The sequence below is a fragment of the Rhinolophus hipposideros genome (assembly GCF_964194185.1).
Source record: "Rhinolophus hipposideros genome assembly, chromosome: 10".
Lineage (NCBI taxonomy): Eukaryota > Metazoa > Chordata > Mammalia > Chiroptera > Rhinolophidae > Rhinolophus > Rhinolophus hipposideros.
The window spans coordinates 10010802-10128769 of record NC_138056.1 but is presented as its reverse complement, the minus strand read 5'-3'; the positions used below and the strand labels follow the sequence as shown (position 1 = coordinate 10128769).

Genomic DNA, 117968 nt, shown 5'->3' with positions numbered 1-117968 from the left:
CAACAACAATAAAAAAAACAAACCATGAAGCCCAGAGAGATAGAGAGACTTGCTTGGGGTTCCATGTACTCCTATTGGCAGAGCAAGCCTAGAACAAAGGAAGTGGCATTTGTGAGGACAGCTTAATCTTTATATTTCTAAATACTTATGTTCTCATCTTGATATGTCTTTTGTTGGCCTCTTTAGTTTTCTTTTCCAGAAAATGAGGGCAGTGATACCGACTATGGTCTAAGTGAGGTAACCCATGAGAAGTGCCTAGTATATAGTAGGTGTCCAGTGAATGTTGATGCCCCTCCATCCATGCCAAGGACAGCATGTTGCCCTGTGTGATACAGCTTTATTTCAGCCAGACAATAGCATTCACTTCCTCTGGTGCTCCCAGAATAATGTGCCATGCCTCGGTTTGCTGAAGACACTCCTGGCTCATGCATGCCATCCCATCATAATTATTAATAACATCCCATTTCACTCTCAAAAGCGTCTCGATTTAAATGAGACATAGGATGACTCTCCCTAGAACTTTCTCAGTGCCTTCCTTAGGGCATCTTTCAGTTCCTTGTTCCTCATACTATAGATTAAGGGGTTTAAAATGGGAGTGATAAAAGTATAGACCACAGACACCACCCGGCCCATCTCAGGGGAGTAGCTGGAACTGGGGGACAGGTATATAAAGCTGGTGCAGCCATACTGCAGAAGGACCACTAAGATGTGAGAGGAGCAGGTTGAGAAGGCTCGGTGCCGCCCTTGTGCCGACCGGATCCGTACAATGGCTCCCACGATGAAGACATAGGAGATGGAGATCAGTGAGAGGGGGACGCTTAGGACAATGAAGCTGATGACATGCAGGGCAGTCCTGTGAACATGTGTGTCTGCACGAGCCAGGCGCATGACTGCAGGCATGTCACAGTAGAAGTGGTAGATTTCATTGTTGTTGCAGAATGGGAGATAGAAGATTAAAATAGTCAGTGGCAGCGACAGCAGGAAGCCCAGCGCCAGAGACCCTGCCATCAGCTGCACGCACAAGGGCCAGCTCATGATGACAGTGTACCTCAGAGGGTAACAGATGGCTATAAACCGGTCATAAGCCATCACTGCAAGCAGGACACAATCAGCCCCACCCAAGAAGACAAAGAAAAACATTTGGGTGCCACATCCTGTGGCAGAAACAGCAGTTTTGCCCATTGAAAGAAGGTTTGCCAAGGCCAGTGGGGCAATGGCGGATGTATAGAAGATTTCCAGAACTGCCAAGTTAGCCAGGAAAAAGTACATGGGCGTGTGGAGGGAGTTGTTGATCTGGACAGTGACCGCAATTGTGGCATTTCCACTGAGGCTGGTCAAGTACATCACCAGGAAGGCCACAAAAATCACCACCTGTACCTTAGGGTCAGCCGAGAATGGACGAAAGAAGAACTGTATCTTTGCAGTTTTATTTATTTCTTCCATGAGTAATGTATTGGACCTACAAAGAGGAAAGATGATATGAGTCTCTAGGCATCTCATTTAATATAATGCTTTCACAACTCCTCCACTTTCTGAGGTGCCATGCTTTCGTTTTAGAGCACATCAGGTCATATCATAATTTATACATTTGCCACCCCCCTGGCCTTTCCTCCTCTACCCTCAAGTACCAAAGTCTGCGATCCACTCAGTGGTAGGGATTTTTGATGTTCTTTGTTTTAATTCTAGCACCTAACACAGTACCCGATATAGAAAGGTTTCCAGGAAGTATTTGCTGAATGAATTAATGAATACAGTCAATTGCAAGTTAAAGTTCAAAGTTACACGATGGATAAAGTAGGGCATCAATTCATTATGTGAACCTTGAAATACAAATTTTTAGGAGAGTGTAAGTAGGTACATGTCATAATTTAAACAAAATTGTGCGTTTGGTACATTGTGACAGTGCAGCACAGACTTTGCAATTTAGCTCAAAGCCTAGAGACTTTGTTGATTCATTCTGCTTCCTTACCCAGTTTGTCCCTAAATACTGAGTTCGGCCTTCAAGAAGTTTCTCTTATCTATTGTTTCGGTCCTTTCCCACTGCCCCAGTCAATTCTATCCATTGTTATCTTGCATGTGGATTCTTGGCTTCCTATCTGATCGCCCATTTCCGTCTCTTCCCTCTATTAAGGCATCCTGCTCTCCACTGTCATATTATTCATCTGCTTAGACGTTTTCCAGTGCCTTCCTATTGCTTCAGTGACAACCTCCTCTGCTGAGTCTTCCAGTCTTTCTTGGATCTGACTTTTTTAGACGAGTCACTCTATAGTCCTTGCTTATCCCTGTTATGTACCCTGTGGTCTACTCATTGGCCCCTTATCCATTATTCTCCTTCCTACTTCAGATACTTCTATTCTCCTTTCAGCTAGAAATTTTGTCTTCTCTCTTCTGCCTAATCCAAATCCTGCCCAATTTTCAAATTTGAGATTACGTTCTTCTTTTACAAAGTCCTCGTAGGCCACTCCAGTTTATATCTCTCTGTCCTTCCTCTGAAAATCTCTGTTGCTCCTGGTGTTAGAATTTTAATAGGAATACACTGTCTTTTACTGTGGCTGTACGTCCTGTCCCAAATTATATTCTAGGCTTCCTGAAGACAGGGGCTCTGTCTAAGACAAATAATTACTTATTCCATGTTACATGCTAGGTATAGTTAGAAGTTCTTCATATATGTTAGCTCACTTAATCCATAAACTGCCTTAGGAGGCATGTACCGTTATCATCCTCATTTTACAGAGGAAGACATAGGCTTAAAAGGATTAAGAAATGTTTTGAAGTCACACAGGTAGGGAGGAGGAGGGGCAGGATTTGAACACGGTCTGTTTAACTACAAAGCTCTTGTGCTTCATTTTGGTTTATACTGTAGTGCCTGCCTCTATACTTTGTATCTCCTAAGTGGCTTTTGTTATATGATTGATTATATTTCAGCCATATATAGACTCTAGATGGCCTCGTGGAAAAAGAGCACCTAAGATCTGAGACCAGAAGTGTTGGATTAGAGTATTTCTGTACTTGAGAGGCATAATTACAATTTCGACTATTATCGAGTAAAAGCTGCCGCTGCTAATGCAACAAAAAGAATCTCCTTTCTCTCACAAGGAGTAGGGGAAAGTGTTTGGTTAACAACTGTGATGTTTTGCGTGACAGTGGAGGGAGCATGGTTTAATTTATCCTTCATGAGAGAAAGGATGGAAACAAAGAGGAGGCAGAATCCTCCGTGACCCAGGACCGGAAGTCCTGAGTGATGCTACAAGTTTTCAAAGAAGCCTATAGTTTTAATGTCCTGCCTCCTGCTGGCTCAGTGCAGTTTCAAGACCAAGACAGTAGCTCTGGGTTGAACCAAGGGTATAAAGGGGATACAAATGAATTACTCAACACATAAGGACACTGAAAATAAAAAATCCCAATGTTGCCTTCGGTTCATGTCCGTTTAAGTTACCACCTCCTTGAGCTCAAGAAGTCCACCCTACGTCTTGGGCATAAATCCACCTAATCTCTTCAAAGCACGTGTGTCTCAATGCAATGCATCGCTTGCATTGGCTTCATTTCATTACATGTTCTAGAAAAGGGAATAGGAAATCAACCATGGAGAAAACCTGTGAAACCCAGGTGTGGGGACAGAGCCCCAGAAAGCAGTTTCCAGGCTCTCGGCCTCATGTGGAGAGGTGCTGGCTCAGATGGCCGTCAGCTGTGGCTGGTTGGCCATCAGCTGTAGCCATTAAGCCATTGGTCACTGATATAACTGCCGCGGCTATGGAGGGGAGCCGAGGAGAGTAAAGGAGGAGACTGGAGGAGAGTAAGGAGAGTTGAGGAGAGTTGGTCGGTTGGCAGCAAAGCGGACAGCAGGTTGCACGTCGTGTAAACCCAGCCTCCAGTGAGACCATAGTGGTATGACTTCCCTACCTATGGCTCCGTGGGTGTTCCTTTTTGGCCTCACCATGTCCTGCGTTCTTATGTGGGGAACGGGAGCAGAGACCCCGCAGGCCGCCCTGCCGGACACCCCGCACGACACCAGGGTACTGCATAAGAAGCCCAAGTACCACATTATCCATTATACTATCCAACTATTCTCTTAATTTTTTTATGCTGACATTTCCCATTCATTCTGACCTCTTTATTGTGACAAGATAAAAAATGTAAATTAGGTTCTATCTTGAAGCTATATCAGCTTTATAGGTTATATGAAGTGCTTTTGCTATTGCAAAGAAGAAACCAACTAGAAAACATTTTAAAAGACGGTCTGAATTGAATCACATGTATTCAGATTCCAACTTTGCTACGTATTAGTTTTGTGATCTTGCTTAGTCACTTGCCTTTTCTAAGACCCCCTTTGCTCAGAATAATAGCTCACTACCTTACAAGATTGTTGTGAGGTACAAATGAAAGGCCCACAAAAGAGCCTACTAGAATGCTGGCATGTAATAACTGTGCGAAAAGTATATTGATTCATTGAGTCCTTCATGATCTATTTGGAGACTGAAAGAGATTTAAATTGCTGAGTGGATGGAATGCCTGGCAGGTCTATCTAATACTATATTCTGGGAGAGATTTTATGTCATATCAGCTTTCACTACTAGTTGCTTATGTCATCTTCTATTGCACAATCTGTCTTTAAGTAGAGTGAAGAATGATCAGTGTTTCATCTACTTATAAATTAGTTGTTACAGTTAAAAGATAATTTAGGTTTCTGACCTATAGGGATATCTATTAGCACAAATTTGGATTCACCTGAAAAGGAAAATCAGAACTGAACTTGGGAGTTTGGGTTGTGGGATGAACAGACAAGGAAGCGCATGTTATAACCATCATCCAGCATGGGAAAGAGCCCTGTTTGGAGATCAGCATTTGTGGGTTCTGGAGATACTCATATGAGCTGGAAGAGCATATTCATATGTATTCAAAGAAAAGTTTCCAACACCGGATGTTCCCAAATAAAAGATATATTTTTCCTTGCAAGACATTCTTGAATACCATTTTCTATATGTCTGAATATTTGTGAATTTCACATGTGAATATATGAATTCATAAATATTTGTAAAAATGAATATTTTTTGAATATGTGAAACTCAAGTTTTATATACGTCTATATATCTGAAGAGATTTTATGCCTGAAGAGACTATATACTTTCTGAAAGAGATTCCTATCAGTATTTTCTAGCAGAAGCATCTGGAAAGGAGAGTCAAGGTGTGTCCCTTTGCTGCTAATATGTTGAATGATATGGAATTTATTTCTGAAAGTCAGTAATTGCAGCATGTAGACAATTTCACACGGTTCACCATAACGCTTTTACAGGCATACTTTGAATATATTAGATGAAAGTTTCAGACATTCAACAAAAAGTCATTCTTCTCCTACAGCATAATAATGGGTAACATTTATTGGGTACTTGTACACTGTGTTAATCATTTTACAGGCGTCATTTCACTTAAGTGGCCCTTTAGTCCTGTGTAACAGGTACTTTTGTTGTCCATATTTTTTCAGATGAAGAAATTCTTCAGAGTTTAAGTTGCCCAGCTAGTAAATAGCAAAGCAGCACTTAATTCTGAGGTCAGTCCGGAAACAAATCTAAGCTTCTATCATGACAATAAATTGCTCCTCACTGAGCAATGGACTATGTTTCAGGCTGAATGATAGAAAGGTGTCCTAGAGAGACACAGTCCCTTAATTTAAATTGCCCTTTAGAAGTAAACTCTTTCACCGTAAAGTGAAGTACCACAAGCCTTTCTAAGGCCATTACAAAGTCAGTGGCTCATTACCCTAATTTGTAATCTCTCTCTTATTCCGTTTTGCTCCTCCTTTTCTTCCTCTATCACCAATTACTCATTTAATCAACAGTAATTTATTTTAATAAATCCTGAGTAGGAACTATACTTTGTTTCTGTGAAAAGCTCCATACTTAGCTTCTGTTCCCTGCCAATGTCCACCACAAGGTTTGGCCTAGTTACAAGTGAGGAGTTTTCCTAATCTTCTAAAATCTACAGTCTGGGAGGAGAGTCTTACCTTTTCCTGGGCTCATGTGGTCTGCAAGCCTTCGCAGATTTACTCGGCTCCTTTGCTAAGCACGGAGGAGGACCTCAGGGGCCTCCTCAAGCTCCTTCTGTCCTCAGAGGGTCCTTGGGCTGGCATGCTGACCACCTCTCGGTTCACATAGCTCTCTGATTCTGAGCACTATGTTGAAACACTTCTCAAACTCCACCTGGTTCCTATCTGACCATCTCTTGAACTGAGATGGTCTTCTTTCTTCTTTGTACAAGGTGACATCTGGGTTTTACTTGTCACATCTCTGTAGCCTGGAACTTATCGGTGAACACCCCCTGACATTGAGATTTGAAATCATTATCAAATAATGACATCCATAAATAATCTAGGTAAAGTGACATTCTTGGTCCCCTGGGATGACTGAGGTCTGCTTGGGAAGCATAAAACAATGAAATTAAACACAGTGTTCCTAACAGTTAACATTGCATCAGGATTATTCCATTGGTACCTCTTCCTTAGGGATTATCTTTTAGTAACTTGCTGATGAGTTCAATGATGAGGTCAGTTGGGAGAAAGAAATATTATTATTTTCACTTGATTTACCTTGGAATCGTATTTGTAAAAAGGAAATTTCCACATGAAGCATTATTCTTTGTGTGTGTGTGTGTGTGTGTGTGTGTGTGCGCGTGCGCGCCATATTCTGCAATATTCCCTGCTCTCTTTGCTTCTAGGAAATTAGTTTCTCCTAATTTTACTCCCATATCTCTGGTATTTCTTCTTAGTCCATTTTGCTGGTGTTTCGTCTTTCCCTAACTTCTACTCAAGCTGGGTCTTGGTCCTAGGTCCTCTTTTTTATTTGCATTTTTTGGTAGGTGATCTTATTTAGTGGTTTGGCCTTAAATACAAACATGAGGCTAACTCACAGATGTGTTATTTCCAGCCTAACCTCATCCCTGAAGTTGTATATCCACTGTCTAGCTCACATCTCTACTTGGTTCACTAATAAGTAGCTCACATTAAGATCTCTAAACCAGAAATTTTCACCCACCATCTACTTGGGTGTTGTGTATTAAACCATTCAAATCCTGACAGTAGTCTTTCAATAATATTGTTGAAATTAACATATACTAATGTTGCATTAATTTCGTGTAAAACATCAGAAGAGGTGTTTTTTCTTAGTATCCCTTGGAAAAATGAGGGACCATTTAGACCTTCTTTTTTTTGTTTTTTAAAGGTCATTCATTCAATCATAGAACTGGGAAGGATTTTAGAGGTCTTCTAGTGGTTGTCATCTCAGATCTCTATATCTCAAGATTATTAGTGGAGTTTTCGAGGTAATTTTAATATTTCAAAAGCCCTATGTTATACATTTTCCTGGGATAATTTTACACATTCATTATTATTATTATTTGTTTATTTTTCGTTTGTTTAAAAGATAGAGTTAGGCAGGTAGTAATTTTCAAAACATGAGAGTTGGAGGTAATATACATAAGAATAGTTAAAAGAGTAGGTCTGAATTCAGACAGATTTGGAGTCAAACTTTGGCTCAGCCACTGACTGGATGTGTGCCCTTGGGTAAGTTAATAAAACTTTATAAGCCTTGGTTACCTTATCTGTAAAGAGGGAATGATAGTACTGTTTGTCTCTCATAGAGTAGTTGTGGAGATTGAATGAGATAGTGTATGCACAGTGTTTATCATGCTGTCTAACCCTTTATTAGCTTTATAGTGATTACTGTGGGATTCCTGGAGAAAACACTGTAAAATTCATATGGTGCAGAGAATGTTGAGAGCTACTGATTTTATTCACTTACTTTCAATAGGAATATTTATTCCCAGTGCTTTATTTTCCAGATTTATTGAGCTATAATTGACAAATAAGAATTGTATATATTTAAAGTGTGCAACATGTTTGATGTGTGTATACACTGTGAAATGATCACCACAATCAAGCTAAAAACTATATCCATCACCTCATATAGTTACTTTTTTGTGTGTGTGGTGAGGATACTTAAGATCTACTCAGAAAATTTCAAATATACTGTAATGACTAGCGGGGAAAAGAAGGAGGAGGGACACATGCTAGAATGGGGCTAATGAATTTATTTAGCAATATCCAATCAATTTATTTAGCAATATGTAATAGCAAAAGACAAAGGCAATTAAAAGAATATGCCAGTGTCAGAAAGTAAAGGTGGTTAAGACTAAACTATATACATTGATAACAATGTCATGTCAAAGGAGTATACATACATGTAAGTTTAAGAGATCACAACATATGTTTACTATTGATCAAAAAGCACTTGGCTAAATACACAAAGAACATCAGTAAGGAGTATCCAAAAGCAGTAATAAGCTCTATAGGATAGAACTATTACAGTAGATGCCAAAAGCTCACCAAACTTGGGGAGAACAGCACTGGAAAAGTCATAAATCCAAACCTTGTCAGGTCTGCAGCTCAGAAAAACTCAGGCGTCTCCGACACCACTGCTTGTTAGTTCCCAAGAATGCTGTTGTTGTTAGAAGTCAAGGTGTCTTCTGATGCTCTAAGCTACAAGCTGTAAATAAGTTTTCAAGGTGTTAACAATCTGAAGAATGTTGCTGTTATTGTCATTGTTGTTAGAAGTTAAGACGTCTTCTGATGCTGTAAGCTGCAAGCTGCATACAAGTTTTCTAGATGCTAACAAGTTCTCAAGAAGACTAACAACACTGGAGAGGCCGGAGACCAGCTGGTCCTCAACAGGTTAGCGGCTGAAAATCAGGACATCCCCTGGTGTTGTAAGCTGGAAGTCTTCAAAACGTTAGAATGATGAGAAATCACCAATGACGAATGACCAAATGACAAAATAATAATAATTACACTGTCAACTGAGGTCTGTCTTATCTATATATCTTTTCCAAAAATGTACCTTAGAGTCAGTCTCTTTCTTCCTGCCTCCCCCTCCGGGAATGGCCAGTTCTGGGAGGGTCCGGCAGTTACTGATATAAATGCTGCCCATCAGGCCGAAGGGCCAATTCATATGGATAAGCAATATCTACTGTTCTTGCTCAGGACCATCAGCCCACGGTCTTCCAAAGCCTGGCAACGTGCCTGTCACATCGTCCTGATATAACTTAGTTTCTTCTTTACTTCTTTCGTTGATGTGGGCGAAACAGACAGAACAAAGAGGGAATGCTCTCAACCCCTGATCAAGAATTTCTTTAACCCTAAGCTAACCATCACTTTGCAGCACAAACAGAACAACAAACATCATCTCGTATCTCCCCTACTCAAGAGAATGAGACGAAACAGAAAACCTCATCTCATGTCTCCCCTGCTCAGGAGAATGTGACCCAGAAAGCAGCATCATTTCATATCTCCCCTGCTCAGGAGAATGAGACCAATGGGGGAATTTATTCAACCCCTGATCACAGTACAGAAATCACCTCACATGCAGGAACAGATAAAAACTAATAGACAAAAGCTCACATCAACCAATGGAGGCCAATTTTCTTCAACATCTTCCCTGCATATATAATACATTATTATTAACTGTACTCATCTGTTGTAACTTAGACCTCTGGAGCTTATTTGTCTTATAACTGAAAGCTTGTACATTTTGGCCAACAATTCCCCATTTCCCTCCCTCCCTGACCTTTGGTAACCACCCTTCTTCTCTGTCAAGTGTAACTTTTTTAGATTCCACACATAACTGATATCCTACAGTATTTGTTTTTCTTTTTTTTAATTAAAGTTTATTGGGGGTGACAATTATTAGTAAAGTTACATAGATTTCAGGTATATAATTCTGTATTACATCATCTATAAATCACATTATGTGTTCACCACCCAGAGTCAGTTCTCCTTCCATCCTTCCATCACCATATATTTGATCCCCTTTACCCTCATCTCCCACCCCCCTCTCCTCTTACACTCTGATCAGTGTTTGTTTTTCTGTGTCTAGCTTATTTCATTTAGCATAATCCCTCTAGGTCCATCCTTGAACAAATGTCAGCCATATGTGTGTGTGTGTGTGTGTGTGTGTGTACATATATATAAATATACACACTCACATACATATATACATATATACATATATATATACATATATGTATGTATATAATATTTTTTAAATCCATTCATCTGTTAATAGACACTTAGTTTGATCCCATATCTAGGCTATTGTGCATAATGCTGCAATGACATGCAGTGCAGATAGCTCTTTGAGATACTGATTTCATTTCCTTTGGACATATACCCAGAAATGGGATTGCTGAATCATATGGTATTTCTATTTTTAATGTTTTGAGGACCCTACCTGTTGTTTTCCATAATGGCTATACCGATTTAAATTCCCACCAACTGTGTATAAATGTTCTCTTTTCTCCACATCCTTGCCAATATTTGTTACCTTTTGACGATTTGATAACAGCCATCCTAACAGGTGTAAAGTGATAGCTCACTGGGTTTTGAGTTGCATTTTCTTGATGATTACTGACATCTTTTCATATACTTTTTGGCCATTTGTATGTCTTCTTTGGAGAAATGTCTACTCAGGTTTCTTTGCCCATTTTTATATTATTCCCTTATCAGATACATGGTTTGCAAATATTTTCTCCCATTCTGTAGGTTGTCTTTTCATTTTCTTGATTGTTTCCTTTGCTATGCAAAAACTTTTTAGTGATGTAGTCCCACTTGTTTATTTTTGCTTTGTTGCCTGCTACTTTTGGGGTCATCTCTGAAAACTATTGCCAAGATAAGTATCATACATGTATGGGTTTATTTCTAGGCTTTCTATTCTGTTCCATTGGTCTACATGTCTGTTTCTATGGTAATACCACACTGTTTTAATTACTACAGCTTTGCAATTTAATTTGAAATCAGGAAGATTGCTTTCGCTCTTTAGGATCTTTTGTGGCCATATGAATTCTAGGATTTTTTTCTAGTTCTATGAAAATTGCCATTGGAATCTTGATAAGAATTACAAGAATCTGTAGATAATTTTGAGTAGAATTGACATTTTGACAATATTAATTCTTCCAATCCATGAACATGGGGTATCTTTCTATTTACTTGTGTCTTCTTCGATTTCTTTCATCAATGATTTATAATTCTCAATGTACTGATGTTCACCTTCTTATTTTACTTTACTCCTAAGTATTTTATTCTTTTTGCTGCTGTTATAAATGGTATTATATCTTAATTTTCTTTTCAAATAGTTGTTGTTAGTGTAAGTTAGCAATGCTGCTGATTTTGTATGTTGCTTTTATATTCTGCAACTTAGCTAAATTCATCTAAATTTGTTTATAGGTTCTAATAGTGTTTTTGTCTTTAGGATTTTCTATGTATAAGATCATGTCATCTGGAAATAATTTTACTTTTAACTTTCTGATTTGGATGCTTTTAATTTTCTTTTTGTGACTAGTTGCTCTGGCTAGGACTTTCAGTATTATGTTAAATAAAAGTAGCAAACAATACATTTATGTTAAGAGATATTGAAAAGCTATTTGATATATTTCAACAGAGATTCTTTATAAAAGCTGTGAATAAAATAGGAAGAGAAATAAACTGTTTATATATATAATAGGTAACTTTTAGTCATTCTGTAAGTATTTATTGAGTATTTACTGTGCCAGGAACTAGCAGTACAATGGTGAATAAGTCAGAAAAGTTTTCTGCTCTCATGATAACATTCTTGAATATTCTGAAGCAGGCGCCCTTCCGAGTATTTCACACGTGTCACTTAACATTCACAATTACATTATGAAGGAGGAACTCATTTTTCAGATTAGGAGACTGAGGACCAAGATGTTGAGTAACTTATCCAAGGTCATACAACTAGCAAGTAATGGCACCAAAATCCAAACCTATGCTGTCCCAATCTAAAGCAGGAATCAGCAAACTACAGCAAACAGGCCAAATCTGCAGGCTGCTTGTTTTTGTAAATAATTTTTATTGGACCGCAGCCACATTTGTTTATTTCCCTACTGTTTATGACTGTTTTTACTTTACAACAGCAGAGCTGAGCAGCCGTGACAGAGACTGCATGACCCACAAAAGCCTAAAATATAAATTCTCTGGGACTTTACAGAAAAAAATGTGCTGACCCCTGCGATAGAGTGTGGCCCTCTATCATGCACAGACTCTTCATATAAAAAGACTGCATTGAAATCTCACCGGAGGCACCATTTTACATGTGAAATAACCAAACTATGTGCATAAAATATCAGGTGCTAGACAGGGCTTCCACCACTAAAGTGCTGATTAGTTAGCACTTTTTGGAGATGCTAAAGAATGCAGTGAGAAAAGAAAATCACACAAGTGGTCTCAGATGATATGATTTTATACTTCAAAAATGTAAGGAATTTTAATTTAAAACTAATGTATTTATTACGAAAATTGGGAAGGGCTGGGGTGGGGCCTGAGGTTCTGCATTTGTACCCCAGCGGATGCTGCTTCTGCTGGTCCCCATAGCATATTTTGACTAGCAGGTATATTCATTGTAAATGCAGTGTTCTTGGGGTCGTTTGATAATCCTAGTAATGAAGAGGCATGAGAATGATGGAGTGTTTGCTTAAAAAAAAAAAAAAAGGGAATGAAGATCAAGGAAAGAATGGAAATAGGAAACCTACTGAGAATTTCTTGCATGCTTAGCATTGGGATTGGCACTTTCAGACAGGGGAATCTCATCTAATTTTTACCACAACTCTGAATGGGTGTTACACTCTTCCCACATTTAAAATGAGAATGCCTAAGCCCAATACTTCTCCAAGGTCACACGGCTAGTAAATTAGGTAGAGAGGAAGGCCAGATAACATCAACTGAACTCCAAGGGAAGCAATGAGGATAAGTACGTGTTTTTAGCACAGCTGGATCTGTTCCAAGCTCAAGGGCCCAGGAGAGTCACTTTGCTCATCACTTCTCTCCTTGTACCAGGTCTAATGGAAGAGGAAGACCACATGAGAGTGATAAACTTCCATCCTTTCTCAATAGACCCAGCAGTCGCTTCCCTCATATTTATGGTCTTCTTGCTGTTGTACCTAAAAAGCCCCATTGGAAACGTCACAACTGGGCTCAGTCTGGCAAGATCACTCTCTTCATACACATACCAATGTACTTTGTCCTTTTTGCAGTGGCCGTGCTGGAGGTTGGCTACTCCACCAACATGGCTCTCCTGACTGGCTGGTATCCTATCCACGAGGATGCTGCTTGTCTCTCTCCCTGCCTGTGGGAGGATCTCCCTTCTTTGGAGGGTCTGGCTATGTCATTCTCACTGTCATGGCCTGTCTCATGCATGGCAGCCCCTCTGCTGTGTTGCATGCTGAAGCTTTGGGCAGTATAACAAAATCACTGACCACAACCCAACTGACAGCCTGTCCACAGCCCATTTGTACGTAGCATGTGGGCCGGAAGCTTGCAACTTCTACACTAGAGCAATAGAACGGTTTTGTTTGGTCTTCTCTGAGTGGACATTTGACCACTTATCCCTTCTGAAGTCTGTTCCAGCTCAGTGTACACTAGTCCTCCCATATCTGCAGTTTTGCTATTGCAGTTTCAGTTACCTGTGTGTGACGACGGTCCAAAGATGTTAAATGGAAGATTCCAGAACTAGACAATTCATACGTTTTAAATTGTGCAATGTTTTGAGTAGCCTGATGAAATCTCATGCCGTCCTGCTCTGTCCTGCTTAGGACATGAATCATCCTTATGTCTAGTGTTTCCGCGCTGTAGACTCCCCACCCGATAGGCGCTTAGTAGCCCTCGCAGTTATCAGATCAAGTCTCCAGGTATCGCAGGGCTTGCGTTCACGTCACCCTAATTTTACTTCATGATGACCCCAAAGCACAAGAGTCGTGCTGCTGGCAATTCAGATATGCCAAAGAGAGGCTGTAATGAGCTTCCTTTAGGTGAAGAAGTGACGACAGTACAATAATATATTTTGAGAGAAAGACCATATTCACATAACATTTATTACAGCATATTGATAATTGTTCTATTTTATTATTACTTATTGTTACTCTCTTACTGAGCCTAACTTATAAACTTTTTCATAGGTATGTATGTACGGGAAAAACATAGTGTTTGGTACTATCCACGGTTTTGGGCATCCCCTGGGGGTCTTGGAATATATACCCCCGCAGATAAGCAGGGAATACTGTACATATAATTAGACTTTCAAATGGCTGGTGATTGTTTCTTCAGGAATTGCTTTGCATTTTTCTTTTAAGATTGCTTTGACAAACTCCTGCCAAGTTTCTTTCTCTCTCTCTGTTTCTCTGTCTCTCTTCACAGACACACAACCAAACACACACACACACACACACACACACACACACACACACTCCTATAGACCTTTATTCCAACAATGTTTTCAGAGCTACTGGCTCTCCAATGAGCATTTAAACATTTTTCATATTTACTTAAAATTAAGAGATAAATATACAACTGGCACAATCATGTTGTTATATAACAAAAAGTGAGTGAGTTGAATTTAAGTCTAGAAACACATAAAGTAAATAATACCATGTTTCCCCAAAAATAAGACCAGGTCTTATATTAAGTTTTTCTCCAAAAGACGTATTAGGGCTTATGTTCAGGGGATGTCATCCTGAAAAATCATGCTAGGGCTTATTTTCCAGTTAGGTCTTATTTTGGGGGAAACACAGTACCAGTAACTCAGATAAAACATAAATGATGAAGGTTGTTCATTAATGACTGATGTTTGGGATTTTTTGTTGTTGTTACATTTTTATGATAGCCTTGACCAGGATCACTCTCAAGCGCTGTTATAAAACACTTCATTCATAAGGAGTGTGGTAGGGTCTTCAGCGGCATTTGGTGAAAAATGAAAGGAAGGCCCTCTGCTGTAGCATTCTGCAGTCAGTGACTACCGGGCGTTTGTTAGGTGCAGAGCACCAAACTAGACAATGCAGTGCGATACTTAGATGAGTCAGTTGCCGCCACAGTGGTCCTATCCTAGTAGGGGTAGAATAGCAAGTAGTGTAATAAATACAGAGTGATAAGTGCTATAATTAAGATGGGCACAAAACCAGCACAGAGCATGGAGCATGGAATGATTTTTCCTTTTGGGGGAGATTTGGGGAAGGTGTGTATATCAGAATATGGCTTCATTTAGCTGGTGACATGAGGCTGAGTTTTGAAGGATTCTTAGAATTTGTCTAGGTGCACAAAATTACCCTCTACTTGGATAAGCTAAAACTGTGTATCTTGCTCAGCTCCCTCAAACTTGGAGAATAAAAATTTAAGCAATAATTAAATGTATAGCTAAATTGACTAGCAATTAAACCAGTTTAGAATATCACATCCCCAAACGATTCCTGTTTGTGTTCAAACATTGACCTACGGGGATGGTCCAGTTAAGGCTAAGTTGCCTCTTGGGGTTCTATAGAAATGAGATGAGAAGGAGTGAGAGTTGAGAGGGAACCCAGAATTTTGTCTGTGCAAATCCCAAAGTCCCATGTTCTTCCCTTGAGAAGAGGCAGCAGGGTAGGATTAATGGTATCTAGATGTGTGCTTCCCTCAGTGCTGGGGGTTTCTCAGATGTTCAATCTCTATGGTTCCCAAGATACTAAGAAGAGGATTCCAGCTTGGACTTCACTCAGCCTCAGCGAGGTGGTTGCCAGCCACTTTAGGCAGAAGGTAAGGAGGGTAGGGTAAAGGGAAGATCAGGCTGAGTTGTGTGGTCCGGACCCTGCGGAATGACCCCTACTGACCTTGGGAATTTCCTGATCCTATGAAGGGTTTCCTGGTGTGGAGTTACAGATGAATTGAAACAATACTTAAACTTCCTGAAGCTAATGAAGTGACACTCTTTATGCTGAACATACTAACAGCAAACAAGTCTTCAAAACAGGCACTCCATTGCTGAGGAAGAGAGAAGGATGTTTGTCTCTCCCTAAGAATGTGCCTAATTTCCTGGGTTGCCTGGGAGTGGTGAGAAAGAGTTGTCTACTTTCCCTGTAGGAGGAGTACATACTTTGTTGGGACACCCAGAAAATGTAGAGTACTCTGCCCAGTTCCAGGTCATACACCCAATGTCTAGTTGATAGTTGGTGCTCAACAAACACTGGTTAAATGAGTGAATGAGTGAAAGACCTAGAAATTACACCCTGTGAGGGGAGAAAGAAGAGTGCGCCAAGGTCATTTTGGACAAGGAAGGGTCTCCACGGGAATGTTCACCTTACCTCTGAAAGCAGTGCTAGTGCCACAAAAGAGACTCAACAATGGGAAGGCAGCATTACTGAGGGTTTATATTTCCTGGGTAAGAAGAGACCTGGAGTTTTCCCACCCAGTCTCCAAGTAGCAAGGAATTGCGCAGCAGCAAAGGCAGAATTACGTGGAAATGGAACAGAGCATTTAATTTTAATTACAACCAAGCTCACAGTATTGTCATTTTTATCTCACTGGGAAGACCCCGGAGGAGGAGCAAACGTGGGAGTGCAGAGTGGAGAGATTTCCAATTCCCTCATGAATTACTTGGATAAAGACACAAAAGGCAAGAGTAATTTTTTGTTTGTAGAATATATTTATTATGCTTTGAATGCTCCTAAATAAAGTGCCTTACAATAAAACCCTAGCTACAATGAGATCAAAATCAGCTTGCACAAAATAGAAGGCAAAAGATAAATAGCAATGGAGATATTGGGGCTGAGGAATGCTAAGCAATGGAATATAAAACATAGTTTTGGGATTCCTAGCAGCTAAGGCAAAAAGGGAAACATGAATTACTTAGCTCTCTTGGTCAAGTAGGAAGACATATGTGTGTATTCCTTAAGAAAGAAATGTGTGTGTCTGGGTGAGGGTGTGGGGAACGCCTTAAGAGCTCAGATGAATCTTTATCTAAGGAATGTTAAACATCTCTTATATAAACAATGTGATTTTTTTTATTGCAATGGAATTCATTGTAGTTTGTAAGTGTTCCAGAGACATTCTGCACAGAGAGCCTTTTATTTTTAGTCTTACTTGAAAACGAATGGATATTTTAAAGAAACATTTGAATGATGTTGAGTGTAGTGTGCTTGGAAGGTGTGGCTTCCAGGAGCTCTGGTCTAATGCACAATTATAGCTTTGGGAAACGTTCATTAAATTTGTAGATGACAGTAGGGAGAAATTTGTTGGAGTAAAGAACTGGAATTCTCTATAACATTTCACTGGGCTGGCATGATGAGCTAAATCAAAAAGGTGGACTTTAAGAGATGAAGGTAAAGGAAAAAGAGAGAAGGAAAGAAAAGGAGGAAGGAAGGAAGGAAGGAAGGAAGGAAGGAAGGAAGGAAGGAAGGAAGGAAGGAAGGAAGGAAGGAAAGAAAGGTAAATAAACAGCAAAAATCTCAGCCCAAGTCAAGAGTGTGATATGTCTGGAAGTAAACAAACACAGCTGCATCATTGGTAAGCCCACAGATTTTGTGGCCATCTCTAGGTGTTCATTCTGGTGCCAACCACCACTGGTTCCATAACTAGGGCCTGCTACGTAACTTCAGTTTCCTAGCCTCTCAAACGGGAACTTTAAGAATCAAAAACATACTCTTTACAGAAAATTGGAAAAGTGAAGAAAAGTATGAAGAAACCAATGATCTCCTGCTTCTCTCCGAAAACACCCGTACGAATTTATTGTTTCCTTTTAGACTGTTAACAGAATTGGTGTCACACTAGGCACGCAACGGTGCCTCTTCATTGTGTGCATTTCACATGATGTTGTAAGCACTTCCTCTCTCTATCAAACCTTTTAACTAAATGTAACAGGTTTAGTGGCCGTACAAGACTGCATCATGCGGTTATACCTTAAGGGACCGGAATGTTACCTTTTGTTAAGCATTTGTTTTGTTTCCTTATAAAAATGATTATGAAAGCACGCCACACATATCTTGATGCATTTGGCTCCATATTCCAGACCATTTCCTTCGGACAGATCTTTCTGTGTGAGAGTACTGATTCGGTGCCTATAACATTGAAAAGCTCTTCTTGAAAACTGCTTATTATCTCTCTGGAAAGGACATGCCCCTGTCATATCAGAGTACTTAAATGAAGAGTATTATTTCTACTTAAAGGCACTGGCTATGGGTCTCTGGTGCTGATAGAGCGTCAGTAACTCTCCAGTGTTCATGTTAATACAAAGCTACGTGATGCTGGCACTGTGCTGGCCATTAGAATGGAGTGGAACCAGCCCCTGCCCTCATGGAGCTTAGAGACCGTGGAGGGGACAGAAATAAACAAGTGAACATAGGAGCAAACACATTAAAGGAGCAGTGAGGTTCCTGGTTATAGATAATAGTCCTCTTTCTTGTGGCTGACTTGTGCCTTAGTATTTCATTCACGGAGCTCAAATATTCAGAGTAGAGGGTACACTGGGTAGCTTCTCATGCCTCACTGCATGAAGAGAGAGGCAGCTAGGGGTGTGCTCCTCCTGCTGTTGCTCCCAGAAAGGAATTAAAATTCTCAAGGAATAACACTTCTAGAAACTTCCAGATGAGAATCTTCCTACCATGATGCGAACCATCTTCCAACTCTCCTACCCTACATAAGGCTGTGACAAACAAATGACAAGGCAGAGGCAGAAGCATTTAGGAAACGAAAGAAAAATTTTTCTTGAAGAGCTTGCAGGGAGCCAGACTTTCAAAGGACTGGCTTGCCAGAAACAAGAACAAAACAAATATTCAAAGGGAAAAGCTGCAATTAGCAAGAATACGAAGGTTGCATTTTTCTGTTTATGGTGAAAAACAACAACATCCTTACATGATTATCGTATTCACAAAGATCATGACATATCTTCAGACATCACAGAAAAATAAGCAAAAATACATTCTTTTGGGGGTCCAAAATCAGCCAGGGTGATCCTGTTAGTTTTGGTTTAACTCAGGGTACAAATTGTTTTGTCCTCTCTTACTGTGGTATGTGAAGTGCTTAATGATTGGAAGCAAGGCCAAGTGTCAGTTTTTGTTTCTGTAGTAGATGCGGTCTGGTGGGTGTCTCTGTGTGTTGTTGCCATATGTTGTTTTGGTTACTATACAAACCTGCCCGAAATTCTTTCCTACCAATCACAGGCAACGGAAAGAAAACTGGGCAGAGAGATTCTAAAATAAATTTAAATGTAAGATTCTTTTCCTTTATGCATTCAACAATCGTCTATTAAAATCCCATCTATGCTAGTCATTGTGGACAGGACTTTTGCTGTTTAATGTCAGGACCATTTATGGAGGTGAGAGCATTAAGGGTTCCTAGGAGGAATGCTGAGGAATCAAGGGCTAACAATGCTGGGAAGCTGTTTCCACTGTTGGGCCTGAAATGACAAAGTGACAGGACAGTGCAATTGGATCCCAGCAAAATCTGGAGCCGTGGAAGATGGCCACCCAACCAAAGCTGTGGTCATATAATATGGTGGTAGAGGGAGAAGGGGGCGGCAGTAGTAGTAGTAGTAGTTCTAGTAGTACTAGTACTACTACTAGTAGTGTGTATGTAAAATATCCTCTCTCTCTCTATGCTGCTGTTCATTCTCCTCCAAGTACCTTTCATTGGCCAAACCCAAGCAGAAGCCATGGGGTGAGGTAGTCCTTAGTGACCAGCCAACCCTGGGGCAGAGCAGGGTGGAGAGTGAATCTTGGGGGCAGATCTCGAAGGACCAACAAAGCCTCCCTTTTCCAAATCACTAAGAGGAGAAGCAGGTTCTGAAAGTGATAGAAATGGAGTGTCCAGAGAGATAGGAGGAGGGTCTGGGTAGAACAGTATCACAGAGGCCCTGGGTGTGGACTTCCAAGGAAAGGGGAGTATCCAACCGCCTCCAATGCTACAGACATTCAAGTCAAAAGTCTCTACTGGATTCAGCAAATGGAAGTCATTGGTGACCTTCATTAGAGTGGTCTCAGGGAGTAAGATGCAAACCAGATTGCCTGTGCTAAAAAGGAACAGGAAATGGTTGAGATGGGAAGGAGAGAGGGCAGCACTGGAAGAGAATACAAGATTGAGAGAAGTTGCATTTTCACCATGGCAGATAAAGCTGACGTAGAGTGGGGAGCAGAGGCCGATATTGGATGAGAGAGAGAATAACTTGTGGAGAAAGATCCCAGAGGAAGCAGGAGGGACGGAGAACATCAGCTTTGCAGAGGAGAAGGGACACTCTACATAGTCATATTGAGAACGTATTATGGATATGTTCAACAAAAAACACGTTCATGACCCAAATCTTTTCTGAAAAAAAGGGTTGATTGAGCCAAATGCCAACCATAAAAGGAACGGGTCCTAGGGCCTGCAATCTAAACCGCAGCAGCAGGACGAGTTGGAGAAGACAAACATGTCTGCCATCCTGGGATTGACGGGGCTCTTTTATGTGAACAGTCTGGGAAAGAAAGACGTAAGTTCTTTTGAAAGAATTTACATTTGCTATAGATAAAGGAGGTGGAAAAAGATGAAGTGGGATTCGTTCTGGGATAGGTGCAGAGTCCATAGGAAGAAGTGCTTTCTCCTTTGGATTGGTGGTGGGCAATAGTCCAGAAAGTTCATGCATAAGCAACATGTGGTGGCACCTGGTGGTCGGCTACTCATCTGTTCTCTCTAGATAATCACAGAAAAAGCCACCTGGAAGGTAACGCAAAGTTCCAACATGCATTCAGGAATGTGAGCAGCCTTTTGTTGGTTTTGCCCTGCAGTTGTTAACTGATTTACCTGTCTTGTCTCTTCCGCCCTCCAGCCTACAAGATTTAGGACATCCCAGGCTTTTTTTCTTGTCAGGTATATGGATAGGCAGAGAATGTTATAGGTCCAGAGCTAGTGAGAATGAGGTGAGTTGCCTCCAGGTAGCTTCTGTTATTCTTTTCTGTGTAGTTGGAAGCTGGGTCAACTACTGTCAATGAGAGAGGGGGCAGCAGAAGCAAGGACCTGAAGAGACCAGAGAAATTTGCACTAGTCTTGGTGGAGACAAGAAGAAGGAATGACTCAGAGGACCAGGGACAGTGCTGGGGTTGGTAATGTCACTCTATCTCTACTGTGGCACCAGTCAGTAGAATTGTGTGATCTTTAGTTATGTTCAGCCTGGAATAGAGATGTTGGATATTATAGAAGGTAACAGGGTTGACAAAAGGTCAATGAGCTAAGAATGGTGATGATATTGGCAAAGACGAGCGGAAGAGATGGACCATAGATAGGTCTCGGTTGGATGGGGCAGGGAGTAAAGCCCAAAGGAGGCTTATTTGGGAGAATTGGAGGCATCATCTCGAAAAGTTGGACGAAGAATCGTATTAATGACTATTGCTAACATTTGTGGAGAGTTTGAGGAGGGGGCAGAAACATTTGCTTCTCACAACCATCTTAAAAGTTGTGTCCTGCTGTCTTTATAGATGAAGAAATTGAAGTAGAAAGCTTCCGTAACTTGCTCAAGATCACACCATTGGTCAATGGCAGATCAGGGATTAGAACCTAATTGGGCTCACCCCGGCGTCTGTGCTCTTGACAGCCAGGCAGGGGATTAAGAGAATAGGGGGAGTTGTGGTCTGGGAATGGCATACTGTGGTTTAACTTTTCAGTGCTGACTCAAACAGACATTTGTACACCAATGTCCACAGCAGCATTATTCACAGTAGCTAAAAGGTCGGAAGAATCCAGGTGTCCATGCAGAGATGAATGGGAAAACAAAATGTGGTGCAGACAAATACAACGGAATATTATTCATCCATGAAAAGGAACGCAAACATTTTGATATATACTACCATGTGGACGGACCTTGAAAACATTGTGCTCAGTGAAATAATCCAGACATAGAAGGACAAATATTGTATTATTTCACTTATATGAATACCTAGAATAGGCAAGTTTATAGAGATAGGAATTAGGAGAGAGGTTACTTAGGGGCAGGGGGAGGAGATATTGGGAAGTTCTTGTTTAGAGTTTTTGTTGGGGATTATAACAAAATTTGGGGTATAGATAGAGGGGACAGTTACACAGCATTGTGAATGTATTTAATGTCACAAATTGTACACTTACACATGGTTAAAATGAGAAATATTACATAATGTCTATTTTACCACAATTAAAAAAATAATTTCAGTGGTGGAGTACTTCTGGGTGATCACAAGAAAAAACAAGTGTCGTAGAAGTGAGCTGCTGAATTTAGACTGGAGGTAGTGACGGTTGGAATTGAGGAGACCCAGGAAGGGCGAGGCTAGGGGCTGAATGGGTCACTGCAGAGGCTCTGTGTCCCTTCAGGGGGCAGCGCCTGTGCCACTGTCAGGTCCCACGTGTTGCCTACATGCAGGAGGCCAACCAAACCGGGATGATTCATGTCCACCTCCGCCCCTTCTCCAAACTCCGCGGTGCAGATGCTGATTTCTTTGACCTTCCAGGTTAGGTGTCTGGTCAGCCTCAGTGGCAGTGCCTTCATGTCCTTCATCACTTGGGTCGTCTCTCCACACCCCCATGTACTTCTTCCTGGCCACCTAAGCTGCTCTGGAGGTCTGCACCTCTGCCACCATTGTCCCTCTGCCTCGGGCCAGCATCCCAACCACGGAGAAAAGCCCCATCGCTCTGCCTGGCTGTGGTGCCCAGGCCTTCTTCTTCATCGTCCTGGGTAGCACTGTCTGCATTCTGTTGGCCGGTTGGTGGCCATCTGTCACCCTCTGTGTTACACCCTCATCATGAGCTGGGGTCTGGGCCAGGAAGCTGAGTGTGCTCAACTTCTGACTCCCCTCTGCAGCAGCAGAGCACTCAGCCTGTTCTGTGGTGATGTCCTCCTTGCCATGGGAGTGGCCTGTGCAGATACCTGGGTACAGGAAGCTGCTCTGTTTGTGGTGAGTGTCACTGTCCTCACCAGCCTCTTCCTGCTTTTCTCTCGTGCACATGTTGTCACTGTGGTTGCCATCCCGAGGATCTGCTGGAGGCACAGGCCGCCTCCCCCTGCCCTCCCACAGACTGGGGTCCTGCTGCAGCACAGCTGTGGAAGCCTCACCCACCTATGTCCCAGCTCCAGCTGCTGTCCGGAGAGGGGCCAGGTAGTGTCTGTGGTTTACAAATTCATCATCCCTGTGCCAAGCCCCTAGGTCTACAGCTTGAGGAACAGAGGGCTTAAGGGTGCTTTGAAGGAAGCAATGAGGGGCTTCCCATTGTCCTAAACAAGACGAATGCCCTGGGCGGTCCACTACAACATTTGTGGGCAAACGCCAAAGGGTATGCTTCCTGAAAGATGAGGACCTTGGGGGCTAGGAGGTCATTGGTCTTGTCCTGTTATTTCTTCCTGGTTATATTGGTTTTGAAAAGTCATTTTCCTTTTCTCGGCCTCAGATTCCTCATCTCTAAAATGGGAATTCAAGTGCCCACAAGACCCAAATTCTGGGGTAGTGATGAGGACCAAGGTACATCAAGTGCAAATACTTTATCACAAAGGGAGATACAGTAGTGAATGTCATTATTACTATCTCACCATCACATGTAAAGTTTGTGTCCTACTTTGGACTTCTCTCCAGATGTAGTTCTCAGCTTCTTAGCACATCTGAGCAGGGGCAGAGCCAAGAATAAGATAGAAATCAAATTGGGACCATCGCAACCATCCTTTCATGATTCTCATGGTGTAAATGCTGAGTTTATGCCTATTTGAATTATTTATCTTTCATCCTAAATTCTCTTCCAGGAAAAGGTGATAGGGAAAGCTCTGGAGTTTAAAAGTTTTGATAGTTTCTTGTTTCTTACCTCGATACGTGGAGCTAATCTGTCTCCAACTGTATCTGTCTCTGTATTAGTCTGCCTCTAAATCACTCTCCCCATGCTTCATTCTCTTTACCGTTCTCTGTCCTTTTCTTCGGTCATTCTCTCTCTCTCTCTCTCTCACACACACACACACACACACACACACACACACACACCTTTACACCCTCATATTTTTTATCACTAGCTGTTATGGTCTGACTGTATGTGCTCCTTCACCCCAGTTCATCTGTTGAAATGCTAATGCCCAAGGGGGTGGCATTAGGAGGTGGGGCCTTTGGGAGGTGATTAGATCATGAGGGCAGACCCCCTCATCATGGGATTAGTGCCCTTAGAAAAGAGGCCCCACGAAGCTCCCTAGTTTCTTCTGTCACAGGAGGACACAGCGAGGAGCCTACAACCCAGAAGGGCCTCACTCAACCACCCTGATCTCAGACTGCCAGCTCCAGAACTGTGAGAAATAAATTACTTTTGTTGAGAAGCCACCAACCTGTGGTATGGTGCTATAGCAGCCCGAGTGGACTGAGACGCTAGCTAAGTATGTATAATATGGAAAAATTGCTTTGGTAACTGAGCCTCTCTGTAGGAGGGAGGTGGTGCTCAGATCTTGATTTGGGTAGAGCAAAGCTACTTCTGCGAAAACAGACACTGACAGGATACAGTGAGGAGGGCAAAAGACTCTACATGGCTCTGAGTAGGAGGGTAATCATTTTCATGACCATTTGTTTCACGGCAAGGGCATCAGAACAGAGGTGGATTACTATCTATTGGTAGGGTAGAGGAAGCTCATTCATCCTTCTACCCATTGCTTATCGAGTGGTTTATTCCTTCCACAAGACACTAAGCAATCATTGAACTTGAACTCTACTATGTACGTACATACCTGTGGGAGGTGGAGCAGGCTATGGAAAGGTAAGTGTGGGGCAGCTCCTGCCTTGAAGGAAGTTAAAAGCCTAGTGGGATTTAAGAACATAAACTCTCATGACACTAAGGGCTATGTGATACAATACTATGAGCTTCCAAAGGAGGGACAGTCAAGGGAATCAGGCGAGTGTGATGAGGAAGGTGGCATTTGAGCTGCACCATGACAGGTCTCCAGGTCTCTGGGTGAACAAAGCAGAACAAGAGGGGCATTTCTGAAGGAAGGAACTGGAAGGGCACGAGAACAGGGAATCAGCTCATAGTGCCTGTTTCCTTAGCTGGAAAAAGCATAAAAAGTGTGCTACAAAAATTTTCTTCTATATTTTTCTGAAAATGTATCACAGGCCAAAGAGGCAGAAATCAGGACCAGAATTCAAATGATATGTAACCAAACTGTTACTTTCTTCCTTTGAAAGACAAGACCCTTTTGGGCTCGATCTTTTTTGGTTCAATTACAGACACTTGTGTCCTACCCAATATTTTCCGAGGTCAGTGTTATCTGTGGGACATTGGTCCTGTCCAATGTAGGTCTTTGGGGGCAAATAAACATTATGCAGGCCAACAAGTGTGAGGGGTACTGTGCTGCTCAAACTAAAACTGGTGGTTTACTCAGTGCTGTGACATGCCAACGTGCAGTCAGGACTCCCCCAAGATGAGGGATGCATTTCGCCATGTGTTCTAAACTCTGTGGCCACCAAATGCTTTTATCCCATGGAGTATCTCTTGAAATGTTTTATCCTGTTGACCCTGCATTGAAAATGCTACATTAGCTGATGCTGAGTATCAAGAGGGTTATTTCACTTTTGAAATATTCCGGGCATTTTTCAATTCTCTGTGCTCTTTGAGAAAACACGTGTGGTTGTCATGAGTGAGTAGGGTCCTTTTCAAGTGATTGAATAAGGGAATTAATGATTGCAATATATTAACCCATTTATCTTACCCCAAACCCATGAGGTGAGACGGGTATTATTATTAGCTCTGTTTACAAATAAGGAAGCTGAGACACAGGGAGCTTAAATCAAGGTCACTCAGCCAGGAAAGGCAGAACTGAGATTTGCCCTGGGCATTTTGGTTTCAAAGCTTGGGCACGAAACCACTACCTCTCCCAGAATGCTATCAGTATCCTATGAGCACTTGGGAAAATCACTTCATGTTCTGTACTTAATTTATAATAAAGTGAGGACAATGATATTTGCTCTAACTGCTTCCCTGAGTTACTGTGAGATCTGAGAGAGAGAGAGAGAGAGAGAGAGAGAGAGAGAGAGAGAGAGAGAGAGAGAGAGAGAGAGAAAACTGAAAAAGTACAATAAAAGATTCAGCACGGTTGTTCAAGAATCCAAATAGATAAATACAATAGATGGCTTGTTTTTTAAATTACAAAAGTTTAAAGCCATAATTATTCATTTGCCTTTCACCTGTGATCAACTATGTTGAGCCTGTTACTTTTGACAGGTGTTTCAAAGGTTCTGTAAGAAGCAAACATGTCTTCTGTAGCTCAGAATACCAGCAGACTCCCGTGTATGAGGCTCCCGCCACTGAGTCACTCTTTACATAAATAGGACCATGTGATTTCTGGCTCCCCAGATTGAGAAGTTTGTATAAAAATTTTAAAAAATGTACATGGTGCAAATGATTTATATTGTTAAATCATTGACATAGGTATGTGGTGTGTGGAGATTCATGTTAGAAAAGCATCTGAACAACATGCTATAAAACATCTCTATAAACAAAACTTATGTTGAACACTCAGTTCAATGACAGAGTTCACCCTTTAAGACACGTGGAGTTACAATTGTATTTAAAGAGCCAGGATCCAGGAAGGATCTTCTTTCTTCCTTAGGGAGAGGAGAGAAGGGTCCTTAGGTAGTGTGTGTATGTGTGAGAGGTTGTGTGTGTGTGTTAGTAGCCAGCTATTTGATTTAGTCTCCAAATATTTGCAGTGCACCGTCTTCACGGTACCTCTGGAAGGTGAATAATATACTGGTCGTTGCTGTCAAGCACTCCATGGCCTGCCAGGGAGACAGATGTGTAAGCAGCTAGGTACAGGACAACACAGGGTGTGCTTTAAAAAGAAATCAGATAGCGTCAATGGAACTGTAACAGCTATATATGATGCCAGAGGGGCAATAGATTGGGGGTGGGGGGTTATCACTTTGTGAGGGGTGTAAATGTCTAACTAGTGCATTGTTTTGTACAACTGAAACTAATAATAATAATTAAAAAGAGATCAGAACAAGTACTGTTGGGGGCCGGTGGGCAGACAGGCCCAGAAGACCACCCAAGTGAACTGGAGATGGCTGCAGTCTTGGGGGAGGAGTCAGGATTTGCCAGCCCTGAAATGGGAAAAGCACGTTGTTGTCGCAGGCAGAGGTAGGTGACAAGCCCTGGACACGTTAGGTTCAGAGAAGAGGTGGGTATTTGGTGAGGCTGATAGTGGGGCTGTGTGTGTCAGGGAGTGACAGACAGTATGTGGAACCAAGGCCAGATTGGGCAAGGGTTTGAATGCCATTCTAAGAAAAATGTGGACTCCCTATTCTTTGTAATGAGAAGCCACTGATGTGTTTTAATGAGAAGAAAGGCCTTAACGGAGTCGTATTACAAGAACATTCAGTTAATAATTCCCTAAACATATACTGAATGCCTAGTACATTTTTGGCCCTATGCTTGGGTCTGGGTCCACATCAGTGAGGAGGCAAAGCTGCTGCCCTTACAGAACTTATAGAAGGGGCAGGAGATAGACCTGTGGCCAGGTAATTGGTGTGGTGGCAACTATGATGGAGAAGTCCAAGGTGTCACAGAGGTACGCTCGAGGGAACTTGTCAGTCCTGAGGGTGAGGCCTGGAGGATGGGTCAGAGTTGTCCTGGTCGGATATAGGGGAGGAGAGCTCTGCGAGGTAAAACAGCGTAACTGGCATTAACTGGAATTTGAATTATGTACCAGGCAGCCGCCTAGATGGCTCCTGGTCTTCCTGCCCTTGCCTTGAGTGCAGGTTGAACCTAGTGACTCACTTCTAATGAATAGACTATGGCAAAAGTGATAGGCTATTACATCTGAGATTAGGTAACAAAAACACTGTGGCTTCCATCCATCTTACTCTTTCTCATTCTCTCTCTCTCTCTCTCTCTCTCTCTCTCTCTCTCTCTCATCTGCTTGCTCTAATGGAAGCCAGCTGCCGTGCTATGGGCTGCCCCAAGGGAAGGCCACATGGCAAGGAACTGAGGACAGCCTCCAGCCAACAGCCAGGGAGGAACAGAGAGCCTCAGTCCACAAACCATTCGAGGGACCTTCGAAGCAGATCTTTCCCCAGGAAAGCCAGGAAATGAGACTATAGCCCCAGCCAACACCTTAACTGCAGTCTCGTGAAAGATCTTGACACAGAGGCAACCAGCTAAGCTGCACCTGGATTCTTGGATCACAGAAACTATAGGATAATAGTTTGTTGTTTTAAGCTGTTAGGTTTTAGGGCAATTTGTTATGCAGCCATAGATAACTAATACAAACTGTAAGGGGGCGAAAACTACAAGTCAGGAATTTTATTCTCTATCCTGGTTATTCTCCATCCTTCCTGCAGCGGGGAAGAGTTAGTATGGTGGAATAGAAATAATCTTCCTGTTAATTCTCTAGTTCCTCTTATCTCTTTCTATTGAACACCACACCGGAGACACCACCTCAAGGTACACCAGCCAGAGAGTGGTCTCATCTGTTACACGACAGGCTCTGGAGGTCAAGATGGGTTAAGGCTCAGTCCTTGTCTCCAGTGGGAATGTAGTAAACTTAGAGGGAGGAGAGAGATGGAAGTGGAACCCCAAGTCCCAGGATTCTATCTTTGGTTTGTTTGTAAAGGTAAAAATCAAGTGTTGGCTGACTTATTTATAACCCAAATGCAAACACTTGAATTAATCCTGACCCTGTTTAATGGGGAAACAACTATACTAAGATCTGGTGGGTGGGACATTGAGTACCACTGTGGGGTAGAAAAGTGAAGATACATTAGAAATTGGGACCCCCACTGAATCTGGAACCATAAGTCACTGTCCACCCACATGGAGACCCTATAGTCCACTTGGGCTCAATATCAAGTTTTCCTCACCTGCTCAGGAACTCCCCTTGCTCAGGTCCCATGTCTAGCAGTTACTTGACTTTTTTCTATTTCTTGTACCCAACTAGCAGGTGGAATCCAGACTTCTGCCTGGAAAGAGCAAATACTACTAATGTTAACATAAAATTAACAAAATAGGGTTCATACCTACTAGTAGTTTTAAAGAAGGCTCGAAGTCTATAACAACTACCATCAAATAGAATGACACAACAAAAGAACTCTGCTGATGCTTCCCTTCCTGGATTTCTGGACTCCAATTTCAGTTAAGTGGGCCCTTTCTGTTTAAACACTGTTTTCAATGTTTGAAAAAATAAAGGAAATCATGTAGTCATTTCTGTATGGCCACATAGGTTAACGAAAAGGTCATTTTTTTCTTCATGACAACATCGTCTCCTAGAAACCAAATCCTACGCCCCTCAGTTTTATTGAGATATAAATGATGTATAACACTGTATTAGGTTAAGGTTCACAACATAATGATTTATGTATATATTGTGAAATGATTACATAAATTTAGTTAACATCCATCACCTTACATGGTTACAGTGTTTTCTTATGAGAACTTTTACGATCTATTCTCAACATCTTTCAAATTGTTACCTATAGTCACCATGCTGTACATTACAGCCCCAGAAGTTACTCATCTTATAACTGGAAGTTTGTAGCTTTCGACCTCCTTCACCCATATAAGCCACCAGTCTGTTCTCCATATCTATGAGCTTGAGGAAACCAACTTTCTTGTTACCTAGTAAATATATTTTGTGAGCGATATGAAATTTTTCAAAATAAGAGATGTACAAGTGAAAATAAAGAATACGAGTATATGATATCCTTGATCTTGAAAAGTTTGGGTAGCATTAGTTTTGATCAGCCCCCTTATTTGAAAAGTGAGAAAATAGACTGTGACAGCTGACAGCTGTTTCGTGGCAGCAACTCTGTCTAGAGCTTACGCCTCCGGGCCACGTGTCTGCAACTGTTCTACTGCCCCATAACAACTTTTCCTGTGTGGAAAGCCCATCTTGTGAAGGACAGATTAAATTTCCTAAGTGTTTGGACAAAGGAAATGAGCAAGAAACAGTGGTGGAATTTTCAGGGAGGAAAATTTTAATTCTGTGTAACAAATATTTAAACAACAGTTGGAACTGTTCATTCAGGGAAGATGCTTCCTTGGGAGTGTCTGGAAAAACTCAAAAAATTTAAATGGAAAAAAAAACTTACCGGCACGCTCGGCCTTGTCTAATGCACCTTTCTGGGTTATCTGATTTTATAATAGTCTTTGTCTTTTATGGTCTTGTAGCTATTTTACAATTTTGTAAATTGTAAAACACTGATGGTAACGCAAAAGATTTCTGTCCATAGAGATGAAATGAAATTTTTTCTGGTGGAGGTGCAATTGGTTTTCTATGGTCCTTTTCAGACTAATAATGTAAAGAGTTGTTCACATATTTGTCTTCTTCAGGAGTCCCTCTTTTCCTGAACCGCGAGGACCGAGCACATTTGTTAAGAGAAGGAGCTGGGATATCTATTTCTGAATTACTCGCCTTTTCCATGTGTGACCACCAGGTGCGCAGAAGCGTTCCCTGTGCTAAAGGAAAACTCCACCGAGCGAACTCCTGCGGTAGACGGAAGTGTTTAGGACAAGAGAGGGGGGATGAGCGCTGAGAATCGCAGAGTTGAAACAGCCGGCCGCGTACACACCGTATCTTTATGACAGGCGATGAAGTCAGCTTGAAGCACGCCCTAGGATCGCAGAAGAGGGCAAAGGTCTGCTCGAATGACGAAAAATATTTACAGCCCTTTAACCTGAAAGCATAGAGCAGATTTTTTTCCTGACTTGAGAATTGAATTTTCGGATTGTCAGTCCCATCGTGTATGGAGCGCCACTCTCTGCTGGATAGGACGTTTGTTGCCAAGAAGGAGGACCACTAGGAATGAGAGTAGAGAGGCTGGGGGTGGAGGGAGGAGAGGGGATCGAAGAAGAAGGGGCAGTGCAAAGAAGCCACCCACGTTTCAGAAGCTACAACCCACCTGGGCATCTCTACACCACGTCGAGATTCGGCTTAAGATTTCCCATACAAACATCTGTATCTTAGAACCTTGCTCTAGCTATACCTTGGGAATCAGCCATACCATTCCTCCTCTGTCACACAGGCCTCACAGCAAACTGTGAAGTGGGTATTATCGCTGATTTATAGGTATGAAAACAGTCCCCTAGGGAAACAATGCCTTTCCCAAAGTTACACACATGGTTAGTGGCAGGTGTCCTGACTTCAACGTTGAACTGCTTATATTTCTCTGACCGGTCGCAACGGCCAACAGCGTGAAATCCGAACTCTTCACCTCAGCCGGCCCTCTCCAGCCTCATCTGGTTATTTCCTCTAGGAACACCCTGTGTCCGCTGCAGCACGCAGTCCCCTAGACTGTGCAAACGCCGTTGTGGGGGCGCCCTTTCCCCCAGGTGCAATTAGTTGCTCCCTCTCCCACCCAGCACAAATCACGTCGTCTCAGACGTCAGTGTGGAACGTTGTCCCGCCTCGCCGTGAGTGAGTCTGCTGAGGGCTGGAAGGTAGCACAGAGCCTGGCACAGGTAGTGAATGGCTGTAGAATGGAAAGGATGGAATTGAGGTCGAACACACCCACTCGCGCACTTCGTGGGCCTTGCGGAGGGATCTACCAGTACTCGGCCCAGTCCTGGGACTCCTCGGCTCCCGGGAGGGACCGGAGCTCGGGCAGCAGGAGTGAGACACGTGGTGGGTGGCCCCGCGGCAGCTGGGCAAGGCCCCTTTAAGGAGGAGCGCGGGGCGCGGCCCAGGTGAGGGGCGGGTCCGCGGGAGGATCAGCGCCGCGCGCCGGCGCCCGCCCGGGAGCCGGATTTGGAGCGCGCAGCGCCGGCGGGGCCTCGCTGGGCCACGGACGCTGCTCCTAGCCGCCGCCGCCGCCGCCCGCCTCCACCCGGGCCTGTAGCTCGTTCGCTCCGGCGGGGCCCGGCCGCCACTTCCGGCCGCTCACCTGGGACGCGGTCACCTGCCTCGGGGCGCCTGGGCAGCAGAATGAAGGACCGGCTGGAGCAGCTGAAGGCTGTGAGTCCTGCTGCCCCCAGGAACCCGGCGGGCGGGGGGCTGCGGGGGGGCGGAGCTGCGCGGTGCGGGGGCTTCCCTTCCCTCCGCACCTCCAGGCTGGAGGGGCCGGGCGCGGGGCCTGCCCTCCCCAAGCCCCAGCCGCATCCCGCGCCGGTTCCGCACCCTCCCCTCCCCACCCGGGTCATGTGCCTGTGATTCATCGCTGGGCTGCCTTTCCCTGGATGCCTTTAGCCTCCCCTCCCTCTCCCACCCGCAAGCTGGACGGCGTCAGTCCAGATCTGGGGTCGGCGGGGTGTGCTTGGGCCCAGAGGAGCTCTCTGTGAGGTCGGGGTCACCTCACCACCTGCCCGCTGCTGCCTCTTACCCTCCTCCTCCTCGTTTCCCTCCTGCAGGAAGCCGAGCCGCTGCCCCCTATCCCGGGGAGCAGCTCCGGGCTCCTCGGTGACCTCGCGAGCTGTGCGCTAGTTATGTGCCAGGATGGGTCCAACTCCTTTTCATCCAGCAGGCTATAATTATTAATTTCCCCTGCCTCCTCAGGACAGCTGTGGTCCGGGCAAAGAATCTGCAGGTAGCCTGCCTCCAGCCCTGCTGCACAGAGGCTGTAAAACCTACATGCTCTTTTGGGCCTGTTTCCTTATCTGTCAAATGGGGGTGATTATACCTTAGAGATTGTTAAGAGATCAGATGACACAATGAGACTTAAATAGATACGTGTTAAAGCCTCCATAGGTTTTTGAGTCAGATCTTCATTGACTCATTGAACAAATAATTATTGAGTGCAGTCTAGGGGAAGGCCCAGTGCTAAGCCCCGGGGACTGGGTGACACAGGCTCTGCCTTAATGGAATTTAAAACCTAGCCCTTGACACAAAGTAGTCCATTGACTTGGGAGCTTGTTAGACGCGCAGCAGCCTAGCCCTAGTCTGGACCTACAGAATCAGAACCTTACTATTCACACATCTTCCCCAGTGATTCATGAACATGTTCACGTTTGGGAAGCAGGGCCTGGACAGCACTGGGGCTGAGTCCAGATAATACCTGTCCAGGAACCTCGTACCTGGCCCCACTGCTTACTAGCTATCCCTTAAATCTCTGAGGCGAAGTTTTGTCATCTGTAAAACCAGTGGTTGTGAGGATTAACCCCAAGACAGCATGCAGAGCCCTTTGTGTGGTGCATGGCATATTGAGGACTAATAAATGGTAAATATAATGCTATGAACTGTTAAAACGTTTTGGAAAAATAGACTTCATACAAGTGTGAGGGATTGCTAGGACGATGTCACAATTGTTTTTCTTTCTCCTCCTTTGTCTTGGGTGAGACCTGCGTGACCCTTTCACCGGCTCTGGGTGGAAGGATCGCAGAGGAGGCAGGGCAATGGGGAAGTGAGAGAAGCCAAGGAACAGTTGTAGGAGAGAGCCTCCCTGCCTCCTACTTGCTCTTTGTTTTCTGAGGCTTGCAACATCCCAATGACCAACAGGGCAGAATATATTGCCCCTGTTTTTGTAGATGAGGAAACTAGAGCTCAGCCTGGGTAGGGGGAATGCCACAGGCCACAGAGCTGGTCAGGGCCCCACCAGGAGAGGCGCCCAGGCTCCAGACCTCTTTCCCCGTGCGCTTTCTCTCATGCACGCTGGTTGGAGAGGCAGAAAGGGAAGAGAGATGGTTTTAAAGGTCTTCCCCTGCCAGCACAGCCAGCAGTCATAAACAATGCAAAACTGAACAGCAGGCAGAGGCGGCTGTTTCCTTAGTTAGGGATCCATTTCCAGAGGAAGATACCCCACGATCCCTTTCCATAAACAGCAAAGAGCCTTACCTGAGCTTTGAATTCCACGTATAAAATCAGTTAGCCTGGGAGCCCAAGCAAGTCCCTTTGCTTCTCCAAGCTTCCTTGTTACCCTCTGTGACATGGAGCTACTGCTGGCTTTCCTCCCTTTACTTTTTGGGGTTGTGGTGAAAGTGAGACAGTTATTGTGGGAATGCTGTCATTATGAGAGTGCTATTCTGAAAGCTGGGTGCCCCAGTGTTTTGGAGCAGGGAGACAGGTGGTGACGGTGCAAAGAGGGCTGGGCTGCAGGTTCAGAGGGTTCTAACTAACTAATTGTGGCCCTGCCACTTAATTAATAGCTGTGTTCCTTTGTGTCACTTTCCCTCTCTGCTGCTCTGTTCCTCCTTTGTAAAACAAGGTTGATCTCAGAAGCCCCTTCTGGCAATGTTAATGTTTTGGGTGAAGATTATTGCTAAGGTTTATATACATTTTGGTTTCTAGTCTAGTTCCTTCCCTGCCACGGGAGACAGATAGATAGCTCTCACTGCAACAAGATAACTATCTTTTCTCTCTGATTCCTTTTATCAAGGAAAGACATTTGTTAATCTGCATGAGACCCATTTCACACTGAGCAGCCTGTGCAATCTCTCTCTGCGGCATCTTTCTAAACCCTGGGGGAAGCCAGGTGATAACTGCCTCCAGATAGCTGGAGGGCTGTCATGTGCAGATTAGTTTTGCTCTGCGTTGATACCAGGAGAAGATGTGAAGTTGATGGGGAGGAAGCATTTTTAGTGGTCAGAGCTGCCCAAGGAAGGGCTGGGGTGGTTGTGAACCCTCAAGTGTGGAGGGAAACAAGAAGCTTGTTGAGATGTTGGATGTTGTAGGGATCTGAGAATCTGGTTGAGAGTTAGGGGCATGGGGGAAGGCAGATGAGGAGGTTTAAGGCCTCCATCAACCCTGAGTATGTGTGGTTGTATAGACTGTTTCATTGTGAGGCTGGACTGAGCACCCATTCGGCTCTGGAGTCCATAGGCTTGAGGTCTCAGAGTTGCACCTGTGAAGTGGATCGTCATACCTTTCCCCTAAGGTCATTGAGAGGGTGAATTGAGATAATCCGGGATAATCACCCACCACCATAAATGTGAGTTCCCCAAACTTGATCTGGGAGTAGCGTCCACGCCCAAGGGCGTACCTTCCTGAGGCCATGGTCACAAGACCTGACCCATCTCTTGCGTGCTTCTCCTGGGGGCTTTCTCAGAAGCCCACTTCTTCAGTGGCTAGGACAGGCTGGCCAGGAATGAGCAGCGCCTACACCCAGTCTGTCTCACTAGGCGGTTCTTGCTTGTTTCTCACTCGCTGAACTTTGGATCCACTGAGTCCAGATAACACCTGTCCAGGAAGCTCGTACCTGGCCCTCTTTTCATCCAGCATTTACTGAGCACCCGCTATGTCCCAGGCCCTGGGATGGGGCTAGGGTGTAATGGTGAGTAACACATTTTCCTGGGTCTTAGGAAGTTCCCAGTCAGATCAGGAGACACACAAGAAACAGACACAATGCTACCGTCCTTGTGAGAGAAGCAGCTGGAGGAAGACCCTGTGGGCCGGCCTCTGGGCGGTGGGGACAGGGCATTAGGGAGTGGGGGCACTTCCCAGAAGTGATGGTTGACCTCACGTCCCTCATCAAGTCCTGGTTAAAATCAGGGGCATGTAAAGTCCCCTGAGAAGAAAGGCAAGGATCCTGGATTTTGTGCGTCACGTACACACCTCAGTGTTGTTTGACCTCTGTGTGGCAGACATGCTCTTCCTCATTCTTTTTGACTTCAGCCTTCTGGGCATGGTGTTAGGCAGGATTATTATGCAAAGCCCTGTTCTTAAAGAGTAAATGGTCACATGGGGAAAACAAAGGCTGTATTTCATGACAGCCCCCCCCCCCCACAATCAAAGGTAGATAATGATAATAGAGAAGCCACTGATGTATGAATAGAGGTGAAGGACTCTCGACCCTGTGGGTGATTGATCTATGGAGGTCTAGAAACAATTTGAGATATACTGGCCCCTCCAAGGCCAGCACCTCATGAAATTGACCTCCCGGGGCTCTAGGGGCCAGTTCTGTCTTGTGTCCTAAATAAAGGTCTTGTCTTTGGCCTCCTTCCCCATTTGAAGTTCTAGTGTGTCTGCGGGATCAGAGTTCCTGCGGACCATGGAGCTTTAAAGCTTAATTCATTCTATAAATACACCTAGAGCCCCTGCTGTGTGCCACGTGCTTTGGATCACAACCAAATCTTAACACCCTGACTGGAGAATCTCTTCACTGAGATTCCCTACTTCAGTGGTAAGATTTCTACCAGCCAGTGAGTTCTACCTCACCTCCTCTCTCTCCCTGGCAGAGCTGCTGCTGTGAGCAGAGGGGAAGCAGAACTGCGATGAGAGCCCTAGAGATTTAGTAGGGATTACAGACCCATCAGCCAGAGGCCAGAAGAGAAATTGCTTGGATGAGAGAAGGGGATTAGTTTTATTTTTATTCTTGTGGGTGTAGGGGAGGCTGGGGGACTGGCATGAGCTATTCACGTGTCCTCTCTCCCTTTCAGTGTTCCTTTCCCCTTTTGTCAAAATTCCTACCCATCTTCCAAAACTCATTTTTTTATAGGTAATGCTCCTGAACTGCAGCCTAGAATGTTCTTCCTCCATTCCCCCCCGCCCGCATGGGTTGTATATTGCTTTGTAGAGGAATACCATTCTTCTAATAAGTCAGTGGGGTTTTTTGTTAATATGGAGTGGGCTTGAAACCACCTCTCATTTGTTTTTCTATGAGATGGACTCTTGGTCTCCCAGGTCCTATTGTCTTTAAGATCAATGGTTTTATTACTTCTTGTTATCACCATTTCAGCTACAGTAACAATGATCATTTATTGAGCAGCTACTTACTATTGGATAGGACATGTGTTAGGTGCCTTACATACCTTGTCTTGAATCCTCTCAACCCCACAAGGCTGTTACATATGATTCCCATGTTACAGATAAGGGGATTGAGGCTCAGAGTTGGTTGAGATCTCCAGCTGGGAAGTGATGGGATCAAGAATTGAGCATATCTTTCTTGCTTTTTTATACCACCCGACACTGTATTTGATCATCTCCCCAACCACACTGTGTGCTCCTTGATGCAGTGGCAGACAGGATATTGGGGCTCTTGGGCCTAGCTAGCGCTCTGCATGGCAGTCAGTTACCTGTTAAACATTTGTCTATTAACTAATCAACAACAGCTTGACTCTTAACATCCCGGTATTCATTATTATGACTGACTTTTCCCACTCCCATTCCCTGTGGGTTGGTGAATCTTTACCTGTCTGAAGTGCAACATTAACTCAGGGAACCCATACGTGTGCTAAGAGAAGCCAGAGGTCACTGGTTTCACCCTCAAGGACAGGGATGGATGAGTTCCAAGGCTCCCCAAACCCCCAGCCCAATACATCATGGAAGGTTGCCCTTGTTCAGAAAGAAAATGAAGGAGAAGATGTGGATATCACAGTGAAAATCTAGCAACCCCAGTTCCTCCTGGTAATATCTCATACGTCGATTAAGGCTCAGTTCCAAGGTCGTCATTGCAAGGAAACTTCCAGATCCTGAAATGACAGCATTCACTCTGCCTTCCATGGGACTTCCACAAGCTCTATTTTCATTGATATGTAAAAGCAGACATATAAGGTTATAATTTCACAAGCTACCTGTCCTGTTATATCCTGCTCTCTGAGAGAGCACAGAACCTGCATCTCTCTCCTCCTGCATTTTCACTTCCCAGCCCACAGCTGGGAAAGCCGTAAACCATATACCATCAGTGGGTGAATGGGGGTATTCTGCAAATGAATTTACCCGGAGACTGTAGGCCCTGAGTGGGCTTGTCTCCAGCCACTTTTCTATTAGGCCCCTCTGCCAGCGACATCCTCCCCTCCCCACCCCCTCACCACCATCTCCACTGTCAGGTCAGCCTGTTTTCTGGCACTGAGCCGTTTCCACAGCAATGTTTCCCGTCCCCAGTCTGAAGACAAGAGTGAAGTTCAATCTCCATATAAAGAGATTAGTGGACCGTATACTGTCTGGGTATGTTTAGCTGTCTGGGTTAGGGCAATTTGGTAAGGCATCAGATTTAACTTTTCTTTTAAACAAACTTTTTATTCTAGACTAATTTTAGATTTACAGAAAAGTTACAAAGATAGTACAGAGAGTTCCTGTCTACCCCTCACCCGGTTTTCTCTATTTGTGAAAACTGAGAATCTGATACTGGTAGGTTACTATTCACGAATTTGTTGGGATTTCACTAGTTTTTCCACTCATGTTCCTTTTTCTGTTCTAGGATCCAGTCTAGGACACCACATTGCAGTTAGTTGTCATCCTTCCTTAGTCTCCTCTGGTCGGGACAGCTCCTTCTTGCTTGTTTTTCTTGGCCTTGTGCTCCTGGCATCTGCTTTTACCTTAGCGCTTTGGAAGAGCCTTTCCGGAGGCTGTGGCCGACGTGCTTGCTCCAGCTGGGGTGGGCGAGGCTGTCAGGAGGCTTCACTCCGCGAGGGTTGAGAACAAAGCCTGTGACACTGGCTCTCTGGGCTTAGTCTACTAGTCATCTTTCTGTTTAGTTTTCTCAGCTGTCAGATGGGAAGTGTCCCTGGAAGATTGTTGTTAGATTAAATGATTTGATAAATACAGAGCACAGAAGAATGTCTTAGAAGAGTCCTCAGCACGTGTGGGATGCTTGCAAAACAGTTATCTATTGAACTGTTAATGAAGTGTTCTTCTAGGATTATGATGGGGAGGGGCCTTGTGGGACAGGCTGAAAGGAAGGGTTGAGGAGAAGGCTGAGTGAGGATGGACTAGAGAAGACATTAGTTCCTGCCTCCTTTCTGTATCCTGAAGAATCCAATTTTTGGGGGGTGTTGGGGGATGGGGGAGAGAGGTGTAGAGAAGGAAGTCAGAAAAGGGTGAAGAAGGCTAAGGTAGGGGAGAAGGAATGAAAGGGGACTTGAGCTTTCCTGTTTCACACCAACTCGCTGGCCTTGGGCTAATTTGGTAGTGAGTTTATTCCTCAGTGTCTTCATTTTCCAAATAGGGCCAATTCTTGCCTCAAATTGTTCAGCTAGAATAACATCTGAAAGTAAAAGTGTGAGGCTCACCGAGGTTATCGTTATCTGTGTATTTCCTCTTGATTCATCTGACAAGAGTGTTGGGGAAGATGCAGTTCAGCAGAAAGGGGAAGTGTTCCCTCTGGGAGGGTTTCACTGGAAGGGTAACATAGAAGGAGGGACAGCTGGCATTGGAGACGGCACTGGGAGGAGAGAGAAAGATATGGTCTTCTCACCCCAATGGCCTTCCTACTGTAGGTATTCTTTGGTAAATCTGCTCAACCTTCAATATTTCTCCAAGGAGTCACTGCACACATTCTTTTTTTTTTTTTTTTTAAATTTATTAGTTTCAGGTGTACAAGACAAGGTAATACTTAGACGTTCATCATTTATATCCCTCACACTGTGAACCCTCCTCCCCCCATCCACTATCCCTCCGACCTCACACCCAGGCATCACATTATATATATAAAATTATAGTTGGCATTCATTATTGTTTAGCTTCTGGTGTACAATGCCATGATCAGGCATCCACAGTATCCCTGAGGTGGTCTCCCAAATAGGACACATGTCCATCGGATACCCAACAAAATCTTTACAACATTATTGAATATGTTCCCCAAATTAATTTTCAAAAAACCCTGAGGCCATCTTGTGGTTACCAGCTGCTTCCTAATCCCTTCACCTTTCCCCTTATCCCCCCCCCCCCCCCCCCGCCCATCTAACAACTCTCGGTTTTTTTCTTTGTGTCCCCAAAACTGTTTCTGATTAGTTCATTCACATATTCTTTTCTTTAGATTCCGCATATAAGTGAGATCATATGGTACTTGTCTTTCTCTTTCTGACTTATTTCACTTAACATAATGTTCTCTAGATCCATCCATGTTGTTGCAAATGGTAAGATTTCTTTCTTCTTTATGGCTGCGTAATACTCCATTGTATAAATGTACCACAGCTTCTTAATCCAGTCGTCTATTGATGGGCATTTCGGTTTTTTCCATATCTTGGGTATTGTGTAAAGTGCTGCAATAAACATAGGAGTGCATACAGATTTTTGAATTGGAGTTTTGGACTTCTCCGGGTAGATGCCTAGGAGTGGAATTACTGGATCATAGGGTAGTTCCATTTTCAGATTCCTGAGATACCTCCATACTGTTTTCCATAGTGGCTGCACTAATCTGCAATCCCACCAAGCATTTGATAAAATACAGCAACCTTTTATGATAAAAACCCTTAAGAAAGTGGGAATAGAGGGATCATATCTTAACATAATAAAGGCCATATATGACAAACCCACAGCTAACATCATACTCAATGGGGAAAAGCTAAAACCATTCCCCCTAAGATCAGCAATAAGACAAGGTTGCCCACTTTCTCCACTTCTATTCAACATAGTGCTGGAAGTTCTAGCCACAGCAATCAGACAAGAGAAAGAAATAAAAGGCATCCAAATTGGTAAGGAGGAAGTAAAATTATCATTATATGCAGATGATATGATACTATATAGAGAACCCTAAAGACTCCACCAAGGAACTATTAGAGCTGATAGATGAATTTAGTAAAGTAGCAGGATATAAAATTAATATTCGGAAATCAGTTGCATTTGTATATACCAATGACAAAATAGCAGAAGGAGAAATTAAAAAAACAATTCCATTTACAATTGCTCCAAAGACTATAAAATATCTGGGAATAAATCTAACCAAAGATGTAAAAGATCTGTACTCAGAAAATTATATGACACTGAAGAAAGAAATGAAAGAAGACATAAATAGATGGAAACACATTCCATGTTCAGGGATAGGAAGAATTAATATAGTTAAAATGCACACATTCTTTAATAGGCTTCCGTCTTCCCCAGGCTCTGCCTTGAATTCAGGTGATGCTGGGCACCCCATCTGCTCCTGGGTATACAGTACCTGTACCAAGTGTCATCATCACTCACATGGGAAGCTGTAGTAACCTGTGTGCCTGTCTGCCGCCCATCTGAGACAGTGTGGTCGTGGGAGAGCAGGGGCTGCTGAGTTGGGTCTGTGTATCTCTAGGGTCTGTACTACTGCTTGGCAAAGGATAGGTGTGTAATAAATGCTGCCTGGTGAATGAATGAACAAATGAATCTGTTACTCTGGATGGGACGTTGTAGTGAGAAGGAGAAGGGTGTGGTGGTTGATTATAAGACCCCAAGATCCTTTTCTAAGTTAATACACTGTGAACAGTGCATTGGACCAAGCAGTCAGTCCTGGCTTTGCTTCTTACTAGGGTTTCCAGGTGGGAATTCCCATGCGTTCTCAGGAATTTTTTTTCGCTTTCCCATTCCCAAATCCCGAAATACAAACTGTTTTCTGTTCTCCATGATGAATCGTTTCCACAAAGTGACGGCCGATACTACCAACCACCTGGGTTCAAGGAGCCAATTCTCGATTTCCCCACCAACTTTTCTCAGGATTTGGGAACGGGAAAGTGAAAAAAATTCCTGAGAACGGGCGGGAATTCCTACTTGGAAACCCTACTCCTTACTAGTTGTGTGATTCTGGATGAATTAACCTACCTAACCACAGATTACTCTTCAGTGTAGATAATGCCAACCCAGTGGGCATTTTTGTTTTTTTGTTCCTTCCTTTATTTAGGTGAACTTCCATCCCTTTTCACTCACTGCTCGTTCTCTAGACCTAGCTCAGATCCGAAGCAAAAACAGATAGGAATTAACTTGGGTAGGAATTAACTTGGCACGTGGGGGTGAAACTTTGATGATTTTTATATCCAGCAAATGAATGCAAGATCTTTTCAGATACACATAGAAGATTTAAAAATATTGACTATGTATTAGGACACAAGAAAATGTCAAATTCCACAGAATGTGAAGTCATATTGAAGCCGGAATATTTTTTCTGTGAGCCCCCAAATGATGTAAATGATGTGGGATCTGTTGACAGTTTCTGGGTGTGGGACGGGATCCTGTCTCATGAAGCCGAAGAATAGACACATGACCAGGGAGAGGCAAAAAATTGTAAAGGAAGATAGTTTATTAGAGGCAGGAGAAGAGGTTGCAGCTTCCGAGCGGGAGGGGTACCCGAAACTGGGAAGCCCAGTGACTGAGGCAAAAGCTCTTATTTTTATACCTTCCCTTGCCTGCTTGGGGAAGGGGGCTGGAGCCTTCTAGTAGAATTCATTTATCAGGTTTGTCCTGTTTGCTCATCCTGAAGGGATTAACGAACCAACCTATTCCTATCAGATCTGCTCCTTTGTCCGGACAGATTATTAACCTCAAGGCATATTCTCATTTCTCTGTCCTGGAGTGAAGGAGAGATTCCAGGACCTCCAGTTTCAGGATATGGCTGTTTTTTTTTGTTTGTTTGTTTATTTCATCAGTCCACCGCCCCCCCCATCCCCCCCGCAATAGCAATCATACTAACTAACCTGTCTCAATAAATATAGGCCATATTCCCTGACAAAGACATAATACAAATTAGAAATTAACACAATATAATAATAGTCCTCCCCAGGTATTCCTGCTTTGGAAATTTAAAAACACCTTTCTAAATAATAATTGTGTTAAAAAGAGAACAAAATGGAAATGACAAACTATTTAGAAACGAATGATAATGAGAGTTGTAAATAACAAAATTTGTGAGAAATGTAGCAGAATTCACAGGGAGCTTTATTTCTTTAAATGCATATAGTAGAGAAATGACTTCATTCAAATAAATGAACTAAATTTCAGTTTATTCTGAGGGACCTACTGTCACCTTCTGAGAATTGACTTTAGAGTTGCATTTTTAGCAAAAACTCTCTTTAGAGAAAACAAGGCCTGATCTCTGCTTTAGATGGCCTGGTCTTGGACATTTAATATGTACCCAGCATTGATCTAAACATTTCACATACATTAACTAATTTTCACAACAGTTCTGTGAGTAGATTATTCATGTTACAAATTAGGAAACTTGTCTAAGATCATATAGCTACTACTGTATTTCCCCGAAAATAAGACCAGTCTTACATTAATTTTTGCTCCAAAAGACACATTAGGGTGTATTTTCAGGGGATGTCTTATTCTTTTCATGTACAACAATCTACATTTATTCAAATCATGTCATCTCCTGGAACATAATGTACTAAATGAGTCCGTCTGGCTGACGATCTTAACTGGGGCTTATTTTCGGGTAGGTCTTATTTTGGGGGAAACACGGTAAGTAGCAGAGATGTGTTTTTAACTCAGTCAGACGTATCTCTGTATCTCTATACACGTGCACATTCATAGGATTATATATGCCAGTATTCATTATATACACCAGTTTCCATTCATGCATACAGATTAGTCCAACTTAATTTTATTGATATTGCAGTGTCCCCTGAAATAAGCAAGAGTGTGTTACCAAGCAGAGTGGAAGGGCATCTTCAGGTGGAATGCAGAGGGTAAGAACAGGGGCCTGGGCTCCCACAGACCTGCTTTTGAGTCCTAAGGCTACCATTATTAGCTGAATCATTTCGGACGAGTTATTTAACCCAATTAAGTAGTTGCCTCATCTGTAAATGGAGAAAGTAATATTTGTCCCTCCTAGGGTTGAGGTGAGAATCAGATAATATATTTGAAACCACATGAGTGCTTGCAACGAAATACACACATATTATCTATTAGTAATATTTTTGTTATGGCAAAAAGCATGGAGTGGGGTCATCATGAACTTTGGCTCTTGTCCAGTCGTCCACCTGAAACCGGAGGCCAGACGACTCCGGGACTCATGCTGCCTGCACTGCTCAGCCAATAAACCGACACAGGAGTTGGGTCATAGAACAAATGTTTATTATCAGAGCACTGGTGATCTGGGAAGGCAGAGGGTTAACACCTCCAAAAACTGCCGTAACATTCTCAGTCCGGCTTGGGTATTTAAGGGAAAATCTGGGTATTTCTCTAAAGGCTGTGTGGTGGTTGTGAGGGGGTCTGCAAGGAGCCTTCCCTCTGGCCACTGATTCTCTGGTGGCTTAGGGAACCCAGGAACAATGATGGGAGGAGCCTGGAAAGAATGCTAGACCATAGAGATTGTGATCAATAAGCCTAAGGATATTAATCATAAGTTTCAGGGTAATATCCTAAAAAAGGGAACCGGGTGGGATAAGGGATATTCCAAGCTCAAGAAGCAGGGGGATGATGTATTGTTAAACTGTAGGTAGGTCAAGGAAAGGTGAGGCCAGGGACTGGAGAGGCCTCCACTATGGGCCTGCCTACTGGGCCCTGTTTCACACCAATTCGCTGGCCTTGGGCTAATTTGGTAGTGAGTTTATTCCTCAGTGTCTTTATCTTCCAAATAGGGCCAATTCTTGCCTCAAATTGTTCAGCTAGAATAACATCTTGAAAGTAAAAGTGTGAGGCTCACCGAGGTTATCTTCATCCATGTATTTCCTCTTGATTCATCTGACAAGAGTGTTGGGGAAGATGCAGTTCAGCAGAAAGGGGAAGTGTTCCCTCTGGGAGGGTTTTGCTGGAAAGGTAACACACAGTAGGAGGGACAGCTGGCATTGGAGATGGGTCATCGGACTCTAAATGGGGAACAGAGAGCACTGCGTGCCTATTGAGAGCTGCCATGCTTACTCAGAATTTCTGGCTTCTTTTACTCAAAGAAGAGGGACTGGAAAAACCAGATGTTGGGCAGCTCTGTGTGTCGCTGGTATGTTTATGTGAGTGTTTGGAAGTTCTGGAAATGGAGGTGTTCGTCTTTGGAATCCACAGACCTCATCCTAGAGGGAGGCAGGTGGGGGAAGTGAGCAGGCAGGACAAGAAAAATCATGTCATTGTCTCTTTGAATCAAATGTATTGGGAGCCAATCTGGGTTTATAAAGAAGAGTATGTATCTCCGGAGCAAAGAGCTGTTTAAATGTGGAGAGGCCAGATGAGGTGCAAGAATGTGTGGTCACCTGCTTGTGCCAGGAGGCCCCGCCACCATCAGCCACAGTCCTTTAATACCCCTGCCTTGGGAAGTTAGGGACCAGATGTCCCTTTCCAGTCCAGACTGCTTGTTCCTTCCCTTCTATTTTTATTTCCCTCACCTTGAAACTTTGCAGAGAGCTCCTGGCCCTTCTGTCTTGTCCTGGGACCCTCTGGTCTTCCCCGGGGTGTGGTATCTGTGGCAGGGAGAGAATCAGGGAGCCTGCGAATGGCATCTCTTCCTTTGGGATAGTTTCCTTTTCTTTCTTTGTCCTTTCCTCCTGTGTTGCTATTCTGATTTGTAATGACCCTTATTATGGAATTGCTGATGATTATAACCTGTTTGCAGCCATGTTTTGGAAAGGAGTGAGGGCACTCCCTATTCTCTTTCTTTTCTATAGAAGCCATCCATCCATTTACTTTAGTGGTTTTCCAGCTAGCTAGCCAAACTTGCCTGCTTCCTTCCTTCTTTTTTTCCCCCCTTTCTTTCCTCTCTTTACAACAGGACTCTTTCTTAAAATGAAATGTTATTTAAGTGTATAAAGCAGATGAAAGTGAAGCTGGGCAGACTGACCCACCTGCTTGACTCCCACTTCCGTGACTTCCCTGAGTGGGGTTCCAGAAAACCTCATTGGAAAGCTAAGCTCATTTGGTGGGAAAACCAAAGCCTAAAGGAGACAAGTGCTGTGCCCAGGGCCTCCAGACCCTCTCTCCCAGCATGTGTGCTTCCTGCAGGCCTGGCTGCTGCTCTGCTTGCTCCAGGCTGCTCTCAGTGGTGGGCTGTTTGACAGCGTGCAGTGCAGTAAGCAAGGGCTTAGGACGGACAGCTGATGCTTGAGGCCCGCATCTGAAAATCAATAGGGGAAACCTTGAATAACTCAGAACTTCTCCGACCTGCAGGTTCTCAAAATCTAGGTGGGTTTCATTGATACAGTGTGTGCGAAGCCACTAGAGTGTTGTGGCCACCTAGCACCAGGTAGGGCAAATGTTTTCATTAAAGGAGCTTCTGAAGAGGGACCCGCAATGAAATAGACGAGGGATGACAGAGAAGGCAATTGAAAGAAAGGCAGTGAGCATTGAGGGAGACGAATTTCAGGTCAAGTCACTTTATACTGAGTTCTGGGCCCCGGAAATCTTTCCGCTCTTTGTCCAAAGAGATGGTTGTAGCCCTAGCTGCCCTCACTGAATCTGGGGGCACATTTGAGAGGTGGGAGTTGCTGATACGCCCGTCCTGGGTTCTAGCTCAGTGCTGCCTGAGTCATTGGCAAAATCTCTCATCTCCTGGTGGGAGGGGCAGCAGGAGGCTGGGGTGGGGGCGTGCGGAGAGGAAGCGGGTGGCTGAGCTTGTGGTTCTCACGCACGTTTTTTTACTGTGGCTGCTGTTGCAGCTACTATAACGTTCCTATTACCACACACCTTGATTCTTTGATAAAGATGCTGAAGTTCTCTTTTTGGCTGTGCTCAGACATATGGGCTGAAGATCAAGGGCCCTGTGTGCCTCCTTTGGCTCTGGGGTCCCTGAGGCTCAAGAGACCTCAGGGTGTAAGAGCACCCTGGCCCTGGGATCTGTTAGACCCCTTTTGGAGAAGCCTGGCAGTTCCAGTGTCACGGCACTCCAGATACCCGCATTGAGATAACCTGCGATTATGGCCTCTTCCTTGAATTTTCTGATCTACAGTTTATTGCTGTTATTATTGACGTTGTTATTTTGTATTTTTGGAAGCAGCACACTACTGTAGGAGAAACTGCATGGGAAGATGGGAATCAGGAAACCTGTGTTCTATTCCTGGCTGTATAAGTAACTCATTATTCAGTCGTGGGCCTTGGTTTGCCCATCTCTACATGAGGGGATTTAGTGATAAAATCTGTAAGGTGCATGCAGCTCTAGAAGTCCTATATCTCGCCCTCCCCCTTCCTATTTAAAAGTACTTAGACTCAGGTTAAAGAGACATTGACTGGCAAGATCCTATAGATAGCTGTTTTATCAAGTTGTTACTGTGTGCTATTCATTGCATAAGGAACTTTAAAAGATTATCTTGTATAACCCTCACAAGGGCCCCAGTAGGCACTATTGTTCCTGCTTTGTAGATAAGGAAATTGAGGCTCAGAAATGTTAAACCAGATCCTCAGTGTCTAGTACGGGATGGAGCATGTTATAGAACCGTGGTTGTCAATGACTCATGGAATTGATCTTAGCCTTTAGTGTGGGAACTTGTGGAGGAGATCTCACCTTTAGGTTTCACATCTTTATGGCCAGATGATGAGGAAACTGACATTTATGAGGCCCCGGTGTGTGCTCAGGATTGTGCTAGAAGCTTTCCATATGTGATCTCTCCCAGTCCTCCTGAGAGTGATAAGGTGTGTGGTGTTTGACCATTTACAGGTTAAACACTCAGAGCAGTAAGGGACTCGACGGAGGTCTCAGCCAGTAATTGTAACAAGTTTTGGACCTAGGCTGTGAGACTTCCCCACCCCCGTTCATGCATTGTCTCACTACGTGAGATGGACCAGGCTGCCCTGCCAGAGTCTGCTGGAAGCCAAGAGCTGGCTCTGTCAACGGGACTCCCTGGACATATTCCAGGGGGTCTCACACATTTATGACATGCTGAAGAGCTAGGTGCCTGCCTCCCACGCCCCAGGACACTTGTCCCCAGCTTCCAGAAACTATGCTTAGTCCATCTCATGGAGGTGGTAGCCTCATCCCACTTCCTTAGCACGTGTGCCTGTGTGAAGAAAGCTGAGCACACATACTCATGGGGTATCTCCCCTCAGTGTGGGTCTCTAGGAGATCTTTGAAGTCAGGAAACTTGCAACAAATGCTTCCTAAAGGAAGATGGGTTCCTGTTTCTAGTGAGGATCATGGAAAGCCTTGTTGGCAGATGAGCCTCTGGAGGCCACTGAGAGGCCCAAGCGGGGATGATAGTTGATAAAGGGAGCCTTTTGTCTCACACTTTAGAAACTGCTGGGTGAATGTAGGCTGCCAGGCTCTCTGGAAGCTAGTTATTTATTCATCTAAAATTGACTGAATTTCTGTAATATATCTCGTACATGGTAAGTGCCCAGTATACGTGTTGAATAAATGAATTAATGACAAGCACAAGTAATTTTAATTCCAAGAGACGAAAGCTGATTCTGGCTAAATGAATGGCAATGTATTAGGATACTGTTCCGCTCTTTGAGAGAATACTGGGGAAGGTCTGCAGAACCTGCTCTGAGCCAGGGCTGGCCTAGGAAGGACAGAAACGAGCACAGCTCTGGGGATTTAGCAGATTTCTGGTGGGTGCTGCCCTGGCAGACTCAGCTCTGTTCACATCACATTTCAGATTCCTTGGGGGACTTGGATCATGATGGAGACCCTTCCCGGGCTCACATGGGAAAGGCGAGGAGGTGTCTCCACAAAGGAAGGTGTTCAGGCAGGCACACACTCGAAGGAACTACTCTAGTAGATATATAAAGCAACTCTGCTCTCCAGGAGCGTATAGTCGGTGAGGGAAGGATAGACGGGGTCATTAATAGCAGGCTGTGATGGCTGCTATGGAAGTTTGCACACAAGGCATTGGGAGCATAGGGAGGTTTTAAATTATGCAGGCGGGGAAGTGTCAAGTAAGGTTGACAGCCAAGGTTGTTCGAGATTGAATTTTAAAGGCTAAGTAAAATTTTGCCAGCTGGACGAATGCATTTCAGGAGAAAGTTCTCATGTGACAGTTCAGTGATGTGAAATAATGGTGTGTCCAGGAAATGCCAGGAGTTCCAAGTGTCTGGTCATAGGGAAATGTGTATGTGAGGGGTCTGACCTTAAAGGGCCCCACAGGCTCTTAGGCATTGGGGCTTTCAGTTCCAGGAGGTGAGCTGTCATTGAATGACTTTAAGTGGCAGAAGGACCTGATCAGTTCTAAATTTTAGGAAGATGATTATGGGGGCTGTAGCGGAGCCCTCAAGTTCAACTCCTTGGAATGTGTCTTTTAGGCTTGGGTGGCTGACAGTTCCAGACAAGCCAGAGAATGAGATGATGGGGGCGCCAGTCAAAAGAAACTCCCCAGATGGCTGGAGAGCCCCAAATTTCAGTAGGAATTCCCAGTAACTCTATCTTCTGTTGCAGATCAGGGGGATGGCAGCAGGTGAAGAAAAGAGGTCCCTGGTGGCTTTCATGGGAAACACTCAGTCTCTGAGTGTTTGAGACTGGTGTGTCTTGGCTTAGAAGGCCATAGGCCACTGAAGGTTGTGAAGAAGCAGGCGTAGGGGGTTTACCTCTCCCCACCTTCACTCCCACAGCCAGTTCACCCTCTGTGCTTCAAAATGGGGAGTGTGCAGTGCAGCAGTGGTCTGTGAAGAGTGTTGGGAAGAATGTACAAGGTCTTTGTTGGGAAAAATGTACAAGAATGTACTGAGGTCTTTGTGTTCGGTGGGAGGGAAGCCCTTCCTTTGGACAGTCATTTGGTGATTTTGCAGAGGAAGTTGAATGAGGTTAAGAAAGCTGGGGTCCCCAGAGGTGGTGGGGGGAGAGCTTCCTTTTCCTTATGAACATGAACTGCGACAGGGAACATCACACTGTGCTGTTTCCTTTGCAATAGGTGGTCTCTGAAAATAGGAAAATCTTTGAGGATTGGAAGCTAGTGTTTTGGAATCTGTTCTAATATGGATGGATCCCTGGTAGAGTGGATCCTGCATTTGAACAGTGTGGAGAAGGGGCTGGAACGTGGGCTCCAAATCCAGAAGACTACCTAGAATCTGCCCATCTCCACATTTTAGCTGTGTGACTCTGGCCAAGTTACTTAACCTCTCTGTTTTTGATTCTCTGACTGGAATGAGTTACAGTAACGTCACCAATCCCAACCACCACCACCCAAACCTAGCACTTTATTGAGCACTTACAGTGTGCCAGACACTGCAGAAGTGTTTAATATTCATTTTCTCATCGATGTTTTAAGCAACCCAATGAAGCAGGTAGTGTTATTATTAGCGTTTCACAGATATGGAAGCCTAGGCACAGAGAGGATAGTAACTTGCCCACCCCTCCCCTACTCCACAAAAAATCAGTAAGTGGTAGAACTAGGATTTAAATTCCGACAGTGTACCAGCAGACTTTGACACATCACTGAGCTGTTCTGAGTGTTAAAGGAGATTATATGGGTGAAATGCTTAAGCCAGATACGGCGCCTGGTCCCCAGAGAGCATTTGATGCTGTCAGCAGCTGTTTCTTGTGCTCTTGGTCTCACCTGCTCCTTTTGTCTCACAGAAGCAGCTGACACAGGATGAAGACGCCGATGAGGTTGAGATTGCCATTGACAACACGGCTTTCATGGACGAGTTCTTCTCTGAGGTAGGGCCTTCTGGTGCCTTTTTCTGAATGTACATAAGGAAACAGTTTCCTTATAAAGATAAAACCTCAGATCTTGGGACGGTCGCAGAGGAAAGTCAGTCTTTTGCTGGGGTGGGCTGGCCAGACCAAGAAGTTACAAGGCTGGCCAGACCAAGAAGTTACAAGAAGAGTCTCTCCGACACTTAACTTGAGAGGATGTAGGCTTTTAATCTTATGGAGAAAGTCAGCAGAAAGTAAATTATATAGAATTAAAGTCTTATGCGACATGACAACATTTTAATGATATCCCGTCCTGCCTAAATAACATAACTTGAATACAGAATCAACCCATGGGGTCCAGCCATGTGTAAAAAACACACTGCATCTTTAGGCCTGTGATTCACATAGATCAGATTTATTTCCAAAAATTCAGTCCCTTTGACTTAATTCCAATGATAATGGAGACACTAAGAAACCACCAATTTATATTTTTGAAGTTGAACAGGTGGCAAAGGTGGGCTGCCTCTGTCTACACGTTCACATGCCCTTTGGTTTGGAAATGGGTAAGGTGCTAAGGTAGGCAGTGAGTGGTAGGAAGCTTGCGGGGGGTGGTGTGTCATGGACAGAAACCCAGGCTTAGGAGCCAGGCAAACTTGGGTTCAAATCTCAGCCCTGCTTCTAACCAGCTGTTGCTCTTATGAACATTACTTAGCCCACTTGGTTTCCTTATCTATAAATTGGGATTGTAATATAATTTCCTAGAGGGTTATTGTGAAGGTTAAATGGGATAATGTTTCTAAAACATTCAGTGTCGCATCTGAGATGTACGTGCTCAATGAACGACACTTCAGAAAACAATGAAACAAAACCACAGAAAGTTCAGTCGCTGACATTTTTGCCACCATCCTATGATTTCTTTATTTAGGCTTTTTATTATTTTTGGAAAGAAGACAAGCGGCATCGTATTCTTTTTGCAGGGAGAATGTCCTCTCGGTCATGGGTGTGGAGAAGTCACCCTCTAGTTGTGGTCTAAACGGAGTGGAGCGAGGCTTGACGGCCAGGCCCGTTCATCTGTTAGAGTGATAAGCGGCTTTCAGAGTGAACTTGAGTGTGTGCTGCCTGATTGGCCATGAATGTTCCACAAATCCCCTCCTTCCCTGGGGGTGGATCTGTCCTTTTGGTCAGGAGTCAGGTTGTGGTCAGACATTTGAGTTTTGTGAGTCTAGTGCCGCTCCAAGTGTGGGTCACGGAAGGAAAATGTCTGTCTGTTCAGCAGAGGGGTGGACTTAAGGAGAGACTCAAGCTATCATTGTAGCTTGTCACTCTGAGCTTGCCTTGGAGAGCTAGACACATTAAAGAACTTAATCCAAGGAGTTAAGGAATCTTCTCCCACAACAGTGTTCTTTCTGCCTCTTTTCTTAAACCACTAGGAGAGGCCCTGAGAAACAGTGCTCCTTGTGGCGGGGGGGGGGGGAGATGGTGGCCTTCAGCCTCCAAGACATGGTCTGAGTCCGTCCGCAAGCACTGAATAGCAGCTGACGTTGATGAAGGCACTTATTTAACCCATCTGGGCTTTAACGCCTGCTCTGAAAACCAGGACTGTTAGTACTTAACCTTTGGAGGTTGTGGTGAGGCTCACACATCTGGAAAGCGTTATCTAAGCAGAGAAGCACTGGATGGATGCTAGTTATTTTTGGAGACTTAAGAACTCAAGAGCTGCTGCTTTTCTTATTAGTTCCTCTTTGTTATATGCTTATCTGTCATTTAAGGAAAACAGAAAAGTCCTATCATATTTGGGGTGGAGAAGGGGACAGCATGGTGGGGTGGAAAGAGCATGGTCTTTGTTAATTCCTTACCTGCCACTAACTGTGATCTTGGGGACATTCCGTAACTTCTCTGAGTCTCAGTGGGTTTCTATGAAACAGGGAGAGAAATATTCACCTCCCAGATTGCCTGGGGATTAAAGGAGCTAATGTTGAGAAAGTGTTTAGTGTAGGCTTAGGAAAAGGTTACTTTCCTTGTTTCTCACCTGATAGAGCACAGAGAGGGTAAGTATTGGAGTGCGGCAAGGCAAGAGGGAGGGGACCATGGAAAGAGATCATGCAGGCCCCCCCACCCCCGCCCCGCCCCGTTCCTGGTCTAAACCTCAGGTCTGCCACTGCTCGCCGTATAACTTTGGAAAAGTCGTCTAACTGTCTTAGTTTCCTCTAAAACAGGACTGGTGATATTACCTGCTGGCTGTTGTACATGTGAAATGAGAGAGTGTGTGATGTACATAGCCCAGCACCTGGCAGATACTAAGTATGTCTGCTCTAAGCTAGTCCTTGTCAGTGTGGTGTTCCCCAGTGTGTTTGCGAGGAAGTAGACCTCATAGTTGGTTTTACAGAAATATCCTTGACCGTGGGATAAAGTACATCCCAGGTAAGGGGGGGTGGGGAAATGAGGGGTTTGGTTTCCCGCTGTTTGCGACTACGGAAACACATCCAGTACATCCTGCAGGATATAGCTAAGTTGGTTTCTTGGGAAGGCACTGTTGTGCTAAAACCTGCTGTTTGGACTTGTTCCAGCCAGTAGGTTGCCCTTGGTTATTTGCTGAGGACCAGTGGGACGAATCACAGCATGGTCAGAAAAGCATTTGCAAGGTGTAGGTGAAGTCACAGGCCAGCATGGTTTCAAAATGTGCTTTGCTCTGTAAAACTCTTAATTTCTCCAGCTTCCCGATTGTTAGCGAAAAGAATTGGCCCTTAGGTTTTCAGGCCTCCTCGACCGGTTAAGCCAGGGTCTAGTAAATGATAAACCTCAGACTTTTGTCTAATTTGCTGTTGTCTGTATTTTCCCTGGTTTGTTTGCTCAGTTGGCAGAGAGAGCAAAGTTACAGAGGAAACAGAACCTACCTGAGAAGGCAGAAACATGAGGAGTTCGTTGTCCTATATTTATTCATCCGTTCACTGAATTCCATGAGGGCTCAGTGTTTTCCAGACATGTGTCAGGTGCTGGGGGACACAGGGTCTGTGTGACAGGGGCCTTGCCCTCTGCTGTCTCCTTATCTGGTGAGGGTGATAGGACATTTTAAAAGTCACATGATAGTAGAAATGTCAACAAGGCAGTCCTGTGGGAACACAGAAGAGGAAGCTTTATGTTCCGTCTGGAGGGAGGGAGAACGAGGTTGGTGAGAGAGGGCTTCAGTGGTTTGTAACTAGACTTGCCCATCGGCATCACCTGGCAGCGTTGGCACAGACACACGCCTGATTCTGAGGGCCTGGAATGGCTCAGACTTCTGGATTTTTAGAAAGTTCTCCCAGATGATTCTGTTGCCTCCTGCCCTTATGCAAAGTGATGGGGAGCCTTTGAAGGTTTTAAGCAAGGAAATGGTGGGATCAGAGTATGGTACAGAAAAATCATTCTGTATGGCGTGTGTGGACGGTGGGAGAGGCCAGAAATGGCAAGATCAGTACGTTGGCTGATGCAGCGACCCGTGTGAGAAGGATCAGAACTCTGAGCTTCCTCTGGGTCTCTGAGTGGCAGCATGGCACATCACGTAGGGATGCTTTCGAGTAACTGTGGCTTAAGCAATAAAGATATGTGATTATTTCACATACAAAGAAGTCCAGCATGAGGGGTGGTGCTGAGGGTTAGAGGTGTTGGGGTTCTAGGTCAGCATGTCTCTGATCCCCTGGGCTTCTCCCTTAGGATTGAGAGAGTCAATTCTGATTGTCGCTATATAACAATTCACCCTAACAGTTAGTGGTGTGAGCAACCCTTGGGCGATACTGACAGATTCTGTGGAGTAGGATTTCAGACGGCACAGTGCAGGTGGGAAGATGTGAACAGCCAGAGGCTGGAATCTTAGAGGCTTCTGTGCTCTAACATTGGTGCCTGGACCACAGTGAGTCAGGAAAGCTCCGTGGAAACTCTCAGTTGCTCCGCTTATACTTGACCCTCTTTCTGTGGCTTGGGCATCTCAGCGTGACCAACACAGGGGTGTCGGTTTGGTACATGGAGACTCAGGGCTCCAAGGCAAGTGTTCCTGCTGTGGCAGTCACACAGCCATCAGTTCTGCCGTATTGTGTGGTCGCAGCAGTCGCAGGCCTGCCCGATTCAAGAGGGCAATATACACAGACACCATCTTTCAATGGGAGAAGCATTAAAGGATTTGTGCCGTGTTTTAAAACCACCACAGAGTCACAGCTAGGGTTTCCAGGCGGGAATTCCTGTCCGTTCTCAGGAATTTCTTTTGCTTTCCCATTCCTGAATCCCGAGAACAGTTGGTCAGGAAATTGGGAAAATCGGCTCCTTGAACCCAGTAATACACACAATGGGAAGTAAACGTACTACTCACAATGTATCTCTTAGACATTTTTTTCTATTTATCACTAGGATTTCTGGGTGGGAATTCCCGCCCATTTCAGGATTTCTTTTCACTTTTCTGTTCCCAAATCCCTAGAAAAGTTGGCTGGGAAATTGGGGAAATTGGCTCCTTGAACTCAGGTGGTTGGTAGTATCAGATGTCACTTTGTGGAAACGATTCATCGTGGAGAACAGAAAACGGTTTATATCTCGGGATTCGGGAAAGGGAAAGCAAAAAAAATTCCTGAGAATGGGTGGGAATTTCTGCCTGGAAACCCTAGTCACAGCTCCATATGTCATCACCCTACGCCAGCATCACAAGCAGTAAGAAAGGGGGCAGCTAGAAAGATTCATCAATCCTTTTGTCAGGGCAGGAAACTAATCAAATCCTCCAAGCTGACTTCCCCTGTGTCCCCTTGGCCAGCAGTGGATGACATGGTCATGACAGCTCTTAGCTGGAAGGGAGACCAGGAGAGTGAGCACTTCGCAAAGGGCCAGGATTGTCAGGGTTGCCATAGAACCGATCATGCTCCATCCTCTGGGCTGGCAGCGTCACTGCCCGCGCACAGAGTTCTGTTCACAAGGAGCGGCAGGGCAGGCGGGGATGGCGGCACGAATGCTGGTTGGTCATGGGTGGCAGTATAGATGCAAAAGGACGTCTGGATCAAATATGTTTGAGAAATGCTTTATACTCTTTCCTCCTACGGAGATGTATAATGCATATTATTAAAAGCTTCAAGAAGTTCTGTAATACAGAAACCCGCTGAAGTTGCCGATTTATTTTTTCATAGAACCCTTTCTGACAGGTAACTTCTCTTAACAAGGATGAATGATTACATTTTGGAAAACGCTAGTATAAAGTTTTCTTTTTTTGGATGTGCTTTAAAAAAAGCCTGAGACAATTCTGCAGTGGTGCATGACGCATGCTTGTCTCCTGAGGTTACTTGTATCCATTTATTTATTCATTGAATAAACTTCTATGAAGGGACACCACGTGCTTAGCACAATGATGGATACCACGTTGTCTATAAGGGACAAGACAGGCCCAGCCCTTGCGGAGATCTGGGTCAGGCCTGGGGGAAGAGAGTGGATGGAGTGTGGGCCACAGTGCTGTGGAGCTTTGGAGGGTGGAGCAGCGCCTGGTTACAGGAACTGGGACGGGGGCAGTCGTGAAAGCAGAGGGATTTGCCAGGTGGGCTTGACTTTTGCTGTAACGAAGAACTTCGAAGTGAATGCAACTTGGAAAGCTAGGCATCAAGTCAAATCTAGCAGGTGAAATACCCTTTTGAGTCTTTCTTTCCATAGACTGTTTGGATGACCAGGAGAGCTGGCAGGTTCTGCATTTCCGGGCTCTTCAGTAGGCGGACAGGAAGCCCTTGCCAGTCATTTGCCTGTTTGCTCTCAGGTCCATTCCCATCCTTCCTGTGCTCTGCGCTGCATCGCAGGGAACTCATTTCCCAGGTTCCCCTTGCCAACTGGGCTTTTGGTGTGTTGGACCTTGGGGAGGCTCTGGCAGAAGACTAAGAGAGGAGGGAAGTGGCCCTGGTTCTCTCCCCAGACAAGTCTCCTCCACGTCTCCACTTTCACTGCACGGCCCCGTTCTGCTGGTCAACTCCCCCATGGGCTGGCTCCCCTCAGAGGGGCTCCGCTGACCCTGCCCTCCTTTTTTGTCCCTCCAACCTGCTGTTGCTGAGATCCAGAGTGTCTCATCATCCTCTGGTTGGCTTCTTGGCTCTTCCATCTCTGTAGAGAATTCCCTGTATTCTACTTCAATTAAAATAACTAGATAGGTTTTCGTTTTGCTGACTAAATTTTGAGCGATACGAAGCCCAAATACACTGAATTGCGTTGAGATTATTGTCTAAGCATACTAGTTCTCACTGGTCAGGATAACTCTGAGATCATTCGTTTCTTTTCATTCCTAAGAGGAGAGTTGAAACACTAGTCCCAGTTTTGATAAAACCCCTGAGGTTAACTTCTGTCACTTGGCTGACTGAGACCTGTCTCCGTCCCTTCTCATCAATGGTTATTTTCCAAAGCAAAGAAGCAAACAAAGAGGTCTGGACTGAGAACTTCTAATATAAGGACTGTTTTGGATTATGCTCTTTTGGGGGAAAAGGAAGGGTGTATGAATTGTGAAAAGGAGGAGTCATTTATTTGACTCTTATAACCCCATTACTTTTGTCACCTTAAAGCGGTGGCACATAATATATTTTCAATAAATAAATATGCAGGAGCTAATACCTAACTAGAGGCACAAGGTACATAGAAACTTAGGGAAGGCAGAGACGTTTTAGGTATTAGGTTGGTGCAAACGTAATTGCGGTTTTTGCAATTGTTTTTAGCCCTTTAAACTGCAGTTACTTTCGCACCAACCTAATAGAATGGACCAAGCCTTGTACCCTACGTGATATCCACTGGTTCTCCAAAGTAGTACTTTCTCTGCTTTCATTGTCTCAGTTCCGCTGGCTACTTAGATCCAGCGGGAAGAGGACATCCTTGCCTTGAAACTAACTCCCTCCTTTTAGTAAGATGTTGGTGATTAGTGTACTGTGGTCATTGTAATTGGTTCCATGATACAGGCACCCAATGTGAAGAGCAGTTGACCTGCTGTCCTTACTTGATCTCCTCGAATGGCTTCTGATGACATCACAGAGCACGTGTTAACATTAGGATTGCTGTGACAGTTGAATGAGATGTGCGTGTAAAGGTACAGCATGGTCCCTGGTGTATCATAAATGTGCAGTAATTGCTGGCTAAGTCTGTACCGTGTTTCCCCAAAAATAAGAGCTACCCGAAAATAAGCCCCCGTTAAGATCATCAGCCGGACGGATGCATTTAGTACGTTATGACGATGTTCCGAAAAAAGATGACATGACTATTTGAATAAATGTAGATTGTTGTACGTGAAAAAATAAGATATCTCCTGAAAATATGCCCAAATGCGTCTTTTGGAGCAAAAATTAATATAAGACCTGGTCTTATTTTCAGGGAAAGACAGTATTTATCATTATCATCATTGAACGTTTATTGAGCATGTACTTTGTTTAAGCGTCTGGCATGTATTATCTCATTTAATCCCCACAAAATCTCTAGGAAGTGGGAACTGTGATAAACCTTATTTCACAGATGAGAGAACTGGGGCCTGTGGTGGTGGTGGGGGGGCGTGGTAAGTGGCTTGTTCAAGGTCAGAAAACGGCTAAGAGCTGGAGCCGAAACTTGAACCTGGTCTGTTCGATTCTCACTGATTTTCTTAAACTGTACTGTCTGGCTTGCCACATTGCTGACAAATCATTGAAAAATACACTTTAAAAAGTCACACACAATAAGCAGGTACCGAGGATACATTCGCTGCCAATTTAGCGTGGTGATTAAAAAAGGCTTTTGGGTTGGTTCCTTCAGTCAGCAGTTTCTTGAGCACTCCTTGTATAGAAAGCTCTCTATAGGGAGCCTTGGTTAGAGAACAAAGAAATACACACATGATCTCAGTGAAAGGCCACTAAGCTAGCATCACAGAACAGTGAGCTGAACATTCACGGAACAGGCTGAATTGGCAGGGACCTGGGAGAGAAGGTAGGGGAAAGCAGGGGAGCCTCTCATTGCACCCTTCACCTGGTTTGGGAGACAGCATTGGTGTCTGAAAGTTTCTGGGGTTCAAAGCTGGATCCCACCTTTCTGCAGTGTGGCCTTGACTGAGTTTCTACTCTGAGCAGCAGTGTTCTCATGCATGAAAGGGTGACGTGATGGTGTCTTCCCAGACAGACCGTGAAAGGCCTTGTTTCTGATACAGGTATATATATATGTTAAATCAATTTTAGTTCTTAAATGTTATTGTGCAGGTCATATCAGTATGCTCAAAACAACCGCAAACAACCAGGCGGACAAATAGCCTTGAGCTCTTTGATTCAGTGCTTGCAGATTTCCTCCTAGGTTCTTGGTTTCTCTGCAGCCTCCCCCGACCCTCCCTTATTTCCTTGGTTATCTGGAAAACGCACAAAAGGAAATTAGTTGTATGTAGCCGCCACCATGAAATACTCAGAAAGTCACCTCTGAGGAAAACCAACACTTCCAAGAAGAAACCAGACACACAGTTCAAAAAAAGAAAGCTTTGTGATCGGCTAGTTGCCCATCTGGAAGTCCTAAAGGGTAATGATTTGGTGAACTGACTACATGACCAAGTCAGTTTCTGCAGTGCCTCCAAAAGCTGAGGCTGATGAGGAAGTGGAAGGAGAATGGCTACACCTCCTGGAGGATGACTGGAGTTGGGAGTGGGGGCACATGCTCCCTGCGCCGGGAAGTCCTGCAGGCAGGTTGACGATGGGGCACCCCGGGCCCAGTTCTCCAGGCCGCAGGTCCGGTTGAGCCACCTGCCATACAGTTTCCACCTGTCTGGAGCAGCTCTGAGCTTGAGGCCCAGCTGTCTATTCCTAGCAGCTTCCTATCTCTTTTTTTTTTTCTACCGTTAATCAAACTTTGGGTCACAATGCTCTTCAGTTTATGAAATAATATTCCAGAATCTGTTTTCTAAAACATCCAATCCATCGAACATGCAAAATCTAAGGTCCATGGCTTGTTAAAATACGCGAATCTGTAGACCAAGGGATGCTGGAAGCTGCATATCGTGTGGTATTTCTGTTGCATCTAGAGGTCCAGATTCTCCTGTATGGCACTTTACGAGATTTCTGTTTGTGAATCATTGCGGTGTTCACGTGCCCCTCATTTTGGAAGGGAGGCAGATGGACGCGGTGTGTTTGCAGGTCTCCTGGCATATGCTGCTTCCGCTGCAGCAGGGGCCGGGGTGCCGCTGGAGACGGAGCTGACGCTGCACTTTATGTTCACGCGGCTGTGTCTTGTGATGGTGTTCTATCTGGGAATAAGTGCTGATGGGATTTTTTAAATGATACATAACTTGTACAACCAGGAACCTTAGAAATGGGCAGGAACAGTCATGGTTCGACCTTCTGGGCCTTGATCATCTGAGGAACCAGTTCGTAAGAGGCCTTTTGCCAGAACACATATCGGAGAGAAGCTCGAGCTAGCTCCTGAGATGGTCGCTGCTTATTCTCTCTTCTTTTTTGTTTTGTTCTTCTTTTCTGTCTTGCTATTCTTTTCATTCTTCTCTCTTTGTTTTTCACTCTCTAGGTTTGTTCTCTCCCTTTCACTTCTTTCCTTCTTTCTTTTTCCTTCTCTCCCATCCTCACTCTCTTCTGTTCTCACTTTTGGGGTCAGGGGCTAAATGACCTCCCTGATCAGCTGTGTGACCCTTCCCTCTGATTCTTCTCCATGGCTTTACTTGGCTCTCCTTGACTCTGGCCCGAGCACTCCCACCCAAGGTGGAAAATACATTCCTTGCGGGGAGCAATGGCTACTGAATTTCAATGACTGCTCTGTGGACATTAATTATCTGACTATGGAAAGGGGACTCACTGGGCAGAGGAGACATTTAGTCATCATCATCTTCACAAACCCAGAAGGTTGGCAACTTTCACCAGGGAGCTCTGCTAAGCTTTTACATCGGGCATGGATATATCCTTCCTGTGATGACAAAAGCTGTTGTCTCTGGTTATAGATCGAGGAAACTCGGCTCAACATTGACAAGATCTCGGAGCATGTGGAGGAGGCTAAGAAACTCTACAGTATCATTCTGTCAGCGCCGATTCCGGAGCCAAGTGAGTGTTTACTCAGAACTGAGTCATCCAGCCATGACCCTTGGCATCGGGGCTGAGTCAATCTGGCACTACATGACACCAGTGTACATGTCAGATCATCTTCCTTTCTCCTTTGCCCCATCTGAGCTCACCCCGCCCAGCCACTGTCAGCTGTTCTCGCATAAATACTGCTCTGGGTGATGGGCGCCTGAGAAAGCCCCCGCCCTCCTCTGTTGATGTTTTATCTCACAAAGCAATTAGTCTTTTGTAACTGATTCTACCTGCCTTTGTTTACTCAGAAACCAAAGATGACCTAGAGCAACTGACAACTGAGATCAAGAAAAGGGCCAACAACGTCCGGAACAAACTGAAGAGTAAGAAAGGAACAAAGGGAACAAGCCAGCCCCCACTACCATCTGTCTCACGTTCGCAGGGTCTAACTCTCCTGGAACCAAACTCATCCTCATGGAAGTGACACCACTTGTCCCATCTTTGCTTGTGGTTTGGTCCCTGAAATGACCTATGATAGCCCCAGAAATATTACCTGTTCTTGATCATGACTGTAGTTGAACGAGTGTAGAATTGAAGTAGGAGGTGGGAATTGACGTGTGCTCTCAGCTGCTGCGTAGTTGTGTGACTTGGTCCTTTAACTTAGTTCCTTAACTTTTCTCTTGTTGGTCCTGTCTCCTCAGCACCTACGCACATGTGAATAGTAATGGTAGAGATATATAGATGCAAAATATACTATTCAGTCTATAGACATTTCTTGGGGGTCCAGGTATGTCACTCTCCCATCACCCCCAGCTCCACCCCCTCAGTTTAAGCATTGTTCAGTGAAGCCATTGTCATGGATTCAGTTCCGTTCCTCAGGGGACCCAGAAGGTCTCTCAGTTCCATGGCTGTGGTCTGCATTCTTGCGCAGTGTGTTCAGTGAATGCTTATTACTGGTCAGAAAGTGAAAGCAGCATTGCTCAGCCCCATTTATCATTCCTTCCCCAAAACAAATTGTAACACCTGTTTTCGTGAGTCGCAGCTTCCAACAGTAGCAATGACAGCGTGCCTGCCCCTGTGCCAAGTACTGGGTGTGTGTTCTCACTCACTCTCCACACCAGGATTGTGAGGGAGGTACTGTTATTGATTCCATCCTACAGATGAAGGAGCGGGACCACTAAGACAGGTGGAGTGTCTTTCCTAAAGTCACACAACTAGTAAGTGGCAGGATAAGGACTTGAGGCTAATTTTCTTGGTGACAAAGACTCTCGCTGTTAGCCGCTATGCTAAGATGTTTTCAGAGAAGACGCAAAAGTAGGGAAGGGTGTGGAATGCACGTTCTATGGCTCACACGTGAGATGACCTTTTGAGATTGTATCTGAGCTGGGTGTGTAAGAATGGGCGCGGTGTGCATTTCTTGGAAGAGAGCAGCAATGCGTTGCTAGAATAACCAACCTGACTCTCCTCTCCAGGCATGGAGAGGCATATCGAAGAAGACATATCATCAGCAGGCATATCGTCAGCAGACCTCCGCATTCGGAAATCCCAGGTAGTGCTTTCTCTGGTCTTAACAGCCGTCTACTTCAATCTTTTCGTTCTCTCCCTGCTTGGCTGAGGATTCTTTTTTTCTTTTTAAATACAATTCTTATTTGGAACTCAATTGAAGAGGTGGTGAGGGGGAGCTGCCCAGGTAAAAGCAAAGGACAGGGCCAGGGTCCAGCACTCTGGGCCCCTCTCTCACACGCTCCTTTTCCAAAGATGCCCTTGAAGAACTTCCTAGGGCTCCCCAGAACACAGCTTAGGATTTTGTACGCCTCCTTGTTTTATAGGTGAGGAATTGAAGTCTTCTCTCCAAAGATTGTTTGCCATTAGATGTCCAGTTTAGAGTTAGGCTCTGTGGTGGTCATCAAAGATACGGTCCTGTGCTTAGAGAACTGGCATGATATTCAAGTGTAAGGAAACTATTACGTGAAACCCAGCAGCAGGGTTTTAACGTGAAACTCTCAGCGTTAAAAGATCTCAGGAAGAATAGGGGATGGCCAGAGGAGGCTGGGCCTTGGCTGGGCAAAGGTACCCACATGGACAGGCTCAGGGGTAGAGAGAGGTTCTCCTAAGAGGTGAGGAGGCGGGAGTGCGTGTGTGTGTGTGTGTGTGTGTGTGTGTGTGTGTGTGTGTTGTGTGTTGGTGGCAGTGGTGGTGATGGGGTGGGGGTGGGAAGGAAGGGCAGGCGTGAAAAGAACAGCCCTTTTGGAGAAAAAAAGTTTGTTGTGGGATAGTGGATGTTGAGTCTTGGTAGAGAATGTGGTGCCATCTTCCAGAGGTCTCTGCCTACTTGTCCAGGGCATTTGATTATGATGGAGTGGCCTGCATGCATTTACTTCAGGCCACAGTCTGTCAGGAAGAGAATCTGGTAGCCACTGGGAAGCTGGATCAGAGTGGGGAAAAGGCAAGGGGCAGGTGGGTCTCTGGTTCGATTTTTGCAGTGATTTTGTTTCTGAATTTGCATGGTGGTAGCGGGTTTGGAAAAAATATCAATACCAGGAATTTTTCAAAACCAGTAGTGCTTGACGGCTGTGGAGTGAATGCATGTAGTTAGAAGCAAGAGCAGTCAGGGAGATCAGCTTGGGTAAGAACTCAGGATCTATGGCAGGTAGTGGACATAGGAAGGGAGTCTGGCAGCTCTAGAAAGCCAGCCGAGGGTTGTGCCAGAAAAACACTCCTCATCTGTGTGAATGCAGAGCTGTGAGATTCACAGAGGTGATCTCGTCTGGCTTCAGGATTACCATCTGAGGTCAGCAGTGCAGGTAAGCAGGTGCCAAAAACATGCTGTGGAAAGGTCTGTGGACTCTCCTGGTGGTGTAAAGCTAGGAAACCAAAAAGTTGAGTATTACACCTGGTCTTTTGGTTCCAAGGCCAGGGCTGCTGTAGACGAGGCTATGTGGGGGCGGGCTGGGGGAGGGTCTACAACAGTCATGGGCCTCCCACCTCCCTCACCTCCTGGGGGCTTACTGCACTGTACATTGTTCCCGCAGCACTCCGTCCTCTCCCGGAAGTTTGTGGAGGTGATGACCAAATACAATGAGGCTCAGGTGGACTTCCGTGAACGCAGCAAAGGGCGAATCCAGCGGCAGCTCGAAATCAGTATGTGTCTGAAGCTCAGTGGTGCCCCTTCACCTTTTCCTGACACGTGGTTGTCCGTCCCCATTGTGAGACCTGGGGAGAAGGAGCAGCAGCGTGGCTCGTGGCTTCGGTCTCATATTCTGTGTCCAAGCCCAGGGCAGGCGTTACAGCACCAGCATTTCCTGCATCTTGGGCTGAAAGGTGGCACAGTGTTTATTAGGCCCCAGTGATTTTGTTCTTATGGGAGCCAGCATTTCCTCTACATAGAGGGGAGACACATCTGCCTTCCTGGGGACTCATGACATCTTTGTGACAGCAAAGAGCATTTATGAAATCAAAGGCGTGTTGCTAACTGCTGTGAGGAGGAAGGAAATGAATAAAGACATGCCCTTTAGGAATTTAGTAACGTGGAAGGCAGGGCGCCGCAGGATGGGAAGCTCTGTAAGTGGAGGAATGTAGGAACAAGGACATATCAGAAGAAAGCAAGTGTATTCAGTGGCAGGTTGTGCAGGGCCTGGGAAAGGGTGCATCTGGAAGTAACAGTGTGAGGTTAAGGGGGTGGAGAAGGGGCTCTCTCAGGAAATGGCTCCTTGCCCTGAGGGCCTTGGACTCCATGGTGGGGTGATAGGGCCAGTAAACATTCTGACTAGGAAGACGTGATCAGGTATGTGCTGCAGGAAGGTAATTGCTGATCATGTTAAGCATGGCTGGATTAGGGGAGAAATCAGAAGACTGACGAGGCGGGAGGCTGTTGGGGGAGTCTTGTGAGGGCTGCGGTGTTATGGTGAACTGATCGCATTCCTAATTTCCAGGGAACTTGTGAAATGGTGTGCTTTGCTCTTGTAGTTGATGCTTTCCTTCTTTTGTTATAAAGCCGGCAAAAAGACAACAGATGAAGAGCTGGAAGAGATGTTGGAGAGTGGGAACCCTGCCATCTTCACTTCTGGGGTGAGTGACCCGGGAGCTGGGACGCATGCCCCTTCACAGTGGAGGGAAGCCACTGGAGAGCTCCACTCGGGCAGCAGGTAGCGAGTGGAGGGTGGGCTGCAAGTGTGGGGCAGCAGCAAGGAGCTGGGCAGGAGGGTGTATGAGGGCTGCAGCAGGGTGGTGGCTGATGGCGGGTCTTGTGTGGCCTCTCGTAGATCATTGACTCCCAGATTTCCAAGCAAGCCCTCAGTGAGATCGAGGGACGGCACAAGGACATCGTGAGGCTGGAGAGCAGCATCAAGGAGCTCCATGACATGTTTATGGACATCGCCATGCTGGTGGAGAATCAGGTAACCGGCAGTGGTTCCAGCACTCGGGGGAGGAGAGGAGAGCTCATTCCCCCGAGAGCCGTGAGGAAGGGAATGCTGGAGGCCAGGTGCGGCGGGACAGTCATCGGGAATGTGCATAATGGAGAAACAGAATCCCAGCCTCCCAGGGAAGGGTGCACCTTGAATGCTGACGCTTGGGGCAGCCTCAGCCTTGTCATTCCTGCCTGGTATTTTGGCTGCAGTCATTTCTCATTAATATGAGGTTTGATGTGCTCTGTCAAGTACCTAGTTCCCTCTGGCTTGAGGATCTCTTTTTATTTGTCTTTTAAAATGAGAGATACCGTTTCTTAATGATGATGATGCCTTAAAACAGTCTCCTGATATGAACTATTTCCCTGGTGACATTGAAAACATAGCTCACAGCGAAAAGTTAGGCTTAACAGAGGTTTTGATTTTTTTTTGCTTTTTGTATTTTTCCAAAACATTCACATTTTTTGCTCAGGAGCAAGAGCAGACAACAAAATGAGTGAAGGAATAGCAAAATAATATTTACAGAAAAACTGGAAACACGCGTGGTGCTTAATTTGAAGCTCGTTTCGTCCCTGGGGACACTTCTCAGGGATGTGAGTCTCAGTCACCTGCACATGGGGTTAGTTTCACATAGTCAGATGGCTCCTAGTTCCTCAGATACACCAGTGCCACGGCTTGTGTGACTAGTACTGTGACCCGCCAGCTGCTCTGCCACTTGGGGAAGGACTGCAAAACCTAACTGAAGCCCGAGCACTCGTCACTGGTTGTGACATCAGTTCCCTGCTCAGGGCTCGGGGGCCTTTCCTCTACTCCCTTCCTGGCCTGTGAGTCATTTCTCTAGTCCTTCCATGCCCATTCTTCTTTTTTCCCCCCACACTGCCTTGCCGAGGAACTGGTTTGAGATTCAAGCGGTGGTAAGTGCTTTTCTCTGTTTACAGACTGCCATAAAGTGGTGGGTCGGCTTGAGGAAGGCCTGGGTAGGTGAGGGGCATGCCCGTCCTAAGAAGCCCAGATGTTAACTGGAATGACAGAACTCGCTGTCAGGAAGTAATAGCTGGGAAATGGTTGGGAGTCTTGGTAGGAGACCACTGTCTCTTTGCTGAATAGCTTCGGTAAACCCAGTCTGGCCTTTACGGGGCCTGGGAATATCTCTTAGAGGAAGCCCGAGATGTGTGCCAGGCACCATTCTATTAGTAGTGAACACACTCAGCTCAGGTCTGAATGAGCAGGAAGAGGCCACAGTCCTGGTAAGGCCCTAAGTACATGACATATTCTGATTTTGGTTCCTCTCCTCACATGCTTATTTTAAAAAAAACATGGTGCTGGTGGGATCCGTCAGAACATGTCATTACCAGGTATATAGATAGTGCCCATCACAGAGAAGTTAACTCAGTGACTGTTTCTTGAATGAGCCACCACCAAGGACTGGGGAACTGTGGGTAAATCCCGTGGAAAGGTGAAAATGTGCCTTCTGGAAGGTTGCACATCAGGGTTTCTGGACGCCCCTGTTGGCATTGAAGATTATAATGTGGGGCTAGCTAGGACTGTCCTGAGGGGGTGGGTGGTTATTGAGTGTGACTAGTGTCTGTTCTTCGCAGGGTGAGATGTTAGACAACATAGAGTTGAATGTCTTGCACACAGTGGACCATGTGGAGAAGGCACGAGATGAAACTAAAAGAGCCGTGAAATACCAGGGTCAGGCCCGGAAGGTGAGACTGTCCTGCTCCCTTCAGAGAAGGGTCCATTTAGTGTGCTGTCTCTGCCCGTCCTCTCTTTCCTCTCCCTGTCTCTTTTCCTGCCACCACCTCTTGCATCTGGGGAAAGGGAGCCATGATTGACCGTATCGAGAACAACATGGACCAGTCAGTGGGTTTCGTGGAACGGGCCGTGGCCGATACCAAAAAGGCTGTCAAGTATCAGAGTGAAGCTCAGAGGGTGAGCGCCTTCGTCCCAGCCGGCCTTCCTTGCTTCTCCTCTCTGGTCATCCCCACCTGTGTCCTTGAGCCCGTGCCTTCCTTCTCAGTCCTGGCCTCATCTAGTACCTGTCAGCCCTTCCTTCCCAGGTGTGCCTTGCATGGATCTGGCTCAGTGCTCTCTACCCAAGAACCCACACTGGGAGGCAGTTGTGTAGGATGGATGTATTGCCTGGGTGTTGCTGCTACCCTTCTCCTGGACAGAGCTCACGACCCTCTCAGATGTTACACTTGACTCCTCTGTCTTCAGAAACCTTCTCTTTATCGTCTTCCACTCCAGGAGCCCACGCCCTGCCCCCTGGCCTCCCTTTTCTCTGCCACGAACCCAGTGCTGTGCTGATTGCTATGTAAACATTATCTCATATCTTATGGAGCACCTAGTATTTCTCCTTCAAAATGAAGCAGTTGAGGCTCAGCGGTGAAGTAATTGGCTTCAGGCCACCTAGTAAGTAATAGGAACTGTGATTCAAACTCAGACTGCAATCATGCTCTTCCCACCACGCTAGCCCGCCCCCCACCCCCCAGCCCTCTTCCTTCTAGTGCCCTGTTTGCTTGAAGCCTTCGAGCGTCTTTGCCCACCGACTGGTAGCCAGCTCTGTGGATTGTGCTTTTAGACTGTTCTCTTCTGACTGTTTCTCGTGGGCTCGGAGATTTTTGTTCTTCATTTCCTTGTTTTTCTTCCCACTTTACCTATTGCTTGCACAGGGAATTAGGTAGCTGGGGAGTTATTTTACATGATGAATCCAGGCGAGTTCACAACAGGACCTTAATCATGCTTTCTGATCCCCAGTCACCAACTGGGGCTGACAGTCACCAACTGGGTGTGCTGTGGGAAGAGGTGGACAGGAGTTTGAAGTTAGGACTACGTCAAAAATGTCTTTACACTTCTTGAGACGGAAGAAATCAGGCACTGCATCGTGGTCTATTGCTGCTTGGAGAGCCCGTGATAGTTGCTCTTATGTCTGTCCACGTATGCAAGACTGCAATGTGAGCTAAGAGCCGACTGAAACTCCGTATTTCCATCTGGAATACATTGCCAGTCAAGAAGTAATTCAACAAATATCCTAATAGAATGTCTTCATGTGGAGATGTAGGTTTTTTATAGGAATTGATAAGATACTTTCTATGTAGAGGTGAGAGGGGTTGGGTTTTGCATGAGTTATTATTGCTTTTTGGTTGTTTGTAATAATGACTTGTTTTTGTTTCTCTTATCCCTCTCTCCAGAAATTGATAATTATCATTGTGATAGTAGTTGGGTTGCTGGCCATTTTAGCATTGGTTATTGGACTTTCCGTTGGGCTGTGATAAGGGTGGCCTGAGAGGCTGCTGCACTGAAATGTAAGTAAACGGAAGGCTCTCGGGACTCTTCTCGCTCCCTCTTGAGAAATTAGCCTGGGATTTCAAATTCCACGTTTTCGCCTTTGTGATTGTCTTTGGACACGCTGAGCTTTCAGTAGCCTGTGAATTCTTTCATCTCTTTAAAATTCTATTCTTGGGTTCTGGCTGCAATCCATGGGTTGGGTCTCCTGTTTGTTCCTATCCTGTGGATTCTGTCCCTCCTCTTTGTCTGGTAATGTTTCACCATCTTTCCTGGCCATTCTGAGCACCTCATTTTCACTTCCCTTACCCAGCAAGTATGTTCCTAAGCTGGGTACAATCTATGTTTTGGATCTGCAATTTGTTATCCAAATTCTTACTGAATGTTGGGCTTTGCTTTTGTCTCCTTTTCAATGTAAATAAAGTTTTGCATTGGGATTTGGGTCTGTAGGGTTTTGTCTGTGGTTGGATCACGGATGATATAGTAGCTAACATGTTTGAATGTTGAGTTGTGCCAGACAATGTACTAAGCACCTTATACACATACAATTGAATCCTCACAACACCCGTATAAGACAGGTGTTTTATTCTGAAGCACTAGATGAAGACATTCTAGCTTTATTAAAGAGAAGTGAAATAACAGGGCCAAGTTCAAACACACAACTAACGATAGACCTAGGAGAGTTCTTCACTACATCTCAGTTTCTCTTCGTAAAACAAGGTAGCCATTTATCATTGTCTACAAAGTCTAGAGAACCTTAAAGGATAGTGACTTTAAAATTTAGGCTGTCAGTTTCTTTGCAATCTGGTAAGAAGAGTTGACCCGATTCAGGGTTTCATGTGTATAGCAGTAGCATGACAAGAATGATCTTGTTAAAATGTAAAACTGTTAAGTCTGTGACTTCTTAAATATTATTTTTCTGAATAAAATATAGTATGTGTTGTTACAAAAACCTATAAAATACAGAAAAGATAAACAGAATGGACTTTTAGTGTTATTGCTGATTACTTTGTGGCATGTTCACACACTCAGATGTCGTTTCACATAGTTCAGACTGTGTTATTTATAGTTTTGTACCCAGTCACCAAATCACCATAAGTATCATTCCACATCACTAAAATCTCTTTGTAGATCTAATTTGCAACACAGGATGGTGAATATACTCTCAATTATTTAACATTTCCCCAGTGTTGGAGGTTTGTTACTGTTTGGCTATTACTAACAGTATGACTGACTTACATAATAGTTTTCTCATTTCTATTTTCTCTTTCATTTTCTCTTTTATTATACAGTATACTGGGTTACTGAGGTAATAGAAATATCTGTAAGACTTGGTACATACGGCCATGTTGATATCCAGAGTGATCCTTTATTTTGCTTCAGGGTGTCTCTTCTTCCTTCCTCCTCTTTCCATGTGACTAGAGGGTCTGAAAGTCAGATCACAGCACTAAACATTCACCTTCCTCTTTAGAAAGAAGCAGCAATGAGGTGATTCGTTTGTCATAAGTAATTAATCGATTGGCTCTTTTTTTCTTTTCTGGTATTTGGGGTTTAGTCCTTGATATTTTTTTTGCTTGCAAAGTTCAAGTTTTGTTCTGATTCTTAACTCTCATTGGAAAGGATCTTAAAATTGAGCAAAGGTATCATAGTTGAAACCTTTCCATATCCTTGGGTGAAAGATGTTTTGCAAATTCATAACGTCCCTTACCATTCCTAATTCTCGGTATTTCAAATGTAAATGAATCATGTTTTTTTAATGAGGAGACTAATTAATATATTGCTTTTACTTGACTTATCCGATCTCTAAGATGCTAAGATGCTGAGCAGTTGAGTTGCTTACTGTAGTGTATTCCATATTCCATATAACGTAGGGAATGATTGTTACTCAGATCTGGACTCCCCTCTCCCTCCATGTGACCCAAGGGAGAGAGGTCTCTGAACAGGAGGGGAGGAGAACAACCTACATTTATCCTTTCCACTTGTGTGGCAGCTACTGTTCTAAGAGCATAACGTTATCCCTATTTTGCAGATAGGAAAGCTCTTTGAAGCTCAATGAAATTAAGAAACTTGCCCAAGGCTGCACAGCTCATAAGGTGGAGTGGCCATAAGATGACCCCTGAACTTTTCCATATTCTTTTCACTGTGCTTTTCTGCCTTTTAAGAGAAATGGGGCCAAGGGGCGGGGCGGGGGGAATGGAGATCTGAGTACCAGAATGCTTCTGAAGTGTGTGTTTGAAAGGTGACGATGCCAGAGAGTACAGGTGTTTTCTAGGGATTGTGTCTCACTCACAAGTCCTTCCATGGGTGTGTGACAGCCTGTGTGAAGGTTATAAAAGGCCCAGAGATGTAAAATCTCTGCCCTCTCCTAATAGGGTTTTGTTTATTGTACCGTGGGATATTCCAGGTACGTATATTGGATTTCTCAGGCTTAGTGTTGACTTCCCCATTAGTCTCCTTTTCCAGGTATCTCTGACCTTTCCTCTCCACCTTCTAGGATTGTGGCTGATCCTGAATGTTGTTCTCCACCGTCATCCTGTGCACTGATCAGCTCCTCCTTCCCCTGCCTCCCTTAGAACCCGATTTTCCTGCAGCCTGGTGTGGCCACCTTGTCTTCAGATGGGAACGGAATTTGAATGGCCTTCCTGAGACAGAGTGGGACCCATTTCTTTGTTTCCTTGTAATCATCCTTGGACCTGACCCAGCAAACCATCTGGCCCTAGAGGAATATCATCTACCTGATACAACTTTGAGTTTTCCTCAAAACCTTCCCTGCCCACCAGCTCTGAAGTACCTTCTCTCCTGGAATGTCTGAACCAACCCAGCTTCTCTTTCTTCCCTCTGATGTGTCAAATTTTGCCTCACACCTTGGAAAGCCTAGCTGAGACCTCCCCAAGGTGCTGTATTTTCTACCTCATGGAGTATTCTTCTCCCAGAAATTGCAATGTATTTTTTTAAGGGGGGGCGGTTCTTTAACAAAGCAAAAGGATTCTTCCAGGTCTGGCAGGATCTTGGTCCTCACAGTTTGTTGTCCCCAAGTCCTGAAAATATGAGGGATTGGCAGATGTCATTTTGGTCTGGGAAGCTGACTTGTTTGATGTTCAGCCTTAAATTAAGCTCTTGGTTTGTTCAGCTTCGTGGCCAGCTTCGATATTTGTCTGTGCTGTATTCTCTCATGTTTACTTAAGGAGGTGCCAGCATGATGCAGTCACCTGAGGTTACCATTTGTGAAGGTGGGGCGTATGGAATATTTGTCTTCATGGCTGAGTCTTGGAAACTTGTTGCTCTCTGTTAGAGTGACGCATTAGGGAGCAATTGCCTTGAGGCCAGAAATAACCAAGTACTTAAGGTTGGGCCAGAGACAAGGTGCTTGAGTCTCAGGCACTGGAAATGTTTCAGACTGGTGCGAGCATTCACCCATTTCATGTGTTCCAGATGAATTTTTATAATTGTGTGTGAGATATATGTACATATATATGTGTGTCTCTCATGAAGTAGGAAGCTAGAAGTGGAGGATATTACAACCTCAGAAAAATAACCTTGAGCTAGGCTAAAACTTAAGTGAGAGACATTTGCTTACCTGCAAATGAATCATAGAAATATGGTCTTCCCATGTCATCGAGAAACCTGCCGTTTCGGGATGACTACTGGGAGAATCGTAGATCTTTTGGGTGAGGATAAGTTGATCTCCATTAAGTATTTCTGCTTAGCAGACAGGCGTGACAAGTTTTGACCTCCCTTCCCCATCCCCCCTGCTGCCTGGGCTAGGCTTGTCCTGAGACCATCCCATGGCAATTTGATATCATTTGTGTGACCTTTGGAATGCCGTCTCCAGGGCTGAGTCAGCTGGGGGTCACCAGGGACTACTGAGTAGCTCTCTCTTCTACTAGGTTAATGAGCTCGACAGGTTCTTTGTCTCCCCCAATTGTCATGAGGAAGTAATGGCTGATCAACTTTCAAGTGCAGGACTGTGCTGACCGGGTGGTGAGCCTCTCCCATTCCCTGCCCTTCTCTGCCAGTCTGCCTGATTTTTATTTCAGCCTTTGGTTTTCATGCTTTTTAGGCTAGGGTTAGCACCCTAGTCCAGGCACTGCCCATTGGCTTCCTGCGCAAAGGCTACTTACTCCAGTCATCGCCACACTCAGACGGAGCCTAGGGGAGGCCCTCTTGCCCACGGCTGTGAAGTTGACAGTGAGTGGACTGACTCCAGCCGTAAGGCCAGACAAGCTCTAATCATAGGCTTTTGCTCTCCTGAGATTGAGGCCTGGGGCTTATAGTTTGGAATACAAGTGAAGGGTTTTGTTGTTGTTTGTATTTTTTTAATGTAAACTTGATTATTTTATTGTTATTTAAAAAATAAATGACGTTATATTGATTGTGAAACAGTTCTGGCTCTATTTCTCTGCAAAACACAGTGACTGGGTGCCACCATGTGGTGGTTTTTGTTTAGGTTTTGGAAAGGCATTAAAATCTGTTTTCCAACGTGTGCTGGATAACATGGATCAGGAGCTCTAATTTTTAGAAATGGTTTAACTCTCAAGGAATACAATGTAACTGTATTTGCGTTTCAGATTTGAGGTGCTGCCCACAAAAGAATTTGGTTCACTCATTGAGAGTACTGGCTGTAGGAAGAAATGGGGTAAATGGGTTGTGATGGAGTCTAGAAGGCAGAAGAGTATAATAAACAGCCTCCGAGATAGCTGTTGATCCAAGTTTGAGTCTCTCACCCAGAAGTAACATTTCTGTTACCACTCTGGGTATCTAGAAGCCAGATCCATCTCCCTTTTCCTGCGTATCCTCTTCCCCATCCACATCTACTCGGCTCCCTTTCTTTGGGACTCTCTGCAGTGATGTTTCTCATGTGTTTTTCTTTCCTTGTCTGGATGAGCAGAAGAAGATCATGATCGTGATCTGCTGTGTTATCCTTGCGATCATCTTAGCTTCCACCATTGGGGGCATATTTGCCTGAAAAAGGTGAGCCGTCTGTGGGGAGGGTCAGACCCACTTTCACTTACCTGAAACTCTGGTGTCCCAAAGGCATTCATTGTCACCTGGTGCCCTAATCTGGGTGGCATTAGGTATTGGAATAGTTAAACGTTGGAGGAAACTAAGGAAAGAGATGTTTCATAGTGAGAAAAGTGAGTGCAGAATGAATCTGTAGGAGTAGGTAGGGAGACAGAGATGCTTCTCTGTTCCATCCCAGGTCAGGTAGCAAATGTGTGGTTCAGAATGCTTTGTGTAAAGATGTTGATCTCCTGCAGCAACATTTGGGCCCTGGCACCTGGGAATGGCATAAGGAGAATTAGTTCTTGCATTAGAAGCACCCTGACCTCTTTTGAACAGAGCCACACAGTAAACCTGATGTAAATATTCTCCTTTACAAGGTCAGGACAAATTAACGTAGCCTGTGAATAGTCCCTTACCCCTGCAGAAGAGGGATTAGTAACCGTGACCTTGAAACGTCCTGCTGTATAATCTTTGATTTTCCCCCTCCATTTGTCTATTATCTCCCTTAGCCCTTACAGGTGGATCCTCGACTGGCATTTTTAATCCTTCTCCCACCTCAGTGGTGCCATCACTTCTCCACTACCGATTCCTCAACAGATACTCTGTCCATTATGAAACCTCTTATGACACAGGGCACCAATCAGTTACCTACCGCAGCTGTGCAAAGGGAGACTTATGACAATACAGAACAGGGTGGCAGGCAGAGGTGAAGGACCAGCGGTACAGAAACATCGCTGGTCAGGAAGATGCTTTAAAGGAATGGACTGCAGGGTCGAGAAGAAGGCATAACAGGTGCCTGTTCAGGAAATCAAGGCAGATATTGTAGCACACCCTGTTCATCAGATCTTATTGTAACTGCTGTAAGTTACCAGTCGGGCACTTGTTACTTCTGCTCTTCAGGTTCTCCTAGGGCTCACCTTTGACCAACCTTATGTCTACGTCCTTCCCGTGAGCTCCACTAGTCTTCAAGAGGTGTGTCTCACGGTAGGCACCATGCATGTCTTGCTCACTGCTGTGCCACTCACAGGTGCGCAAGTATCTGTTGTTACCTATAAGCTCTGGTATCTGCTCATGGACCAGTCCTTGCATTTGACTCTTTAAGGCATTAGTGGAAAATGGCTAGTTAGTATCAGAAGCTATGTAAAATGCCTGAAGAGAGTTAATCCACTTATGCAAAAATACAACAGCCCTCCCTCCCCCATTACAACTTACACCTTAAAGTCCTTTCTCTATGGGTGATGACGGTGGAGTTCTATGAACAGCCTCTCCCTCTAAGATGGCTGGCCCCAGGATGGTGGGTCAGTAACTAAACATGGATCCAAAAGTAACAGGTTTATACTGTGATTGCACTCCTAACCATCATCAATACCATGCTCTATGAACCGTAACAAAGGTGAGGATGTTAGGTCAGAAAGGTGACACGAGGTTATCACTTCCCTTCTTACCCGATTCATGTTGCTAGTTGAAACTTGACCAGCAATATCTGTACAAAAAAGTATGCCAAATACTGTCCCCAATTCAAGGTTCAGATTTGTTCCAATGCAATTTAGTGATTAGTTGTACTACAGGACATTCACTAAAAATACATTAAAAATAGTACGTAGCTTTTGAGAACCACCCAACTGTCCAGATAAATTTGTATTTTTGAAAGTAAATTGTTTTCTTTGCTGGAGATCTTACTTTTTAAGAAAGTGGGATAAGAAAATGGGACATTTTAGTCAGTGTGCTTTCTATCCACTTCCCACTTTCAAAAGCGAATGGTTTAGGGCCGGCCTGGTGGCTCAGGCGGTTGGAGCTCCATGCTCCTAACTCCGAAGGCTGCCGGTTCGATTCCCACATGGGCCAGAAGGCTCTGAACCACAAGGTTGCTGGTTCAACTCCTCGAGTCCTGCAAGGGATGGTGGGCAACGCCCCCTGCAACTAAAGATTGAACATGGCACCTTGAGCTGAGCTGCAGCTGAGCTCCCGGATGGCTCAGTTGGTTGGAGCGCGTCCTCTCAACCACAGGTTGCTGTTCGACTCCCGCAAGGGATGGTGGGCTGTGCCCCCTGCAGCTAGCAACGGCAACTGGACCTGGAGCTGAGCTGTGCCCTCCACAACTAAGACTGAAAGGACAACAACTTGACTTGGAAAAGTCCTGGAAGTACACACTGTTCCCCAATAAAATCTTAAAAAAAAAAAAAAGCGCGAATGGTTTAATACTTCTCTATTTCATTTCCTTTAGTTTGAACAAGGGATAGGAAACTACTGTGAGCTAGCTCTGAAGAATAGATTAACCTTGTTAGGAGCAAATGGGGAGCTGGAACCACAGGGCCCGCATTTGTCCCCCAATAACTATTTGAATGCTGTGTTCTACAGGTTTTACATTGCACTAGAACCTGCTGGGACACAAAGATAGAGCCAGACACTCTTCTTCCTCAGAATTTCAAACCTGGGAAAGGCCACACAATTTCAACTTTTGTTTTAATCAGTTCCTTTTGCTACAAGGCAAGAGTATGTTCCTTGCCATATTGTCCAACATCCCCCCTTCCAAGATTCAGAGATGGGTAGCTGGACATAAATAAATATCTGTTGTATTAATTTATCTATGTAGTCATTTTTTCCTTTGCTTTTCCAAAAATGTTTGTTTGCATTTGTTAACTAGTGAAATGTCATAGAAACTAACTCCTGAAGTGTGTACATATGAAAGGTATTAAGTCTGACTTGCATCAGAGGTGGGAGATGCAAACATTTGCTTCATCTTATAGCCAGGCAGAACCAGAGCCTCCAAGAGTCAATCAAGCCATTTTCTTAATCATTTAAGGGATTAAGAGTGACCAATGAGAAGTTACATCCTGAAGTGGTACTCAAACTTTATTTAATATAAATATAATGCACTTAAAAAAATCAACAGATATGGTAGTTCTTCAGAAATGATCTGCAGCACTCATGCTACTCCTTGGTTGACATCAGAGGGTGGGTTGGGGAACAAAAATGTAGATTCCTTCCCTCTCAATCGCGTTGCACACTTCTTTCTCACATTCTCACTACACACGTTCAGGCATGTAGAACTTGCCCCAGTATCGCCCCTTCTGGGTCAGGTCATATGGGCTCAGTACTTTGCGTATCCCCAGCATGTTGGCAGTGGCTATGCGTTCGAAGGTCCAGGGGTTTTGGTTGTTACGTTCTCGTTCCTCTTCATCTTTCCGCATCTTCTCTAATGTCTCACGGCTCACAGCCTTTGCTGGGAAGGGCAACTTGTGGGCAACCTGGTCAAGGAAACCTTGCACCTCTTTGAATTCACAACGTCCACCCATCTCCACTATGAGGCGGCCAGCCTTCACGGGAGTCACGTAGTGATCAATGGCCCCTTTGCCTCCCCCCATGCGCTGTCCCATACCCTTGCGGGTGATAGGCTTGAAAGGGGCTGGTACTCGCCATAAGGCGAACATGTTCTTGGGGTCCATAGAGCGGTTGATCGTCAGGCGCATCATTTCAAAATGGCCCCAGCGGAGGTAACCGCCACCCAGTGCCTAAGTGAATGGAAGAATTAGAAATATGGGGATCTAGCTTAACAATACACATGAAAATAAGAGTTCTAATAAGTACCACGGAAGAGAAGCCTAGGGTAGAGTAATAAATAAGAACAAGGGTGGACCCACTTCAATGGACAGCCAGTGGAAAGGCCTTTCTGAGGAGGTGACATTTAAAGCTGAGGCCAGTACAGTAAGAACGAGGCAAAGGAAAAGAGACAAGCGTTCCAGGTAGAGGAATGGCGTAGGTGAAGGCTTAGTGAGTTTGAGCAGAAGTCAGTGTGGCTGGAGTAGTGAGGAACGGGGAGGACATGAGGCTCTGAGAGGCAGACCAGCTGATCCTGCAGGCTGTGGGAAGGACTTTAAAACATCACAAAGGCTGCTGATGGGAAATAAACCCCAGGCCACGCCCATTTGTGTAGCTACTGACATCAAGTCTTCATGGAAGCTACTCAATGAGTAAGGAAACAGCTGGATGGCTTTATTTTTTCAGAGGCTTGAGATCTCGGGCTCTGATTATGGGGTAAATTAGGTAGCCTCTCCCTTCCCCTGCTTTTACATTATTTTCACTCTACATATAAATGGAAAAGATACATAACTCAAATGTTTACTTGGATAATGCACATCAGTTTAAAGAGCAACTGGTGGCAGTTTTAATGAAACTGTGAAGGAAGAAACTAGAATTCAATGAATTATGGATTCATTGGATTCAATGGATTATGTTAATCCATGGCTTCTATTATGTAGCTGCTTGAAACTGAACTTACTCACCAAAATTGCAAAATTGCCTTCTGTGAACTCAGTAGCTTCAGTGGAGGGTCCCCGTATGTCTTTCAAGTTTTTATGTTCTCTTCTTACTTTTGGCACAAGTGGTACCCTCTCGACAAATCTAAGCTTGGGCCTTTCAGGAATGGAAACATCTAAAAGGAGCGTAGACAACCAAGAATAAGTGAAACTACACATCTTAAAGGATTCATTTTCTTCCTTAAAAGATTTGTAGCAATCAGGTGAAAGTCTTACGTAAAAGTTACCACTGAACAACAGTTCTAAAAATATGTTAGGTTTTTCTTGTCAATGCTTTTATTGATGTTGGAATCCTCTGGTTATGACAAGGTTAATGCAAATGTTTTTGAACCTTTGAAGATAGCAGTTTTAACCTTCAAACCAAAATGCATTTATTAAATGCTTACTCTGCGCATAACACTATAAAAGGGACAGTTTGGGATGGTAGAGATATAAGACTGTCATAGAATAACACTAGCTAACATTTCCCCCCCCCTTTGGAATTTTTACTAAGTGCTGGAATTGAGCTGACTGCTTTACATGAATTATCTCATTTAATCTCAAAAACAACTATATAGCCTTGGTATTTTTTTAGGGCTTCCTTTAAAAAAATTTGAACTTTTAGAAGTGTTACACATATCAAAGGGCCAAATAAAAAAAATGTACCACTCAGTGAATTATCACAAAGTGAATGCATAAACACACCCACATAACTATCACCCAGATCAAGAAACAGAACATGAGGTAGGTAAGCAGTTTTAATCTCAGTTTTATAGAACAGGAATTTGAGGCCTAGAGACATTTTATAATTCGGTCTGGGCCATCCAGTTAAAACATAGCCAGACAGTATGACGCTTAAAAACTACACTGCCTCTCTGGATGTTAATGGTGGTAGTAGAAAGAAAACTCTATTTTACATGAAAATATCTAAGTTCTGCTCTGCCTCATTCTTGTTGGGAAAAATTCCAACCTAGGACTCTTTTGATCAGTGCTTTCCTTTACAAATACAGGGCCTTTTCATGTTGAGACCTGCACGTGTCCTACAATCTGAACAGCTTGCTGGGTGGGAGTGGCTGGGCTGAAACGCAGGTCAGACACGCTACATGTTTATCATGTCTGATATGTTGACAATTTGGAAAAAAATTAACCTGTAAGTTATCTAAGACGTTTCTAAAGTAAAACAAGCATGGCTCCACAAGGCAGTCAAATATAAAACAGGAGACTTCAAGGAAACATCAAATTATTAATGGGCTATTCGGTTACAGAAACTGCCCCTTGCCCCCATTTTTATAAGCAGCTACAGAGAAACTTAGTAATGGCTTCTCTGGCATACATGTCCATATATATTTCTGGAGCATGTAGTAGTTTCACAATTATCTGTAGAAGACAAGTCTCTGAGGTCCAGGTCCCCTTTCACTTTTTTGAGGTTTCCAATATATTAAGAAAAAAAAGAAATGGTAAATTAGATTTAGAAACTTGTGGCTTACCTTAAATGTTTACATTTAACAAATTAATGCTTTTCACATAATAGGGTTAAATGACTACATATACAGAGGGTGCCAAAAAAATGTATACACATTTTTAAGAAAGAAAAAAAAAAACTATTAAAATTGTAATACTCAATACATACCGATACCAAAAGATGAATGCAAGTCACGCTTGACTCCTGCAGTTATAGGAGGTTCTCTAAGTGGTTACCATCAGTGTAATTTTAATAGTTTTTTCCTTTCTTAAAATGTGTATACATTTTTTTGGCACCCTCTCTAGAGACCCTCATTTGAAGAGAACATCAAAAGTCTCAATGTGACGCCAATTAGCCATAGCTGCAGGTGCCATAGCTGTAGCCATAGGCCACACACCAGTGGTAGGCCAGAGAGTGGCTATCCGATTACACACTTGTTCCAAAAAAGCAGGGACCTTTCTGGGTCTCGTTCTTTGATTTATCCCTAGTGTTCAGAGAACTGCTTGGCACATAGTATGTTCCCGATACACATTTACTGAACGAGCGCATGGGGACAGGAAGCAAGCACAAGAACACTCTTACGTCTTCACCGGTATACCCTCTGCTGGGTTCCATCAAAGACTTACAAACATGATAACGACAACTAAGCTCTCACCCTCAAAAGTTGGCACCGGCAGCAGCGTCTTCAGGCCAGCACTGGCGGGCGCGGCTGCCCAGGAATCTACAAAGACAAACCCTGTGAAACGAGGAAGGCGACAGACCAGGGGCTGGTACACTCTGGGCCACACACACTCCTAACGGAGGTGTCTTGCTTGAGGGGTGGGACGCGGGTTCCGTTAAATGGGCTCACAAGCTTAAGCCCTCCTCCCTCCCCCCGAAAGAGACCGGCCGGGGTCTCTGGGCGCCCGCCCTCATAGGCCGTTGTGGCCCTTTTGCACAAATCTTATCTTACGGCGGGAGGGACCGTGGCAAAGCGCAGCCCCTATGAGAACTTCAGCAGCCACATGCGGAGCCTCCGTTGAGTTTGCGAGATGTAAGATTGGGGGAGGGGAGCATCAACGTGAAGGCCTTGAGGGACCAAGGGGACTTCTGACCTGATAAAGGCACTCGCAGGAGGGGCGCACTGGCGCGAGCCAGCAGACGCCACATGGTCACGTGTGTCCAGCGGGGCACCCCACAGCGCCACGGAGGTTACCTTGATCCAGGTAGGAGTGTGGCGCTCTAGAGCCCCGCCGGACTAGGCCGTCGGAACAGGAAGTTGCGTTTACGCCGGCGCACTTCCGAGTCCGGGCGGAAGCGGAGGAAACCCGAGCCTCTGGGCTGGGGTTCCGCCCGGCGCCTCATCGGCCCTCTGGCGACCGCATCCAACCTGGAGTTTTTCCCTAGGTGAGGGCGGCAGGGCGGGGAAGTTTTCTCCGCGGAGCAGATGCTGAGGCAGGCAGGATTCACATAGCTAGTTAGTTCTGTTAACCTAAAAATAAAAATGTCAAGGTAAGGGGCAACAAACCTTTGTTTGAGATCCAAAAAGCATTGTAATTCTAGGAAGCAGGGATTCACGAAGAAACCCAAGTAGTGTAACGATTAGGTGGTGAAGACAAGGGGTATTTATGAGAAAGGGAAGGGGAATAATTAATTACAAGAATAGAAGGAAGGACTTTCTATAGGTACAAATAAACCAACACAGTGATGCTAATTCCTCTTGTGAGCTATTTCCCAGGTGATTCCAATGCCTCTTCAAGTTTGGCAATCAGCTCTCTGAGCACTTTGAAATTTTAGTGAGTTGAGTATAGGTACAAGGTATTGTTTCTGGAAATTCAGGCCTACATCCACTGGGATTTATGTTTTTTCCATCTATATAAAAATTACCCAGCACCTCACTTTTAAATCTTTCTTAGTTTAAAATCCAGAGTTAACAGAAACCTGTAGTCGAGTTCCAGGTCTGGCTGTTGACATAATGGCACGTGCGCGCGCACACACCAGTGAGGGCCATCTCCTTTTAATAAATAGATTGGGTTTTGTTTATCAGATCCCATCCTATTTCCCCGAAAATAAGACTTAGCCAGACAATCCAAAAGCTCTAATGCATCTTTTGGAGCAAAATTAATATAGGACCCGGTATTATGTTATGTTATATTATGTTATATTATAGTAAAATAAGACCGGGTTTTATGTTAATTTTTGCTCCAAAAGACGCATTACGGTTGATTGTCTGGCTAGGTCTTATTTTTCAGGGAAACACAGTAATTATAATATCATATTGTAATAAATCACCATGGAACTTCCTTGCCCCAGGAAGCTCACAAAACCGTCTTCAGGGGCTAGATAATATTACTTTCTTCATCAGTTTAGCCTCCATATATGGTGTAGAGCATTTATAAAAGGACAATGGTATCATAGGTTTTTCCACAAGAAAAAAACACCTCTAATACATATTAATAATTAACATATTAAAGTGATTTGCTTTTACAAAGGGCCTTCATAAACACATAGATTATCTTATTTGAGTCCTATTTTGTAGATAATATTGGTGAACATGAGGAACAAAAAAGTCTTCATTCATTCGACAAATATCTATTGAGCGTCAACTTTACTACCATGAGAAAAATTAATGTGTCTATACATATTCCAGAGCTTTAAAGCTAACTTAGATTTAGCCCTAACATGGGGACTTAGTAAAGTTTACAGGAGAGCTATTTCCAGCATTTCTCATTGAGTAAGTAAATGGGCACAAAGAATGGATCAACTTCTTAATTGTTTGGCCAAGAAGAAGAAACAGTGTCAACTATTGTGCTTGTTTTTGTCTTGGCATTCACCGACTATATATATATATCCATGGTAGTCTTATGAATGGTTCCACCACAATAAATTATTTCCTGTTGCTCAGTCAAGTTATTTACAAATCTGTTATTATAGACCGTGCTGTAATGAACCTCTTTATACATACCCCTTTGGTACTGTTTTGGTATTTCTTTTGGGAAAATTCCAAAAAGAAAAATTGCTGGATCAAAGGGAATGTTCATTTAAAATCATTTTGCTTCACACAATTGTGCAAAATTGGCTTTCACCAACTGTATCAGTGTGCTTATTTATCCACACCCTTACTGAGGAAGGGTACTATCGTTTTTTTTTTTAGACCTTTGCTAATATGAAAGGTAAAAATTCACATCCAATGTTACATTTATAACAGGACTTTAAAACAGGATTGTTTATGACTCAATTATGCCTGAGACCTTATATTATGTGGTAATCCCCATATTCCCACGTTAGATGCCGATCCTCCTAGGCTGGATTTACAAAGGAGCTGGTAGGAACTGGCTTTGCTATTCTTGGCTCTCTACTCTCCTCCAGCTGGTATAAAGCACTGGAAAAACCAAGAAAAGATGTAGAGACTGGAGATTATACTAAAGATTTCTTTGGACAGAGTTATTGGTGTACTGTGAGTTTCACTTCCTGTCCTTAATGGCTAGAGATGGGTGTGCTCTGTCAAGCTTAGTGAGAGACACTTCAAGACCACTCGGAGAGCTTGATGTAGGTCCTCTGCAGTTTGAAGGGGATTGCTGTTTGACACAGGATGAGAAAAGTCTATGTTTGGAGGTTGATCAAAGCAGCCTGTGGCATCAGAGTAGAGAGTGGCAGTTGGGAAGCAGCCACATTTCCATTGATGGCAGGTCAAATCTGTGCATATTCTGTTGACCAGATGTGATCCTAGTGCAGTGTGCCTGTTTAGGATTTTCTTATTTCTTGTCCAACAGACCTCACTGAGAGGCAAGGAGAAAGAACCTAGAAGTGTAACGGTAGATGTCCAGGTCCTGAGGGAAGAATTATACGTAACCAGCCGATCATTCAGCAGAGATGAATTTGCCTGCATCACGGGAACTGAGATAGCCTCAGCAGTTAGGGGGTGTGTGTGTGTGTGTGCGTGTGCGTGTGTGTGTGTGTGTGTGTGTGTTCTCTGAAGAATCCATAAAGCATCCATGAGAGAAAGAATATACTTTAAATTATACCCAGACCCAAGTCAACGACTGCTGGGTGTTGTATTACTTTTCTAGGGCTGCTGTAACAAAGTACCCCGGACTGTGTGGTTCAAACAACAGAAGTTTATTGTCTCACAGTTCTGGAGGCTAGAAGTCTGAAATCAAGGTGATAGCAGGGTTGGTTCCTTCTGAGCACTGTGAGGAAGGATCTGTTTCAGGCTTCATTCCTTGGCTTGTAAATGTGTTTTTCACATGGTTTTCCTGTGTGTTTGTCACTTTATTACATATTTTTGTATATGTTTGGTCAAGTTCACTTTACAAAAAAAAATCATTGTTATATTTTGTGTTTGGTCTTCAAGGTTTAGAATCATTTCGTTAAGTTTCATTCTTTCTCTTTTTCCATTTTTATTTTCTTGGCCAGGATTCTTGTTCTTTTAATTCTCATAGCCATTTGCACTTCTGAGCTAAATTTTTTGCTATTTCGAAGAATTATAGGGTCTCAGTTGAAAGGGGCTATAGGAATCATGTATTCAGTTCCACTTCCTTATCAGCGTGTTATCTTCAATCATGTACTTACTATAGGTCATTCATCTGTCTGGTTAAATGCAAGTACAATTGCACACAATTTTTAAATGGAGGAAAAGTAGTTGGTATCAGTCTTCCCTACATCTTCATAAATTTGCATAATTGACACGCCCCTAAAAATTTAGGCTTTACCAGCCATGGCCAGTAGAGGTCACAAAAGTGCTTATTATAGTCACTGAACCCTTAATCCAATGCAGTCTTAGTGTTCTGTCTTATGCAATAAAGAGACAGACTACAGTCAAAGCGGAATTGCAACTTGTCATAGCAGATCTAATGTCAGCCTCACGTCCCTGTCCCCCAACCCTGCCAATACAAATGAATACACAGTTAATTACTAGGCAAGTAGCTAAAATGAGGTTTTCATACATGAAACCACCCTGTGGTTCCCTCTCTTTACTGTCTTCCACGGAGCTCTCATTCCTCTCATTTCTATCATTAGAACAAAACTTGGGGGTGGGATTCTTTTACACACACACACACACACACACACACACACACACACACACACACCTTTCATTGCACAATTTATGTTAAATAAGAAAAAATTATTTTTGTTTAAAATAGCTTTTTTCCCATTACCAAGTTGCTCAATGATTATGTATCTAATGGAGAAAACTTGGAAAACAGAAGTGAACAAACAAAATCAGTCACCAATAATTCTATCATGCAGAGGTAGATTGTTAGATCCCTACTTCTGGCCTTTATAAACATATTATTAGAGTCACTATAACACTGGTGTGGGTGACATTACAATGTTTTGTCGTTTGCTTCCTTCACATGAATGTCTCTTCGTGGCAGCAAGTGTTTATCTTCAACATGAATTTTGCTGACTTTTAAATACCCCATCATATGTGTCCACCAGGGTTTACCTATCCATTGCTCTCCTGTTGGACATATAGATTGTTTCCATTTTTCTGTGTTATAAACATTGTGAGAGAGCACTCACCACGCCCTAAGGGTTCCTTCTACTACTGTAATAGTCCTGGTCTTTTTCTGGGGTACAATAGGTATGTTTGAGGTGCACAGGTGGGCCTGTGTGGTTCACACCTCTTTCTTCTGGGAGCCAGACTGTTATCAGAGAGCTGGTTCTTGCTCTGAGATGCCAGGAGGGGCAACCTATGACAGGGCATTTAAGTTGGTCGGCTTCTGGGGTTCATTAGGAAGTGTATTGAGGTTGCATATCTAAGGTTCATTCTCTAATTGTCCCAGCAGACATATTTTTTCTTTTTTAAAAAAAATTATTGGGGTGACACTGGTTAATAAAATTATACAGGTTTCAAGTGTACAATTCTATAATATGTCATCTGTATGTTGCACCAGAGGACGTTTGGATTCTTGTATATCTTTGATTCTTGTATATCCTCTTTGGATTTTTCCCTTTGTATAACCTTCAGAATTGGGACTTTTAGGGAGTCAAAGTTGAGTATATTTTAGGTATTTTGATACAAATTTCCGTATCCTTCCCCAGAAGGTTTGTACCAGTGTTGACTTCTACCAACAGAGATTTGAGTTGCCATTTGTACATTATTAGCTTAAAATTGTCATTTATGCATTATTAGTGGGTCTGTAGATCTATATCTATATTTGATACATAACAAATTTAGTATATAAAATATATTAATATTTACATTATATATTAAATAAAAATTATATTTATATATGAAATATGTGTTTATATATGTTATATAAGGTATACATTTTAAACTTGATTTTACTCAGAACAAATATTGGAAATGGAAGGGAAGAGTTATGACATAACATCATTTACCAAGTCCTGAACGATCTGTGGGTCTCATATGAAGTAATACTGGCCGTTTCATGTATATATGTAAGTATATATGTTTACACTAAGTAATTTGAAAAGAAGTACTTGGTATACGAAACAAAAATGGGAGTTTTTAAAATATTTCATTTGTAGAAATAAAGGAGTATATGTTGGTTAATTAATCAAAATGATCAGAATGCTCTCCAAAAATTCTGGCTCTCCCATCTCCCGTCACCCTCAGTTTAATTGATGACTGGCAGTCATTCCCTTGAGGAGCCAGACTTTTTTTTATGGGTGGGTCACAGATGTTGAGACTCTGGAGAAGTTTGCATCATTTATTCAACACAGGGGTTTCCATGTTTTTACCAGGATTTTGGTTCCACTATTTTGCATAGATTTGAAATGACGAAAAATTCCAGCCCTCCTTTGGAGATGTTCACTAGAACCCTCGTCCCTAGTACTGTGTGAAATTGGCTGTGATGTGCTCCTGGTTGAAAGGTATATAGTCAGCAACTCCTGGAAACAAGCAGAGAAACACCAGGTGACCATGGTACATATAAGCACCCCCACTTCCCACAGGATCAGCCCATCGTTACAGGTGTTACGTGATCATGGAGTGTGCAGCTTGGTGAGTGTGGAAGGAGCACGTGATTGAGATTTAGGGAGTCCTCGTTTCCACACCCAAGGTGGCCACATGGAGCGTGTCTTGGGTGAGCCCCTTAAATTGTGTGAGCCTCCTTTTCCTCATATATATGAGTACAATTGCTCTAATAATATTTATCCTGAAGAATTATTTTCAGGATTAGAAATAATGACTCCCAGGTGCTTAACACAGTACCTGAGACATATAAATGTGCAATAAATGACGGTTATTGTTAAAATGGCTTGTTTAAGCCAATGTTAGAGCATTCAAGGCAGAAGCTCATGTTCACTTTTGAAGATTTTGTAGGAAATAAGGAAGGGCAGTGGGTTGAAAATGCTTGTCTTTTCAGGGCAGGAAAGATAGACTGTGGTAGTATTGGTGACCAGCTTTCAAGTCGCCAGGCGTTAGGAAGAACGACAATGCCAATTCCAGATCTTTTTGGATTTCAGAGGCCTTTCAGTTTACCATTCCTTCCTTCATAAAATAAAAGTAATTGGCAGACATGAGAATAAGCCTGATTTACTCGTAAGTTTCCAAGGCAATTTTTGAGATGAAGGCGGTAGAAGAACTAATAATAATGAACAGCATTTTTGAACAAATGCATCAGACATTGTACTTATTCATTTTAAACACATTATTTCTAATCCTCACAATAACCCATGAAATGTAAACTGAGTCAGGGAAGATTCATTACTTGTCTAATGCAACTAGTAAATAAGACAAGGAGCTTTTAACCAAGGCCCAGATGACTCTAAGATCCTTGTATGATGCAATTCCACAAATTCTGACTGGCCAGAATTTGTTAAATATATGATAGATTCTAAGAAGAACATCTCTCCCATTGTAATCTGGTTATTGAAGCATCTTTACAAAGCCACAGTCTTGGCTCTGCTGTGACTTCCTTTGGCTTCATATCTTTCTGCTCGGTGACAATTGACATTAGATTAATTAGGTAACACCATCCTTAGCCAAAACCATATACCATTGCCCTTTATCTCGGAGGATATTTTAGTTTTTGTGCAAAAATTTTAAAGAATGTTAGTTTTCCTGAACTCTGAGATTTATTCTTCCCGTTTTCCCCACACAAAATGCACGTACAAACATTCCTTTCTTTGAAGAATGTACAACACAAGAAGGTGAAGAATGAACAGAGCGAGGCTGTGATAGAAAACTCACTCATCCTGGGCTTGACTATCTGCTCTGTCACACGCTAGATGTGTGTCTTGTACAAGTCCCTTTTATGTCTCTAAGACTTAGTTTCTTTCTCTGTATAAAGAGAGTCACTAAGATCTACAGAATCGATATACGGAATAAAACATAACAGCACTACACAAATAGCTATTCTTAACCTTCACATTTGTTTTCCCACTGGCTATGAATTCACTGTGCTTTTGTTTTACACATTTAATTTTTTAACCCCAAACTGGCCATCTTCTTAGCTCACATACTAATTTTTCTGTCTGTTTTTTTTTTGTGTCTCTTACATTATCTGCTTTTTGCTTCTTTAACCATTATTGTTTTAAGTAAATCAATCCACTTTTGCTGTTCACTGGATATTTTCGTACTAGCTCAGAGTGGAGTCAGGATTCTTGATTTAAAAAAACGCTATTTTAGATAGCTACCCATACATTCTATGTATCTATGTATGTATGTATGTATGTGTCTATCTATCTATCTATCTATCTATCTATCTATCTATCTATCATCTATCTTATCTATCATCTGTCTATCTTTACCTGTCATTTATCAATCATTTATCATCTATCTAATCATTGTGTATATTTATAATATATTTGTATATGTAACCATTGTATATATACACATACAATCTCACGATTATTTATTTATTAAATGAATGAACAAAGTAAATAAGGAAACAAAAGAATGTAGCTTTCAGACTATGGAGGAAATGCCCACATTCTTTTTCTTCTCTTACCTTCATTCAAAGGTGTCTTGCCAGTAAGGAACTGCCAGTACGTCTTGTGATTCACATTTTCAGCTATATTGTTGATAGAAGAGATGACAAGGCCCCAAGATGTCATTGTGGTTTCAAATCTGTAAGAATAAAATCATATATGATTAATACGTCACTTTAGGTCAGGCAATAAAGAGTTAAGATAAAGGAACAGAGACATTTAAATGCTTTAAAGATCCAATAAAATCATGCTTAAAAGAGAAAAAGCAAATGACTAATAAATCTGAAATCACGTGGAATTAAATAAAATTAAAATGAATTAATTTAGAAGAAAACTGTCAATAAACAAATTTAAAAAATGTAAATGTCTAACAATGGGCAAATAATTAGGTGAGTGATGGAATGAATATCCAACACTGGATATTTTGCAGTTATGAAAATCCTATTTTTCAACAATTTTCAGTGACATGGGAAAAGGCTTATGCAATAATGTTAAGTAAAAATAAATGTGGGATACAAATTTTATGAAACTTCTCTATCCCATGTATATAATAGATCATAACTAGTTGTAATACAGAGAGAACACCTACAAAACGATAAAAAACAGCAATAGTGATTATATTGTGGATGGATTATAGAGGCTCTGTTTTCTTCTTTATGCTTTTCCCCTCAACATTTCTACTATGTATATCGTTACATTTCCAGTCAGAAAAAGAAAAATCAGGCAAAATTAAAGCTAAGCTCAAGAAGAAGGAAAGTATACTGAGAGGGTAATTTGCAAATTAAGTATTCTTGAAATGCGACTTTTATCCTGACCTGTCTATAGAATTAGGGAAGTTATGAAGCGGGGCTGTGGGTAGCAGACATGTGACTTAACCTAACCCTGTGGAATAGATTCCACGTGTCACTCAATTGTCAATTCCTTGGCCTGTGTCAATCCTGACATCTCTCTACAGAATCTGGGTCCTGTCATCTTTCCTTTGAAAGTACCTTCTCTTTTTCTTTCCATGAGCTAGCATTTTCCCTGTACTCCTATAGTTTAGTTTTCTCCATACTTCTCTACTACTTCCTCTTTTTGCAAACTATAAACATTCCCCAAAGTTTAACTTTCTCTGTTATTTATTTCTGTATTCTGCCCTTTCCCAACAGGGCAGTGGAAAGAATATGAGCTTCAGAGTCATTCAAACCTATTAATTATCTCAACTCTATTAGTTACACATTATGTGACCTTAGGAATATTACCTAACCTCTTTGGACCTAAGTGGTTCTGTCTATAAAGTGGGAATAACTAGATGTGTCTCCTGCTTTTGTTGGGAGCACTGTATCTGCCACCTTCTGCACAGTTCCTTTACTTTGATCCTCACCCCTATCAGATGATGGTCCAGTCTCTTTTGCCTGTCCTGACATCTTTTCTAGGACTCCCGTTTTACCTCTAAAAACTCCTAACATTTCTCTTCCAAATACCCACAATCAAACATGTCTAGAGGAATTATGTTGTCTTCTCTAGAAGACATTCTCTGTTCCTGACATGCTTATCTGTAGTGCTGCAGCTTCTTTGTCTTGACCCCCATCCAGTGCTCACACCTGGGCACATCTTCCCTGGCATGAGCCCTTTTATACTGAATGAAGTCCTCATGACTTCACAGTTTCGTCACTGTGGTCATTTCTCCTGTCTAGCTCTTTTCCTGTCTCCCGTTCTTAAACCCAAATAACATTTTACAGCATAACGTTTCTTATTCAAAAACTTGCAGAGCTTTCCTGCAACATGAAGTCCAGCCTCCTTAGCCTGGTACTTCAAGCTTTCTACAATATCACCCAACCTGTCCTTCCAGAAATTACTCACTTCCTTAAATCCTGTGTTCTCTTCTCTAGTCTCTTCTCTGGCTGACTCCCTCATCTGGAATTCCTTGCTCATTCCTCTCTTGCATGCTTTTTTCTAGCTTTTCCCTCTTCCTAGATACCACCCTCTCATACTTTCCTGCATAGTACCTATGCTTTGAAGGTGGTCCAAAGACACAAGCCTTCTTTGACTATTCAAATCCACAGTGGACTCTCTCCTTTGAGTTCCTATTTTTAAAACTATATCACATATTGCGGGGACAGAGCCCCAGAAAGCAGTTTCCAGGCTCTCGGCCTCATGTGGAGAGGTGCTGGCTCAGATAGTGGATGGCCGTCAGCTGTGGCTAGTTGGCCATCAGCTGTAGCCATTAAGCCATTGGTCACTGATATAACTGCCACGGTTATGGAGAGGAGCCGAGGAGAGTGAAGGAGGAGACTGAAGGAGAGTAAGGAGAGTCGAGGAGAGTTGGTCAGTTGGCAGCAAAGTGGACAGCAGGTCGCATGTCGTGTAAACCCAGCCTCCAGTGAGACCATAGTGGTATGACTTCCCTACCTATGGCTCCGTGGGTGTTCCTTTTTGGCCTCACCATGTCCTGCGTTCTTATGTGGGGAATGGGAGCAGAGACCCCGCAGGCTGCCCCGCCGGACGCCCCGCACGACACATATTGACTTGTATGATTTCATTTTTCATAAGAGATTGCAGGCTCTCAAGGGGCTATTACATATGAGACATCAGTTAAGTCATAAGAAGGAAAAAAGGTAAGTAAATGAAGGAAGGAGAGAAAGAAAATGGGAATTGAGGTTAGGCTTGGGGAGAATGCTAATGTCACTTGCAGCACTCACTTGAACATGGGATTTTTGCGTTGTGCTTCTTCTAGGACAACGAGTAGCACTGATCCGCTTTTCACACTGACATCGATGGTCACGTTGAAGAGCAGCTCCACCCCCCTCAGCTGGTTATTTATGGTGTAAGTGACAGTGATGTTGGCTGCAGAGGGGGGGACAGGACTAGGAAAGCTGGGTAGAGTTGGTTGCGCCTCATGATCTGTAAAGAGCAAAGACACCCAATTTGTTAAAGGTTATCAATAGTGTTGAAGCTTCTTTGTAGTCTCTGTCATTGGCAACCCATCCCAGAAACATTTCAAGAAGTAGCAATGAGTTTTTGTACTTTGTGGATCACTCTGAGGAACTGGAGCTCTCATTTCCAGTCTAGACAGCTGATCGTAACTGAAGAACTGACAGCTAGTTTTACAACAAACATTTATTTTGCTACCCCTAAGAATCTAGAAGCAAAGGTAGTAAGTTACCGACCATGTAACAAAACATCTAAGCCACTATTGTAGCATCCTAGGAATGACTCCGTGGCCACCTGCGTAAAGTGGGGAAATCACTAGGAAGCTGCCTAAGGAGTTAGGCGACGTGGCCGTGTCTGGTATGATTGGGATCAGGTTGATAGTGGTCTTTGTAGATTCTGCTCTGAGGCCGGCAAGGAGGTTCTTCATCTCTGCTTATCTTAGGAAGTCCGCGCAACATAAGGCGAATAATACTTTATAGCAGTATTTGATTAGAAAGAAGAGTGGGAGGAATCTGTACCAAAGACAAGTTATCTCTGAAGTGATAAAGATTTTATGCAGGATTCCCACTTTTGAAATGCCTATTTCTGCAATGTTTGAATTTTAAGAGTCTCTGAGTTGTATTTTCAATTGGGTAAAATAAAGATATTTCGAATCAAAAGGTTGTGTGCCAGGATTCTACCCCATCTCTGTGGTGTTCTGCGAGCACGAAGGCTTCATATTTAGACCTTCAAGGCTTGACTGAAAAGTCAGCTCTTTTCCTAAGCCTCCCAGGCAATCTTAGTGATTGCTCACATTTTCTTTGCTTTTGCACTGTATATGGCTTTTATTTCTATTTAAAACTTCTTTCATTCTTCCAAATATTGTGGGTTTTGCCTACATCTGTGTCTCCTGACTTTGTAAAGAGCAGATATCATAAAATAATGTACTATGTTTGGTACATTTGTCAAATGAATGAATGACGTTACATGTTGTTTGATTGTTAGGACCATGGCTCTTCCCTCTCTATCAGCATCCTATAAAATGCTTTACCTGTAGCAGGTGCTCAGTGAATGTGTGCTGAATGAATTAGACATGAGGCCTGCATTCTGAGGGCAGGATGTATGGCTGTGTGTTAGCCCACAATTCTTGGGGATTGGAAGTCAAATGTGGCTCTGCCTACAGTGGATGTAACAGACATAAGAAAACCTATACGCCACTTAAAATTGACCCACACATCATTCCTGGCATAAGTTGCCACTGTATGACATAAGGAGAGACAGATGTTAAGAGTTCTTACCAGGGCTGCAAGACACGTGGGGCACATCTAGGTATGTCTTGCCTTCCAGGGAAGGGAGGATTTGGGCAATGGACATGGGGTTGCGGAATTTCCCCTGCTTAATCTCCTTAAGTATTGTATCCATAGTCTTCTTGCAGTTCCACTCCTTGTTAGGTTGCTCAGGAGTCACGGAGAGAGCCTGGGGAGAGAGAAGGAATGAGGCATAGTGAGAGTTGGCCTTCACATGCCTTCTGAGGCGTAGACTTGATCACCCAGAGTCTAACCTGGAGCTGCGTCGGTACAACGCTGTCTGTTCCGGCTGCACCCCCATCACTTAGCTCCGTGCAGTGACACAACAAATACCTGTGCAGCACTCAGATTCAGGGAACACTGGTAGGGTTGCTGTATTAATAAGAGTTCTTGGATAGAGAATGAGGACGAGAGCTGGGCAAAGCGAGCTCCGGGGAGCTTTGGCTTAGCACAACCTGGCCATCTAAACACATTGGGCCTCTTTCGTTTGCATTGTCCTGCACACACTTTGGTGGGCTCCTCCCATACTCTGTGTTCGTGTCAAGACTGTCAGCCAGAGGTTCCACATCTCTGGCCACGGGTGGACAGACTGGATAATCACGGAGTGCCATCCTCTTGGTGACAGTGACTGGTGGGCAAACGTACTAATACAGTCGTTCCCTGATATACGGACGTGGGGCGAGAGAAGCATCTCCCCTTCCTGCGGGGGTTACTCAGCTGGGACCATCTGAGTCAGGATTGAGCTCCTAGTGATAATCTTCCTCAGCCACTTTGAAGAAGCCATGGAGCAGGAGGGAATGAGGAAAACCAGGCCCGAGAGATGAAATCAAGAGTGGTCCTAATATCATGCTTCGAGCCCTTTTCCCTGATTAATCCTGAAATTACTTAATCTAGTCCTGGACATCCCAGTTCATGTAAAATGGTAAGTCTCCATTTTTCTTAAGCAAAAATTATTTGGGTTTCTGTTATTTGCAAAATGAGACTTGCTTAATACACAGGGAATCCACTCTGCTGAGTTTTATGTCTCATAGGTAAAATAGAAATAATAATTTCTGTCTACTTTTGGGGGGTGTCATTTGAGGTTCACATGGGATGGTGTGCAAAATCGTTTTGTAATGTGTGATATGTGAGATGTGGTCCCCACCTCCCTCCCTGGAGGGTTGTGCTGGCCACGGCCCCCGGTGCTTCTTAATGGGCTGAGATTGCTGATGACCAGTTTCTGTGGAGCTGGAGATGGGAAGTGGGAGAAGGGAGAGGGGGAATCAGAAATGACGCTGTGCAGCAGAGGCAGTGCTGGGAGCAGCTGGACCCTGTGGATGGCAGCCATGAACCATGGCTCTTGTCAGAGGCCACTTTACAGGGCACTTTGGTTTAGGGGCATCAGCTACCATATCTTGTCCACTTGCCATTCCCACCTCCCAAGTCCCACTAAGTGAGATGTACCCCCTTGGGATAACACTACCAACACCAACACCCTAGAGAGGAGAGACACAGAAAGCTGTGAGAAGTCATTAATAACTGCATACAGAAGTTTATCAGACCCCTTTCCAAGTTAAGTTCCTGTTAGAGAACCTTGAAAACATCGTACTATTCATGGAAAAACAGGAGAAATCCTGGAACAGAGGAAATGCCGCATGCATGCCTTTGGGAAGCAATGTGGGTGGTGTAGGCCACGTGAAGATGTAGGCATCCTGGAAGAGGACGAGTGAAGACTGACATTCAAGGTTAATGTCAGCACTCTACTGGGAGAGACCGTGAACAATGATTGAACACCACATTGTGCCTGTGACTTGATGTATACCTTTGCAACCTTGTTCCGACGGGGGAAATGAAATTCAAATAAATTCAATGTTTGCCTAAGATGGTGCAGATCTGGGATTCAAACTCAAATTGTTAAAGCTTCAGAGCCATTCGCTTTTCTACACCAGAACATTTTAGATTAGGAAAAGGTTATATATTAGACATTAGGTAGTTTCAGACTTTAGGCTGCCTGGGTAAACTCTGAATATGGGCCATAAGAGGTTAGGGAGAGGCTTTGTGTTGTAACACAAGAAATCCACATAGCCTATGATATCTGGATATGGATGAGGTCCTGCCTTTTCATAGGCAAAGCTTTAATTTTCATGAACAGCTTATCAGAGTGTACCTTGCAGGTGATAAAAACCTGCATAGAACTCACAAACCAAATCAGCCAAAACAAACAATTCTCTGTCTTGTGCTGAGGTGAAGCAAGGTTATTTTAATTGAGTCATAACTACAACCTGTCTGATATTCCTTTCAGACTGCCTTTGTTCCTCTACAAAGCTTTCTAGACCTGAGCCCTGGGACTTGAATCGTGTATGATTCAACCATCATAACAAGAAAGTTTTGCTCCATGGCAAAATTTCATTGACCATCACACGACTTAGAAACTGACTTTGTTCTCATTAGTTGCTCCTACACATGGCACATTGGAGTGGGGATTTTGTATTTTCTTATGTTTAGCATGAACTAATTTTTAATCCATTCATATTTTTTGCTAATTTTTAATGTGTGGAATATAAACACGGGTCTCCATCCACCCTCCTCCCCCAGACCCTCCCAAAAAGGATTTTTTTTTTCCTATTAATAACATTAGTCCAGAGCTATGTTAGGTTTAAGGCTGGCATTGTAACTTCATGAGTCTGTTTTCTGGGCTTTCTGAGTTGAGACGGTCATGATGTAGTTTTTCTATTAATCTCATGGGACATTTTGAGACTTTGGAGCACAAATAATTTCTTAGTTTGGAAGGGCCACAAATGACCCTTTAGTCTCTGATTCTAGTTGGTTATCTCTTCCCACTATCATTGGTGTCCCTGGAGACAGCTGCCCTAATCAACCCCAATCAGTGCAGGGGTGGGGCAGGGTGAGGATGTATTTGGAGCTGTATTAAGCAGCATCTTATGGAATCCAAGCCTGGGAACCTATACTAAGGAAAAACAGGGTGAGTATGAACTTGGCTACCAGGCACACCTCGCTCTGCCATTTATTAGGGTTCTTAGTGAGGTTGAAATGAGGTCAAGATTGAAATAGAGATTGACAAAGATTAGATGTCCAGTCAGCTTTAGATGATTTTCATAAAGCATTTTGAATACAAGCCCCTTCTTTATTGGATCAAGAGAAAGGGCTGAAAAAAGAATACCTGACCACTAAGATAGAATCAGAAAATTCAATATTTTTTTGAGGACCTACTTTACTATCCTTAATTTTTATATACCAAACTTTCATCCGTCTTTATTTTTTATGAACAAACTGGTCATTATTAATAGTAAACCAATACATTTTTGGATTTCTTTCTTTTTTTTTTTTTTCCAAGGAAGGGAAAACAGTTCATGTAGATTTCTTTTCACACTTTACCTATGAGGTAGGAAGAAATTAACACTTGCCTATATTTTACCAGTAGGGAAATCAAGGCACAGGCGACACAAGGAATCTACCTCAAGCATACTAGCTGGTCTTTCACAGAGATTTCAGCAGCCTGGTCTCTTGATCCCACAACCCAATCTTACTGGCATGGAGCCAACGAGGAGCCTCAGTGACGTGTTTACCTGCATGGCAAGGCCAGTACTGTAGATGTCCCCGATGATGCCGCTGTCTTTAATCCTCCTGCTGATATTATCCACAGTATCCTTTAGTACCTGACCAAACAGCGTTCTGTAACCTGCCTCTGATCCTACAGGGATCTTGTTGTACATACAGGTCAGAGCCAACGTCGCCATTGCTCCCGTGTCTGTGAATCACAGGGAGATGAGACAACCACCACCAATGATATGAACAACTAACATTTACTGTGTTCCAGGTACATTATCTCTTTTACTCTTTAGGACAACCTGTGAAATAGGACCTATAATTATCTCCATATAAGGGATGAGAAAATGGAGGCTCAGAGAGGTTAAGTAACTTCCCGAGGCCACACAGCTAGTAAGTAGCATCGCCAGGACCTGAATAGACCCAGATCTGTAGGACTGCATGGTTCACGCTTTTAATTAACGTAGACAGGCAGTATATTTAATCCCATTTCTCTTGTCCCAGTGTTTATCTTTCAAAATGTCACTGGTTCCAGAAGGCTCAGCCGTCACCACCTGTCAGGGAAGCTTTCTCTGGCCACCCCAGCACGACAGGTGCCGTCTCTTTTCTGAACTCCTGTAGCATTTGCTGTTGTACCTGTTGTGCAACCTTGGCGCTCTCTGCTGTTTGTGTTACTGTGCTCTGTGAACTCCTGGACGGTGCAAACTTTGCCTCCCCCATAGTACCCAGCATAGGGGCCTTCCCACTATTTGCACGGGAGAACCTGTGTGGGCTGAATGAGCAAACTCTGGCATGACAAGACCAGAACAAATGAAAGGCTTGCCAGGTGGCATCTTTTCTTTCATTGATCTTCCCTTCCCCACCCCAATCTCTATCTGAAAGTGGCTTCATTAAATGTGACAGAATTGTTGGAACCAGTGTTGTAAAAAATGTGCCAATTTCCCTGAAGTGGCAGAGATGCCCCCGATGGGAGATAGAGGCCAGTCTGTTGTTGACCCACAGGGAGGGTCCTCAAGTAAATATGTACCTACTTGTTGTGAACATGCCTAAGTGAGAGAGGTTGCTGAAGAGGCACGTATAGGGGGTGAACACCTGAGCAGATGTTACTGCTTAGAAAGTGACAGAGGAGAAACGAATGAGGGGATTATACAGAGAAAGGGTCAGTAGATGCAGGAAGGACGTGGTGTTGTAGAGGAAAAAGCTTCCATATCCTTGCAGAATGAAGGAACAGGATGGCTCCAGGGGCTCCTTGAAGGGGAGACTGATGGGCTTAGTGTTCAGAGAGTAGCTGCTTAATACAGAATATTTGGATGTTCTAAGGAGAAGCATTGAGAAGAATAGTGTGGAAGCATCAGGAGTGATAAAAGAGAGGGTTCAGGTAGGGCTGAGTCTAGACATGGATTTAATAATTTAATAATTTGCCTGGGAACAACCGACTTGTCCCTAGTAGAGATTCTGTAGCTGCCAGACATGTATTGTCCTGGTTCCTATGTTTTACTATCTCCCTTTCATTTATTCCTTAATTCATGGGTTCAACAAACATTTGTTAAATATCTCCCCTCTACAGACATTTTCATGCTCTCCACCTCCTCCCCACTCCCACTTCCCCCGCCAGCTCCATCATTCAGTGCCCTTGATGTTTCCAGCTCAGGGCCGTTTGAAAGTAGTGACCTACTCACCGATATTGAAGGGAGAGGAATTGGCCAGTAGGGTCTTGGCAAAACGGGCTGCTATTGGTAAGGTGGTCTCAGGGTTCTTCTGGCACAGTGCCAAGACTGCCAGGCTGGGCCCATAGAAACTTGAAGCTTCGGCATTGGGGCCTTAGAAAGGGACAGAAGGCCTTCATAAGACTAACATTTCCCATAGTGAGGACATTTGCAGAAAAAGAAACGCCAAACCTTTTGAATAGACATTGCTAGAAAACCTGTCCAGGCTAAAGATACTATCAATATTTCTCAGAATAAAAACATCTGGCACGAGAATGGAATAAAAGGGATGACGCTGTCTTCAGGCAGGTGATGGCATGGTAAGTTTCTGGCCCTAGGCTAATGGTCTTTTCTAGTTTCTTTTTTTTCCTTTTCTTTTCTTTTTTAAATGGGGGAACAGTGTGTTTTTCCAGGACCCACCAGTTCCAAATCAAGTCGTTGTTTACAGTGTAGTTGTGGAGGGTGCGTCTCAGTGGCCCCTGTGGGACTTGATCCAGTGACCGTGGTGTTATGAGCACCAAGCTCTAACCAACTGAGCCACCCGGCCACCTCTCTAGTGTATTTTAAATTGGAAGTGAATATCTCCCATGGGGGCTTAGTTTAGGGAACTTGAGTGGAAGAGACATTGTGTCTCTTCCCTAACTTTCCACTCTCCCATCCTCTTCCTTCAGGTTTAAAATTCTCAGGAAGGACCATTTGCTTCACTCTCCCTTCCCTTCCAATGAGCTCTTACTTGAAGGTGCCCAGTTCTCCATTTGTCTCTGTAGAATTGATACTTTATTCCCAGTGTCTCGGCAGGAGGAGGTGAGAGCCATAATGGTGAGGGCTAGCTGACCAATGGTCAGTTCTGTAGAGCAGAGAACAAAATAGTTAAGGCTATTTTCAGGGAAGAGAGCACTAGGGACCAGGGCTGAACTCTCTGCTTCTTTCCAGATTATTTTGGTTTTTAATAATGTGATTAGATCATTTTTTGATCTGTCTTCTTAAGGAAAGAAGTATGGAGAAATACTGCTAGTATTCAATACTAGATTCAATAGGAGTATTGAAATGTTCAGGAGGCCATTGAATCTAATGGCCTCTGTGTGACTTGAAGACTCCCCCAAGAATCCCTGGTGTTTGTTTAGAAAAGCAGCAAGAACACCCATACAAATTCATATATGAAAATTCATAGTTGCAAGATGATTTCGACTTTATTATCTAACTTGAGCTTCAAGTCACCTCCTGTGAGGTAGGCAGGACAGGGATTTGACGATTATTATTATCCTTGGTATTATTACTATTAGTGCTATTGTTGTCAGAATCATCTGTATTTTGCAAATGAGGGAAATGAGATTGAGTGGGACCAAGAGACCTGTTCAAGGTCACGGGGTTAAGTGGCAGAGTGAGAACCGGAACCCACTCTTTTCACATCGAGTCTAGAGCTCTTTGTGTGTTACCACCCTCCTCTATGAATGCCCTGACTTCACATATATTTCTTTCCAGGTGTTTTCCAGAAATGTCGGCTGAGGTATTTGGGTGATTCAGGTGTGAGCAGAGGCAGCACTGAGGTGGGGGTGCAGGGAGTTGGGACCTGGGGGTGGACAACACTCAGGAAGCGCGTGCAGGGAGGGGTCTGAGTCCTTACCAGCTGTGTCGCTGGCCAGGAGCTTGTAAGTCAGGAGCTTCTGGGCCTCCAAGTTGTAGGCTCCGGCCAGGTTCATGGCGATCAGGACGCTGGGGTTGGGGTAGGCTGAGTGCATCACCGAGCTCTCCATAAGCGCTTGTAAACCATTAACTAAGGCCTTCTCTGTTGGAGGAACAGCTGCGAAGAGACAGCCATTTACAAGACCCCTCACTCCCTCTTCTCAGAAACACATTTGCTGGGTCTTCTAGGAGAAGACAAGGTTAGCATTGCTATTCCCCCGGGGATGTCCCCTCTAGGGACGATGACTAAAGGGAAATGGAGAAAACGCTGAGATTTGCTTTTGAGGCCAGTTAGTCCCTACATCTTCTCAAATAACCCTTATCTTTAAGAAAGTGATTTCTTGTTTAACAATTTCAAGCACTATGGCTCACAGTTCATGTTATTTCTAGCATATTCCTAAAATCACTGATTTCCTTGCATCCATTTTTTCTCTCTCTCTTACATGATGAATATTTAAGATTTGGGACATGTCCTGTCCTCAGTGAGTACCCCAAACTCCCACTAGTAACGGTACCTGGTCAGAACAACCACTGAGTGTCTGTCTTTGTATCATCCATCATCATTCCTGTACCAGTATTTCAATCACTCAATATAAAATGCATAGATACAGGGAGCATGCCATGTGTCGACAGAGGCAGAGATTGGAGTGATGCTTCCACAAGCCATGGAACACTAAGGATGGTCAGCAATCACCAGAAGCTAAGAGCATGGAGACCTCTTCTCCCTCAGAGTCCCCAAGAAGGAACCAAGCTTGCTAACTGACAACTTGATGTCAGACTTCTGGCCTCCAAAACTGTGAGAGAAGAAATTCCCTTTGTAAAAAACAAAAACAAAAACAAAAACAAACACACACACACACACAAAATACAACATACAAACAAACAAACAAAAAACATAGACTTGCCTCGCAAAAAATTTATGCTATTAAGTCAGGAAAGATGAACATAGACACTCGCACCCTGACTCACCCATTTTGGAACTCCTCCAGTGACTGCTAGTTTTAACTACTCACTCATCAGCAGACCCCAGTGTGGGGGCTTTCTGCTTCCCTGAGCTGCTTGGGAAACACCATACTCACAGCATGAGCTTCGGGCGTGGATGCTGGTCCCAGCCATAGCCCAGAGAAGGTTCAGGAGGTAAAGGGTAAACCAGGCCATTCCTCTCTCTCGTCCTGTGCACGTGTCCCATCCACAAATCCGTGTTTGCAAGTGGAATAACCTATTCTTTCCCTTATATATGCTTCTCTTTGTGGAACAGTCTGCCCTCCTCCCTGCTCCCAGCCAGTCCCAACCGCCGTGCTGACCTCTCTGTCCCTGACATTACTAATTTTCATTTGCTTATCTCAGTGTACCTACTAAAGACCCTCCAAGGTGACTGAAGGTGACGTCTAGGCAGCACAATCATATGAGAAACTTGGGCTGGGTATCAGTGCAGGCAATGATGATAAAGTGCCCTTTATCAAAATCCTGGGTCATTACATCGGACCATTTGGTGAATGCGTGAGTATAAACGAGACTTCCTCTGAGGCCATTTTACACCTAGACAACTTCCATTTATCAGCAATCGTTTTGTTGCTGTTTGGGTCATTCCTAAAGCACCACCTCATTTTATGGTGTGAGGGCTGAGCTTTACCATATGCCCCTTTGGGCTCTCAGGTGAGGGATCTGCCAGGTGATATGCAGTTAATTAAGTTGACGTGACTTGGGTTCCAGCCTAGGCTCTTTGAAGTTGTTTAACTTTAGGCAGGCAATGGACCAGTTTCCCAGAAATTGTTTTGTTTGATTTTTCTTTCCTTATCTAGGGGTGAAAACAGTTTCAAACACCCCGGGCTTTTAAAAGATATTATCTTTTAAAGTAAGTAATTAGACTCAGAGATACAGAGGAAAAACTGAGGGTTGCTAAATGGGAGGGGGAGAAGGTGAAGGGATTAGAAAGTACAAATTGTTAGTCACCAAATAGTCACAGAGATGTGAAATGCAGTATGGGGAATGTAATCAATAATGTAAAGACTATGTAGGGGATCAGATGGGCACTGGATTCATCAGGGAGATCACTTCATAGACTGTGTAGATGCCTGACCACTGTGCTGTACATCTGAAGCTAAAGTAGAGTAATATTGAATGTGTATATATATATATAATGTCATATATATATATATATATATATATATATATATATATATATATATGATCATGAGATACGGAGCACAGCATAGGGAATATAGTCAATGGAATTGTAACAGCTGTATACAATGTCAGAGGGGTAGTAGGTAAGGGGGAGGTTATCACTTTGTGAGGGGTGTAAATATCTAATTATTACATTGTTTTGAAACTAATAAAAAATACGAAAAAAATTAAGTAATTAGAAAATGCAGGATCAATGAACTGTATTAAGTGTTAAGTATATACATATATTTTAGAAATGTAGTTAAATATTATTATATAAAGCAAAGTATACCCCCTATAACAGAGAACTGGAAATAATGTCTTGAGATTATGAAGAGGGGGCTAATTTTTTTCTAATTACTGGATTTTAAGCAGCTGTTTTTACTTTTTATTAAATTTTTATTTTTTAATTATAATTGACATTCAATATTCTATTAGTTTCAGGCGTACAGCAGAGTGATTAGACATTTATATAACTTACGAAGTGATCCCCTCAATTAGTCCAGTATCCGCCAACACCGTACACAGTTATTACAATATTACTGACTGTATTCCCTATGCTGTGCTTCACATCCCCGTGACTGTTTTGTAACTGCCGAGTTGTACTTCTGAATCCCTGAATTCACCCCTCCACCTGCCCCCCCTCCCACCACCACCACCTGTGATCATCACTTTGTTTTCTGTAAAAGCAGCTCCTTTTAAGGGGACATTCTTCAGTGGCTCCCACCTGAAAATAAAATTCAAAATTCTTTTGATGACCTCCAAGACCCTGTAAGACCTGGCTTCTGGTTTCCTTTCGGATCTCACCTCCATCCACTTTCTCCCACGCTCACTCTGCTCCAGCCATATTGAACTTCTTGTTGCTCAGCCACAATTGCCCTTGCTGTCCTCTCTGCCCAGGACACTCTTCCTCCAGATATTCTCACGGTGGCTCCCTCACTTCGTTCCTGTCTCTGCTCAGAGGTCAGCTTTTAGAGAGGCCTTCCCAGATCATGGTGTATAAGACAGGCTTCCCCCCACCGATCCCCACTGTGCCCATTACCTGCTGTAGATCGTCACCCGCTGGCTGTCACACTACGTGTGTCGTTCATTTCTTGTCTGTGTCCTTCCGCACTAGAATGTCTGCTCCAAGGGAGAAGGGGCTTTGTCTGTTTTGTTCACTGCTCTGCTCCCAGCACTTGAGATCCTACCTAGCTCACAGTTGGTGTCACTTGAATGCTTTTTGAATAAGTGAATTAATGAACAAACATAAGACCTGGGTTATAAAGCGTTCTTTTCTTTCTTGGGGAATGTTGGTGGTTTCGTGAGGTGAGAACACGGGGTACGTGTTGGGATGTGCTAGACAGCTTCTAACATGGCCCCGTGTTCCCATCTCCTGGTATTCTTACCCTCGCATAGTCTCCTTCTCTAGGCTGTGGGCTGGCCTCACTGCTCATGAATATATACAGTAAAAGTGAGGAGATGACATTACAAAGGACCAACTTCTCTCTTGCTTGTAGTCCTTCTTTAGCTCTTGGCCCTTTTTGCTCTGATAAACCAGCTGCCATATTGGGAGCTGCCTAATGCAGAAACCCATGTAGCAAAGGACTGAGAGCAGCCTCCAGCCAACCATTGGTGGCAGGGGGTAGGAATCCTGCCTATGACCATGCAAATGAACTTGAAAGCAGATCCTTCCCCAGTTGAGCTTTGAGATGAAAGCAGCACCCACTGACATAACATTTTGACTGAAGCCTCGTAAGAAACCCTGAGCCAGACCACCCAGTTAAGCCATCCCTGGGTTCCTGACCCACAGAAACTGTGAGATAGTAAATGTTGTTGTTTTAAGCCATTAAAGTTTTAGGGTAACTTATTATGCAGCAATATATAACTGACACATGGCATCTGATGGGAGATGAGACCAGAAAGATGACAGTTTGGGACTGCATGGTGGAGGGGAATATGCCATGTGAAGGAGTGGTAGGCAGAATAACGTCCCCCCAAGATGCCTATGTCCTAATCCCTGGAACTGGTGAGTATGTTAGTTTACGTGGTAAAGGGACTGAAGGTTTCACATGGAATTAAGGTTGCTAATATACTGACTTTAAGATAGGAAGATTATCTTGGATTAGCTGAGTGGAACCAATGTAATCACAGGGGTCTTTATATGCGGAAGAGGGAGGCAGGGCAGTTAGAGTCGGAGAAGATGAGGTGGTGATGGAAGCAGAGGTCAGAATGATATGATTGCTGGCTTTGAAGATAGAGGAGACCATGAGCCTAGGAGTGCAGCCATCTTCCAGAAGCTGGAAAAGGCAAGGACATAGGTTCTCCCCTAGAATCTCTATAACCCTTTTAACACCTTGATTTCAGCCCAGTGAGATCCGTTTCAGACTTTTGACCTCCAGGACTGTATTGTAATACATTTGTTTTAAGCCAGTAAATTTGTGGCAGTTCGTCCCAGCAGCAGTAAGAATCTAATACAGGAATAGGAACCTAGCATAGTGTTGACCTTGGGTTCCAGAGCCTATTCATGACCATCTGGAGAGGATCAATGCACCTTTGTTTTCCCGGCTGTTTAGACATAACACTTCCTTGTAACTTACCACTTACGGTCATGGTTGCTGCAAGACTGATTATGACACAATTGTTTTAGTTAGCAAATTGCTTGCAGAACAGGAACCATGCAGGCCATGCATTTCCTAACTGCATAATAGATTTTGACAGTCGTTGGCTAACTATTGACTGGGCTTATTGACTGATTGATTGTTTTTTTTTTTGTTTGTTTGTTTGTTTTTGCTTGCTTGCTTGCTTGTTTTTTTCCTGTGCCTACTTTTCTGGTATCAAAGCCCCCAGACTCTCTCTCTGGACATCTGAAAGGTTTGTGTTGATTATTTGCTGTAGCAGCAGGTAGAAGTTTCATGCCTCAGACTCCATGTGGGTTTTGTAATAATTCCAAGCCTTAGGAGCTTCTCAGACTGCAAGTGTGGCCGGAGCTAGGTTTTACGGGCCCATGTTAGTGGAACACTAAGGGAATATGATTCCATTCACCTTCATGTCTACCTCTAAGATTAAAGGCATTTCTATCAGATGGCAGTGTTACTACATTCTACTTAGAGACCGCTGGCTGGGAGAAACTCAGCTCTCTCCATTAAAAATGGAAGCTAGTTGTGCTATAGGGAAGTTTTAGGAAACAGTGGCATCAAGTGGGATTTGATGCTTGATCCAATCAGAAGAATTTAAATAAAAATTGCAAAAAAAATGACTTTTTTTAAAAAAAGGTTTATTGGGGAACAGTGTATTTTTCCAGGGCCCATCAGCTCCAAGTCGTCCTTCAATCTAGTTGTGGAGGGCGCAGCTTAGCTCCAAGTCCAGTTGCCATTTCAATTTTTAGTTGCAGGGGGCGCAGCCCACCATTCCATTGGTGGGAATTGAAGAGGCAACCTTGTTGTTGAGAGCTCCCGCTCTAACCAACTGAGCCATCTGGCTGCCCCTCCAGAAGCTTAGTGGCAGCTCATTGTCTTCCATCTAGTTGTGGAGGGCACAGCTCACTGGCCCATGTGGGAATTGAACCGGCTACCCTGTTGTTCAGAGCTTGCATTCTAACCAACTGAGCCATCGGGCCGCCCTGAAAATGACTTTTTAATGCTATGATGGCAGCTTATCTGATTCCATGTCAGTGTACCAATTAGAATAATCTCTTATTATTCTAAAACCACATTTGGGAATATAGGTCTAAGACAAATTGGGTGCTTTACTGGTATTAACTAAATATTATTGAAAGTGAGCTAGAAGCAGAGAGAGAGAGAGAGAGAGAGAGAGAGAGAGAGAGAGAGAGAGAGAGAGAGAGAGTTAGGAATCTCAAAGGAACCTACAGTATTCCAACCTTGTTATATTGAGATTTAATTTCATTGGTCAATTGCAGGGTCAATATGGTCTGTTACTTTGACATATGTGAGTTAAGTTTTTTGCTTGAGCTCTCTTATTTTTTCTTATGGACAAAATTGACCATGTGTATTGGTTTTTCCAGGATAGTCCTAGTTCTTAATCTGTTTTTTCAAATGTAATTATTAACAGTGTTCACTTTCATTCTTCACAGTGTTGTGGTTGGATGAGAAACTGTATGGCCACACATTTGATTATGGACAGTAATACCAACTCTAGCATTTTGCATATTTTGTCACCTTAAATTATTATCCTTCAATTTCCCAGAGATTGTATAGTCTACAAACAGATCTGACAGCTGCTGCCCATGCTAACAGCACCATGGAGTCCTGGAAGAGATAACCCAGCCCCTCCCCTCCCCTGCCGTCTGCAGCACAGAACCAAGAGGGTAGAATGCGTTGCTGTCTAGTTGTGAGGGCATCTATCACACCCAATGAATGGAAGTCCAGGCAGAGTTGCACCTGAGAGTCAAGGATGAGTACCAGAAAGCAGTGTGTGGAAAGAGGGGTCAAACCCCATGACGCAGGGTTGCTGGTGAAGGGGAGAAAGCTAAGATTACCATGAAGAAAGCGTAGGAGGAACAAGGGAGAGGCTGCTAAAATAATTTAACTAATTCTGCCTGATGGCATTTTCATTTTGGGGGTTGATTTAAATGGGTGACTTCATGCTTTATCTGAAGCACCTTTTGCCCTTTGACATCTTAAAGGCATGTCTGGTTCCTGACTGGATGTGCGTGTGGCTCAGATCCTCAGTATAAGGTACAACCCAGCTCATGCTGCTGAGACATGATTTAAATTTTTTTTAAAAAAAATGTGAATTCTGAAATAAACATCAGAGGTGATTTTTTTTATGGGATATGGGTATTTTAATGAAATGAATATCAGGTTGATTTTTATGGGGGAAGTAAAAGGAAAAAGAAACATGGGAGAAGAACAAGTGGGACCCAAGGGAGGCAGCTGGAGGAGGGGATGATATTTTTCCTTGAATTTTATTGATTGACTTTTCATGTCTAAACCTCACATTTCCCCCTTTGAGCAGAGCAATATTTTCCTCTCCACCCACTGCCCATATGAGCCATATGTCTGCTCCATGTGTCTCCTGTGTTTGGGTCTCAGAGAGCTCAGTCTCCCTACAAACTCTCCGCTTGATCTCATTGCTTGTGGCTGCAACATTTGACCCAGAACCTTATCTCCATGTTCCCCAGTTGCCCAAGGTCACACAGGTAGTTAGCAGGGGAGCCTTGAGTAGAACTCAGCTTATTAGATATGTGGTGCAGTCTCTTTCACTTCACTTCTTCCTGAGATGGTTTTCCCTCTAATAATAATCTCTTTTTAAAATGAAATGATTAGAACATGCTCTTTTTGTATAGTTGTTGATATTTATTGAACATGCAAAGGGAGAAAGGGAGGTTATTGACTCTCCTATTGCGACTGAGATAAATGAAAAGAAAGGCACGAGGTCAGTTTCCACATGGAATGCCTCTGCAAAAAGAATTAGATCCAGCTCAGGAAGGTTTGAGTTTATTAGTATATGCTCCAACGAACCTCCAACTTTTCGCCATCATGGACCACATAACTGCCAACTCCTGTAAAGGAAGAAGAAGTGGGTCAATGGATTTGACCACCAAATCACTAAATAGTGGATGTCACTCTCCCAACTGCTGGGCTTGTTTCCCACAGAAGCTCACACCCTCACATCCGAGTGCTCTGGGCGCTTCCGCTGTGGGGCTTTGAGCATACTCTCGTTTACCTTGGCTCACTGGTTTGCTGTCACTCAGAAGTTCCCAGTAGGTTCTGTGGTTATTGTTGGCTTCCAAGCCCTGAACAGAGGTGATGTAGGGACCCCATGAGCTCTCCACCACTGTGAAACTGTGGGGACAGTGAATGGGTGATAGTAACTTACAATTTTCAAAGGCAACTCTATAGGGGCATTTATAAAACTTTAATGTACCTAAGAATCTTGAAGACATTCCCCCCAAATGCAGATTTCCTGGCCCTATCCTTTGATTCTGTAGGGCCAGGACCAGGAATCTGCACGTTTTATAAACATTCCAGGTGATTCTGAGGTAGGCATTCCACAATGCATGCTAAATTAGAGAAATGATGCCCAGGGTTTCTACCCCTTCCTCCCGCCATGGGGACACTTTGCAGTCAACAATATCTAATCTTCCCCAAGGTGGTAACTGCCAAAGATACTAAAACAATAGATGGAAGCATTAACCTGTTGTCCTAGAGGCACCATAAGTCATAATTTAGTAGGTTTTCTCTTCAGAAAGAGAAACAGGGAAAAATAATATTTCATGTTTGCTTATTAAAAAGTGATATGAGCAATGTCTGTTTCACATTCAATTTTAGTCACATTTCTCTACCTTCCTGGGACACTTGATAGGGACCTTTTTAATTATATATGTATATTGATAGTACAAAATACATATACATACATAGATATTTTCATATGTGTGATTTTCTCTGTACCATCTTACATCATGTTACTAGACATGATAAACAATTGTCAATTAGGTTTCAGAAGCCAAATCAACCATATTTTTCAGAGACAAAGTCAATATCTTAATTTTAATATTTGACCTCTCTTGGCCAGAGAACCTAAATCTAGGGGTCCATGAATTCTCCTCAAAGTGGGGGGCGGGGCATGGACGAGCTTCCGGGCATTTGTGAAACATCTGACTGAAAGGATGTTTTTTTGTGTGTATGTTCATTTTTCTGGGATGAGCGTCCCATTCATCTGATTTTCAAAGGGGTCAGGGATTCAAAAATCATGAAGAACCACTGTTCTAGACACAAAATGTCTGACTTAAGAACTTGTATTTATTGAAGGAGTTTTACTGACAGAATAGAGATCCCTGGGACTTATTGATCCATTAAGTGAACATTAATACCTCCTATGTGCTAAAAGATGAACGTTCTCACCTCCATTTTTTAACCCCTGCTGTGAGATGTAAATGGACAGCAAAGGTACCGATTGAGAAGTGTTTTAAATGTACTTTGTACGCACATGCAGATGTATTTTAATATCACACCAAATACCATACCTTTAGGTTATGTACAGACATACCGAAATACAGTCTCATTTATTTTCTGAGCGTTCTCCATCACATCTAGGAAGACAGAACCTTTTGGTACAGTGACGTTGGTGGAATATGTTTCATTGATTTTCACAGAATAATGGACTAAGATAGATGAGGGTGAGCTAGTAGGTGCCACAGATACAGGCTCCTGAGTGGAGATGTTGAAGTTACCTGGCACAGACAAAAAAGCACAGGAGAATTATTCTTCAGAATAATCAAAACGATGTTAGAGTTGCATGCCTGTTCAACCCCTTCTCGCGGACTCCTTTCCTTTATGCAGAGGGGGATTTGCTACAGGGAGCAAGTGTCATCAGTCCAGGGGCATATCTCTCATGTGACTAAAGCAGAAATGAAAACCAGACACTCATCACCTTGTGAATGCTTGTGTTCAGCTCAACTCCCAGCCGTTTAAGCAATTCAGTTGCCCCCATCCCATTTCTCACAGAGGCTCCTGATCCCTTACCCCTTGGTACAGCATACAATAATGTGTCCTTCTTTCATTTTTGACTTTTTAGTTCTTAACATTTATTGAAAAAATACTATGTGCAGGCACTGTACTAGTCATTTTACATGAATGATTTCATTTGGTCCTTAAAAAAACCTATGTTAGATACCGTTATCATTTGCATTGCTTACATTAGAAAACTGAAACTTAGAGGTTAAACGTTTTGTCCAAGGTCCCTAAATCTGTCAGTGGCTGAGCCAGGAATGAATGACATAGAAGGAAAAGTCTCTTTTCCTTATGCCTTGTTGCACAATTGTTGGTCTGAATCAATGATTGATGATGCAATTTCTTACAGTACTGCCATATTCCATCCACACAGATGTCTTATTTCCCTGAGGGATCACTCACTGTGCATAATGGAAAGTCAGAGACACACACTTTGTTTGGATGCAGATAATGCTCAGAACCTGCCTCTGTATCCAGCAATCAGAAAACATCCCTTTGGAGACAGACATCATCTAATCAAATCTGCTTTGTCCATCAGTCTTTGAACCAAGAACGACATCTATTACCCTGTTAAGAACAAATCCTCAGGTGGTTATAATCTTTGATGGCATATCAAGGACTGACTTCTATCTGGAAACTGTTATGCTTTAGAGGTTTACCTGGTCCCTTTTGGTGCCGTAAGGACACCTAAATCTCATGTGCCTTGAGTGTTATGCTAGAAGGCAAAATAGTTTGCTTTTTAGTGCTATACCTGAACCACTGACACAAGAAGAGTTTTTGGTAACATCCAAATAGGTCTTTCCCATCAGGGCAGGTAAGATCTGGGCTGCGGCAGTTGGAATATGGAATGCTCCCCGAGGAATGTCCTTGAGCACTGTGTCCAGAGTTTGTTGGCAATTCCATTCATTTTCATTGTAATAATTTGATGAGACAAAGAGAGCCTAGAAAGAGAGAGAGAGAGAGAGAGAGAGAGAGAGAGAGAGAGAGAGAGAGAGAGAACATGAGAACGAATGAGAAACTTCAAATCAGGGGAAAGCCTACATCTAACTAATTCAGTAAGTATTTATTGGACATTAACTACATAGGCAGCAACTTAGGCAACTAAGATAACTCTCCTGCTGTCAAGAAGCTTATAAACTATTTGGGTGGGGAGGTGGAGAATTGCTTAATGTTAAAAACTATAATAGTACCAATAAGAACAGACTTTTTTCTGCCATATTCACTCTTGTGTCCTGTCACTGGGTGCAAGCATTGGAATAATACTTGTCATACAGGAGGCACTCAATAAGTACTGCTCACAAACTGTTGGAGAAGGAGCCCCTGAGGTGGATGGTCTAAGAGAAGCACCTAGAGGCAAGGACTTTCAAGAGAGGAAGAGCTCTAAACATTTAGGGGTGCTGAGGAAGGCTTGCTGGAGAAGGCGGTACTTGAGGTAGGACATGCGATATGACAGCATTTAAGTAGGTGACATAAAGAGGGGTGCACAGTACCCAGAGGCAACAGCATGACCAAAGTTGCTAACGTAGGAGTGGCCAGGGCATGGTCTGATTGTGATGACAGCATCTGCATTTTAGCAAAATCCCAGAGGATTTCTCCTGGTTTGGAAAGATCGGTGCATAGGGAACACTCAGGGCAATTGTGGAAGAACAACCTGGAGAAGGCTGGGGCCAGATTGGTAGACCCTTGAGTTTCGGGGGGAGGTGTCTGACATTATGTTCTTGACAGTGGGAAGTATAGGAGGTTCTTGAGCAGGAACTATCTAGGCAGCAGATGTAAACTGGATCGAAGGGGCAGAATTATGGGGCGAGAATAGTGAGGAGGGTATTAGAGCAAGCAAGACCAGAAGTAAGATGGGTCGGACTTGAAGATGTTCTCTATAGTTTCTCAAGGAAGAGCAGTCCCCCCCTTTCGTCTTTTCTTGGAGACAATGATAACCAGCCAGTCAACAAGCGTTTGTGGGATGTTAAAGAGAAACAAAACCGATCACATTACATCTCTTCTTAAAAACTATCTTATAGGCAGGAAGCTCTTGATCGTGCTGTGAATTAATATCACTTGTAGGTAGGGCTTTTAAACAAGACCAAGGCCGATGCTCCACCCCTAAATTTCTGTATTAACTGGCTGGTGTGGAACCTAAACATGAGTGTTTTCTAAAAGTTCCCCCAGGTGATTCAAAGGTGCAGCCTTAATGGGAAGCCACTGTTTTATATTAAATGCAAACTTAGCAAGGCAGACAACACGTAGTATGAACAATACAAACAACCTTAAGGTTGGAGCCCAGCTTACAGCACCAGCCTTGTCTGGTAATTTTCCCCAAGGACCCTATGCTGACCATGCCGAACACCTTGACCTTCCTAAAATGTGTAATGTTCTTTGGGGCCTTTGCTCTTTCTCCTTGCTGTCCTCTGTCCCTTTGAAGGTCCTCTCAGCCCTAGTCAGCCTGGCCAACCCCTATGCATACCAAAGACTAAGTGAAAAAATTTTTTTCTTTAAATCTTCCTTGATCTCACATATCGATCCCTTAGAGTTGAGCAAATCCGTGCAGGAATAAAGACCCAGACGTCAAGGAACATACACAGGACAGTGCAGGGGCTGAGTGTGAGTTTCCAGTTGTGTAGGTCCCATCCCTATTTGCATCACTTTCTGGCTTTGTAATATTTGTCAAGTTACTGATATTGCGTGACTCATGCTCTTATCATAGGACACAGAGGTAACAATTTTTTCCGTATAACGTGTGCATTAATGAGTAAATGTCAACAAATACTAGTTTCTGTTATTGCCACTACCACTTCTACAACCATAATGTAATCTGGGAGGTAAGATGAAAGCACTAAACAGTGGTATATGGTAAAGAACAAGATAGGTAGTTGTAGCAAGCTCTAGAATTTCTTAAATAAATTGTAGTTAGGAAAAGCTTCATAGAAGCCTTGGATATGGAAAGGTAAAGATTGAAGGTGAGGAGAATACATTTCAGGTAGGTGAGAGGAATTATATGAGTAAAATCAAAGGTAGTATAAGGAAGAAAATAGATAATAAGATCTTAGGAGGCCAATAAAAAAGGATAAAGATATTGCTTTCCTCCATGACTCTCTTCTCTGTCTCCTATTTTATCCTTTGACTTACCTGCATAGCTTCTCCTGTGCTAAATATGTTTCCAATGAGACCATTTTCTTTTTTCTCAGACAGAATCTTTTTTACCAGTGACTTTGTATGATTATTGATATGCTTGAAATTTTCTTCATCTGTTTCAGTCTGTCCATTTACTATCCTTCTCTTCACACAGGTCAGAGCAAGGACAGCCATCGCACCAGTATCTGTCAGAAAAAAAACACCTTGGTGACAGGTGACCAACGATCCCAGTTTGCCCATAATTGATGGGTTTCCTGGTATGTGGGACTTTCAGTGCTAAAAGAGGAAGAGATCTGGGCAAACTGGGATGGTTGTTATTCTAGTCAATGATGGGAGAGAAGGACTTCAAGATACAGCAATCATCCCTCCAGCACTAACCACTCAAATATTTCAAGATTCCTTCTTTATATTAAGTAGCCATATATCTTGTACTCAGTGAGTCATATCTTGGTCATAAAAACACATGGACAGTCTTCTACTTTTACATCTTGTTTTATTTTTTTGTTTTTTTTTCATTTTTTTAATCTTTCAGCCATATTGGCAAAGGAATTGAATAAACGAAGGGTGATACACCAAACAAAATATGTCTTGGAAGATAGAAAATAGCCCTTTAGAGAATTGTTTTCCGATAAACCCCTTTTGGGAAGGGTATGAGGCAAGAGATTGGAAGAAGGGAGGATAAGGTCTTTTTTCTCACTTGTTATTTCGTTCCTCCTAAGTTCCTTAGGTGTGGTGGCTTCCCTCTCGCATAGGAGAAGGAGTGTGAGAAATCTCATGTTCTCCTCACTACCTAGAGATACTGAATGCTTTTCCTTGAGCTTCTTGGAGAAAGATGAGCTTGTGCATCTAGATCCACAGGGGCGGAGCGCCCATAGTAGCTATTTAGAGGGGACTTCTTTTTGGGTGTGTAAAATGACCCAGTGGAAAATATCTGGTCCTTCTCCATTGTGAACACACACTTTATAGATCAAAATATTGGGCCTCGTCTCCTGGAGAGATGGTGTTGTTCAAAATCCCAATGAACTGGAGAAAGAGGCTGGGATAAGATAAATGAATTCCATGACATTCCCTTTCTCTAACAGTTATACTTCCTAAAATATGTTACATGAAGAGTTTCATGATCTATGCTCATTGTACACATGGGAAAAATAAAGTCAAGAGTTCACATCCATTGGTTATATAAGCCAAAGAAGAGCTGGGCTAGGAACCAGGTCTTTCTACTACACTGCACATCTAGAAAGAGACCTAACTGCTACCCAGTATCCATTCTTCTCCTCTCTCTGAAGAGACTAGGGTAGATAGGATAGAAAAAAAATCTAAGTACTTACTGGCAAAAAATCTCCCAGGGCAAGACCTACTGCTAACCGTGTCCTCTCTATCAGGGGAATTGGTTTAATGACTCACCTACTGAGAACTGGCCACCAAAATAGAAGTTTTCATTTTCAAGAGTGAAGAGGTCAGTAACTTCGGTGATTGAGTAGTTTCCATTGAACAGGCACAAGGCCAAAACGTCCAGGCTGAGCTGGTAGTAGTTAGTCAGTGGATTACCATGGTGTACCTCTGGCACAGAGAAAAGAAATAACTTACTCATGGAAGTGGTACTGAAAAGTAATAAATACATTTGCAACCTATTCCTACTTACTTTATTCCCGTTTCTTTACATTTAAGGAGAGGTGAGTAATGGAAAGGGCGGATCACTCCCAGAATCAGCAAATTTGAGAAATTTTAAGGCTCTCGAGGACCACCAAATTCAACTCAACTCCTTTCATGTTATCACTGAGGAGACCCAGCATGAAAGAGATTAAAATCCTACCCTGATATTCAGGTGATTACAGAGCTAGTCCTAGAATACAGATTTCCCACCACCAAGCCTCTTGTACTTTCAATAGTGATGTGTTGAAACTCTAAGTAGAAGTGGAAGAAATAGAGGTCATCTCAAAGGAAAATGGGATTGCAGAGATCTAATGAATAATAGAATATTGGGTAGGGTTGAAATAATAACAATGTACCTCACTAGCAGCCACATGGTCAACCTATTTTTCCCAGTGATAAAGTACTTTGGACTACCTGTAGCTCTTATACTAGTATTGCATGCTTTGGTTCTTATGACACAGTATCTTGTATTGCTCAGCTATTTCTGGTGTAATTCATTATTTGTCTAAAAGCCAAACTTCTGGAGGACTAGAGAACTGTGTCGTGTGTGTGTGTGTCGTGTGTGTGTGTGTGTCTGTGTGTGTGTGTGTGTGTTTATTATCATATATAAGGCAAGGCTTGATGTAGGGTCAATGCTCAGTTGAACATATTTGAAAAGAAAATTCAAGAAGCAAATTGAAAGAGGGAAGAAGGGAAGGTGAGTGGGATGAACAGAATGAAGAGAAGAGGGAAACAGCGGAGGGAAACTTCATGTAGTTCTGAATCAGTGGAGGAGAAAATAAGGTTATCCAGGGTCTCTGAACATTTGATTCTTACCCATATTTTTAATTTCTTCTTGGAATTTCTTTTCTAGTTGGCTGACCAGGTGAGAATAGACAGATGTTTCATCAGAGTTCTGACATGCTCTCAAAGCCATAATAAGCAAGGCAAGCTGTCCCGAGGTTAAATCTGATCCGAAGAAGAAAAGTATTCAAGTTTAACAAGGTCCATGCTTGTGACGTTTTTGGCCTCCTGTCTTCTTGTGACTTATGTTGCCTGTCATTTCTTTCTTTTGTTCCACTCTATGCTAATACTTTATTGTTCTCTCCTTTATCCCCCAAGCAGAGCCTTTTCTAGCAGTACTGTATAAAGGCAAGCGAGATCTTAGTCCTTCCCATGAAATCATAGAATCTTTTTGGAACAAGGCAATCCTTATGAAAATAAAAAAGAAGAAAAATACATAAATAATGAAATCTTGGGATTTTTCTCTGCGTGTTTGTGAGCCATCTTGCCAGGATAGTAATAATTGACTTTTCTGTTCTGCCTTATAGAGTATTAAAACTCTCAGGCTTTTCATAATTCTTACAATAAGAGGTAGGTAGGGGTCACTTCATTTCCTCCTTATATTAATTAGAAGGCTGAGGCTCAGTATTGATATGAAAGTCTCAAGGTGGAGCCTGGACTTGAACCCAGGCCACATCTCCATTGCTCTGTGGTTGGCTCTCTATTATGAGCTTTCTTAGTTGTGGTCTACACCTCTATCTGGTTGTGAACTCAGGTAGCTTATAGAGCAGTATTAATGGATACCGGTTAAGAGTCTATAATGTCTTTTGCCTTTCCTTGTGACATCTTGAAGGAAAATGGTTTTCAGGATCCAAAGAAGTAAGGCCTAGCGCTAGAGTAAGCGGCAGGGGATTGATATTTTGAGGCACCTTTCTGTCACCTAAAATTTTATATAGCTGCGATAAATGTAGCAGGGATACCTCCTTGGACACACAATTTTTAGGACCCATTGGAGATGATCTTAGTAGCTAGGTAACTGTTATCCTAAACTTTGCTGAGAATTTAGGCACTCACCTGTATTTTCCTCATTGTCATAGACTTGTTGGATCAGCTGTTGTTCTAGGCTTTGGTTCTGGATCCCCAAAAGTTTGAGGGACAACAGGACGTTGGCAGCTCGGATGCCTCTGCTATATTTTGCACTGATCATTGTGTTTATTAGAGGATTTAGACGGGAGTAGTTTTCTTTGCTTACCTCTGTGGCAGGGAAAGGACGAAACAAGAAACACACACTCAGAAAATAGTAAGGCTAAGGTGGAAGAATTCCTATGGTGGAGGAATTCCTCCAAGGCTATTCCTATGGAGGAATAGGGGTGATAGTAAAATATTTAGTAATATATATGGCCCAGACATAGACCAATTCAGTGGTCACTGGCTATGTTGCTGGAACAATAAGAGGTGGGTCTGGAGTCCCTGCTATGGCAGGTATTGCTTCTTTACCAACCAGCATGGAAAGGGTTTTAATATTTTAACAACTGGTTCAGCCTTACCACTGTGTACTGGCAGAATATCAGTCCTGCCTGGGAGATTTATTACCATTCCCTAACTTTGGATATGATACTTAGAGAGGGTGTTTTTAAAGAAAACTCTGTAATCAAAGACTTAACTGAGACTAGAATACACGTCTTCTGACTCCAGACTATAGCCCTTTTTACTTCCTGGATTGAGTTCTTTTCTTCTCCATCTTCTTCTAATTCAATTCAGTTAATACTGAGGGAGGGAAGGCAAAACTGCTATGTTACATTGGTGATTGACCTCCAAAGCTGAATTGTGTGATTAACTAACTGGCAGGTATCAAGATCATTATCCAGCCGTAGGCAGGCTTTGGGAAACCCTCCAGTTTTAGCCTATAACTTGTCTACACCCCCGGGAGAGAATAGAGGGAGTCACATTATGCTGTGGAAGTAAAAAAGAGAGTCCAGAGGTCCACAAGAACTGGAGGAGAACAAGAAGAGTTAGTTACCACTTAAAACATTTCTAAACATGCTTTGTCTGTAATCCTTCCCATCTCCTGGTTATCTCATGGGTTAGTGGGATAGCGAGAAGAGCAGGAGCCCAGAATCCTGCCAGACATTGGCTGGATTCTGTGCTCCTTCACTTATGACTTTGAGTAAATTATGTAACTTTCCTGACCTCCAGTTTCCTCATTTAAAAACTGTGGATATTAACACCTACTTCATAGATATGGGACAAGTAATCACTTAATAAACTGTAAAATACTGTACATATAATTACTTTTAGCTCAACTGGAGCTTCTATTCCTATACTTAGAGAATCCAGGACACGCGATTTCCCTTGTCCGCCTTTCTTCACTTTAAAACAGAGAGTCAGGAATATCTGAATCGAGTGATTATAGAAAGGTCATGGTTTGTTATAGGCACAATTGGACGATTGTGAGTTATCTCCGAGATTTTGAGGAAGCATCCAGTTCAGCAGATTTTCTGGCACTGAAAAAGACTTTTTAGTTCCTGGTCAACAACTCAAATCAGCTTCCTTGACCACTAAAGACAAAGTTAATTATTTTGTACAATGAATTGAACTTCAAAGCCTCCATAGGGATCCCCTATTCTTAGGCTACAACAGAGGAGATGGCAGTCCAGGAAATGAAAGTAGAGTTGGCCTATCCTGTGTTTTAGCTTGTGTAAATATACGTCTTTTTGCTGTGGTGTTGATCTCTTCTTGTAGGCTACAGAGTACCAGGAAATGTAGCCACAGATGGCACCACATAGTCATTTTTGGATTGATTTGAAGGTCAATTCTAGGGTAAAGACTTACATGCAGAAATCATGCACCTGAGAGCTACATTGGATCTTCAGGAAATCGTCTTCTTCAATACCCTTCCCCAATTATTCTCCACTTAGGAATGAAGTTAAAGAAATTCAGAAACATTGGATCATTCATCCACTAAGGGGTCGTCCAAGACCCAAACCCAGTTGTTTTTTCTCTTACTATTTTTAAATAGAATCACATAATCATTGGAGCCTACACCCAGAAGAGAGATGATGGGGTCTGTACCCATGTCCCTTGGGGAAGAGTTGAAGGGAGGGAGATGTGTAGCTTGGAACATCTAAACTCGACAGTGACAAGAGAGCAGTCTTCATTATTTGAAAGAGATTATAAACGTTATTTTTTTTCCTGTGTAGTTACAAGGGGTTAACCCAAAACCAAAGGGTTGAACTTCAGAAAAATATATTGCATCTCAGAATCAAAAGATAACTCTCCATCTTGAAAACTTTCTGGGATCCTGAATTTTCTATCCCTGAAAATGAACAAGAATAGACAGTACTTGCTAGTGTTGCTGTGGTAGAGTGCATCTGAACATAGAAAGAACACTTAGGCAAGTTAACACTGAATCTATGATCCCTCTTAAAACAACATACATTGTGGAACTTTCCTTACCACCTCCTGCCACCCTTTACATTACTTATAGAGTCCAACCATATATAGAACTGAAATTGGGTCTTTTCTAACTCTATACAAAGCCCCCTGTCAGTAGCTGTCAGGAGACTATCACGCTAGAGTAATTTCAGCTCAAAGCCTACTCACCGCAGATTGTGCATAGTTGGCTTGGAATAAGAGAAAACAATAGGAACCCCACTAGGGGCAGCTGGTGTGATTGTCTCATCTCTCCAGTAGGGTATTGGAATGGTGAGAACTTGGTTGGCATGCCTATTTATTGGATGATGGACAGAAGGTAATGAGAGCTCCTCCTTCAGCTTACCTTGGTCTCTTTCATTCAAGCAAATATTGAGCAATGTCAGGAGGTGTGGTCAAGTGTGTTTGTCCAAGTAGTATGATAAACCAGGAAGAAGACTTGCAAGGTATGGTCAGGGAGAATGAGGAAATAATTTTTCTTTGTATTCTACCCAAAACCTTCAGGATTTACATTTCTTGCCTTCAGCCCAATGAGAATAAATTAGGTAAATGACTATTTTAAGCAATGTTTCCCTCTTTTCCACTCCATTTTGGTTATGTTTTATTTATGTCTCCTAAGAGGTTAGATTTGATGGAGCAAGGGCTTACAACATATAAAAATGGAAGCAGAAGTTCTAAGTCTGAAATTGGAGCAGGCAGGAGAGGGCAGCCTGGTCTTCGGCATAGTGGTTTTGACCTGTGGTTTTCTCCTAAGATAGATGCCCTGAGAGTTACCTAACCCAGCGGGAAAATCACAGAGATATACATCAACTGTGGTCAAAACACAGTCATGCCAGGAAAGATGCTACATGTGAGAAGTGCTGTTTATCATGGTTCTTCCAAGAACTATTAGAGAATACTATCAATTTAGCTTTAAGATGTTTGCTCTGGGTCAGCAAGATGGCAGAATTGGAGGTGCCTCACTCACATCCCCCCACAGAAACAATAATTTTAGCAGCCATCCAGGGACAAAAGTTCCTTTGTGGGAGCTTTGGGTTCCAGGTAGGAGGTTGTGAAACCCCAG

At 43.5% G+C, this 117968-nt stretch overlaps 5 protein-coding genes and 1 pseudogene across 18 annotated transcripts; 2 read left to right on the top strand and 4 right to left on the bottom strand.

Annotated features, from left to right (window-relative positions):
• Positions 1-513: 513 nt before the first annotated feature.
• Positions 514-1443, bottom strand: LOC308503742 (olfactory receptor 10V1; the record flags this gene model as incomplete). The annotated part of the gene is made up of 1 exon (XM_081063373.1): positions 514-1443. The coding sequence occupies one exon, from the start codon at positions 1441-1443 to the stop codon at positions 514-516; it is 930 nt and encodes a 309-aa protein (XP_080919499.1).
• Positions 1444-22208: 20765 nt separating this feature from the next.
• LOC308503332 (olfactory receptor 10V1-like) lies at positions 22209-23067 on the top strand (annotated as a pseudogene). Its single transcript has one exon. The product of its transcript is annotated as an olfactory receptor 10V1-like (transcript).
• Positions 23068-31137: 8070 nt separating this feature from the next.
• On the top strand, positions 31138-74705 carry STX3 (syntaxin 3). Of its 13 annotated transcripts, none has more exons than XR_013994321.1 (13): positions 31500-31757; positions 49786-49869; positions 59765-59864; positions 60143-60217; positions 61307-61383; positions 62867-62975; positions 63829-63902; positions 64097-64231; positions 65839-65949; positions 67438-67551; positions 70026-70425; positions 72420-72502; positions 73045-74705. XR_013994321.1 is itself a non-coding variant. In XM_081064394.1 (11 exons), exons 2-10 carry the CDS (start codon positions 49849-49851, stop codon positions 67516-67518), a joined length of 783 nt encoding a protein of 260 aa, XP_080920520.1. In that variant the 5' UTR covers positions 31138-31489; positions 49786-49848; the 3' UTR covers positions 67519-67551; positions 70026-71908. The 13 variants fall into 13 exon arrangements, 9 of the variants coding, with proteins under 9 accessions (XP_080920520.1, XP_080920517.1, XP_080920516.1 ...); XR_013994322.1 differs by having other exon boundaries at positions 31505-31757; positions 70105-70425; XM_081064394.1 differs by lacking the exons at positions 31500-31757; positions 72420-72502; positions 73045-74705 and adding an exon at positions 31138-31489 and having other exon boundaries at positions 70026-71908.
• A 667-nt stretch (positions 74706-75372) lies between these two features.
• On the bottom strand, positions 75373-79574 carry MRPL16 (mitochondrial ribosomal protein L16). Its single transcript, XM_081064385.1, has 4 exons — positions 79387-79574; positions 78948-79013; positions 76819-76967; positions 75373-76047 (listed from the first exon to the last, which is right to left on the bottom strand). The coding sequence occupies exons 1-4, from the start codon at positions 79439-79441 to the stop codon at positions 75562-75564; spliced, it is 756 nt and encodes a 251-aa protein (XP_080920511.1). The 5' UTR covers positions 79442-79574; the 3' UTR covers positions 75373-75561.
• A 5363-nt stretch (positions 79575-84937) lies between these two features.
• On the bottom strand, positions 84938-99467 carry CBLIF (cobalamin binding intrinsic factor; the record flags this gene model as incomplete). Its single annotated transcript, XM_081063756.1, has 9 exons — positions 84938-85132; positions 87196-87314; positions 89857-90058; positions 91366-91543; positions 94941-95122; positions 96600-96740; positions 97360-97473; positions 98251-98427; positions 99389-99467. The coding sequence occupies 9 exons, from the start codon at positions 99465-99467 to the stop codon at positions 85071-85073; spliced, it is 1254 nt and encodes a 417-aa protein (XP_080919882.1). The 3' UTR covers positions 84938-85070.
• A 6449-nt stretch (positions 99468-105916) lies between these two features.
• TCN1 (transcobalamin 1) lies at positions 105917-117155 on the bottom strand (the record flags this gene model as incomplete). The annotated part of the gene is made up of 9 exons (XM_081062303.1): positions 105917-105978; positions 106143-106261; positions 107466-107649; positions 108681-108870; positions 111053-111243; positions 112463-112618; positions 113528-113659; positions 114548-114727; positions 117077-117155. The coding sequence occupies 9 exons, from the start codon at positions 117153-117155 to the stop codon at positions 105917-105919; spliced, it is 1293 nt and encodes a 430-aa protein (XP_080918429.1).
• Between the last annotated feature and the right edge of the window lie 813 nt (positions 117156-117968).

Coding starts and splice junctions, on each gene's coding strand:
- MRPL16 (XM_081064385.1), bottom strand. CDS start 79,441: ATGTGGCGTCTGCTGGCTCGCGCCAGTGCGCCCCTCCTGCGAGTGCCT. Junction 79,014..79,386: donor CCTGCGAGTGCCTTTATCAG/GTCAGAAGTCCC, acceptor TTGTCTTTGTAG/ATTCCTGGGCAGCCGCGCCC. Junction 76,048..76,818: donor AAGGCAATTTTGCAATTTTG/GTGAGTAAGTTC, acceptor CCATTCACTTAG/GCACTGGGTGGCGGTTACCT.
- STX3 (XM_081064391.1), top strand. CDS start 31,728: ATGAAGGACCGGCTGGAGCAGCTGAAGGCT. Junction 61,384..62,866: donor TCCGCATTCGGAAATCCCAG/GTAGTGCTTTCT, acceptor TTGTTCCCGCAG/CACTCCGTCCTCTCCCGGAA. Junction 64,232..65,838: donor CCATGCTGGTGGAGAATCAG/GTAACCGGCAGT, acceptor TGTTCTTCGCAG/GGTGAGATGTTAGACAACAT.